The sequence below is a fragment of the Phascolarctos cinereus genome, unplaced genomic scaffold, assembly GCF_003287225.1.
Source record: "Phascolarctos cinereus isolate Bilbo 61053 unplaced genomic scaffold, phaCin_HiC Scaffold_5;HRSCAF=322, whole genome shotgun sequence".
Lineage (NCBI taxonomy): Eukaryota > Metazoa > Chordata > Mammalia > Diprotodontia > Phascolarctidae > Phascolarctos > Phascolarctos cinereus.
The window spans coordinates 10,393,841-10,535,474 of record NW_027555958.1 but is presented as its reverse complement, the minus strand read 5'-3'; the positions used below and the strand labels follow the sequence as shown (position 1 = coordinate 10,535,474).

The window sequence follows — 141,634 nt, the reverse complement described above, 5'->3', positions numbered from 1 at the left end:
TGGCGTCTCTTCTTTCATGGCTGGTGTTTGTTCTGCTTCACTTGTGCCCAATTCTCAGTGACCCCATTGGGGTTTGGGGGTTTTGTCTTTGTTTTTTGCAAAACAGTTTGCCATTTCCTTCTCCAGCTCATTTTACAGATGAGGAAACTGAGGCAAACGGGGTGGAGTGACTCACCCAAGGTCACCCAGCTAGAAGGTGCCTGAGGCTGGATTTGAACTCAGGTCTTCCTGACTCCAGGCCCAGCATTCTATGCACTGCTCTGTCATCTGTCTACAGCTAAATAACCCAACCATGTCACAAGTTCCAGGGAAAACATGGATGCATACACACATTCACGTGCACACTCACACGTGCATGTGCACATATATGCGCTGCCCCTGGACCAGAGTGCTTAGCTACTGCCAAGGAAATTCTTCTGCCAGCCCAGCCATTGGCCAAGCCATCCCCCACCTCAAATACCCATGCCCGCAAGACCACCGATAGGGTGATGCCTCGTTCACCCAAAGGCCATGGCACAGGGGCATCTGTCCCCCTGGACTGTCACTCTCTGCTCAAGGAGAGCCTCGCTGACTCTGGGTCAGCATCAGGTCCGGCGCTTTCTAAAACCTGACCCTCCAAGACTGGGGGCGGTGTGGTACACTGGAAGGAGCCCTGGCTTCGGAGTCCAAGGACCTGGGTTCAAACTCTGGCTCTGCCATTTCTTATCTGTATGATCTGGAGCAAGTCACATGACCTTCAGGCCTCAGTTTCCTCCCATGCAATAGAAGGAGGTTGGACTCCATGGCCTCCAAGGTCCAGTCGATGATCCCACTGACACAGCCCCAAAGCAAACCACAGATATTCACGGGCTGATGCGCTTCTTTCGGACAGCACCACCATCACGTAATCTGGGATCTGGGATAATGATCCAGGCCCTTCCCACTCTACAGGCCTGCTGATGACTAGAAGAAAACACTTCTACACAAATACAAGGGATCGCCACTGCTGATCCTAGGCATCCCCCAATATTCCCCTTAATTTATAGAGCCTCAAACTGGGCCCGGCATCTGACTCAAGGAAGCATGAGAGTAGGTCAAAGTATAGTCCGGCAACAAGCATTTATTAAGTGTTTATTGTGTGTCATGCACTGTGCTAAGCCCTGGAGATGTAAAGTGAAAAGCCATTCCTGCCCTCAAAGAGCTTCCAATCCAATGAAGGAGACAACACGGCTCCTTGGCAACTGGGAATACAGTAGACAGAGTGCTGGAGTCAGGAAGATTGGAGTTCAAGTCCAGCTACAGATACTAAATAGCTGTGTGACCATAGGAAGTCTCTTAACCTCTCTTTGCCTCAATTTTCCTCATCTGTGAAATGGGGATAATAATAGTGCCTACCTCTCAGGGCTGTCGTGAGGATCAAATGAGGCATATTTGTAAAGTGCTTAGCACATGTAGATGCTTAGGAAATGCATCTTTTCTTCCCCCCATGCGACTAAGTCCTACAGATAGATACAGATTAGGTGGAAGCTTTCCTCCAAGAGAACGCACTAGTAGCAGGGAGGACCAGACCAAGTCCTTGAAGACAGCCATGGAAGCTCAGAGAGGGAGTTTAGGAGGGGGAGCTTTCCAGGCGTGAGGGACAGCCATTGCAAAAACATAGAGGTGGGAGATGAGATGTTGGGTGAGAGGAAAAGCAGGAAGGCCAGAGTTGCTGGATCACAGAGGGAGGGTGGGAAGAGTGAAGGTTAGAGCCCTGAAAGGATAAGGAGGGGCCAGATTAGGAAGAGATTTCAGATGACCTCCAGGGTGCAAATGGCTGCTCCACATGACTCCACCATCCTCCTCAGGAAATACTCACGTATGGCATTGTACCATAAGCCACGGCATAACGGGACCACAATGCCTCAGTCTTCCCCATGGCCCAGCCATGAATTCTTACCTGGAGGCAGAAATCCAGTCATTGATATGGCCTTGTTATAAGATGCTGCTGCCGCTGGGACAGTCCTGCCTTTTCAAACATCCCTCTCTGTTCTGTTTTCTCGCCTCCATGCAAACCACTCCAGCCCCATTAAGCCTTCTTCATATCAGCAGAACACATCCCGCCTTCTTTTTTTCCCTTCTAGGCATTTCTCATTATAGAATATAACCCCTCTGGCACAGAAGGACACATCTGAAGGTTGCTTCTTTGAAGGGCTGGTGATGAGTGTACTTTCCCTATGGCTACTTTATCCATCCCTACTCGGAGCTCTGATCTTAGTCTTAAGCTGAAAAATTCCTGAACCAATAAGTTTCTGAAAAAAAAGCTAAAACTGACCAGCCACAACAGAACAGCCAGCGCTACTTCTTTCCTCCCAGCTCAGGAAGTCTTACTTACTGCCCTTCTCTTATCCCTCACATCCCTGACCCAGAGAAGACAATACTTCCCAGAAGGCTGAATGGACGGCTAGCTCCCTGCAAAATGAAGCGGCTTCTATGGCTGCCCCTTTCCCCATCCCTTGCGTGGGGCTAGCCACAGTCCGGAGCAGGGAGCCGCAGGGCTGAAGCCACTAGCGACGGCTCCCTCTCCCTGGACATTGCCAGAAATGCACACTCACGGTCTGTGTTGGGGCTGCTGCTGGTAGATTGAAAAGACTAACCGAGCTGTGTCTCTGGATGGGTGTGGTCGCTACTGCCTTTTCTGTTCAGTGATTTGGAGCTTGGGGAATTGTGTTGTGCTGGGTCAGAATTAGAGTGAACAGTTTTCACTCAGAAAGAGCCAGAATATGTTTATCCAGATTCTCTTCTACATTCAGACTGAGGACAGTAAGACCGTTACATATTTTGATACTTCGATGCTTCTGTGGTCCCATTGTAAAGGTAGATTTGATCAATTTATTCTACCTCATCCCGCTTAAAGTAATAAAATAATCAATCAAAAGATCAATCATAGACTTTAAAACCAAAGGTAGAAAAAGTCCTTCTCACTATAGGGATGCGGTATAACAATCACGTTTGAACAGCCCTAGGAAATATGACCCCCCCTTCAATTTCCAATCTACAATTCTACAGTTATCTACAATCTACAATTATCAAGGTAGAGGACTGGGGCCATTGGAGAGTCATGCATTTCCAGCCCACCCTTGAGAAGGGATCATTTGTGAGAAGGGAGGAAGGGATGCCTCCACCTCTGCCTTTGCCAGCTCTTCTTCCCACGCTCTTCCTTTGGCTAGAGAAGGCCCTTACTTCGATGTGGGACCTCCCATGCTCCCATTGGCATCCTTACTCCATCCCTGGACCAGCTGATGGCAGCGCCTGCATCAGACCCTGAGCATGGATGGATACAAAGCCATCGTGCTTAAGAGGAAGTAATTCAGCATCCAGGAGGGGGACAAAAGACCTTCCAGTGGCCAGAAGCTGTGAATGACTGCTTTCTTTGAGGTGCTTTCTAATGGAGCTCCCTTTCCCCTGGACTCTGTATGTCCTCATGGGAGAGTATGTCACAGACTTCATGGGGAACAGTTGTGTTATGCCAACCATTCTCAATTGTGTTGTTGCTGAGTTATTTTTCAGTCACCTACATCTCTTCATGACCCAATTTGGGGTTTTCTTGGCAAAGATACTGGAGTGGTTGGCCATTTCCTTCTCCTACTCATTTGACAGAGGAAGACAACTGAAGCAAATAGGGTCAAGTGACTTGCCCAGGGTCACACAGTTGGTAAGTGTCTGAGGTCGGTTTGTGAACTCAGATCTTCCTGACTCCAAGCCCAACACTCTGGCCACTACACCACCTAGCTGCCCTTCAATCTATTCCAATTGCTAATCTTTCCAAGCTTTCAGAGGATTGGGACAAATGTCTTTCTTGAATTACACCAAGAAAGAGGAGGGAAAGCCTTGAGTTTCTTCGTCAGAAACAAAGGTAAGAAAAGAAAAATACATGAGAATAGAAAGTATGGGGATAATTATGGTATTTGCCAAACTCCCCAGCTTTCAAGGACACGCAGCATACCTAAGTCTGAATAAGACATGAGATGTGGACCATTCGATGCTTACTTAGAAGGGAGGTTAGATCCCTAAGGTACTATTTTGGGGAAAAACAGAGGGAGGAAACACAGAGAGAATCCTCCCGATTAGAAGAATCGCCCACTCACTGCAAACACCGAGTCTTTTTTACATGTTGGATATTTAAGGAAGGTTATGGCAGTGTAACTATTTTAATTTTAAAAGATCCAGCCATAGAACTCTAAAAAGCAATTAGGTTAGCACCCACACTAGGTATGACTCCACAATACCAGAGATGCCTTCCTGGCCAGGCTCAGATAATTATAGTAGCATCTGCATACTAACACACCTCATTTTATACAGTAAATGTTTTCCTGAAAGCTTGGGTTAGGAAAAACATTCAATACTGACAGCTCTGTGGGAAAGCGGACATGCTGAAAATCAGTCCAACTGCTTTGAAAAGTAATTCAGAATTAAACTATCAAAGTTACCAAAATTTCCATACCTTATGACCCAGCGACCCACAGCATTTAGGTTTGTACCCCAAGAATGTGGATGGGGAGAGGAAGCTGTTTTTACAAAAACAGCTATTTGTAAAGGCAAAAAAAAAAAAATGGAAACAACCTATTAGGGAGTAGTTGAATGAATGCAGTAGAATACTATATCCCCTTAAAGAAAGAGAACTCTACAGAATCCCCATGAATGAGAAGATTAGTGAAGTGATGCTGAGCAATGTAAACACAACGAATGAATGAAGTGCCTGCGGACTACTGTATTTAAGTGAAGAACGCAGTGGGGAAAGCACAAGATTCCAGCTTGACTCATGGGACCCAAGGTTAATTCCAGCTCACCATCTGCTTGTTGGTCTTCTAATTTTTTAATAGTATATTAAGTTCATTAAGCCTCTCTTTTTCTATTTTGTTGATGTGTATTCTCAAGGATGTAATTTCTCCTCTAAGGATTACATTAACTGACATGTTGGCATGTTGTCCATCATTATCATTCTCCTTCACAAAATCAATTGGTCCTCTGCTTTGTACTTTGAACTACTCATTAGTCAGGATGTCATTAGAAATTGCCTCCACTTAGGTCAGCTCTGGCATTACTTGCTCATTATGGGATCTTGGATATGTCATATAAGGAAGTCTCTTTTCTCTGCCATTGGTTCAAGATCCCAAGAACTACACCCCCTAAATTTTCATTTCAACTTTTCCATGTTATTTTTAAAAGCTTTTAATTTAATTTTAAGTTTTAATCAGCTCCGTTCAAATTTAAAATTTGTCACAGCCCAGTGACCTTCACCCCAGTTACATTTAACCACTTCATATCAGATTCGTTTTATGAATTTCAAAGACGTAGCAAGAACAGACATACAAACATTTCCCACAGTGCTTCGGGATGGTAATCCCCCCTTAGACTGCTGAAGATAGTTCCAGCTTCTTAGGCCCTCCCAACCACATAGTAGGCCAAAACCAAATGTCCACACAGCCCAGTTCTCCAGTCTCCCCAAAGCAAGTCCCCCAGAGTCTTCTACCTGGGTGACTATCTCCTAGTCATCTAGACAAGTGCCAAACTCTGCTTTCCCAAGATGGTGGCATCTGATGATTTCAACATCTACAAGGAATCCCCCCTGCACTGGACTTTGAGCTGACCTCCCTTGGAAAATGTGGCCAATGTTTTTGGCGGGCATATCTCTCCCTGTCCATCTGCTTCTTTTGGTATTAGTAACAAGGGAGTTATCGGACGAACAATATCTGTTGTTGCATCTTTCCAGGAATCTCGCATGATTTTTATTTATGGATAGAAGCCATCATTCAGGAAGCCCCTTGTTCAAGCTGCTGAGGCCATCCGCCAGGAAAATATGAGAAGGGAACAGACAGATGTTCACAAAGGAATGTCTACATCAGGCCGTGTCCCTTTTCCATCACACAGCTGGCTACAAGATCCTATTGGGGCTCCACTGTTTGTTGATTGCCTCAAATAAATTTGATCTAAGAAAGCAGGGGGGTCTTTAGGCTTTTGGAGTATCTTGGACTCCTCAGAATCATGTTCACAAATGCCTAAAAGGAAACAGATTCTATTGAAAAAGTTATCAAAATGTTTATTTTATTTTATTTTTTCAAAATGTTTTTTGAAAACAAGGTCAGCAACCCCAGGTTAGAGATCCCCCACAGCATACAAATGCACAGGTGTATTCTAGGATCCGACAAGAGTCTTTGACTTTGTTCAGTGACCCTCTGACAATTGTCATTGAGTGTAAAACAGGGAGATTCCTTTACCAAAGAAATTTACTACCGTCATGGAGGATGTCTGGCCAACACCCAAGTGGACAGAGGATTCCCTACGGTTGGCAGCATTGTGGATGATATTGTACTAATTACACTAAGTCACAGACCATTAGAGGGTCTCCTCAATGAGAGCCAGGATTACTCAGAATAAATTGACCTAACACTGCATTTGTGGAAAGCTAAATGGATGAAGCATACTCATTATCCAATCAGCGGTATGCAAATGGCCGGTCCATTGTGTTAGTTCTTCTGTACCTAGATCAGAACAGGAAAAGCAGATGGGGTTGGGCCTAGAATTGAATAAGTACAAGACAACAGATTCTACTGAATTCAGGAAATTATGCGCAGATTTAATGAGCCTTCGTTCCCCTAACACAAAGACCTAACTTCACCACAAATTTTCTCCAGTTGAAGATGCATAATAGTGATTTGTAGAACAATGTAATCTTAGAAGTTAGGATGTTAGTTAAATAAAGAGGGCAGTGGGGAAAGTGCAAGATTCTGACTCATGGAACCCAAGGTTAATTCCAGCAAAGTTAAGATGACCCATGGGGCAAAGATGGCACTTGGTGGGCAGAACCAGGAGGCAGGATATTATTGAGAGGAACTATACACACAGAAGACATTCAAGGAGATGTGGGGTCAGCAGAGTCATAGGACTCACGGCCTGTGAGGGAGAGGGATAACAGGCCAAGCAAAAGCAACTTGATAAAGAGATCCTGAGCGTTATTCTGGGGAAGCTGCAAGACTGGGTTGGGAAATTGTGCGGCAGAGAAAGCTCCCCTTGAAAACAGACGGTAACAAAGCTGACCCAAAACTGTGAGATGGGAAGGAAGTACTGAGAGCCAGCATGTGCCCGTCCATCTGGACGTGAAATATGGCATAACGCTGCATGTCAGGATCTAGGTTAATGGGTCAGGCTGCACCCAGACAGTTTATGTAATGACAGTGACTACCTGCAACTGACCTACTTGGGCAGAGTTTGCTCTTGAAGGTGTCTTCCCACCACAGTGAAGATGGAGAGGCTTTAGCAGACCGTAAGCTCCAGATGAGTCAGCAGTGGGGAAGAAAACAGCAATATGGGCTGAGCTCGAGAGGTGGAGCTTCCAGGAATTAGCAGGTGATCAGCCCTGTCCACGCTGACCTGTCCGCAGCTCTCCTCTGGGCTGGGCGATTAAAGGACACTGCACCCATTAAAGGGTGACCAATGTCTGTGGCATACAAAGATTAGCTGAAAGAATTGAGAATGTTTATCTAGAAAAAAAGACTTGGGGCAGCGATGGCTACTTTCTCTCTCTTTTTTATCTTTTTTGGTGGGGTAATCAGGGTTAAGTCACTTGCCCAGGGTCACACAGCTAATTCAGTCTCAAGTGTCTGAAGCCACATTTGAACTCTGGTCCTCCTAACTCCAAGGCTGGAGATCTATCCACTGCATCGCCCAGCTGCGCCGCCCTCCCCACCCCATGGCTACTTTCAAAGGAATTGTGCCTCATTTATATCATTCTTCCCATGTTTTCTTACTCTGCTTTGTGCTCTCTTTGCTTCAATGTAGGGGGAAATAAGCCAGCCCAGGCTGTACACTACTCCAGAACAAGAACTCTCTCTGTCTTCTTTGCCATCATTTCACTGCATGGGGCCTTGCACATAGTGTGTGTCCAGCCCCCTGCTCCAAAACCTTGAAAGGCTCCCCACTTACCTCCAGGACAAAATATAAATTTCTTTCTTTTTGGGGGGGGGTGAGGCAATCAGGGTTAAGTGACTTGCCCAGGTCACACAGCTAGTGAGTGTTATGTGTCTGAGGCTGGATTTTAACTCGGATCCTCCTGACTCCAGGTTGGTGCTCTGTCCACTGTGCCACCTATCTGCCCCCAAAATATAAATTTCTTAGCCTGGCATTGAAGGCCCTCCACAATCTGGGCTCCACTGACCTTTCCAGGTGTTTTTGGAATATTTCTCCCCTTTACAAACTCTACATTCCAGAGCACAGAATAGGGGAGAGAGCATTGGATCTGGAGTCAGAAGATGTGAGTTCAAATCCTTCTCTGTGATGGCTCCTACCTGTGAGATCTTGTGCAAGTCACTGGAACTTGCTTTCCTCAGAAGGGGATTGGACTAGATATGATCCAGGAATCCCTTCCAGCTCTGTCTATGATCCTAGACATTATCTCCCATATCCATGCCTTTGCAGAGATCATCCCCATGCCTGGAATGTACTCTGCCTCCCTAATTCTTGTCTTACTTCAAGGCTCTGCTCAGGCTCTGAGTCATCCATGAAGACTTCCCTCCTCCCTCCCAGTTGTGAGTGTTCTCCCCTGCCTCAAATTAATTTACTCTTGTTTGCACACATTGTGTTCCCCGGTAGAATATAAGCTCCCTGAGAGCAAGGAATGTATAGCTTTTGTCTTTGTATCCCCCGTGTTTTGCATAGATGAGATGCTTAATGATTCTTGAATTGAATTGAATCAACCAAAGAAAATATCCAAGTAAAAGCAAAAATCAACTTAAATGGAAATTACAAAAGAGAATTCACTGAACTATAAGTAAAGCAGCACAAATCCAACCTGTTTAAATAAGCTGCCAACTCCACAAAAAGGGAAATGGACAAAGCAATGACACGGACTCCAGCTGTAGCCCATCTTTAGTGAAGTTTGATGAGAAATAGGCACCATAAAATGGAGGAAGAAAGAGCCCAGAAATCCCCTCACCCAGCAAAGCCTCCACCTCCTCTCCAGGATGTGTGTCAGTGCTCTGGAATGCAGGCTCATTTGCAAAACATTCCAGAAGAATGACAAATCTATGAGCGGTTTCATCTAATAAAATCATGAAGAATGGCTGAGAAGAAAACAAAGCTGCAGAGAGCTTGGCATGAGATCCAGCTGAACCAAATCCTCTTCAGACCACTGGTAGATGAAACCAGAAAGAGGGCAACAAAGAGATGTGAAATGGAACAGATCTGTCGATGTTTTGATAGTGATCGATTCATCTGAATGATGGTAATGGAACCAATACAATTGAATTCTCTCATCTCAGGGCCCAATGTACTATTTTTTTTTAGGTTTCACCACAGAGTTTATTTGCAATGGTAGTTGAAATACCAAAGCATCCCTTTCCACAGAGTGTATCATGGGTAACTGGCAGGCAGCTTGGAGAAGAAATCTTTGGGTCTCAGAGCTTTAGTTTCATGGAAAATCAAATGATGTGCATCTGCTGCTTCCCCACTTTCTTCTAATTTTATCTCCCCCTTAATTAACCAAAAGTTCTACCACTCAGGGGTTGGCAACTTGGGCACTCTTCATGAACATTTTTCAGATTTTATCCTGGCCCTGGTCCTTCCCAATGATACCCAGCTAGAAAAGGTCCTTGATGATGGGCACTTCATGGTACCAGGTCCAAAAGAGTTTCTACAGTGACTCACCTCTTGGTGCTGCTCAGGTCCTAGTGAAGATGAGCTTCACTGGCTGGCCTGCCATCACTCTTGCCACGGAGCCTGCTGAGCCAGCACTATTTTATTTAGTGTGGTTTGGCTCTTGAGGTGATGGTGCTCAGAGTGATCAAGCTGAGAACTGTTGGACTGGACCAAATATGTGCAAGAGAAACCAAAATGGAGGTGACGAACTTTAACGGCATTTGGAAATCAAGTCTCATGATACCTCAAAGAAGGGAAGAGTCCACAAGAATAACAAATTTTAAACAATGCTTTTATCAAAAAATAAAAGTGTGAGTGATAAGACATCCACAGTTACCAACTCAGGTGTTTGTTCTCTCTTTGCTTTTGTCTACCAATCTTTATTAGAATGGTCTAGACACACCCAATGATATTCCACATTCCAGTGAGTACTGATTTCAAATGATGGGCCAAACAGGGAGAGCTACATTCACCTAAGAGTTTACCAAGATCATCAGACTCCAAAACAAGGACCCCCAAGAGTCTCCACATGCTCTTTTCACAGGTGACATTGTGATAAGTGAATTAAGCTCTGCATTGAAACTCACAGCAAAGTGAGAGAAGTTGGTTCATGCAATATCCACACTTTAAAAACAAAGTGGATGAAAAGTGCACATTGCCCAGACTATGACATGCAGCCGGTTGTGCCATTTTATGAACCAGATCATAAATACGGATTTCCTGAGCACTACAGAGCAACAATAAGCTGGGCTCCGAATTGTGTAGAAGGAGATTAAATCTTGTCGTAATTACAAAATTGTTCAGTGCTTTCAATGATCCCAAATTCTCACTACCTCAAAAAGCCACCTCTTTAATACCAACATTTTTCTCATAATGTTATATAACTGTGGATCTAGTGATGTTATAGAACTATGAATAAAAAAAAGTTACAAATAACCCAACAGGAAATGGAATGATGCAGGGCAAATATGAGTTTCTATAGGACGATTTACAACCAAGAACTGACGAAAAAGACATTGTTGAGGATATATAGGACTGAGAAAGCTAATAGACTGAGAATAAGACACGATCTGACTGCTGCATTGGTACTTTTGACATATCAAAGAAAATAAGAATGTCTCCAGTGAATAGGCTGTATCCACTAGTCAGTCAGTAAGCATTTATTAAGCATCTACTAAGCACTGGGAATACAAGGAAGGCAAAACTAGTGTCTCTGACCTCAAGGAGCTCACATTCTGATAAGGGAACAATAAAGACACAATTAAGTAGATACAAGAGATACACAGTGTAAATGGAAGGTAGATTTACAGAGAAGACACTAGCAGTAGGGGACAGATTGGAGGGATGGGGGGCAGGTCTGGAAAAGGTCTCGTATGGGATTTGAAGAACAGATCCCAGGGAAACACATAGGTGGAGGTGAGGAGGAAAAGCATTCCAGGCATAAAGACAGGCAGTGAAAAGGCAGAGTGCTATGTACAAGGAAGCAGCAGGAAGGATGAGAAAGTGTGAAGGAATTGTGCTCTGCAAGAGGAGAAGGAGCTCCCTCACTAATAAACTTACACACCTGCCAAAGTACCCACAGACCTATGAGCAAAGTCTAAAGAAGAATAAATCCTGAATCTTTGGGTGGCCGCTGTGGGAAGGTGTCATGAGGAGGACACTGGGAAACAACCAATGGGAAAGCCTTGGGAAGGACCAAACATCATTGTGTTTTGGTCCCATTTCATCACACACACACACACACACACACACACACACACACACACCAAAATGGGAGCCCTAGAATACCAGTCATTACCAAGAATGAGGCACAACCTCACCCCTTCTTCCTTCCTTATCATTCTTTGCTCTCAGCTGGTGAAAGAGGAAAGTGAGAGATAAAAAATACAGATTCAAGACTCAGTCCCACCATTTACTGGCCATACATCCTGGGACAAGATACAGCTCTGCCTCCTCACCTATAAAATGGGAATAATACTAGAAAAGAATCATCTTCCAGAACTCACATCCACCGTGCACCATTCCATTGCCCATTGGGTTATATGTAACTTTCGTTATTCTGAAATTGTTGTGTCCTATGATTCACAGCTATATAACACCACTAGAAAATACTATCTATACTAATAATACAATCTCCCCTGCTCTCTGAGGTTTTTCTGAGGAGATAATGGATGGGAAAGTATCAGAAAAATGTAAAGTGTTCTCTATACCCATATAAGGAAGTTATTATGAATGCGATACACGATTAATATAGTGCCTGACACTTCTCATCCCAGATAACAATGATCAAGCATCAGCTTAGGGAGACAGGAAAGAGGGCTAGAACCCCGACATAAATCAGGGGGAAGGTCAGGCGTCTTGTTTCTCTCTCTCTCTCTCTCTCTCTCTCTCTCTCTCTCTCTCTCTCTCTCTCTCTCTCTCTCTCCTCTCCTCTCCTCTCCTCTTCTCTTCTCTCTCTCTCTATCTCTCTCTCTCTCCCACACACACACTCCCACATATATGTATATAGATACACACATACATATATACACATATGTATATTATATTATATATATATGTGTGTGTGTGTATGTGTACTTGTATAAGTTATTTTCTCATTTGCTTTTTGTCCTCCCCAGTATGAGGGAAATTAGTGAGTCATTCAAAAACAGTCTCCCACAGCTACCTTCCCTAACCTTAGCCTACCAGGTTCCTTTCTTTATAGCTCCTTAAAATAGCTCCATTCTCTCAGCAAACTAATTTCCATGGAGATCCAGCTGTCAGAAGTGCTCAAAGTTTCCTCCTGAAAAGCAACAGCAGAGCTGCACACAGCCACACAATTCCCAGCCTTCTGCTTGTCTAAGAAAGAGACCTCTTTATGATGCAAATTGACTTAGTGTCACCACCTTCCTCACCCCACTCCCTATAACCAAAACGGTTGACAGCATTTAAAGGCATTGCTTTGGGGAGCCCAAAGGCACCTGCATTGCAGCAAGTGATGTTGACATCCAGGTAACCTCGAAGCTTCCCCATGCCATTTTCCCTTTTCTAGGGAGTAGACCCGGGCTTAGTGATATCGTCCTCTCTGCAATAGCTCCTCTTTCCTACAACCTCATTTTATTTTTTTAGTATAGCTTCACTACCCTTTTCCTGGCTCTCTCACTTTCACACTTTTGTCCAAGCTGTTTCCTATACGAAGAATACTCACCATCCTTCTCCATTGCTCAATCAACTGTATGCTGCTGTTGCTCAATACATTTTCATAGGAAGACTTAGTATGTTAGAGTCACTTTCATTTCTAATCATTGCTGTTGGCTTATGCACTTTGCTTATTCTCTCAATAAGCATTTATTGAGTACCTTCAGTATGCATGGCACTGTAGGGAACACAGAGTTGTATAAGACTCAATCCTTGCCCTCTGAGAGCTAACATCTAGCAGGTAAATAGTACAATCAGTTCAATACATTTCAACAAATATTAATCAAGAGCCCACTATATGAAAGGCCCTGAATTTGGCACTAGAGAAACAGACAAGAAATAGTCACTGCCTTCAAGAAGCTTAGATTCTCCTAGGCAATAGGATGAGTAGAGCAGTCATTATATATGGCAGAGTAAGTGTGGCCCCAGAGAGGAGTTGAGAAAATGCAATCACCTCCCTCCCTTCATTATAAGGGAGATGAGCTAAGGGGGGGGGGGGAATGTTGCATATACTGTCATAGTTGGTGTGAGTCAACTGTTGTTTTGTCTCTTTTTTCTTTTAATATTTGCTATTAGAAATAACTTGCTGGGTAGGAAATGGAGGAGATAGATTTCAAGTTAAGTCAAGTCAATAAGCATGTATTAAGTGCCTACTATGTGCCAGGCACTGTGCTAAGTTCCGGGTATGCAAAGAAAGGCAAAAAGCAGTCCCTGCCCTCAAGGAGCTCACAGTCTAATGGGAGAGACAACATGCAAACAACTCTGTAGAAATAAGATGGAGCCGGGATAAATCGGAGATAAACAAAGGGACGGCATTTAGGTTAAGGACTGGGAAAGGCTTCTTGCAGAAGGTGGAATTTTAGCTGGGACTTGAGGGAAGCTGGGGAAGCTCAGAGGCAGGGAGGAGAAGGAAGAATGTTGGGGACATGGAGGACAGCCAGTGGAAACTCTAGGAGTTGAGTGAGGGAGCACCAAGTATGAGGAAAAGCGAGGAAGCTAAGGTCATAGATGTTGGATCATAAAGTTTAGGGAGGGAAGTAAGGTAAGATTATGCAGGGCTTTAAAAGCCAAACAGGTGCCTCTTCTTAGCCCCTTGCAATCTGGTTTTCAACCTCACCACTCGACTGAAACTGCTCACTCCAAGGCTACCAATGATCGCTTAATCACAGAATCCAGTGGGCTTCTCTCAGTCCTCATCCTTCTTCACCTTTCTGCAGCCTTTTGCACTATAATCACCCCATCCTCCTAGACAGCCTCCTCCTCCCCCTCCCTGGTTTTCATGGACACCTCTCTCTCTCTCCTGCTTCTTTTCCTATCTATGTGATTGGTTACTACTTTTAAGTCTCATTTGCTGGATCATCATCTATTTCATAACCCTAACCACTGGTGGGAGGCAGCATGTGGGAGGAGAGAGAAGGTTGACCTCAAAACTAGGAAGACCAGAGCTCAAGTCCAACATTTAATCTCTTAGCATTCTAGAAAATTCTCAAAAAAATACAAAACTTTAAGATGCAAAGAAGGTGCAAATGTGTATTGGTAGAGGGAGTTCCCTCCTTACCAGAAGCATAAGACTCAGATAGGAACCAATTCCTGGGACCACACACTGACTTAGGAAACCACAGATTACCATTATCCGTGTTGTACTGGATTTTTGTTTATTTTGTTAAACATTTCCCAATTACATTTTAATCTGGTTAGCTACACTCCCTCCTTGAGTTTCTCACGCTGATGAAATCACAAGCACAGTACTTACCCCTAATAATAATAGCACAAAATAGAGAATGAAGGGAGGAAAGGAGAGATCACATAAAGTGCTCTATACGAGGAAGGAGAGAACACTTTCATACAAGGAGTATGAAAGGCAGAGGTAAGGAAGGTGGGTATTCTAAGCATGAGTGGACAACGTACAAAGGCACAGGAGTGAAAAATGGAATGTTACGTTCAAGGAATAGCAAGTAGTCTGACTTGGCAGAAATGTAGAGTGTATGAAGGAAACATCCACAGCACAAGGCAGCCTCATTGGAGTGATACCAGCTAAGTGCTACAGGATTATAGAATTCAGCTAGAGGCCGAATATCCAGATAGAATTTCTTTTGAATTGACCTTGAAGAGATGAGTAGAAATGGTCAGGGGAGGCAAGAAGTACATTTCCATCACAGGAAACAGCAAAAGAAAAGGTTCAGAGTTCTTTGTTCTTTTTGTTCTTTCTCTAATTCATTTTCATGGCAATCCAGAGACACTCTTGGAAGTAAAGTGGGCTTCAAAACCCAGCCTCCACACAACTCATATGGGACTCTTAGGCAGTGACCTCTAACATGGATTTGGGAGCCCTGAATCCCCACAAAGAACTCAATGGGAAGTACCAGAAATTTCTAAGTCAGATGTTATTGTCATTTTTGTTGTTCAGTCACATCCAAAACTCTTTGTGACCCCATTTGAGATTTTCTTTGCAAAGATATTAGAGTGGTTGGCCATTTCCTTCTCCAGCTCATTTTATAGATGAGGAAATTGAGGCCAACAGGGTTAAGTGACTTGCCCAGGATCACAAAGCTAGTGAGTGTCTGAGGCTGGATTTGAACTCAGGAAGATGAGTCTTCCTGACTGCAGGACCAGCACTCTATTCACTCTGCCACCCAACTGCCCTAATCAGATAGCTGTCAGTAACAATTTAATTTAGCAACTCACATAGGCAGTCCAAATAAGCATTTGGCTTTTGTTTGACTCCTGTCTACTAAGGTGCAGTGACTAGAAAGCCTCTCCATGATAAGGACAGACTAACAGTTCTTTAGTCATATGTTATATACCACCTCCCCAACCAAAGGAAATTGATAGAGTACTTCCAAGCTAAGATTAAGTCTATTCTTAGGATTGCCTAAGTATGGTGCTGAATCAAAATTCCATTGTCTCACACAACTTTGGCACTGACTTTTGTACTGTAATCTAGTCAACACAAAACTGCAATGGTTTCCTACATATGTGTGTGTTTGTATGTGTATATCTGTGTGTATGTATATTTGCAGCATGTCCCAAAATCTTGGTGCAATTTTAAGCTTTTAATAACTATATAACATATATATATATATATATATACATATATATATATATATATATATATATACATATGTTTAATGAGGACAGCAGATTAAGGGAAAGAGTCAGTAAAAATTGTAGATTAGTAATTATATTCCAGGTCTTAATACAAGGAGAAATGAAAGTTGAAATAATTCTGAGATTTCACCTCACACCAAAAAAACTATCAAAGATGCCAAAAGACAAAAGTAGAAAATATTAGAGGAACTATGATAAGAACCAACAGATAACATCATTGGTGAAGCCATGAATTGTTCCAACCATTCTGGAAAACAATATGGAATTATGTAAGGGCAAAAGTGATCAAATTGTTTCTACCTTTTAACTTAGTGATTCTACCACTAGGCATACATCCCAAGTAGGTCAAAGACAGAAGAAAAGGTTCAATATATATCGAAATGTTCATAGAAAAACTTTTTTGTTCTGTGGTAATAAAAAATGGTACCCCCCCCAATAGGGGAATAGTTCAATAAACTAGTGTATGAATATAATGGAATATAATTGTAAAGTAAGAAATGACAAATATGAGTAATTCAGAGAAACAGAAGATTTATATTAACTGGTGCCACATGGAGGAAGCAGAATCAAAATAATAATGTACTCAATGATTACAATGATGTAAATGACAGAACTCTAAAAGGATGTCAAACTCTAAGTAACAGTAATCAACAATCTTGATCCCAGAGATAATAAAACATAACCTATGTCTTATTTCCAAGGAAGCCAGGGTTTACAGGGGCAAAATGTTGGCTACACACTCATATATATGATCTCTATATTTGTTGTTTTTGTGTACTTGTTTTTCTTTGTTACAAGGAAGAGCTCAAGTCCAGGTTAGTGTATATGGGCTGGGGGTAGAGCATAGGTAAGAGAGCATGAATCCCAAAATTCCCATGATGTAAAAACAAAGGCTAATGTATTAATATACGACAAACTTATAATTTTTCTTAATTGTAGATCAGTGAAAATCTTAACCAGCATCTCTAAAGCTGAACCAGAGAAGATCAGCATTAATCCCATGTCTTTCTTTTTCTCTTGAGGAGCCCTCTCTTATAGTAGATTGGTAGTCTATGTTCTAAAAGAGAAATTGAGGGGCAGGTAGGTGGCACAGTGGATAAAGCACCAGCCCTGAAGTCAGGAGAGCCTGAGTTCAAATCTGGACTCAGATGAAACACTTGACACATGCTAGCTGTGTGACTCTGGGCAAGTCACTTAACACCGATTGCCTAAAAAAATAAAAAAGGCATATTCCTAAAAGAGAAATTGCAAATAGGAGGAAAAGAAAGTGAATGAGACAGGAAAAAAAAATGTCTTCCCTGAGACTTAGCTGTCACTCACTTCCCCTGCTTAAGGAGAACTCTAGGCATTGTTCCAGAAGCAAGTTTCCATCATGGCTCTTATCTGTGGCTTGGTCAAATTTTGACTACTAAACAGCATTTATTTGACAGCATTTTAGCTCTGAGTTCAAAGAGCATTTCTAAGCAGGGTCACTAGTGTAGAAGTTGATCAGCCATCAGACGTCACAGGAGGGAGAGCAGTGACCTTTTTTGAAGAAATACTGCATGCTGTTTCTAAGGCTGAATAAAGTCAATTTACATAAACACTAGATGGAAGTAGAGAGTTCCAGTCAGATACTGTTATCTATTTACAGCAAGAGTTTTTAACCTGAGATCTGTGAACTTGTTTTTAAAAAATATATTTTAGTAACTGTATTTCAATATAATTGATTTCCTTTTTAGCCCTCAGTATTTTATTTTATGTATTTAAATCCATTATTCTGAGAAAGGGTACATGGGCTTGACCATACTGCCAAATGGGTCCTTGATTAAAAAAAAAAAGTTAAGAACTTTTTCCTTGAAGAATAAGAGAATGAGTAGCATGGAAAACCTCTGGTGCATGGGGACCACAGATTCTAACTTAATCAATATGTGTTAAATGCTTTCAGCCACCATCTAAAACTGATTAGTCTATTTTCTTACCACATTAACCAAACACACTGAAAGGAGGGACAGACCTTTTGCTTCATCACCAGGAAGTTTCAAGAGAATTGTAGCTGAATGGACGGCCTTCCTGGTTCCATTGGATCAAGTTCTAGGACATCATATTTACAACAACTCTCTTTAAACAACTTTCATCTCTTTTGCTGATCAAAACTTCACACCTCTAATCAAGTGCTATGAGTTGGAGGGAAATGTCCTTGGATTTGTGCCACATTCTTTATTGTAAAAAATGTCTCTTTCGTATAGTCCAAACTTAACAAAGAATAAGAGTAGAACAAAAAAAAAAGCCTTACATTTATCAATCTTGCCAAAAAGCTTGGGGGAAGGGGACAGGGTGGAGAATCACCATACTTAGAAGTTAACCATCAGTTCTTCCACAAGCAGCTTATGAAGCACCCCCAGAAGGCTTCATTGTTCTGTAGTGGAGAGCACCCACAGTTCTCTAAGATTTATCTCTGAAGTATTTAAGCATTGAACAGCTCTTCAAAACTGGAAAGGACTTTGGTATCATCCCAGTGACAGAACATGTCTTCGGTCTGAAGAACAGCCTAGCTAAGTTCATAAAGGCTTATTACCAGAAGTTTCCATGCTCCATAGTCAAGACAAAGTTGAATTGAACTCAATAAGCAGTCCTTAAAAGTGCCTACTACAAAAAAAAATGCAAAGAACCAAAAAAATGAAATAATTTTGTATTAAACAACTGATTACCTATAGCAGAATCACTTCAGAAGCAATTATCTCTATGCAATGAGATCATTAGAGGAAAATTTTAAAATAAACATCAGATTAGAAGAAAGGATAAAGCTGAGAAGACATTGTGAACAATTACAACAGCTCCAACTCAACCTTTTTAAACAAGCTGTTGATTAAACAAAATGGGAAATGGATAAAGGTTAAGATATTGATGCTGCAGTAGAAAGCATACTGGATTTGGAATTATAAGATCTGGTTTCAAATCTTGCATCTGCCACTTGATACCTGTGGCACTCTGGCCAATTCAGATTCTCCATAAATAAAATGATGTGCTTCCACTAAATGACCTATATAATATCCTTTTCCATTCTAAATATATGATCCTGTGATTCTGATTACCATAATTTTTTCCAAAAGTTCAACTGATACAAAATGGTTGACAAAAGAGCCCAGAAAACACCCCAACCAGAGAATACTTGACTTTATTGCCAAGCTGAGAAACAAGACATTCAAGGACAATACTAGCTAAGAGTATAAAATTATCTGCAAAACAGTCTGAAGGTAAGAGTCACAAATCCTGCCATGCTTTTTGACTTAATGATTCTATTTCTAAGACTACATTCTAAAAACATCATTAAAAAAGCTTCATAAAAAGGAAAAAATACAAAACACATATGAGATATTCATAGCTACCCTGTAATAGCAACAATTTGGAAACAACTTCTCTATGTGTGGGAATGGTTGGATAAAACGTGAGATATTCATGTGCTATGGAATTTCATGAAGATGTAAAAATAAAAACCATAAAGCATACAAGAAAATACAGAAAGAGCTGTATAAGTAAAGATGAAATAAAAGACTTTTAAAAATTTTGTCTTTGTATGATTACCAATGCCTAGCCCAATACCTGGCAGATCAAAGGTATTTAATAAATACTTCTTTAATTGAATAGAAAAGAGAGGCTGTAGAGATTCAGAACAAAGATCAGGGAATCAAAACCTGCTCTCAGAATAGAGTGAAATTGGGCAGAAGGTCAGATATTAGAGGAGATAAATGGGCCAACATTAAGCCAAATGCCTGCATATTCAATCAATCAACAAAGCATTTATTACTATGCTCCATTCAAGGTTGCTGAGGTCTGGAGTACCAAGACCAAAAGTGAAATTGTACCTCCCTTCAAGGAGCTTTCAATCTAATGCCATTCTCTCTCTCTCTCTCTCTCTTTTTCCATATATATGTATATATATGAGATATATATATGTATGTATATATATAGAGAGAGTGTGTGTGTATGTATGTATGTGTATATATGTATAGTGTGTATGTATGTGTATATATTATACACACACACACACACACATATACATACATATACATACATAGATACACACACCAAATGAACACATGGTACTTTGGGGGAGGAAGGCACTAGCATCTAGGAGGGGTAGGAATCAAGTAAGGTTTTGTGTAGACATGAAAGACAGTGCTTGAGCTGAGCTTTGAAGGAAACTAGGAGTTCCAAGAGACAGATATGAAGAAGGAGAGTATTTCAGGCATGGAGGACAGCCGAGGAAAAGTACAGTGTCAGGAAATGAAGTGTCATATAAGAGAAACAGCAAAATGATCAATACAACTTGACCAAAGAGTACACAAAGGGGAGTTGTGTGTAAGAAGACTGGAAACAGGAGAAGGAGCCATGTTGCAAAGAGTTTTAAATGTCAAACAGGAGAAGGTTATTTGATGCTGGGGGTAACTGGGAATCACTAAAGCTTATTGAACAGGGGAATGACATTGTCAGATCTGTGCTTTAGGAAAATCATTTTGGTGGCTGTGTGAAGGCTCCACTGGAGTGGGGAGAGGTTTGAGGTAGGGAGAATAACAGTAGTACGGCAGAAGTGTGATGAAGTCCCGAATGAAGGTCGGGGTAAATGGGCAGAAGGGGTGGAAGTGAGGGGGTAGAGAGGGAAGCCACAATATTTGGCAATTGATTGGATATGTAGATGGAGTAAGAGTAGGGAGACAAGGTGGATACCAGGGTTGTAAGCATTGGTGGCTGAAAGAGTGCCATCAATAGAAATGGGCAAGTTCAGAAGAGGGGTAGGTTTAGGGAGAAAGATAATGAGTCCTCTTCTGGACACGATAAGTTTGAGATGCCTAGAGTACTTCCACTTCAAGATATCCAATAAGCAGTTAGTGAAGTGAAACTGGAGCTCAGGAAAGGAACTGGGACTAAAACTATAGATCTTGGGAGAGACGGTAATGGAGTCATTAAGTGAGCCACACTGTACCTGAGGGATGGCCGACCTTCACGTTTAACAGGCTCTCCAAAGAGGAGGCTTGGGGAAGCCAGCAAAATCTTGAAACAGGCATTCATCCTGGCATTGCGAAGGCATCCCTTTATTTAATTAAAGGTCGTTTGGATGAAATGCCTCTTTTAAAGACATAATAACGCATTTCATCCAACCACAACAGTGACAATTTTAAAAACCATTTAAGACTCTAAAAAATGTACAAGGTAAAGCAGACTAATAAGATTCAAGTTGAAGAGGATTTCACAGGATTTCTCTCTTTTCCTAGGTAAAGAAAGGAGCGATATAGGGGTGTGTGTGTGTGTATGGATACGTATACACCCTTATATACACATATGTATGCATATATGGGTAGGGTGCAGCTGTATATGTGTGCCTTTGTTGTTCAGTCCTTCCAGTCATGTCTGACTCTTCATGACCCCATTTGGGGTTTTCTTGGCAGAGATACTGGAGTGGTTTGCCATTTCCTTCTCTAGCTTATTTTACAGATGAGGAAACTGAGGCAGACAGGGTGAAGTGACTTGTCCAGGGTCACACAGATAGGAAGTGTCTTCAGCCAGATTTTAACTTAGTTCTTCCTGACTCCAGGTCTGGAGCTCTATCCACTGCACATTTAGATGTCCAATGTGCTTGTCTTAACTGGCACAAAAAAGTATCATGGAATTTCAAAAAATCACAAAATTTCAGAGTTGGAAGGGATCTCAGAGGTTGCCTAGTCCATCCCCTGGCTGAAGCAAGAATTCCTTCTAAGAATTCCCCACAGGGCAGGTAGGTGGCACAGTGGATAGAGCACTCACCCTGGGTTCAGGAGGACCTGAGTTCAAATTTGACCTCAGACACTTACTAGCTGTGTAACCCTGGGCAAGTCACTTCACCCCATTGCCTTGCAAAAAGATAAATAAAAATAAATTTAAATAAATAGAATTCCCCATAAGCTGTCATCCCATCTCTACTTGAAGGCTTCTACCACCTCCTAAGGCAGCCCTTTCTACTTTGAGACATTGAAATAAAATCTGCCTTTCTATCCTATCCGTTGACTCTGGTTCCGCCTTTTGGTGCCAAGCCTAGTAAGTCTAATCCCCATAATCCCATTCCATTTTAATTGGGGTGTTCTGTTTGGTCATCGGTAATGACGCTCAATTTTTTAAAAAAACTACTGTCACTTTACATAGCAGTTTTAACTATGTGGATAAGCAATCAGACCCATCCTAGGCCCAGAGAATATGTGTCTGTGAATCCTAGATGGGAAAAAGATCACATTATGCTAGAATGATCAGCTGGATATTGAAGAGAGAGAAATGTAAAGTCATTCACTTAGGCCCAAAAAATCAATTTCACGAAGTATAATAGCAGCTAAAAAAAAAAATTCGGGTGAAAAAGAAACCTTGAGGTTTCAATGGGTTGCAAGTCGAATGTGAATGGAGACCAAAAATGTTCACATGATCTCATGCTGCTTTAAGAGGGGAATGACGGCAAGGAATATTCCATTTTTGTCTTGGTCTCCAGTGCTTTCACTATATTAGTTTCCCTCTCCTAGGCAAGGCAAGTCAACAAGTAGGTATTAAGTGCCTACTATGTGCTGGGGAAGGTCACAGTACCTCTGTCCTCTGCTTTGGTCAGACCACATCTGAGGTCATGTGTTCTAGACTGGATTCCATCCTGTTAGAAGGGATATTTAGAAAAGGTAGCCTCCCTCCCTCTTGCGGGTCTGAGCTCATTATCTTTCCCCCAAGTCCTACCCTCCTCTGAAGTTCCCCATCTCTGCTGAGGGCATCACCAGACTCTCAGCCCCCTGGCCTACCCACTAAGTGTCCTCCTCAGCTCCCTCCTCTTTCTCACTCCCCACATCTCCTATCAGTGACAGGTCCTGTGGATTTACCTCCAGATTGTCTTCTATGTGCCTCTTCTCTCCCACCATGGACCATACCCTTAGTTTAGGCCTCTGTCACCTCTCATCTCAATAACTGCAGTATTCTCCTGTTTGGCTTCTCTGCCTTGAGTCTTTTCTCCTTCCCACCACCCTCCCCATAAATGCCCAAGTAATACCCCTGAAGCACACCCCGAGCCCCCCCCCCGTGGGGCTTCCATTTGCCTCCAGATCAAGTACAATTTTCTTTGTTTGGCTTTTAAAACCCTTCACAGGGGGCAGCTAAGTGGCCGAATGCATACAGCACCGGCCCTGGAGTCAGGAGGACCTGAGTTCAAATCTGGCCTCAGACATATAACACTTACTAGCTGTGTGACCCTGGGCAAGTCACTTACCCCCAGTTGCCTCCCCAGAAAGAAAAGAAAAGAAAAGAAAAAACCCTTCACAACTTGGCACCACCTTTCCTGGAACATGGCATTTATATCACCACCCTTCACACACTCTGTAATCCAGCCATTCTGACCCGCCTGCTCTTCTTCATGGATGACAGACACTCCACAGCATTGCACTGACTAATCCCAGGGCCTGGAACGCACTCCCTCCTCAAATTTGACTCTTGGGCCACTTCAAAGCTCAGCTCGAACACCACCTCCTCTAGGAAGCCTTCCCAGATCTGCCTCCCCACCAATCACCTTTCATTTTGATTATATTTTACATGTGCTGGAATGTGTTTGTCCATGGTGTCTTCCCCAGTGGGATGTGAGCCCCTCCAGAGCACTTTTGTCTTGGTCTCTAGGGCTTTTTGCCATGAGTTCTCTTCTAGACAAGTCACCAAGTGCGTATTAAAAGCCTACCATGTGCTAGGCATTGTGCTAAGTGCTGGGCATGCAAAGAAAAGCAGAAGACAGTCCCTGCCCTCAGAGAGCTCCCAGTCTAATGAGAGAAACAATGGGCAAATAACTATGTGCATGCCAGGTAGAAACGGACCAAATTGAGGGTGGTCTCAGAGGTTATGGAGGCCCGGGAAAGCTTCTGGCAGAAGTTGGGACTGTAGCTAAGATGGGAAAGAAGCCAGGAGGCAGGAGACATCCAGGGAAAATGCCCAGATCTGGGAGGTGGAGTGCAAGGAAGGCAGTGTCACTGGGTCACGACATCCAGAGGGGCAAAGTAGGGTATGAGAAGACTGGGAAGGGAGGCCAGGCAATGAAGGGCTTTAAAAGCTGAACAGAGGATTTTATAGGTGACTCTGGAAGTGATAAGCAGCCACTGGAGTCTGAGGAGGGGAGTGATGTGGTCAGACCTGCGCTGTGGAAAGATCACCATGGCGGCTGAGAGAAGGATGAACTGGAGTAGGGAAGCCCTCGAGGTAGGATGACCCACCAGCAGGGTCGCGGCAGCGACGAGGGATAACTAGAGTGGGGCGATGTCAGAGGAGAGGAGGTGGAGCATGGGAGAGATAGTGAAAAGGTAGAGTAGACAGGACTAGGCAAGAGATCGAATATGTGGAATGAGTGACTATGACAGCTAGTTGAAAGACGGGGATCGGGAGCGTGGGGGCGCCCTGCACGATAGATGTCCAGTAGGCAGCTGGGAATGCAATACTGGAAGTCAGGTAAGAGGTAGGAGAGAGGAAGAATGGGAAAGGGCCAGGACTGAGCCTCGGAGGATACCCAGGGTTAGCCCAAGCGATAAAGATGCAGCAAAGAGCCTAAGGAGGAGAGGTCAGCAAGAGAGCCGAGAGAGAAGGTGGTCGATGGTGTCCGAGGCCGCGGAGCGGCCGAGGACGATGAGGACTGAGAAAGGGTCATTGGATCGGGCCGCAAAGACACCAGCTCTGCTCCACCTCTCGCCTTTCAGAGATGAGCTGGAAAACAGACTGTGGGGGCAGCCCCACCCTGGGCCCTTGGGGCTTCTCTGAGCGCTGTCCACTTCTGCCAGGCCAACATTGGCACTGAAACAAAGGGTAAATATTTGGGAAGGTGAGAAAACACAATGGAAGGGACCCCCTCCCAGTGTTTGTCACTGTACATCCCAGGTCTATAACCTGATGATAAAAGGCACATTTCTATGGACCCAGTAGAGACTGACTGTGTGTAATGCAGAAGGGTGTCCTGGGATTCTCAAGAGATCTGCTTCTTACAGAGGCGGCTGGTCAATCCAGTGTTGCTGGGGCGTACAGGAGGTAGAGCACGGGGTCCAGAAACAGAAAAACTTGAGTTCAGATCCTGCCTTGGACACTTCCTAGATGTGTGACCCTGGGAAAATCACTTAACCTCCGTCTGCCTCAGTTTCTTCAACTATAAAATAGGGACAATAGCAGCAGCTGCCTCACACAGTCCTTATGTGGATCAAAGGAGATGGTTCTTGTAAAGAGTGTTTAATCTAGTGCCTGGCACCTATCATAATGGTGCTCAATAAAGGCTAATTTCCTACCAAACCAGACAAGCCTGTCACCTCCAGGTGGCTCACCCAGTCTACCGACTGTAGTCTGGGCCTGGAAAGAGCGTGAGGTAGGAGGCCAAGGAATGAAAATTACATCAACCGAGGACCAATATCATCCTCATCGTCAGTAATTCTCAACTGTGAGCGCTAATGAAGAGGCCTGGCAAGGATCACCCAACAGCAGTTTGTGTCTGGCCTCAGTCTATGGTCTAATTTTTAATAACAGATTTTCCTTCCAGTTGTGTTTTGCTCTGGCTAGTGCAAACTTGTTCTCCATAAGGAAATATGGCAGCAAAAGGATTGGCCCAGCTGAGGGGGACAGGTAGAAAGACAGCCAGGAATTGGAAATTGTTCTGTGGATAATTCAGAATGTAAACAGTTCACACAGCAATGATAACATCCCAAATTTATAGAACCCTTTAAGGTTAAAAAAAATATTTTCTTTGCAGAAACCCTGCGAGGTAGGCCATGAAAGTAGCATTACTCCCACTTTGTGGATGAGGAAACTGAGGCCTCAGCCCATGATCTGTGCCAGGACTCAGAAGCAGCCAAGCTTCTCAATCTTTCCAAAGTCAGTTGCATTTGGGAATTCCACTGACCATGCACACTCTGGTGATCCGTGGGATTACCTTTCAGTTCACTAGAGGACCATTTATTGGCTTATATGTTTGTCTAAAGCCGCTATAAATATTTGGACAACCGACTTGGGAGTTTCTGAGATACATCCACAGGAGATTCAGCATCTCCCCTTTCAAGTCACCTGTGAAATGGTTCTTTGTGAAGCTAGAATGGGGTAGTCCAGAATGTAGTCAGGGTTTCCTAACGTGGGATCCCTTAATGTGTTGTTTTCATATTTTGATAACTGTCTTTCAATTGAATTCGTTTCCTTTGCAACCGCAGGCGTTTTATTCCAAGTGTTGAAAAACGTTGTTGAAGAAGAGCTCCGGAGGCTTCACCAGACTGCTGCCCAAGGGGTCACAGCCCAGACAAAGTTAAGAACCCCTGATGTTGATGCATTACAATCAAGGGCATTGGACCTCAGATCAGGAGCCCTAGGTTTGAATTTCATCTTTCACCCTGACTGACTCTGTGACAGTCCCTCAGCTGCTCTGAGCCTCAGTCTCCCCCTTCATAAAAGGGGGCTACTAATACTTCCCCTATCTGCATTCCAGCGCTATTGCAAGGAAAATGGTTTTGTTTTTGGTTTTTTGGTTTGGTTTTTTTTGGCTAGGCAATGGGGGTTAAGTGACTTGCTAAGGGTCACACAGCTAGTAGCAGGCTGGATTTGAGCTCGGGTCCTCCTGACTCGAGGGCCAGTGTTCTATCCACTGCGCCACCTAGCTGCCCCAAAAGGGGTGTCTTTCCCTGCTTCCACCTGCCATTATTCATTCTGCAGCCCATGAACGCGAGCTCTTGTCCTGTTGCCTCTGTTGCTGGGCATAGCCATGTGACGCCATGTGACGTTAGCAGGAAACAGTCCGAAGGACCGGGACTCGTTGGGACCACTCATCACGTTGTATAATGCAGAGGAAAATCCTCATCGTCACAGAAAAGGAAAAAATCCTTTGGAAAGGTTCTAAATATAGATGGCCTAATGCCATCCCCATCATTCGAGGACTTGGGTTTTTAAGCACGTTTTATGGGCTAGAACAAAAGACTCTGGATTCAGAACGCTCCAAGGGATGGAACTGCTGGGAACCCATCGCTAAACTCCTATTTTCTCATCATTTATTTTATTGTGTGTCAGAGCCTAAGGGCAGCAGAAGTCAGAGACTGGAGAGCCTCATTCCCCAGCGTGCACATCTCCTGGCCTGCTCCTGAATGTGTTCTTAATTAGGACTGCAGATATTTCCTCATTCATTAGGTTTTCCCCTTGACCCTGTCTATGACTTAAGCTGATAAATATGGTAAAAAGCTTTTTCATTTTTCTCCTCAACTTAATTAGGTACACTAGCTGGATCGGAAACATCCTTATAAAATGTAATTGGTTTCGTTTAATGAGATACCAAGAGGTTCCAAGAAATCTCAGGGAAAAGTCTTCTTGGTAGTTAGAGGGGATAAATGGTAACTAATAATAGAGCTAACATGTCCAGAGTGCTTTCAGAATTGCAAAGTGACGATGTTTTGATCCTCATAACAACCTTGCAGAGGAGGAGCTCCTCCTATTACCCCCCATTTTACAAATGACAGATCTGAGGCACAGAGAGGTAGTGACTTGACCAGGGTCACATTGCTAGTCAGTGCCTGAGGAATGATTTGAACTATGGCCTTCCTGCCTTCAAATTCAATGCTCAATACACTACGCCCCCTGGCTGCCTGTATAGCCAAAAACCTCTTAAATACTTAGCATAATCAGTCGATCAGTCAATAAACATTTATTAAGTGCCTACTATGTGCCAGGCACTGTGCTAAGTGCTAGAGATTAAAAAAAAAGGCAAATGACAGTCCCTGCCCTCAAGAAGCTTACAATCTAATGAGGGAGCCATCATGTAAACTAATATACACAAAGCAAGCTATATACCAGATAAATGGGAATTAACTAACAGACAGAGGACTCTGGAATTAGAGAGGTCGGGGTAGGCTTCCTCTAGGACATAGGGTTTTAGTTGGGACTTAAAAAGAATCCAGGAAGGTCAGTAGTCAGAGCCTGGGAGGGAGAGGAGGATCTTGTTAATGAACAGCCAGGAGGCCAGCCACTGGGTCAAAGAGTAAATAGAAGAAAGTGAGGTGTCAGAAGACTGCAAACTCAGGAGGGGCTGGATTATAAAGGGCTTCACCCACCAAACAAAGCATTTTGTATTTGGCCCTGGTGGCAGTAGGGAGCCAGCGGTCTCTTGAGTAGAAGTGACATGATCAGATGTGTGTTTTGGGAAAATCACTTTAGTGGTTGAAAGGAGGATGGACTGGAGTGGGGAGAGACTGGGGGGCAGATGGACTTCCTGCAGCCATTGCAATAGTCCAGGTGTAGGGTATGAGGGCCTGCACCAAGGGCAGGGACAGAGGAGAAAAGGGGGTGTATTGGAGAAATGATGCAAAGGTGAAATTGACAGGCCTTCACAACAGCTTGGATAGGAGGGGTGAGAGAGAGTGAGGTGTCCAGGATGACACCTAGGTTGGGAGCCTGGGGGACTGGGAGGATGGGGGGGTCCCTCTACATGATAGGGAAGATAGGAACAAGGAGGGTTTAAGACCCTAAAATCCTTTTATTAAGGGGATTTGTTCTGTGAAGGTTGGAATCAGTCAAAGGGTTGCACTTGAGGACCTAGAGTGCCATGTGTGGCCTTGAGGAGGCTGGTTCCCCACCCCTGGTTTAGGGGTTATAGGGAATTAGTTCTGTTTTGGGCATATTGAGTTTAAAACGTCTACTGACCATCCATTAAGATGTCTGAAAAGCAATTGGAAATGTAAGGTTGGAGGTCAGCAGCAAGATTGGGGCAGGAAAGGTAGATTTGAGAACCATCAACAGAGAGATGGTAGTTAAATCCAGGGGGAGCTAATGAGAAGAGAAGAGGGCCCAGGCAGAACCCTGAAGGACATCTATGGTTAGAGGGCATGATGTGAAGGAAGACCCAGCAAAGGAGACGGACACAGAGTGGTCAGAGAGATGGGAGGAGAACCAGGAAACAGGGGTGTCCTGAAAACTAGAGAGAAGAGAGCCTCCAGGAGGAGAGAGTGACCAACAGAGCAATGAGGACTGAGAAAAGGCCGCTGGATTTGGCAGCTAGGAGAGCATTTGTAACTTTGGAGAGAGCAGTTTTGGTGGAATGATGAGGCTGAAAACCAGATTTGACATTGCCAGAACAGCTGAACCTCAGAGTCGGAAGGGACCACCAAGGCTCCCTCATGCACTCCAAAGTCTCCTCTACACCAGTCTGACAAATGGCCATCCAACAGTGACTTACGGTTCAGCCCAATGACCAGAACAATAAGACGTCGGGACAACAGATTCTAGGCATCAGTTTCCCCACTAACTTGCCAAGTTCTAAAGCTACAGAGGAAGCAGTCCCTCAATGCTTTGAGGGACTGGCTATAGTCTGATCTAAGAGCAACCCTGAGGCAAAAGCCATGACCCACCCAGCAGCCAGTGCACAGGTGTGTGCCAGGAACTCAAGGAGGCCTTCTGGCTCCTGAATGCTTCTGGGTGTGACCATACGTCAGGCTCTCAAGCAGAATATAGGCCGGCAGTGGTCCACCAAGGAGAACCCAAGCCAGACGCCTTATGCTGACTAATTTGATGACATGAGCTTCTTAGAGAACAGAACAGGGGAGAAAAACCTTTGTTTAGCTTTGGACTGTGAGCTCCCTGAGAGCAGGGATTGGTTTTTGCTTTTCTTTGAGTCCCCAGCATTTGAGCACATAGTAGGTACTCAACAAATATTTCTTGACTTGACTAGTTGACTTGTTTGAGACTTCAATTGCGCCTCCCAATGGACATGTCCTCCAATGGCATTTTTAGATCCATTCGTACCTTAGTGAGGTTAAATGTACTTGACCTCTAAAAAGAAAGGCCAGTCCCACTCCTAGGTCTCTGGTCTGTGAACAGTACTCAGCTCTTTCTGGATCTTTCTGAAAAGAGGAAAGAGCAAAAACATCTGAACCTGTAAACTCATCCCCTTTTTAAGGCCCACTGTCTACCCAATTCATTCCTAAAGATGAAACTCAACCACTCTGTGCCCACCCCATCCTTAGGGAGATGTAAAGTCCCAGACAAAGGCTCACTGGCCTATGAGCTCATCAAGCTGTCTGGCCCTTGCCGCTCCACCCCCATTACAGCCAAATGGCTGTAAAGCGAAGCTTGGAGGGAGCTGACCCATGTATCTCAAGGACAAGAGACAGGGAAGCAGGCCACACCCAAAGGGAACAAACCCTTGAGTTTGGAGATTCGTTTTCTTTACAAAAAAAGGCCCACTTGGTCATTCACTGTGCTGTGGTTACGGAGACTACGTTTCAGGTTCCAAGTCTCACTTCTCCATTGGCATTTCAGAGCTTTTACAATGGTTCCATCTTATGGTGAAACAGGAAGGCAGAAGAGGGAGTTTTTGTAGAATGCGCTGAGCCTGCTTGGGTTGTAGAGATGGCTATTTCTCTTCTTTTAGGGTCTGGCTGCTCCAGGTTCTCCTTTCTTCTGTTCTTGGTCCAAGTGGCACAGGTCAGCCTTCCCAACACTGTGTGGTCCACTTCCTCTCTTGACACCCCATCTCTTGACCCCAAAGGGATTTGTTCTGTGAAGTTTGGACTCAATCAAAGGCTGCACCCAAGGATCTAGAAGGCCATATGTGGCCTCGATGCCACAGGTTCTCCACCCCTGTTTTAGACCAATAGAAACACAGTACATTAAGGGGTAACCAAAGAGATTCAGAAGTTTCTGAGAATGATACCAAGGAGATTCAGGAACAAAATATGACCATTTAATCCAAGAAAAATCCCTGAATTCCATAGTACAAAGAAAACTATGTCTGAATCCTGAGAACAGACTGAAAGAAATTATGGAAAAAATTAGATCCTTCCTTAATTTCTTTGAAGAAAACAGCAAGACTAGAATTTAGATAATTCCCGTGGGGCGTGTGGGGTGTTCAGGGAAGACTAGCACCTCCAGTGTGAGGGCTTCTCGTCTACCTTTGGTGTCCACACACCACCCACCTCTCACCCATGGATCCAAGAAGCTGTAGCATGAACAGTGACCACACTCCAACAAAACTCTCTGGGAGACACAGTAAAGGAGGTTGAGGGTGACTGATAGGCTTGAAACCCTTTGGTGAGTAAAGTGGATGTCTACCCCAAGCATGTGAAGACTTCCCCCGGGGCATGGGTGCATGAAGACACTGAAGACACCAAGGTCATCCACTTCAATCGGGGCCATCGCAAGTCATCCCGATTTTTGTCCCACCACTGGACTTTGATGGCTCCGGAAAAGAGAATAAAGCCTGAGGACCTTGTGCAACTCTGTCTCACTTGAATCCAGTTCACAAGCAGGCAAGATAACACTAGTGATGTCAATGGTCCTCTTCAAAAATGAAGGATGAGGGGCAGCTAGGTGGCACAGTGGATAAAGCCCCAGCCCTGGAGTCAGGAGGACCCGAGTTCAAATCTGGCCTGATGCACATAACATTCACTAGCTGTGTGACCCTGGGCAAGTCACTTAACCCCAATTACCTTGCAAGAAAAAAAAAGGGAAGGATGAACAGCAACAGTAACAAACCATGTAGTTAAGGATTAAAAGCACAATAAAGTCATCAGGTTGTTCCTCAAGGGCACATTGCCAAATCACATTATGTATATTAGTAGATGCATTTGCAACAACAACAAAAAAGTGTTTTTTCTGAAAGTGAATGCAATTTACAACCTGCAGGGTAGGATTATGGACCATAGACGATGTAGACAAAAAATCTATAGTGGTCCCAGATCAGACAAGTATGAGCTGTGTGACCTTGGGCAAGTCACTTGAGGCCTTTCTTATGTGTGATTGCTTTAGATAGGGTGTCTTCTTCACCTTCTCTTGTATCTCAGAGCCCTCTGGCAGTCTAGCAAAGCCTTCAGACCCCTTATTAGCATGATGGGTTTATATGGATAAAATAAATCAAAGAAAGTGCTAAGTTTCAGTTAAAGGTTTGTAAAAACAAAGAGGTTGTTTTTTTCCCATCCAAGTTCATGGTCCCCCTGAAATCTACCCTCCTTGGTCCAGGGACTCCAGGTTAGGAACCCCTGAATCAGAATAATTCTAATTGCCTTTACAGGTCAAATATTCTGATGCTAAGTACATTCAAACTGAATTTTCATACAGGGGCAATAGGACAGTCTGGTTCAACAGTCATTCTGGCTGATTTGACATTACTGTTGGCGTAATCTGTCCTATGGTACACAGGGGCAAATTCTCAGCAAGGTTGGGGATCACCTTTGTCCAATGGTCTCAAGAAAGCTCTAGATTTAGGCATGAAAGTCAGCTACAGGCATTCCATGATTGCTTATTGTCCAAGCTTTCTTGACTATTCTCATGTACAGGAATGATTCCCCCAAACCAAAAAATCAGATGGCCTTCATCTTCTCCATAGGCCAGAAGGTCAACTCCCCCCAAACTGGGAATGAAGGTTAGCTATAAAGGAATGGATCCAAAGAGATAGGAAGTATCCTCATAAAGCCAACCTGCCTGGAATTCTTCATTTTCAGAGAAAGGTGAACAAATTACCATTTCGATCTTAATGACTTTTTTAAGGCATTGATGGTCATTTGAGAATCCAGCTGAGTACATGACACAGAATTTATTCATTCATTCATTCATTCATTCATTCATTCATTTTTATTTATCTATCTATCTATTTATTTATTTACTTCACCAAAACTCACCAAAAAAGCTGTCACTTCTCTCACGGTTATCCTGCGTGAAAGAACAAAGCCTTTGTTATATCCCCTACAGAACTATTAATATTTGGTGCCAGCAATCAAATAGTGCACCGAATGGAAGAGCGCGAAATAAACTTGAGACATGGGCCAGGTGGAGCAGCAGAACTGACTCAGTTTATTCATCTGAGGGTACAGGATAGATAGAGAAAATCTAGCCTAACTTCAAAGAGTCCACGCCGTGAGACACTCTCCAAAACATCGGCTGAGGACGTGACAACATACATTTCCTCGTTATCAGGGTTCCTAGATTGGGTTGTATTTTCCAAGGTTTTCCCAGGTGCTTGGTGCCACCTGCTAGAGGAGTGAATGTGTAAATCTAAGGTTCAACGAGTGAGAAGGAATGTCTCAGGAACCTCCCTTGCAGGGGGAGATTTGGAGAGCCCTGCTTCCTAAATGATTGAGCCCTGTGGGTTAAGCCTGGGCAAGAGTCAAACTCTGTCCTGGATCTTAAACCCAGATTGGACTCTTAGAGCCGGCCCTCAACAAATATTGGTGTGAGTCACTTAAGGATTGGGCTCTGGAATGGCTTCCTTTCACCTTTGTTTAAGAAAAAAGAGAAAGAATCCCTTCTTACCTCTCGTGACAATATTTTCTACTCTAATCCCTGTCCTGAAGTTCTGACAAAGAAAAACGAGACATTTCTCACCGTAAGTAACACTTTCTGCTAGGGGGAGGGTGCTTCAGTTAGACAGGACCTCAGAAGATCCCAGACTCGGGAATTTTTCTGGGGAAAGGATGGGAAGGGCACTACTTGCTGAGGCAAAGAATATACGGGAGCTGGGGAGGGGAGGGATGAGTTACTCATCAATCACCTTTTTTTCTTTTTTTCACCACTTTAAACATGAAAACCTTGCTTTTGTACATTCTTCAAACCCAAATTCCAGCCACAACACACCACAATCTGTCCAAGAGCTTCAGCGAGGGGTTGCAGGAGGGGGCACAGCTGACAAAGGCCTCTTGATTCAGGACTGACCAGCTGTGCAAGCCTTCAAAGTCTCCTCTTATAAAAGGAGGAAATCGGCTCGAGTGAGCTCTGCTGCTCCTTCTCTCGCTAGCTTTTAACACTAATAGCTAACATTTACAGAGTGCTTCCTATGTGCCAGGCAAGGGCACTAAGCGCCTTACAAATATTCTCTCATTCGATCCTCACAACGACCTTGAGGGGTAGGTGCTATTATCACCCTCATTTTACATATGGGGAAACTGAGGCAACCAGCTTTTAAGAGACTTGCCCTATTAGACTGTAAGCTCTATGAGGGCAAAGTACTCTGTCATTCTTTGCACCCCCAATCCCAAAACGGCGCCTTGACATAGCTGTATGCAACAATTTAAATAAATGTTTGTTAAACTGAATTGTTGCATTAATTTGGTATTTCATATTTCGCTCTGGTAGCATTTCCAGACAGACTAGATCAATTTCTCTTGTGCCATTTTCTTAGAATGATTGAGTGCCCATAATCACACAGGTAGAAAAGTTGTAAAGCAAGGATGTGAATCCAGACCCCCTTACTCCAAATTCAGTGCTGTCTGGCAGACCCTGTGAGTCTTTCCAGAGCTCAGCTGCCTTATCTGTAAAATGTGGTTTTTGAATTCATGATCTCCATGGTTCCTGCGAGCTCTAAATTTTATGAGCTATGAAGTATATTGTCAGGTCCTTGAGGACAAAGTCTATGTCTTGCCTTTTTAAATTAAAATTAAATTAATCATTAAATTTTTATTTAACCCATAGCATAGTGCCAAGGACAAAGTACCCATGTTTCTCTTCACCAATTCTGTTAAAGGTCAGTGTTCTATTTACCTTGGTATCTTTTTGCCAATAGATAACAAGACACTTGGTGAGGGGGAATCCCACTAAATAAACAGACAATTTTGCTTGAAACAGAAAGTTATTTAATGCACACTAGTGACACCACACTTATCCTCAGGGAGATTTCTAATTTAATGTAAGCAGACAAATCCACCAAAGTGCCTTCTATAAATTCTGTATATGATCCTTAACAGGAACCCTCAAGGTAAAAGAATCTGCATGCGTTCCTGTAAATAGAATGGAATTAGGGGCCTCTCCTGGACCAGCTAGAGTCTATCTATCTATCTATCTATCTATCTATCTATCTATCTATCTATCTATCTATCTATCTATCTATCTACCTTAACACCTGGCCTTTGGGACTTCCCATCTTCTTAGGAGGGAGATGGAGCCACACTGTCTGTGTCCCTTAGTCTCCCATTTAGAGCCCCAAGGGAAAGAGAAGAACAAAGCTTCTGTCCAGGGCTGAGCCACCAGGGAAAGCCTTCGTCCGAGGTCTGAGGGGCCCTTCCCCAACGCTAGCAGCCTCTATGAAGCCCTTACCATGTGCCAGGTAATGGGCTATTTGCTGAGAATACAAAGAAAGGGTTTTGGGGAGCTCACGCTCTAATCCGGGAGACAGTTCGCAAATCACTATGTATATACAGGATATATACTGTGAAAAGGGAAGGAAACCTCGGAGGAAAAGCACCAGCTTGTTGGGGAATTGGGAAAAACCTCCTAAAGAAGGTAGGATTTGTAGTGTCTCCAAGGAAGCCAGGAGGCAGAGATGTGGAAGAAGGCGGTGAAGAAGATACTAATGAAAACATATTTGGAAACAAATAAATTCCACCCCTGAATCTGTCACTAGCGGAGCCTCGGTCTCCCCATTTTGAAAAGCACGGATGAAACGCCAGCAGCGTCTACATGGCAGAGGTGCGCCAAGCCTCAAAGGACAGAGAAGCACACCCAGTCCAAGCGTCAGCTCTTAGGTTGGGCTTGAAGAAGAGGGGACTCAGGGAAGGGAGCGGAGGGGGGACGGGGCGGGGGGACGACTCAGTCTTGTCCAGTTGGACTCCAAAGGCTCATTTGTCTTTGTTTCCCCGGTGCCCAGCAAGTGGTAGGTGGGGTCCTAGACCTAGGTAGGGTCCTGCTAATTGCTTGTGGCGCTGGATGCAATTGAATTTAATTGAACTGAAAGGAACTGAATTGACTAGAATTGAGCTGAATTAAATTGAATAGAACTGAAAAGAATTGCACTGAACAAGAAGCAATGGGCGAACGTGGAGCAGAGACAGACCGAAGCTACAAGTCAGAAGTTCCATTAGGGCTGTCGTAAAAGGGGATGGGCTGCCCTGGGAGGTAGAGAGCTCCCCAGCACTGAAGGGATTCAAGCAAAGGCCCGGGGCCGCGCCTGGGGGATGCTGCAGAAAGGATGCTGCTTCAGGGAGGGGCGACACCACCCCAGGAGCTGGAAGAGGAGCTCCGTCTCCGGGAGACGCCAAGCGCACCGTTACCTGGAGCACTTCCGAGAGGGAAGGCCGAGCTGCAGAGGGAGCCCCGCCCCCGGGCCCGCCTCCGCCCGACTGCGAAAGGCTCCCGGAGACGTGGCCCCGCCCCCTGCATGGCGTGTGCACGTCGGCGTCGAGGGCGGAGGAGGCGGGACTTCCTGGCGCGCGCGCTTCGCTTCCGGCGCGGACCGGAAGCCGCAGTTGTGCACCGAGCGAGCGGCTGCCGGAGGTGAGAGAGACGCCCTGAGGCGCTTCTCGGCCCGGCCCGACCCGGACCCGGAGCCGGCGCCGTCCCCGATGCTCGGCGCCGGGGCAGGCGTGGCGGACGTCGGCCGGAAGCAGGCGGCAGGGGGCCACGAGGGCCCGGGCCGGTGACGGCGGCGATGTCGACGGGTCTCCGGGGAGCCGGGCTCCCGAGCTGGAAGCGCCACATCGCGGAGGAGCTGCGGCGGCGGGACCGGCTCCAGAGGCAGGCCTTCGAGGAGATCATCGCGCAGTGTGAGCCACCCTCGGGGCCTCAGTTTCCCCCTCTGTGCCCCGTGCTCCTGCTCGGAGGCCGGCACGTGCTTCAGTCTCGAGACTGGAAGCAGCGCCTGCCCTCGGGGAGCTTATAGTCTGGGGGGGTTAGTGTGGGCTCGCGGAGTCAGCCCGAGGGGCGGGGCCGGAGCTGTCCAGTCTGGGCCCTCGTTTAACCGGAGCTGGGTGTGTGTGTGTGTGTACACATACAAAGAAAAGGTGGTCCTGGGAGGGAGACGGATGAAGGTACGAGTCAGCCCCCGCCCCCAGGGGCTCCCAGTCCAAGGGTGGACGCAACCTGCAGACGCCCATGGATAGACCAGGTGTAGACGGGGCCGTTGGAGGCGGGCTCGGGATACACTGGCGTTAACAGAACAGCTGGGCGACCTCACTCTGAGCACAGATGCTTGTGGGGGAGATCGGAGGGCAGGCCACACCCCCAGGCACCTAGGGGAGAGAGCCTTTTGGTGAGGACCCTCTCCTTGAGGGAACTGGGGAGGGAAAGGGCACTCACTCTCAGGGGCAAGGGACCGTCACTGGACGGGGATGGGTATCGCCCACACGTGTAGGGCACTGTGCTTGGCTCCGGGGACATTGAGGGAGATTGAGTGGTCTCTTTTCTTGCTGGGAATCGCAGACTTCACCGTGTTAGCAGAGACCTAAAGCTTGAGTGGGCTAGTGCGGCCCCTTAGTTCTCAGTTCTGGAAGCTTTACTGCATCACTCCCTGGTTTCTTCGGAGGTTCCCCAGAAGAATGGGATGTAAACACGGGACAACCAACCGAACTCTGGGCCGCTTTGAGGAGACCCTGATCTGATGAGGCTTTGATGGAGGCGTTTATTTTCCACATCTCATCCGTTATTGCTAATAGACAGGCTCCTCCATCCAGTGGCTTTTCTCAGTTCCCCTCTCACCTCTCTTCCTTCACTTTCTTTTCTTAATGATAGACATTGCTTGACATTTCTGCAGTTTTGCGTTGCTGTCCTCAAATCAGTGTTTTATTTGATTTTCTCTGCTTTTTTAGTGCCATTTCTAAAAGTTCCTTTGGAAAACATTTCCATGATTCATTTTGATGTTTCCACAGTGTTTGATGTTTTTTAAACAAGTATTAGAGTCTGCTTCCTTTTTTATGTAATGTTTAATTTAGCCTTCATTATTGTGGTGTAATGGACTGAAGGGTGGACTTGCGCTTAAGAGACCTGAAGTTATGTTCTAGTTCTGATGCCATCTCCCTGTGTGACCCCAGAAAGGCACTTTGTCTCTCACATAAGGCTCTGTTTTCCCCTACTTAAAATGATGGTAATATTTGCACTACTATAGAAGAAGGAGTACTAATGCTGTACTCCACATTTTCTGCATGTCTGCCCAAAACAATTGTATTAGCATTAATCCAAATCCAAACATTTCTTGCCCAGAGAGGGAGCTGTCCAAACCAGCCGAGCCCCCTCAAGGCCTTGGCCCTGTCTCTACAACAGGACAATTAGAAAAAGGAAAAGTTCACAGTGCATTAAAATTCAGTTTGGGGTTCACTTTCTGCTCCATCCAAGAGAACAGTGGTCACTTAACACTCTCCTTAGACTACTGTCTTCCTCCTTTGAACATTTCCCGTCACCTTTTGAAAGGGGCACCCCTCAGTTTCTCCTGAATGGAAGGAAGACGCTGCCCTGGCAGGCTCTTGTACAGTCCCAGCAGGAAGACCAACTGGCCCCTGTACGTCCTGGGCTAACAGATGAGCTCTCATCACCCATCACATCTGGGCTGTGACCCACCCAAGGGGCAGCCCCCAGGGACAAGGCATTCTTCGGGCTCCCTTCCAGAAGAGCTTCTGCCACACCTGCTCTCCTTTGTGGCTGCCCTCTTGGCGCTTACTCACTGTTGGGGGCAGTGATGGGTAATGCAGGGAGCATGACAGGGAAGGGTGAGAGAATATTGGAGCCCTTCTTCCCCCCCACTCCCATCCTGGAGAGTGGAGAGAGCTGTACTTCCAGCTCAGGGCAGTAATAACCGTCAGAAACGCCAGAGCAGAACGTTAACCTCAAGAGGCTCACAGCCAAGGGCTCGCTAGACAGCCATCTGGTTTGTCAGTGATGTTAAGTGCTCCTTGGCTGGAAACTGAGGGCAGGGCTCCTGGCCCACCTGAACTTAGTCTCACCCTAACACTTGATACAGTTCTTTTCCCATACTCTCCTTCCCCCGCCCCCCCCCCCAGTCAGTGTGGGGAGCTCTTTCTACCAGTGCAGATTGGCATTTGTCTTGGAGCACAGGTGGGGATTCTGTGGCCCTCTAAGTCCTCAGGTCCTTTTATGAAGGGCTGCACTTAAGGATCTAGAGGGCCACATGTGGCCTTGAGGCTGCAGGTCCCCTGCCCCCCCTTGCAGGGGCTGCCGAGAGCACACAGCCATTGTGAATAAGAGGTAACACTCGAATGCAGGCCTTGGTGACTCCAAGGCTAGTCCTCTGCTGCTCTTCTTCTAGGTGTTTAATCAATGTTTTAATAAATGAATGAGGGCGATCGCTGCTGCTGGTAGCAGCTTGTGTTTCTTCTTCCCCGTGTCTCCTGCAGCTCCATGCTTTCACTTTCAGATATTTGTAGTCTGCCTTTGAAGGTTACCATCACATTTAGAACTCTTTTATTAAGAACCATACAGGATTAAATTTTAACTTTTATGTATAAACATTAAGAAAATCTGCTCTAAATTAACTTTTTTCCCACTAGGACCGAGCAAAAACAAAATTGCCACATCCTTAATTTAGGGCGTTATCAGACCATTGCTGACTTGTGTACACTCTAACATCAGCATCTGTCGAGTACTTTCTGCACTCGTTAGGGTGGGAGTGATCAGCCCCTGGCCCAGGGGCTGCCATGCAGCTCTCACCAGCCCCAGAAGGAATGATTGAGCCCCTAGATGCCCTGGCACTGGGGCTCTGGTAACGAGGTCCGGCATCTACTCGTCACTGTGTTGTAGGAGAGATATCTGTTCAGGTCCTTGCAGCGGATGCTTTGGATCCTTCCAGATACAGCAGCCTCAGACTTGGCCTCTGCTGTGGCTGCCCAGGTGTGTGACCTTGTCCAGCATCACTTCCTGTCCAGGCTCTTCATTTCTGAATCCCAATCTGATGCATGGGAGCACATAGTTTATAAAGCCCCTTCAAGCTCTGTGATTCTGTGCTCGATCTCTGTTCCTTCCTCCCTGGGCCAGCCCAGCTCTCTTCCCCTAAGAGATGACTGTTTTTATGGAGCCCTAGAGCCTGTCACTGGAAGCCGTGAGGGTGGCTGGTGTGCTGCTGCCGTGCTGATTCTGGGCGTTCTCTTCCCTGGAAGACTGGACGTAAGAAGCCTGGCACCCATCCCCAGGCAAACTTCAACTTTGCCTAATTCCTTGTAGTTTTTCTGGATCAGATCAGTGTCTCCCCTATTGAGAAGCAGGAAATAAGAGGAAGAAGAGGGATCTACATTTAGCCCTCCCCCTCTGCCTTCTCCGTTGTCATTGAAGGGACCATTAGAAAGGCCCTCACTAGGTGCCCTGAGAAGTTTTGTCCATTGAAAGACTTAACGTAGTATCATGGATGCAAGATCCTCTAACCTGCTGGCATTTAAAAATGTTTCTGTTCGGGGGCAGCTAGGTGGTGCAGTGGATAGAGCACCGCCCCTGAATTCAGAAGGACCTGAGTTCAAATCTGGCCTCAGACACAGAACACTTACTAGCTGTGTGACCCTGGACAAGTCACCTAACCCCATTGCCTAGCCAAAAAAAAACCAAAAATGTTTCTGTTCAATACTGCTAAAATGGCCCCTGCTGCCATCATTTGTAATAGGGCCATAGCTGCAGGGGCCCTTTGGTCAGAGTGGATATCTTTGCTTTCAGAAGTTGTGAAATCTGTGTTCAAAAACAGGGCTTTGATGAAAATAGCTAATGATCGATTGAGTATGCTCAAAGAAACATTGAGTGGGACTGTGGGCCCATGGGATTAAGGTCAAAGCACCAGAGAGAAGGTAACATGTAGCACTAAGCCAGAACACCAGAGGTGAAATACCTAGTTAGTGTAATGAGCCACAAGCAGGTAAGGCCTAGCTTCCAGGAGTGCTAGTTTTTAAGTTTCTCACGAGTTGTAACAGTAATTTCATGGCATCTGATGGCACAGTGGCGGTGCTAGCCTACAGTCTGGAAGACCTGAGTTCAAATCCAGCGCCAGACACTGACTAGCTATGTAACCGTGGGCAAATCATTTAACTTCTTTTGTCTGTGTCAGTTTCTTCACTGCAGAATGGGCACAATAATAGCCACCTGCCTCCCAGGGTTATTGTGAGGATCAAATGAGATAATATTTGTGCCTGACACAGTAGGTACTTAATAAATGCTTCTCCATCCATCCCCTCTCCACCCCCCCACCCCCCCACATACACACACAGTGCCATGTATGAAGTTAGAGCTGGAAGGTAATAGAGAGGTTATTTGGGTTTTTTTGTGGTGAGAGATTTCTATCATTCCTATCTGGTAATTGGCAGAATCCGAGGGGAGAAACATTCCACCAGGGAGCTGGGATGGAAAGACCTGAGGTTCTGGCTTGACAGAGCCCTGGCGCCAGCTCTGGAGTCAAAGGATCCAAGTCTCAGTCCCTCCTCTTCCTCTTACCCTTCCTGGCCCGCAGTTTGCTCTCCTGTAAAATGAGGGAGTTAAACTCGATGGCCACTTAAATCCCTTTCAGCTCCAGAACTATGATCCTGTGACCTGTATCCTTTTTGTTACTGTTTGACAACCAGGAAAAAAATTTCGTAACTGGCCCAAGAAGCTGTCAGACGGCAGCAGTATTGCTGTTTAAGAACGATCACTGTACTTGGACTGGAAAGACCTGTGTGCAGGGCTGGCTCGACTTGCCAGCCGTGTGACCCAGGGCACATCTTAGACTCTCCCTGGGCCTGGGTTTCCTCAGCTGTAAAGTGAAGGGAGTGGAGTAAATGACCAGTGAGGATCTGAAGTGGGAAGCTCTCTGGTGTCCTCATTTCTGTGTGGTGTGAGGCAGTTCTTCTCAGTGTCCTTGATAGAAGGGAATTGGTACAACGTGCTTCCACACCCTTTCTCGGCCTTGTGGCCCGTGCGTCGAATGAAAGCCCTTCGGAGTCTACCTACTTAGGGATTCACCAGGGATGCCCCAGTGTCACGCGCTTTGTCAGAGGTGAGGCAACCACACTTTCAGTTGGCTGCCTCCAGAAGAGCTTAAAGTAAAGCATGCAGCATAGTTTGTGCAAATGTTGCCGAGGATGTCTCACTGGTCGTTGACTTCTGCCTGCATGCCTGCCTTTGGGTTTGCTCCTCATGCTTGAATTTTTTGTTCTGACAGATAATAAGTTGCTGGAGAAATCAGATCTTCAGTCGGTGTTGGCTGACAAACTACAAGCAGAAAAATATGACTTGCAAAGCAGGCACGAGATCAGGTATTCTGTAATAATTAGGCATCTCTCCTCTGGGAAATTGGTTCCTTTTTCCACCAGTCCAGAGATGATTCATTTTTATTCTAGTTTGGAAGTGAACTAAGGGTTATGGATCACTTCAGCAATCAGGATGTTGCTGTTCTGTTATTTAAATTAGATGCCAGAGGTGACTCGATTTAATTCTTCTCCCTTTGTCTTCCCGACATTCCCTTCCCTTGGCTGATTTTCGGGATCCTAGTCCAGGACATGATGGCACGTGGAATGATGCTCAGCTACAAGAAATGGCCCAGCTGAGGATTAAACATCAAGAAGAATTAACTGAATTACATAAGAAACGTGGGGAGGTGAGAAATCGATCTGTTTGGCTCATTTGTTCCCTAGAGGTAGACGGGAGGGGAGAATCATTGCTGTAGAAATGTGATGAGCCACGCAGTAACTTCTCAAGTGTGGCTTGTCTGGCAGCTTCTGAATAAATGTCTTTGTGCCCCAGTTAGCTCAGTCGGTGATCGACCTGAATAACCAGATGCAACAGAAGGACCGAGAGATGCAGATGAATGAAGCAAAGTAAGTGGAAATGCTGCTTTGCTAGAGACTTCTGGTTGGGACCCACCTGTTGTTTATCCCTTTTGTTTGCCTTGGTGTGCTTCCAGAATCGCTGAATGTTTGCAGAAAATCAGGGAGCTGGAAACTGAGTGCCAAGAACTTCGAAATAAACTGCAGGACCTTGAAAGAGCCAACCAGACACTGAAGGATGAGTATGATGCCCTGCAGATCACCTTTACTGCCTTGGAAGAGAAACTGAGGAAGACCACTGAGGACAACCAAGAGCTCGTCACTCGCTGGATGGCTGAGAAGGCCCAGGAGGCCAATCGTCTCAATGCAGAGAACGAGAAGGATTCTCGGTGAGATGCCTTAGTGCTGGGGGGGCGGGGGGGTCTTTGTCATTCTTAACCAAGAGGAGCTTCTGGAAAGCACCAGGAAATTCACTTGCCTTTTTTGTTGTATCTTTACACTAACAGAAACTAACTAACTTTACACTAACAGAAAGCCAACTGACATTTTATTATTTTGAAGCAGGTGGTGATTTTTTTTTTAAGTCAACCTGCTGAAATTTCCCCAGTTAGTGACCTCTCCAAAGCACTTGTTGTCAGGCTTATTAGGCACGTTCTAGAAAACTAATGAATTCCATTTAGACATTCTGTATTTTATAAAAACAGAAGATTCTTAGTAATACCTAACAGAACTATGCCTTTCGTTCTTTACCCCGGCGACTGTAAGTTCTACGGAATCTCTGAGTAGACGAGGACCTCAAGGGCCGTCTATTCCAGCCTGTCCTCGAATGAGAGGCTTCTTTCTAAGATCCCAAATACATGGTCATCTAGCCTCCTTCAGAACCACCAGTGATAAAAAGCCCGAGATACTTTGGGAGCCTTCTAAGTATGGACAAATTCTGCCTGCTGTTGAACCTAAATCCTCCTCTATAATTATATCTGCTATTCTTACTTCTTCTTTCTGGGCACCAGAGATCAGGTCTCTCTTCCTTGTGAAGGCTCCTCAGACACTTGAGGACAAGTGTCTGTGTCTGCCTCAGCCTCTTGTGCCCCAGGCCCAGCTCAGTATCCTCAGGGCCTTCAGCTTCTCCTTGCATGGCACTCTGCCTTGCTGTCCTCTCAAGTTTGCTAGTTTCTCAGTGTTCATCATTAAATGTCACAGGAGCTAGAATTGGAAACGAAGCCTTAGCAATAATGTAAGACTGTGTTAAGCAGATAGAGCCTGCTTAGGACCACATACAGCAAGTCTGTCGTCTTCTCCCTTTTTGTCATTATCTCTGCTAAGGCAGGCTGGGTGGTGTGTGTGTGTGTGTGTGTGTGTGTGTGTGTGTGTGTGTGTGTGTGTCTCTGTCTGTCTGTCTGTGTCGGTGTGGGTGTCTGTGTCTCTGTGTGTATGTGTGTGAGAGTGTGTGTGTGTGTGTGTGGTGTGGGTGTCTGTGTCTCTGTGTGTATGTGTATGAGAGAGAGTGTGTGTGTGTGTGTGTGTGTGTCTGTGTCTCTGTGTGTATGTGTGTGAGAGTGTGTGTGTGTGTGTGTCTGTGTCTCTGTGTGTATGTGTGTGTGTCTGTGTGGGTGTCTGTGTCTCTGTGTGTATGTGTATGAGAGAGTGTGTGTGTGTGTGTGTGTCTGTCTGTGTCTCTGTGTGTATGTGTGTGAGAGTGTGTGTGTGTGTGTCTGTCTGTGTGGGTGTCTGTGTCTCTGTGTGTATGTGTGTGAGAGAGTGTGTGTGTGTGTGTGTGGGTGGGTGTCTGTCTCTGTGTATATGTGTGTGAGAGTGTGTGTGTGTGTGTGTCTGTGTCTTTAGCTGCCACGCCTCATGTTAACTGACCCGCCTACCCTCTACATCTTCTCCATGTGCGCTCTGGGGTTCTCACGCCTCCCCATCTTACATTTTAAGGTCCCTGTTAAGGGACATCCTGTTGGATTTGACCCCCTGTTCTAGGCTCCTGAGTTTTGTGTCATCTGCAGATTTGATGGTAGAAATGGAATTGGGATTCCTTCATCTAAATCTTTGATAAAAGTTGAACAACTCAGGGCCAAGGATAGATCCTTTGGACATTCCAATATAGACACTCCTCCAAGTGTGCATCAGTCCAGTAATGAATGACCTTTGGCTTTAGTTGTTCAGCCAGTCTCCAGGATACATCATCACTGTGTTGCTATCTAGCCAGCCTCTCCATCTTGTCTGTATTGGTACCAGTGTGCTGCTGACCTCAAGAACCTGGCGTTATCCTGGGCCCCTTTCTAAAGGCTCCCAAACCATCCTTTTAATAATATGACCCGGAATTTTTCCAGGAATAGGAGTTGCCGGAGTTATTGCAAACTTGATCTTCTTTCCTTTTCTAAAAGTGGAGACAAATCACCTTTCTCCAGTCATGCAGGACCTCCTGTTCTTCACAGATGACTTGCTCAGTAGTCACAGTGGCCAGTTCTTTCAGTATCCTCCTTTGTCTCCCTCATGCTTAGCTTAGCACAATGCCTGGAGCAGAGTAGGACCTGAGCCTGGGCCAGAGTTTTGTCTGTGTCCAAAGACACATCACGTCTTTGATGACAGCTAGATTGTCACAGTCTCCTAACTCAGCTTGAGTTTCAGCTCTGCTAACCATTTTTGTTCCATTCTTCCCTATGCAAAAGTCATTTTCCTTGGCAGAGAACAACAGAAGTGTGATGAGTTGAGTAGTTCTGCCTTCCCTTCAACAAACCTTGTGCCAGACACCGGGGAACAGACAAAAATGAAGCTTTCTGACGTCATGGAATGTATTCCATGCTTGCTGTGTGGGAAAGGCAGCTAGGCCTGAACGGCTGCTCGTACAAAGGTGCAGGGCCAGACTGGCACGCAGGGAGGACTAAGAAACGTGCAGTTATATTGGAGGCAGGAGTCTCCTTTCTGTGGCTGTTGTCACTGTCCCACCCACCCCAGCAGTAGGGTCTGGGTCTTCTCTGATCTTCCTCGTGGCCTTCGTTCGTATTCACGGCCGGCCTCCGTTCATTGTGGCCTTTCATGCTGCTGACATTCATAGAGGGCCAGACGGTCCTCTTTGATCCTGCTTCCCAACTTCCATCCTGGTTGGGGCAGGAGGCAGCAGGTCATAGAGCAGAAGGACCTAGACCTGCCTCAGGAAGACCTCTGGTCTTGGCCTTCTCCCGCCACATACCAGCTCGGTGACCTGTGGCCAAGCCTGGGCAAACGGCCCTCTCCAGACCCCAGGGAGCTCTGAGAGCCTACACCACAGTGATAGCAAGAGTTCCAGACACCCAATGAAATCACAGCTTCTTTCAAAAAGAAGTTGGCCCCGATTTCCCTCATCATCCTCGTCAAGCCCTTTCAGTAATACCTCAGTTCTTCCTGACCAGAATCAACGGAATTGATGTGCTGTGTCTTCAGAGTTTCCTTCTGAGAAGTTACCACCCTTGGACCAACTTCCCCTGTGAATTTTAGGCCTATTTATATCCAGAGACTTAGAGAGGATCTCCTCTCACACCGCAGGCTTTATTGCCACATTTTAGGGAGAACTGACATTGGAAGATTTAATCTCAGCCCCACCAAGGGTTAATTCTGCTTTGGGGGGCAGCCTGAAATAGTACTTAGCATTAATAATTGACATCAACCCAAATGCAAGTGAGATGGATTCCTGTGCCAGTGAGGCAGATTGTGCTGTAAACCATGTGGGGAACCTGGACTCTGCCTCCACAGGCCCCAAGAAAAGAGGCCTTTTAAGATTTAGGAGGGGGAAGGCCTGGCCTCACTAGCTAAGCCACCTTAATATCCTCCCTCAGTAAGTAAGGCAGAGGGTTTTCAGCGGCAGCTCTCTTGTCTAACCACATCCTCGGGGTGAGCCTCTTGTGGTTTTACTATGGGCTGTGTTTCTGATGAGAATGAGAACCTGTTTGTGAGAGGGGAAGTGAGGAGAGAAGAGTCATACTGGGAAAGAAGATCAAGACATCAAGCAGGGTGTGCCGAAGGGAACTGATGGCACAGCAGGCAGCTGCTGCCCATGGGCCTGCATCAGGGCCTGCATGAAGCCCACCCAGATGTCAGGTTGTAGGGTCAGGCAGCCAGTAGGGAGATCGGGGGCATGGGGGAAAGAAAACCTGCCAGGGCTGTGGGTTACCCTTGTATGGACTTCCTGCCGAAGGCTTAGCGGATTTGCCTTCTCCCAGGTGACCCCAGCCAAGTTCTCAGCTATCCCTGGTCTGGACCAGTAACAGTGCTGATGGGAAAGTCTTTATTGTGTGCAAAGACTAGAAGTCATGAAATAGCGGTCCTGCCCTCAGAAAGTTAGGAGTGTAGTTTGGAAGATTAGTATCAAAGAAAAAAAAAAGATTCCTACTATGTATGTTAGGCACAAGTCTGCCAGAAACAGTATTATTAATTTAACTTTGTTCTGAGTCCATTTCTAGCGTAGAGAAAGTTTAGAGCAGTGCCCAGCCCATAGCAGGCACTTGAATATTTATTGAATTGAGAGAAAGGCCCAAACTGGCATAGTTCCCCACCCCACCCCGTGCCCTTGGGCATTTCTTCAAGATGATAATTTGAATTAATGGCTAACGTTTATAGAAGACTTCACAGTTTAAAAAAAAAACACTTTACAAATATTACCTCATTTTATCCTCACAACCCTGGAAGGTAAGTGGTATTATTATCCTTATAACTAGGACAGACAGATTAAGTGACTTGCCCAGGGTCACACAGCTGGCTCCTGGGAGATTGGAAAGCCAGCTGAAGGCTGATTCAGCCTTGGTTGGCATGGTAGCTAAGAACTGTCTGTGGCTTTTTTATTTCCCCTTTATTTAAAGTAGTATTTGTACAATAAAAGTACCCTTAAGTATTCATTACTATACCAATTAGCTTACTTTATATTACTGCTTCCTGTGGTTTTTATTTTACCTTAACATGGTAGTCTTACTTTGACTTTTCATTTTGTATTGTTTAATTTAGGTCTTTCCATAATTCTCTGTATCCCCTTATTTTTTGTGTAGTAAACATCATAGTTTGAGCAAGGCCATCACATGCTGAAAGCATGGTTTCAGGTCTGAGCATGTGAGGAAAGACCAGACAGCCCAGTGGCTCCATGTATAGGGGCAGAGATCCGGGCTGGAGGAGGCAACAGCAGGATTGAAGAAAAAGACAGGGAGCCAGGAGAGACCTGGGTGGATTAGACAGGGGGAGAAGGAAGAGGGGCAGACTCCAGGAGGGGATGAAGGTCTTGCTCCAGGAGAGATGGGAGGGCTCTCAGAAGATCCGTGGCTCTTCTCAGGCCTGCAGAAGGCTAGGGCTTGGAGGTAATCAGCTAGCTGTCCCTACAGGAGATGGCCAGAGAGAATGGGCCACTTTACCCACGGCCCTCATCATTTCTCTTTGTCTGTGCTGAGCAGAGGAAAGCTGTGACAGGCACCTCAGAGCCACTTCATTCCTTTTGTGTGGGTGGGATACCCAAATGATATCTAGGTTCAAAGCCCGGCTCTCCCCGTACTACCAAGTCACGTGACTTCACTGTCGCTCCTTTTCTCCCAGTGTGACCCTGTCTTTGCTAGCAAAAAGAGTGACTGAGGTGTATATTGGGTGAGAGAGAGAGAGAGAGAGAGAGAGAGAGAGAGAGAGAGCGTGCATGTTTGTGTATGTGCATACCTGTGTGTGTGTGTGTGTGTGTGTGTTTTGGCTTGGGAGTGGTTCTTTCTGACATGCCATACTTTCTCAGCTGCTTTAATAGAAAGTGAGCTCCCTACAGGCAGGGAAGGGAGCTCTCTTTAAGTGCACAGAAGGACTTGTTTTTAACACTGTGGCCATTTTTCTAGACGCCGCCAGGCCCGGCTGCAGAAGGAGCTTGCAGAAGCTGCCAAGGAACCATTGCCTGTAGAACCGTAAGTATCCCAGTATATTCCAAGACTGCTCTGCCCATCCCCTCATCTTGCCTCTGTCTACCCTGTTCTTGCCCCCTCCCTGCAGCCTGCTGACCAGTGCTTGGATGTCAGGGATGGGGGTGGGGTGGGGGGTGTCCTCGCACCTCTGTTCACCCGGTCATAGTGGCGCTGTAGCTAAAGCCCAGTGATAGGCTGTGATTGCTGCTCTTGACCCACAGGAGGGTTCAGCGTCCTAAAGGAAAGGTGCTGCAGGAAGGCAGGTGATGGAACAGGAGAGAGGATTGCGGGGCAGGTTTCATTTCTGGTTTTTAAAAAATCCCCAAATGGAGGGCCCCTCTAGTGGGTCCACAGGAGCTCCAGACCAACTCTTCTCCAAGCTGAGACCACCTGGTTTTTTGTTTATTTCTATTTTTTACAATATGAATTTAAATAAAGCTCAGCTCTTGTCCGTTGTCTTAATATTTGTGATGTTTCAAAGCTTATAGCCCTTGGAGGAAAGTTCTTGTAGAAATACCAGAACCTCTGGGTTCTGCTTGTTGTCAGGCCTGTTCTGCCCCCACCTTAGAAACTGGGGAGAGCAGGACATCAGGAGCTGCCCTGTTGTCCTTGCAGATGGATTGGGGGGGGGGGAGGCGGGGCTGCCAGGGTCTCCTTGTCCTGAAGTAGGTTCCCCAGCGGAGCTTCTGCTTGGGTCTTGGAGCACAAACGGGGGAAGGCTCTTTGAGCCCCAGAGGGTTCTTCCCCAGCCAGTGAGCTTGGCTGGTTTGGAAGAAAAACAGCCCCTCAGCTTGGTCTTACTGCTCACTTTCTGGAAATGTCCGTTTTCAGTCTTTTCTCCCCAGCCCGCCCCCTGGGTCATGGTGGTCATTTTTGTCCATCTTTGGCATTTCTAAGGGACACCAGCGCCATTTTCCCCAGACTCTTTGAAAATGGTCAGAATTTCCAAGAGGGACATTGGTCAGTGTTTTCTGTATTTTCAAATGAGGAAGTGACTGTTGGCTCAAAGCCACAAACAGGAGGAACTTTGCTGACAGAGTCCAAAGCCACCAACCTGCAGCAGTGGCCGTCCCCTACCTTGTGAAGGCCAGCAGGGAGCTGGATGGGCCAGCAGCAGACCACTTTGCAGCTGCCCTGTCCTGAACGGCTCCCTTTCCCACAGTGGCCACACAGGATTTGACTTTGGCCACTTTCAGTGCTGGAAATAAATTTTATTGTAGAGCAGGGTGGGGGGAAGAGCCTGGACTGCCTGGCACCTCTTTTCCTCCAGTCCTGAGGTGTGAAAATGGCAACAGAGTCATGTGTGCGCCAGGGCCCAGCTAGCCCTGTTCCCTCGCTCTCCTGTCCCTAAAGCCAGAAACCCTCCCTGCATGCCACCTCTGGTCATTTCGGCCTTCACCCAGACAGCCAGCTCCTGGGCCTGGCAGCTGACCACACCCTCCCTCCCTTCCCTCTACTTGACTCAGAATTTATTCGGGTTGTGCTTGGAATCTAATTTTTCAAGTCTTAAAATGCATGACCAGCATCAGCAGGAAGCTAAGCATGTAGTCACTTTGTCCATGGGAAACGATTCAGGGGTTCACTGTTCCTAAAGCCACAGTGGTTTTCACTTGCTTTCCCAAGACTATTTGGTGCATTAAATGCCTTATTGGTCTCAATAAAGGGGGGGGGTGCACTTTTCCCTCTCTAGAAGTTATTATTTTATTAATGCCTCCTGATTTTAAAGGGAATGGGAGATGAGAAGGGAGTGGCCTCCCCGTAATGTGCAGAGAGCATTTCAAGTGCTGGTCCATCCTACCAGGGAATCATCCCGAAGCAGTAGGAATTGAGGGCAATTGTACAAAATTAGCGACCTCAACAGAAGCTTCAGGTGTTACTATGTTTGGCCCTTTGGCACAGCGATTAACAGAAAAATGGAACCTCAAAACAACTGGTTACAGACCTTTACAGGGAGGGAAGCAGGTGCAGAAAAGAGGAATAGAGCAAGGAAGAGGGGCAAAACCTTCCGTGGAGAGCCCGCCTCTTCAGTGCCCCGGCTGCCCCCAATGGGTGGCAGGAGGTCACGTCAGTAGGCAGAAAGACTATTGGGAAGAGTAGGAGGGCATGGAAACTGCAGGGATGTTTGAAAGGGAGCAAGCAGAGCCAGTGAGAAGCTTCCCAGCTCCCTCTCAGCCCTGCGCTAATGAGGCAACATGCGAGCTGCATGTTCTTTTAAGTAGCATGGTATTGCCCCATCTCTTAGTGCCTGGGGAGGAGCAGGCTTGTGTTATCGCAGATAAGGCTGAAAATGGCTTCGCTTTTGTGCTGACCTGTTGAGGGTAACTTTGGGGAGCAGATGCATGCTTCAGAAATAACAAAAGAGCTTTGAAGCACCTTTTAAACCAAACCATTGGCCAGGAAACTTTGCTTGTGTGCAGAGCTTTTCCTTCAGTATGTGCAACAGCATGGGAGCCCTTTTCTCCCCCCTCCCCTGAGTAGTTGTGGCTATCATTTGGTGATTACCAAGCTACCCTCCTCTTCCTGCTGGGTGATGGAGCTCAGAGACAAAGTTCAGGACCACTGGCTTCTTGAAGTACTCTGGGCATCTCCAAGCTATTCTCTGTCTTAGTCAGTTTTCCACTCTTTGCATCTTCACAGTTTGCAGCCCTTTCCTGTTCGATGTTCCTCCCAGTGTAGCGTGGCAGGTCAGAATGGGACAGGCGCCTCCAGTCACAATAGGAGGAATGTGTTGGCTGGGTGTTTGGCATCTCATCATTTAAAGGTGTGTCTTTAGGACCTTGTTCTTCCCCAGCCATGCCGGAAGCCTAATCGATGAAGCAGAGCCTGCGGAATTGATTGAGTTAAATGCAGGGACTTTGGTATGGCCGGTAGTGCTCAGGAGTCATCAGATCTAGAGAAATGGTCTGCCACGCCCACATGGCTCTGACTTGCTGTCTCTAGTAAGGATGTGTGCCATTCTGCAGCCACGTGTTGGGCTTTGGCATGTGAGGCTCTTTCAGAGCACGGAGGCCACTTCTCTTCTTCATGTTCTGGTGGCCTTCGGTAGAGGAGATGAGATCCTCGTTTTCATTCTTGTGTTTATTTCCCCTCCTCTACAGAGGCTGCCCTTCAGCAGGAGGCCTTTAAGAATGAAGACTTGTGGTTTTCTTTCTCAGTTGGAAAAGGAACAGTGGCAGGGAGAGAAGGCAAATTTTTATTTGGACAGGGAGGGGATTAAATTTTAAAGTGACAACAGCACAGAAAAGCTATGAATGATAAATGCAGCAGCTTTGCTGGGAGGAGTGGCCTTTTGCATCTCCTTGGCTATGGGAAAGTGGAGCTCTGAGCCCACTGATTGATGGCTCCTTAGAGGCCAGGCTTCCTGGCACAAACTCTCTTTAGGCCTACACCCATCCCCCAATTTACAAATGAGTAGACTGAGGCACAGAGAGGTCACACTTAGCAGCAGATCCTGGTCTGGAAACACCAAATTTCCTTTGAAGGGCTAAGAATTCATACACTCATGTCAATGTAAAGACTATTGAGAGTGAAATTTGAGTGGCTTTTAGGCTCCAGCTCACTCTTTTAAAGCCAGTGCATGTGTAGGTTACTTCCTCTGACTTCACTGACCCTCTCTGTAGAGTGCTGTTGTCTCACGCCCTCAGCCAGCTATTAGGATGCTTGGCAGAGTCTTGCCCATGTCCCCTCCTCTCCACAGCCCGCTTTCTCACTTCTAGTTTAGCTTCTGTGCATGGGGTCATTCCCAAGGCCGAAATTGCATGGGCCTCAGCCTGGGGGTTGTTCTCTGTGCCAGATTGTTGTTTATCTCACCCACCACCCTCCCCTCTCCCGGGACCTGGACAGGACCGATTCTCGTGCAATACCTGCTCTGACTGTAGCCTCGCATGGCGCTCCAAGGGGACCAGTGGTATGAATGTGTGAAGGAGCCATTACTTTAGATGTTTCCCAATAGTGTTTGCAGTGTGGCATAGTTACAGAAGTTGTTGATGGATGAGAAATGATATTGGGATTTGCAGGAGACATTCGTGATGGGGCTGCCACTAGCCAATTCACGAAGTAGAAACGTTCCCATCCTTCTCCAGGGATGATGACATAGAAGTGCTTGTGGACGAAGCTTCAGATGCAGCCGAGGAGACGTCGCCCATTCGAGCAGTCAGCCGGACAGCCACGTAAGCACGCTGCGTGTCGGGAGGGAAAGGAAGGCCATTTCGGTGCCTCCTAGGGAGGCTGAGTGTACATTTTGGAAGCAAAAGAAGCCAGTGTTGGATGGGACAGAGCAAGGGTGTCAGGAGGGGGCAACAGTGCTGGGTGCCTGCCACTTCTCGTGTTCCGTGTTACATTGGAAGTGTATGAAGGAGTATGTTGCCGGCATACCCCAGCCTGGCACCTGGGCCTCCGCTTGTGGAGCAGGTCAGACTTGGTCACCTTCACCAAGTTTTCCAGTGTTTAAAATAAAATCATAACCACTTAAAAAATGGCACAGCTTTGCCTAGTGAAAGAAAAGTGTCGCATAGACCAAACTCTGGTTCTTCTCGTTTCATTGCAGAATGTTTAAGAGTAGCCAGAATTCCTGCAGGTTGAAGCTCTGAGAGCAGATTTGTTTCATGTTAGGAAAAGCTTCTGTTTCTTGACGTGTAACAAGAGATGGGCTTCTTCCTCCCCTTGCTGCTTCTTACCAGCTGGGTCCTCCCTCCTGCTTTCCCCCACGTGTATTTTCTGGTCGGTTCTGTGCTGTATCATGTCACTTCAGTGGGGTTTGGGGCTCAGTGGCAGGATGTTCTCCTAGATGGCTTTTTTGCGTGGACTGTACTGATGATTTGGGGGGGCGAGGGGATGCTGTTCACGAGGTTTAAACCTGTCCTCCTGTCCTCTTTAGTAAGCGACTCTCCCAGCCTGCTGGAGGCCTTCTGGACTCTATCACTAATATCTTTGGGTAGGTTAGAAAAATTCACCTTTTTATGTATGTATCTGTGTATTTACAAATGTGTAATGAACGTACACGAGAATATCAGTGATGTGAGGAATACAAAGTATTTGAATGTCAGCTTTTCTTCTAGCTTTTGCCCTCCCCTCCCCTTTTTCCCCTCAACTTCCTATTTCTTACATCTTGCTGTGTGCTGACCTCTGACCTTTCCCTCTAGTCTGTCCGAGTCTCCCCTTTTGGGACACCACCCTTCTGATGCTGCCAGGTGAACACATTATCCACTCTTAGCCCAGCATGTGAGTGTGGGACATAGAAACAATGCTGACCTCTGTGTCCTTGGCCTCAGTCATCTGACATACACAGTACTAACCCGGAAGCTTTGCATGTGCCTCTTAGCCCTTCCAGATGGGAGCTGGGATGGTTGGACCCTTCCACCCTCCATGCTCTCTACTATTAACCTTCCTAATTGGCATGCTAATGCTAGCAAAGGCTCTTCTTTAAAAGATGTTTGCATTGGATGCCGCTGGGGTCCGGAGTGTGGGCTGAATTCTTCCCACCTTGAAAATTAAGACTGGGATAGGCCCAGCACTGATCTCAGATGTCTTTTTAAAGAGAGAGAGAGAGCAGTCCATCTCACTGTTCCAGTGGTACACAATTAGAGAGGGCTGGGCACCCACCGGTCACCACGACTGCTCAAACCAGCCCTGATTGGGCAGCCTGGAGTCTATGACCCAGGGAACAGGGGCTGCTGGTTTGCACTGGTGATGGGCCCACCACCGTGGCTGGTTTTGGTAAATGGTCTTTGGTGACTGGCCAGAGTGGGAAGGGAAAGAACTAGAAACAGCCTGGCCAGACGAGTGCATTTCTCATTCTTTTGTCCACCATCTTGCCTGATGATCACCAGGTTTTGTCTTCTGCTTTAACTTATTTGCATTTGTATCTTTTCTTAGGAGGCGTTCTGTCTCCTCCTTCCCTGTTCCTCAGGATAACCCAGATGCTCATCCTACTTCTAGTAAAGAAGTGCGGGTCCCCACAACTGCAGTTTATGTCTTTGTAAGTACATTCCATTCAAAAAGTGGTGACCGAATACTTGGGGAAAGACTGTCAGACAAACTTCCCTTAGTCGTACTGCCAAACTTGAACATGATCTCCCTCCTTGAGCGCTAGCAGAGGTTTAAGACCCCAATGCAGTCCATCACCTAAATGTATTTGGCTGTTTTTCGAGGTCAGTGATGAGAAGTAAAAGGTCTGACTGCACTGAGAAATCACATTCCCTCTTGCGGCCTTCACAGCTCCCAGCAGCCCATCATTTCTTACCCAGGCACGATTAAGACATGCTGTCCTTGGGATGGTGGAGCCGCTGACAGCTGGGGACGTGTTCAGTGTGCGCTCCCACAAGGAGGAGGGAAGGACATGCTGGGCTGCTGTCCAACAGAACCTTTCCAGAGGAGCTTGGAGTGGAGTGCCACAGGAATGTGGTGGTGCGTGATCTCAAGTTTTCAAGCTGAGACCTCGTGGGCTGATTCACAGTCTGCTTCTGGAAAGGTCTTCTCTAGCCAGAAACCTTAATGGTCAGGAGCCACACACCTGACAGCCTGAGAAAACAGCATCGCCAGATGTGTCCAAGAGTAAGCCCATGGGTAGGCCATTGAAACTAGGAAGAATCTTGGGAATGGGATTAATCCTGTTCTGCCAGCCAGTTAAAGAGAGTCATCATTACCAGAAGGTTGGCAAAGAGATGCTGCAGGACACTCCCTGAAGACCTTCTGTTAGAAACATGAGGGCAGTCTCCCTAAGGCAGACCTTCAGACGAGAGGCCAGGTCATTGTAGTTTGTGCTTGGAATCAGACACTCACTAATAACACCGTACTTAATTCTGACCCTGTAGCATCACATCCTGCTCATGATGCTGTGTTCTTAGAATGGCATGGGAAGAGAAACTTGTAATTAAAAAAAATACTCCTGTCTCTTGACTTCCTCTGCCCATCCTCTCTGAGCAAGCCCCCTCCTTTCCTCGCTCCTTCCCAGCTGCTGCTGCTGCTTTTGACCAGCCTGGAGTCCTCTGCCCTTACCATCGTAAATGGTTTTTCAGCAGTAGTCCCAGACTCCAGAAGATGTGAGAGGTGGATTTTCTTGGAAAGGATTTTATTTCCTATAAAAGTGCTGTGATATTTCTATGACTTAATTGTCCCTCGTGGTGCTGGTGCTTCCATAGAGCCAACACTCGTATCCTAGGCCTGTAGTTTTATAGCAGGAAAAAAGTCTCAGAACCAGCAGAGAGGCACTTAAGTTGCGCATAGATTTTTACTGTATCATTCTTTCTGAAAAGTTCTCTCAACCAACTCATGCACAAAGACCCAAGTTACAGTGGAGTATTGGTTTGAAGTACATGACTCTTAGAGGAAACAGAATTGATGCAAAGACAGGTCAGACTTAAGACAGCAGGGCTGCAAATTAAGACCATCTAGGAAAGTTATATTGTGGTTCTTGAAATATAATTGTAGTGTTAGGCTTCTCATTTGAGAGCACGTTCGCATTATTAGCAGCATTAAAGCCAATACTAGAAAACCCTCTGAATCAGAGACCAGTTCATTGTATTTGTAAATGGACCTGCTTCAGGACATGAGACACAAGCTTTGTTTATGATCCCAGGTGGTTGGCTTTCATCAGCATCTGAGTGGATGCGATCGGGAGCTGAGATGGATTCTTGTCTTCTTCCAGGACGCTCACGATGGAGAAGTGAATGCCGTGCAGTTCAGCCCTGGCTCCCGGTTACTCGCCACAGGAGGCATGGATCGGAGGGTCAGACTTTGGGAAGTGTTTGGAGGTGAGATACTACAGGAAAATAAGAAACTGTTAAGGACACCATTTTGGAAAAGTTGGTGTGAGAGAGGCTTAGTGTCCGGGAAGGAGGCCGCACTCTGGAGGATCTTACTCAGCTCTGGGTGTATTTTAGGGAGGACATTGATAAGTATTGATCAGGCTAGAGGGGAGTGACCAGGATAGTGCAGGGCCTGAAGACACAGACTTATGCAGAACAGCTGAAGGAACTTGAGAGTCTAGCCTGGATAATAGAAAATTTCATGCTAGCTGCCTTTAAGTGTTTAGAGGGTTGTCACATAAAAGAGACAGGATTTGTTCTGCTTGCTGGAAGCTGTACTACTTTGACTGGATAGAAGGAAAAGCTTCCTAACCTAATGGACTATTCTAGCTGTTGAGAAGTAGGAGTGGGGCAGCTAGGTGGCACAGTGGATAGTACTGGTCCTAGAGTCGAGAGGACCTGAGTTCAAATACAGCCTCAGACACTTGATGCTTACTAGCTGTGTGACTCTAGGCAAGTCACTTAACCCCATTGCCTAGCCAAAAATAAAAAAGAAGACGTGGAAGGAGCTTCTGGTTCCTAGTGCCCATCGCTAAAAGTTGGTTTCTTGATCGAGGGTTGGACTAGATGGTAGAACTCTCAGTTCCCTTCCAAACCTGTGATTCCGTGAAACCAAACAGATCAATATTGACTCTCTGTTCTTTCTCGCTTCTGGAGGTGTCTCCTCATGGTATAGAGATGACCCAAGGCTTCCAGTAGCCATGCCCATAGGAGAAGCGCTCTGGAAGGCTTTCCCAAACTAGATGGGCTCCACATACAGAGATCAGCTAGATCCCCGTCACCAGGGGCCAGCCGGCATGGGTCCCTGGAGCTCATCACCAGTGCGGCTGCACTTGCTGGATTATTTGGCCAGAGCAGCTCTCAGACACAGTTGGCCCAAGGTGGAAAGTGGTTCTGGTCTGCAGAGATGCGGCTGTTCCCCATCCTGGTGAGAGCGCAGGTCATTGGTGAGCAGGAGACCTGCGAGTTACAGTTTGATAGTGACAGACCTTCTGCTCAGAACTCAGAGATAGTCAAGCACAGAATAACTAATGAGTTCGTGCTGCAGCTAAACTGCCGAACTGGAAGTTCGGCATATGGAGTGAGGTTTCTTGTGTCCTTAACCTTAACAGTGATGACATCTAGACTGTGAGCTCTTGGATCATCTTAATTGGGAGTCTGGCACCCTGCATTCTAGGCCCAGTTCTGCCTCCGATTTCCCATGTGGCCTGAAGCCAGACACTTCCCCTCAGTTTTCTGGGCCTCGGTTTTCTCCCTGAGAATGACACGTCAGGCCAGATAAGCTGGGGGGAGGTCCACGACTCTTCCTGGCAGAGGCCGTGCCCAGCGGTGGTGACTAAAAAGTGATGTGCAGGCCTGGCCAATTCTGAGAGCCAAATGAAGCTTGAGAATCTCTAAGCTTTCTTCTAGCTTTAACATTTTTGGAATGTCTGCTTTTGCAAGACTTCCAAATTAAAGATAAAATACTGCAGCTCTCAGAATAAATTAAAAGGTCCAGAGCAGACCAGGCATGAGGCCTAGCCTGGATGGCATTCAAAGAGGAGTCACATCTACATTTGGCTGTGCCCTCTGAGCAAGGCCCAGCTGGCCGCAGTACCATCTTCAGTTCCGGGCGCTGCATTTTTGGAAAGGCTGAGATAAGCTTGAACGTTTCCCAGAGTGGATGACCAGGACAGGAGACAGACGGCCTAGAAACATGCTGTGTATGAGGAGCCATTGGAGGAGTTGGGGACACGAACATGAAGAAGCTGATGTCCAGTACGGGGGGGGGGGTGTCATGTGACAGAGGGCCTAGCTTTGTTCCCAGCACACAGAACTAGGAGTAAGGGGTGGAAGTCCCACAGGGACAGATTGTGGCTTGGTGTACGTGACTCCGGTTACAGCTATCCAGAAGTGCGGCGGGCTGCCTCCAGGGCTCATGGGTCCAGATGACTTCTGTGGGCTCTTCCAGCTCTGTGTTAGGGGGATTGGCCTTCTCCATGATGACTCTTCAGAGTGGGCTGGTCAGCGTAGCCCAAGAAATGAGTGACAAAGGGGTGGCACCAAGCCAGAAGGAAAGATCCTGGGGAGGGCCCCATGGAGCAGGTGAGCTGGCACGGTGGCCTGGGCTTCCGTCGCGGTAGTGGCACCTACCTGAGCTTGTCCTTCAAGGCCACTGTAAAACTTGGGAAAGGCGAGGCCAAGTGTTATGGTTCTTTTGATTCCCCTATTCCACTTGGAAAAATTGGTCCTTAATTTGGCAGTCCAGTAGGCTGAGTTTGATCAAAGACCCAGTCCCAGAAGAGGTTGAGTGCCTTAGCTACACTGCCTTTGTTTGGGAACCAGCAGGCCCATCTGTGGTTCTGACAAAGGCTGTCACTGTAGGTCAGCCAAAACAAAACAGATTCCTCGATACTAAGAGGAGCAGACGTCAGGAACCTGCCAGGGCCTGGCTCCGTGGACTGTCAGAAGTGCCTCTGTCTGGAGCCCCTGGGCAGAGACTGTGAACCACAGCCATTCTCCCAGACCAGCTCCTAAGTCATAGAAGGGTAGCGCCATACCTGTTAGTGCGGGGAGTGCTTGCCCTGCCAGATCAGAGGTTCTAAATGTACAAGGCCTCAAGTCCTGTGTTCCCAGAGTCTTTGTCCAGATGCACCTCCAAGATCCTCAGGTCCAAACATTATCTGACAGCAGTCCTCTCAACAACATACACTTCCTAAGTGCTCACCCAGCTTTTGCTTGAAGACCGCTGATGAGGAGAAACTTGGAGGCAGCCCCAGAAATCTGTCGTGCTGTTTAGAGCTGGAAGGAACTTGAGATTATCTAGTCCAATTCACTTTTTTTTTTGCCTTTTTTTGGTGAGGCAATCAGGGTTAAGTGACTTGCCCAGGGTCACACAGCTAGTAAATATCAAGTGTCTGAGGCTGGATTTGAACTTGGGTCCTCCTGACTCCAAGGCCAGAGCTCTATCCACTGCACCGCCTTGCTGCCCCGTCCAGTTCATTTTTGAGATGGGAAATGGTCCAGAGAGATTGTGACTTGCCCAAGGTCACATAGCTAACAAATAGCAAATAGGCATTCTCACCCAGACGCTCTGGCTCTTAATTCCATGCTTTTTGCCCAGAAGAGGTGCTTAATAAAAAGAATTTGTGATTTCCTTGGCAGCAAGGAAGCCCTCTCTACGTAGAGAGACTCTCGTGCTTTCTCTACAGATGACCCCCGTAGAGAGTGGGCTTGGGCACTGGCACAGGACTCCCTGGTGATGTCTTTGGCTTCAGGGCTCATGTAGTTCTTGGACATCGTGGTCTAGTGGAAGGAGTGCTGGTCTTGGGATCTGAGCCCTGTCCCTTGTTACGCTGAGTCTCTCTGAGCCTGAGTTTCCCCTTCTATAAAATGAGGGGTCAGGGCTCTGATAACCTCTAAGGTCATTCCACTCTGAATGATCACATGGCAATCCTTTTCTTTTTTTCATGCAGATAAATGTGAGGCGAAGGGCTCCCTTTCTGGCAGTAATGCAGGAATCACCAGCATTGAATTTGACAGTGCTGTAAGTATTGATTTAACGCTCATGAACCGGGCGGTCGAGGGTAGAGTGAAAAACCATTTGTGCTCGATTCAGGGAGCTTTACTGTTTCTCTCGCATCTCCTGCCATTCTGACTCAGAAGCCAGGTCAGAGAAGGAATCATAGATAAAATGTTTGTAGAATTACTGGGTCAGTTCTGGCATCTCTGGCCCTGGAAACCAAATGGAAGACAATAGAGTTGTCAGTCATTGAGGCTGGTTGAGGCACCGTGTTTTCAAAGTGGGTGGAGCCTGAGAAATAACCTGCAGCCCCACAGTGAGTGAGAAGGTGAAGAGGCAGGAGGAGGCCTGGGCCCCAGAGCAGCCTCACCCTCCCTTCCCCTCCTCTTCACCCTGTTCATTCAGTGTCCCACATGTTGGCACTCACTGGCATGCTCACAGTGTTTGGTTTCTCATCATTTCCTCTCATCTGTGGCCTTTTTCTGGGGTTGGTTGGGTCTTTTTTGGTGTCTCCAGATGTTTTGTTGACAGCAGTGGGAAAGAAGTGCTGGCTAAGTGTGTATGCTGAGCTCAGGGAGAAATGGAGAGCAGCAGAATGGGGAGTGGGAAGGCCGAGGAGTGGAGCAGGGCCAGCATAGGGACAGAAAGTTGGTCCCCATTTAGCTCTGGCCTTGGGACCGTCCACAGCTTCTTGGGCTTCATCCCTGTCATCTTTGTTTCCACAGGGATCTTATCTCTTGGCAGCTTCAAATGATTTTGCCAGCAGGATCTGGACTGTGGACGATAACCGGTTACGGGTAAGGCCTCACCAAAGCTCGGCTGCAGTGATGGGCACTGGGAAATAGCCTGCCGATTCCAAATGTGTTTTCTTTCCTGAAAACTCCATGACTAGGTTGCCTTTTATTTTACAGAACTGATCGTTCTTGTTTAATAGCTAGATTCACATTTGCACTTTCTAACTTTGTCCGGGGTCAGCCTCAATGCTTTTTGACTCTGTTACCTAGAAGTTCTGATGTAAGTGTTCAGAATAAGACATGTGGAAAATTCAAAAAGTTCATCCGGAAACCAGGTCAATGGTGTCCATTTGTAACTGTTACAGGGGTGGGCCTCAGAAATCAATGCTATCTAAAGTTGATTTTAGACACTCAGTCAATAAGCATTTATTACACTCTCACTGTGTGAAACCCTGGGGATATAAAGAATGTCCAAAACAGTCCCTGCCGTCCAGAACTGTCCATTCTGACTGGGGAGACAACATGCAAAAAAACCCAAGTACGTTCGTGATACATGTAGAGCAGATAAATGATAATTTGAGGTGGGAAAACATTAGCGGCTGAGGGGACCAAGAAAGGCTCTTTACAAAAGGGACAGGAGCTGAGTTTTGTAGAAAGCCAGGGAAATCAAAAGGTGGAGGTGAGGGGGCCAAGCTTTCCAGACGGGGAGGACCCCCATGCAAAGGCTTGGAGGTGAAGGGTGGCATGTGTGCACAGAATGCAGTCAGCTGTCAAGCCTCCGTGCAGTGATGAAGAAGTGAGCAATCTTCTTGGGACTTGGGACTATGTCATGGAAAGGAGCATCCTGTTTTGAGTCATTTGAGCCTTGCTCTTTGTAAAAGAGGGGTCAGTGATGAATAGTAAAAGGTCTGATTACCCCGAGACCACCCTGCTCACCCTCCCTGTTCCCAGCTGCCTCTTTGCTGTCAGGCTCTAGTGGTGCCACGACTGAGCAGAGGCCTGCTGACATCACCGGATACCCCATGTGCATGTGCGTGTTTGCTAGAATTTCAGCAAATGCACTAGTGTGGTGGGCATCCAACAGTGGGCATCAGCAAGGAATAAGGGCTGGTGAGAGCACATCTCCTGTGGGTCTGATCTGAAACTTGCAAACTGAGGCCTCTCTGGGTAGGAAAGAATTGGAAACCTCCCCTCTGGAGTTCATTTCTTTAGCACACTTAAAAATACTCATGGGATGTGACGGTGACTGTTTTTGGAGGGACCCTTAGGCTATGTCCTCATGTCAGATGCTTTGCTCTCTTGGTTCCTTCCGTGGCCTCTTCACATGTGATCCCCACACATAGGGGTGTGGCTTGCACCCCACCACTGCAGACTGCATTTGGTTGCTCTGGGGAGGCCTGCTTCTCCATGCTGATGCTCAATGAGGCATTGGCTTTCTGTGGCTCTGTCAAAATAATGCTTCCATTTCTTTGAAACCATATTCTATTTGATTGTTTAAACATCTCTGAGTGCTTTGTTTTTGTTTTGTTTCTTTTTTACCTGGGGAGAGGGGGTGGTGAGTGTCCTTCTGGCCATAGTGCCTCCTCCAGCAGCCAAAGAGCTGCTCTTCAGATGTGCTGCCCCCTCATCCTGCCCCCCAGAACCATCAGATCCCAAGCGACGCTCGTTGGCTGCATTTCAGCACAGCACAGTCCTCTCGGGGTAACCTTTGCTTTACCCTGTCCTCTCTCCCTCAGCACACACTCACAGGGCACAGTGGGAAAGTCCTGTCTGCCAAGTTCCTGCTGGACAACGCCCGGATCGTTTCAGGAAGTCATGACCGGACCCTCAAACTCTGGGATCTGCGTAGCAAAGTCTGTAAGGAAGCTCATTATTGTCCAGTGTCTGTCCAACAAGGAGAAATATTGGGGAAAGCGTCTGTTTTCCATAATAAAAATTTGTCTTTAGAGTAGTGTAACACTCAATACTCTGCATTCAGGTTCGCCTTTATACGCTAAAATGAAAATGCAGGAGTATTACGTTAACAAATGCTTTGGGGCTTTAATCTTCTCAATAACCGCTCACGCTGTAAGTTGTAGCGTTCCCATTGCTCGTTGACTTGTCCGTGGTCAGATGACTGGTCAGCAGCAGGCCCGAGCTATGGGCGCAGGCTTTCAGAACCCACTTAGTTCCACCGCTCTTCCCACTTACCCACTCACTAGCGGTAGAGACGGTTCAGCCGTGATGGCTCAGGTTCACGACACCAGCAGCACTCTCACCATGACCCTGGAACTGGTGCCTAAAAACACTTTAATTCAGAGACACTAGTGAAGGTGCGTGAGATGTTTGGTGAGGTAGGTCCATTCTCCTTTGCAGGTATAAAAACAGTATTTGCCGGATCCAGTTGCAATGATATCGTCTGCACGGAACAGTGTGTAATGAGTGGACATTTTGACAAGAAGATCCGTTTCTGGGACATAAGGTAACATAACTCTGGCCTAAGAACCAAGGGGAGAAGATTTAGGGAGAACCGGTGCTGTGTGTCAAAGAAAACCATTATTTGAGATTCTCCAGCCCCCCTTCCCCCCAATCCTTCCTTTATCTCTTTCTAATCCAAGACCACGGTCCCTTTCTGTGTGGCCCACTGCCCTCAGGAGAGCTGCAGAGAGCCAGTAACTGACAAAGTGGGGAGCCCTGGGGGCATCCACCAAATACAGAACTATGGTAGCATCCACCATCTGTATCTGGTGGTTGGCTTTTCTGGCCTGTGGGACTTTGAACTTGACAGGGAGGGGCTTCAGCTAGAAAGTTCCTCACTTTGAAAACCCCAGAAGCCTGGAAGAGTCTTGTTGGCCTTTCTACCTCCAAGAGGCACCAAAAGGACCAAGCAGTGCTCTTGGCTCTACCACTGGTGGGAAAGGGAAGGGGAAGGAAAGAGAACCAGGGAAACATGAGCAAAGGGGGAGATTGCTTTGGAGCAGCCAGGGAGGGCAGCTGGCCAGACCTCGTCCTTGCACCTTCTTAAGCTAACATGGGGCTTCCTCGTTTGCCATTTATCTTGGTAACACCACTTGAAAATGGATCTGCGATTTCTGACCTAGCTGGTAGTTATTTATGGTAAAGATAAAGAGTGTTTGTCATACCCTTTGCTTTTTTCTTAGATCTGAAAGTATAGTCCGGGAATTGGAACTCTTGGGGAGGATCACAGCCCTCGACTTGAACCCGGAGAGAACAGACCTCTTAAGTTGTTCCCGAGATGATCTCCTAAAAATTATTGACCTACGAGTTAATGCTGTCAAACAGACCTTCAGGTGACCCAGGGACTGGTGACTTTTGACCGTTGTCAGGCTGCCCTGGTGACTTGAAGATTTTACCACATCAGGACTTGGGGGGAGTGGGGGTTTATGGAAGGAGGGTTTTGGTCCTGCTTCATATTTACATTGCTGTGTTTGATTTCAGTGCTCCGGGATTCAAGTGTGGGTCTGACTGGACCCGAGTTGTATTCAGGTGAGTGACGCTGTCACCCACTGAGAGGGCCGAGTATGGGGTGTCTGTCTTTTCTTTCATGGTAAGAGTACAGCCGGGCTTGTGGACATGTCCCTGGCAGTGTCCATCTCCTCTGTAGGACGTCACTAGTGACGATGTGAGGCCACACACTGCGTTGTGCCTGTGGTTGTTGAGAGTTTGACAGATGACCCCTGTCAAGAGATTCTGAAGAGTCAAGGAGGGTAGCAAACAGAGGGGCTCCTTAACTACATGTGGTCAGAGAGATTTAGCTCAGAATTCCTTCATTGTTCCAACTCTCCTCGTTTCCTTTCCCTCTTTACTGCTCCTCCAAAACCCACGGAAGTAGAATGCACATGTTATAATGCCTAGATGGGTTTGGCCATTTTGGTCCTTGTACCGCTGCTGCCAAGCCCAGGGCCTGGCACCCAGGAGGTGGCTGGATTGCTATTGTGGTGGGACCCTGGGGCCAGGCAGTATTAGGTTTCTCCTTCACCTGCAGCGTTGACGACTTTGCAGGGTCATACACATGAGTGTGCTCCACTCCAAATGTACGTGAGGCTTAGGCCAGTGGTTAAATATCAGAGAGCACATGACAACATGGGTGTGTGAGGGACAGGGGAGAGGAGAACTTGTCTGCATCCCGACACTTGCGCCTTCTCCTTGCTTCCTGCTCCAGCCCTGATGGCAGCTACGTAGCGGCTGGCTCAGCAGAGGGGTCTCTCTACATCTGGAGCGTGCTCACGGGCAAGGTGGACAAGGTCCTTTCGAAGCAACACAGGTGAGACAGTCTGGACCAGGAGTCCTAGGAGCTTCCCTGCCTTGGCTGAAAAGTCCCTGGAGGGGGTTGAAGTGGCAGGACTGGTCCTCCTGAGCCAGTCCAGGGGTGTCCAGCTGCCCACCCTCTACCTCCATCCAGTCCCTGCCCCAAGGGGTCCTCGATAGGGCTGGCCAAGAAGCTAGAGCTAGGCCAGATTGCTCAGTGGGCTCACAAGTGGGTTCATTCTCTGTTCAGAAACTGAGGCAATAGGATATAGTAGAAAGAGCAGGCACTCTTGGATTTGAGGACCCAGTTTCAAATCCTGACTCAGATGCTTCTTATCTGTGCAACTCTAAGCAATTCACTTAACCTAGGCCAGTTGGATTCAATGATTCAGCTTTGAATCAAGCTTGGAAGGGACCTTAGAGGCAGAAGCTAGAGCTCAGGAAGGAGAAGTGACCTGTCTTTGGTCACACAGCTAAAGAATAGCAAAGGTGGGACTGAACCCAAACGTTCCTGACTCCAAGGCCAGTGTTCTATTCACTGTGGAGCAGGTTATCCTGTGAGTTATCTCAGTTAGAGGAGGCTGACAAATCAACAGAAACTTCTAATTACAGTTAAAATACCTGGCCATTAAACTAAACTGTTACCATTGGGGATTCTGGCCTCCCCCCCCCCCGCCAAAGATCTTTTCTTTCAAGTTTTTAGCACTCAAGAGTCATCTTACAGATTACTGGTCACTCAGTCTTTGGGCAGACTCAGAGCCACTTTAACCCAGGGAGCACAGCCTCTCCGCTAAGGGTCTTTTACATCTTTAAATACTGTAAAAATGCTTTACCGTGCAAACTCCCATTCTTAGCTCCCCATGACAGTGACAGCAGCCCAGGAGCAGGCAGCTCATTTGCCCTCAGAGCCCTGAAGCCCAGAGTCTTTGCTAGTAACACAACAGATTGGGTCCAGTTTGGCGGATCTGTCTCTGTCTGGGGGAGCCAGCGTAGGCCTTTTCCACAGTTAAGGGCAATATGTAGGTGCCACTTGGAATCCACGGGCTCATTTTTTTTGACACATATTTTACTCATTCCAAAAATGAAATGCTTTCAAGACACTCCCAGCATTTCTCAGGCCGTCACTCCTGCACCTTGTGTCCCATCTCTTTCCAGGTGACTTTGACATGCATTTTAGAGGTGTTAATAGAATCTCTTTATAGTCTTCTGAGGCAGAGGCTTTAGCTGGGCATTTCTTTCTTCCTGCACAAGCATATGCCATCACCTTCATACACCATGGTTTCTTGGGCCATTCTTCCCCCAGCTGATGGGCAGCCAACTTCAGTTTTTGTATCTGTGGGGCCTTTCCTTCTGCTTCTGACCTAGTAGTGGTATTTTGGGGTTCCAGGATATAGTGACTTTTTTAGTAGCATTCCAGTGGTGAGTAAATTCACAGCTCCACCATCGTTGCATTCATGTGCCCATCTGCTTACAGTTGGGGTGAAATAGAACCTTAGGATTGTTTGAACTTACCTGCCTTTTGAGGAATGGCTCTTATTCTTACCCGTTTATGTCCATTCCCTGTACATCTGGGATGTCAGACCTTTTTCAGAAGTACTGCAAAGTTTTGGGTTCTGTTCCCCGCGCCTCCCCCCCCCATTATAGTTTCTCTTACTGTAGTTAATTGGTTTTGTTTGTGCAAAAACCTAATGTCCTTCAATATTGTCTCCTGGTGCTTGTTTTTTGGTTTTTCAGTTCTTCAATTAATGCAGTGGCATGGTCACCTTCTGGCACTCACGTGGTCAGTGTGGACAAAGGAAACAAAGCTATTCTGTGGTCTGAATACTGACTGGGTGGCATAGGAAAAGCAAAATCTCTGGTGCCATCTTTGGAGGGGAGCTGATGCAGGACGGAAGGCCCGAGGAAGGCTCATCCTAGAGCTGGCGTTCCATGGGGTTTATTGCCAAGGGTGCCACTGTGACTTCCCAGAGAAGAGCTCTTGTGACGGATGCAGTGGCTGTTGTTCTTTGGACAGAATTTCAGAGGCCTCGAAGATAGATACTGAGAAAATAATCAACACCGCAGGTGTTTCACAAGGGATCTGCTTCCTGCCCTTGGTTTGGATGAAGAACACTACTGGCTTTGACTTTCTGTACCTCAGGGGATGGAGCATACGGCACCAGCTGGGTCCCCTCATGGACAGCAGTGCCAATTATCCCAAATATCCGTGTTCATTCTCTTTTAGCACTTTCCCTCATCCTTAAAAAGTTAGGAAGTATTCGCGGTTCTGGTCTAACCCAAGTCCCAGTGATTTTTTGGGTCCTACAGGTTGACCTGAAATATGGAAAGGGTGGGTCCTAATGGGTCTGGAGTGTGGTGGAGCAGGCTTAAGTGAGTGTGGTGGTCTCTGGTGTGTCTTTGTTTACACATTTCTTCTTCTGATCTTCTCTAGCCGCCCCTACAAAAATTCACCATTCTGCTTAAGCTGCTGCACATGGGAGAATCAGAGTAGGAAACAGTCTCCCTCTATGGATCGGTTTGACATAGAGCTTGAGACTGGAGGTACCGTGGAGGGAGGAGGAGGGGCGTGCTGTCATCATGAGCATCGTGGCATGCCTGTTATTCCCCGGGCCATTCTCTGTCCCACCATCTTCTGCAGCTGTGCTTCTGTTAAGTTGTTGGTAGCTTGCAGGAGGTTGAAACCTTGAATGTATTACTCTGGGACTTGGCCCCTTCCAGTGACCTGTCCCCTTCACCAAGCACACGTGTGATACCTCTTTGGTGCTTGACAGAAGAAACGTGAGGAAGCCAAGGCACTTCTGCCTCCTTCCATCTCAGAGCCCGTGATGAGGCAGAGCAGATTTGGGGGGATGACGCTGGCTCAACATTTATCCAAACTTTGCCCCCTTTCCCTGTGTATAAAATTTCAATTATGTCAGGTGGGCTTCTAAGCTGCCTTTGGTTGTCACCGTCTAATTTGCACTTTATTTTGCTTCCTTCCTGAACTACTCCTGTCTGTAGTTTGGGAAGCGTCTCTTAGAGCTGGGTTAAAGGCCTTGGGTTCCGATTGCCTCATCTGCAAGGTGGAGATGTTGGGCTCTGTGACCTCTGAGGTTCCTTCCGGCTCCAAGTCTCCAATCCTCAGCCAAGGGAATGCTCTCAACATTCTTGTTCTTCGCCTACCCTCACACTACTCTGATCCCGATTCTGGATTCAGGCGACCTCTCTGGAAAGGAGTCGAATGAACGAGACAGACCTGGACACAGCTTTTATTTATTTTATTATACTGCCCAGGAGAACTTGATTGTAAATAAATAAATTCTGCTTTAAAAATTTCATGTTTCTGTGTTATGGTGGTGGTTTTTCCCCTTCATACTGAAAGGGAAGGAAGTTATTTTCTGTTGTCCTGGTCTTATGCTTTTGATTAGAAGAAAATACTTGAGTTAAGAGTTCTTTTCCCTTAAGATGATTTCTTATCACTTAGTATAGATTTTTTTTTTTGACTAGGCAGTGGGGTTAAGTGACTTGCCCAGGGTCACACAGCTAGTAAGTGTTATGTGTCTGAGGTCACATTTGAACTCGGGTGCTCCTGAATCCAGGGCCGGTGCTCCATCCACTGCACCACCTAGCTGCCCCCCTTAGTATGGATTCTTGGCCAATAGCACCACACAGTTGGTCCAAATTCCAATGGTATTGTCTCCAGATCGGAACCCTCAATGTCTGTTTTTGCTGCTTCACAAGAATGTTGTCATAAAATCCACTTGAAATTGAGGTGTTTGGTCTTTCTCAGCTATGCTGACTCCTAAAGAAGGAGGTGCTGATTAACATTGGGACCACTGTCCCAGTTGTCTTTCCAAGTAACAGCCACTTGCTACAACAAATGGATTCACCAGTAAAGGACCGTCTGGCCATAGAAGCATTGCTCATTGACACTTCTGTGTACAGAAATAAGTCCATTTCCCCTTAAATCAGTAAGACCGCCCAGGATGAGGTTGGTTAGAGGCAGCCAATAGTCACAAAGAGGGAGGATAACCATTTACTGTTCATCTGGTACGTAAGTAAGCACACATTTTCTAAACCTGGGCCAAAAATAGGAGTCCTGTGATTTGAGGTTATCATGAGGTTATCCTCTGACCTTGGAGAGCAATCTAATGCAGCTCCCCAGGGCATTAAGAGCTAAAAAAGGATTGTTCTGTGTCGTAATCCACCCAATGGGGATAGATTATGAAAGGACTGACTGCAGAAACTGCCTGGGGGAGTGAGCTTCGATGAGGTAGGGTTTTCTGTAATACTTGTGGCACACTTCTGGTCAGTTGGCAGCCTTATTGTGAATGAGTGCCAGCTGATAGACACGATGTTGGGCTGGGACCAAAGGAGTACGATTGCATTCTGCTCAGCCGTCACACTAATTAAGATTCTACGTCAGTCAGGGTCCCTTAGTGTCCCTTGCTTTAAACATCTTTTATGTAAATATAGCTGGTTTTGTGATGAGCCCACATCCTTGCCTTCAGAGAGCTTACTGTATATCATGCAAAATGAATACAGTCAGCACAAAGTAATTGGCGGTCAGCACTAGCAGTAGCCAGGGCATCAGGAAAGGTCTTGGATAGGAAGCTGCTTCAACTGAGTTTTGAAGGGAATTGGGAATTCAAGAGGTAGAAGTGTTGAGAGCCTGGGCAAAGGTCTGTAGGCAGGAGGTGGGATGATGTATAAGAAAAGCAGCCAGTTGTCGAGGCCTAATGTATGGCTGGGAGGGAGATAGAGCAGAAAGAGAGGAATCCTGTCATGTGTAATAGGCCTGGGGAGGGAGGCTAGAGCCAGCTTGGGAAGGGGCTTTAAATCCCAGGCACTGGGCAACAGCGTCTGCCCTCTGAATGGGAAACGAGTCTGTTACATCCTAGAAATCAGTGAGTTGAGACACGCAGTGGGCTACACCAAGCTTCTAGCCCTTTGTATTTAGGGACTGCCTACAGAGGACTTGGTTTTGAATTGGTAGCTTTATTCATCTCAGGCAACGTGGGTCACATCTCTGTCACTTATTAGATGGTCCCAAGTTGCTGTGGCTCAAAAATTTGTTACCCCCTGGCCACCCCAACAATAAGCAACTAAGCTAGACTAGTTTTCACACAATCCATGAATCCATTCCAAAAGTTCAGTGCACTTAGGGTGGCCCCAAGAAAAAGAAGAAATACACTAGAAATCTTAGATCACAGTGTGGGGAGACAAGGCAAAGCCTCTCTTGCCTTGCGTGTATTCTGAATTTTTCAGGAATGCAGTATTCAGTTCAGCTTGGGACACCACACTGTAGGAAGGAGATTAATGAAATGGAGAGGCATCAGGAAGGAGCAACCAGAAGGCTCAAAGATGCTAAAGACTGTGCCCTATAGGAGTTTATGTTGCAGAGACTTTTATCTCCTCCCTCCCCTTCTCCCACCCCTACCCCTACTTTAATGGCTATCTGTGTACTTGTGTCTTAGAAGAGGAACTAAGCTGCTTCTCACTGGCCCCAGAGGGCAGATCTGGGGCCCAGAGGTGAGAGAGAAGCAGGAGGAAGCTGTAAAGAGACCAGCTGGGACTTGATAACAGAAAAAACTGGCTGACTGATCTGTCCCAAAGTGGACTGGACTCCTTCACCAGAGGTCTTCAAATGGGCTGGATGACTGTTGAGAATGTTGTGCCAGGATTCTTGGTCAGAATGTGGTGTGTAGGTTGGACCAAATGATTGGTCCCTTCCAACTGGAGAGTCTGTAAGGAAATCGTCGTAATTATTAAAACATCAGAGCCATTCAGTATGTCAAGACTGAAGAAATAGAGCTGAAAAGCTCAGACTCTTCACAGAGGCAAGATTTTTTTGCCCAAATGTGGGCAAAAACCACAGCCCACTTTTTTGAAAGTACTGGGGGGGAACGGGGCAGTTCAGACCTATGATTTCATCTTTTTGAGAAGCTCCTTAACATGGAAACTCCTGGATAACCGTGCGATTTTCATCTTAGATGGTTGTCCAGGGCACTCGAGGTGAAGGGATTGGCCCAGATTCACAGTGCTGTTATGTGTCATACTTCAGCAAAGCTCTAAGACCCCAGAGCTGGGAATTGTTTCTTTCCTGCAGAGATTTGAGATAAGGGAAAGATTTTAAAAATTATTTTTCAATGACCTCTGCCCTAGTAAGCTTAACTTTTGGAGGAGAAGGCTCCTCCGAGTGCTTGCGATAATCATCTTCACCCTGGATCGCTGTTGGATTGTCAACGATGAAGCCTCGATGGAGTAAATGCTGCCAGCTCAGCATCACACATCTAGCGTGTCTTCATGACTCCCCATTCATCTGAATTCGATGGATAAGGCTTTGCCATGTGCTCCCATGGACCGAAAGTGTCAAACCATGTCATTTCACGTGCGAGGTTTAATGATGTGATCACCTTTGAAATGCCCTAAATCCATTATTCATCGTCAGTCAGCAAGCATTAAGTGCCTCCTGTGTGCCAGGCTGTGCTGGTGCTGAAGATAGTAAAAAAATGTGATGGTCGCCACCTTCAAGAAGGCAGGGAGCATGCTAAGGGGAGCGGGAGTGGGAGAGGGGAAGGGGTAACAAACACAAAGAAAAGTAAATATAAGAGACAGTTTGTCCGAGGAGCAGTCTGGAAGTGGGAAGAGGAAGGGGAGCAGGCCAAGCTTCTTGTGGGAGATGATATTTGAGCGAATCTTTGAAGGAAAATGGAGATCTGGAAGAAAATGCCTTCCAGGCACGGAGGCGAGAGATAGAATCTTATTTGTGGTAAGCGAATTTGGGAGTAAGCAACTAGCAACGCATGGTTACTTCTGCCTGTTTCCTCACCAAATGCCATCCCTCTACCAGAAGACGTGAAAAGCCCGCAGACGGTGGAGCCGCTGCCCTGCACCATCAGCGGCCATCCAGGGGCTTTACCTGTTTCTCCCAACTTAATTGGAATGGGAACTTACACGTGATCCCATTTGATTCAGGAATCCAAGAATAATACTGACCATTGCTCTCCTTCTTAAAGTTTTTATTTTTCAGTTAATTGAAATAATTTCAGTGCAGCAAGATATAAAGTAAAACCAGACGGAGCATCTGCCTGTCTGGATATATGATGCCTATGGCATTTATTGCCATAAAACCCAAGAGGACTACATGAAGAAATTCTATTCAAAGTAACTACAGAAATGTATGTTCTATTTAAGAGTCCACCTTCACCAAAACACACAGGAGCTGCATAAATGCAACGACAAAACTCTTTACAGAAATAAGAAAGTGGAGAGATAGTAATCACCCATAGCTAGGCCATACCACTATAATAGCAATAGCATTGCTACCAACATTAATTTACTTATTTGGTGCTGTACCAATCAAATGACCGATGGATTGCTTTAGAGGGCTGGAATCAAGAAAGTTATGAAATTAATCTGGAGGAGCAAAAGGTCACGATTCTCAAGAGAAATAATGAAAAAACATGGGAAGGAAGGGGATCTAGCAGTGCTTGGCCTCACACTACACTGTGAAGTAGTGACCAGTAAAAACTATTTCGGTGTTGGTTAAAAAAGAGAGAAATCCATCAGCACAACAGATTAAGTGTGCGACATACGGGGAAAAAAAATAAAATAAACGTAGGTGCATAGTTTTCAATAAACCCAAAGATCCCAACAATATGGACTTATGATTCAGCCGAAAGCTCCTGGAAACACTGGAAAGCAGTCCAGCAGAAATCGGGTGTAGGCAAATATTTCACGCCATATACAATAAGCTCTAGATGGATATAAAACCAGGTTTTAAAAAAGTCATTTCACAAACAGAGGAGCAATGAATAAAGATGAAGTTGGGAAGAGTTCATGGCCAAGTAAGAGAAAGAGAGGGTTGTAGAAGAGAAAATGGACAATTATGATTGTGTAAAAGTTTCCACAAGCAAGATGTGGTTAAAATTAGAAGAGAAATAGTTCAGGGGGTGGGGAAGGAGGGTCTTTACAACAACTTTCTCAGATAAAGGTCTGCTATCCAAGATACATAACTGATTCAAATATATAAGAATTATAGCCATTCCCTGATTGATAAATAATCAAGATGTATGACCAGGCAGTTCTCAAAGGAAGAACTCCAAGTTATCAACAGCCTTATTGAAGTATGCTAATAATTAAATGCAAATTAAAACAAGTTGAAGTTCCATATCTTACTCATCAGATTGATGAGAACAATGGTCATGGAAAATGAAAAGTATTGGAGCGGCCATGAGAAGGCAGGAAGACCCAACTGTTGGAGACCTAACTTGGTCCAGCCACCCTCAGCTGTAGTTTGGGACCATATCCAAAAACACTACCCCGTCCATACCCACTGACCGCAGCTAGGTGTGTGCCCAGAGAGGTCAGCAACACTACAAAGGAAGCATGTGCACAAAAATATTTAGAGCAACTCTTAGTGTTAGAAAAAGGCACTAGAAATGAAGGGAGTAGTTGAAACAATCATAGCATGTAAATATAAGAGACTATGGAGTCGTAAGGAATAACAACCAGAGAAGACTGAAGTGAAACTGATGCCGAGTAAAATGAAGAGGGCCAAGAGAACGGTTAAGCAAAACAATTTTGAAAGATCTAAGAACTCAGATCAGTATGAGGACTGACCGTTTCACAGCACCCATGATGAAGCATGATTTTTGCTGGTTAGTCATTTTTCAGTCATGTCTTCGTGACCCCATTTGGGGTTTTCTTGGCAAAGCTACTGGCGTAGTTTACCATTTCCTTCTCGCACATTTTACAGATGAGAAACTGAGGCAAAAAGGGTGAAGTGACTTGCCCAGCGTCACACAGCTAGGAAGGGAGGCCGGATTTGAAATTGGGAAGAGTCTTCAGTATCCAGGGTGGCACTCTATGCACCATGGCGCCACCTCGCGGCCCTCATGAAGCGGTGATGCTGCCTCCTCACCAAGGTGATGGACTCAAGATGCAGTGTGAGGTGCACACTTTCAGATATGGGCAGTCTGTGGATTGGTTTTTCTTGGCCATGCCAAGTGGTTTTTTTCTCTTTTTTTTCATCAGTTAGAGGTCATGTTTGAGGAGAAGGGGAAAGCTAGTGATAGTGTTGCCAGAAAGAATGAAAATGGCACAGCTAGATGGTGAGGTGGACAGAGCACCGGCCCTGGAGTCAGGAGGACCTGAGTTCAAATCCGGCCTTACACACTTGACATTTGCTAGCTGTGTGACCCTGGGCAAGTCACTTAACCCCATTGACTACAAAAAAAAAAAGAAAGAAAGAAAGAAAAAAGAAAGGGAGAGAGAAAGGAAGGAAGGGAGTCATTGCATTTTTTAAATGCACTGAAGACAACAAAAGGAAATAGACCCAGTTGATGGATAGCTTTGAACATGTTGAATCATATACTTTGTAAAAAAAAAAAGTAAGCTCTTCTTAGAGATTTATGGTTTCATGTAGCCTTTTTTTAAATTCTACTCTCAATATGGAATTTTTAGAATTGGTTTTTCTTCAGATAAGTGCAAACCCTTGCCTCTTCCCAGTTTAAGGTTGCACCCTGCGGTAACGAATACTGCCTACCCAGACCAACCACAGGAATCCCTGGAAGCCCGACCTTGGTGCCCAAAAACATCCATCTGTGGCAGATACTCGGGTAAGGCTCTTAAATGAATTTGGCAGTGGCTAGGAGGGCCACAAGCTGATTACTGCTGCTAGGATGCCCGTGGGGCCAGCAGGCCTCCTGACCTTTTTATTAAAATTTATGACCTTAAGATGGCATTAAGTGTTGGTTCAGCTAAATTAAGCCTAAGATTTTCAAGCCTTTTGTCTTACTGATGCTTCTTGAGGAAAGCGAATCCAGTCTATTTCTAGAAATCTAAGAGGTTTAACAGAGAAAAATAGCTTTCATTTCCACGCATTACCTCCCAGCCCCACCCCACCTGCCTGCTCACCCCACCCCCCATGCTGGCCCTAGAGCTGAGCCTGAGCAGACGGAGTGAGGAAGAAGAGCAGCTTCCTTGGTTAATGCCCAGAACTGCTGATGCATCGTTTGCTGATTCAGGGGCTAACTCAGGTCCTGTGTTCTGTTCTGTGCATGGGATTATTTCCTAAACGGCAACAGCCCATCCAAATCTGCTACAAATTCCCCTCTTCATCCTTTGGGGGGTTCACTCTCATCCATTTCAGGTAAAGGGCCACCAAGTACATCGTCCTACCTGAACAGCACTAGCTTACTTGGAAAGAGACGGAACCGGAGTCCCCGAGTCTCCATACCGCCGTTACTGGCCCAGCAGAACTCCAGGTAAAAACCAAGATACTGTAAATCAGTCTTTAAATGGATGTTACTGGTCTAGCAAGAAATCTGAATGGGGCCAGTGGAAGTCAAAGTTGTTGAATAAATCTCACCCCACCTTAGTTTTATTTCCTCCTGGTTGACTTTTCTGGGGGATCTTCAGGTGAGGTTACCCAGCCTGGCTACTCCAAGCAAAGGTTTGTGTTCCCTTCTGTGGGCTGGTGCAGAGGTCTCCATAGTCAGGGCTGTGCCCACCCAGGGGACCACAGCCTGACCCCAAGAGGCGCATGAGCCGCCACTCAGCATGGGCAGACGGTCATGGGTCTGACTCTATTTTCCCTCCTTGTTAAACCTTTTTATTATCTCTAGAATCAAATAGGATTTCAACCCTATTTCATTCCTTTTCAGTTTCTATCTTGTGTGTGAGTTTTATAATGTTACGTGTAATTATTAGTTCAATAGTCCTTTATATGGTATAATAATATAATTTAATTGAAATAAGTCAGTATCCACATATTGGTGGTACGCGCTCCAACATGGTTCACTAATGGTATGCAGCATCAGAAAAGTTTGGGAAACAACTGCTCTAATGAATTGGAACAGGCAGCGTTGAAGGTGGGAAGGAAAGGGGGCTGGGAGCTGCTCTGAATGAAATACTTTTTTGCATGAGGTAGATGCTCTCTGGTTCTCTAGAACATACTTATTATCCACAAGAAGGCTGAGTATAACAGGATTTTAAATTTTAAATTCGCACTGCATTTTAGCACCTGGAGCTGGTGACTTCTTCCACCACTAGTCCGGGCCAGTATGAACGTGCCATGGGCAGGGGGCAATCCAAACAGGAAGTCTTCCTCATTTGAACCTGCCACTTCTTAGAACCACGATTAGGCCCATTTTGCTGAGGCTTTATAAGAAAAGGCAAATATGTCAGTACTGACTTGTGATTTCATGGCCTATCAAGCCAGATCCCAACAGTATACGTCCAGCAAGGTTATGGGACTTGGCCATGGCCACACAGCTGGGATGAGAGATGGTGTTTGAACTCAGACCTTCCTGACACCCACTTCAGAATGTTACCCATTATGCCACACCAGTAAAGAAGGGATTATTTTTTTCCTTTTTGAGGACATTCTGCCTAAAAATCAAACCATATAAAAGACTTTATTATCTGGCTACGTTGGAAGCTTAGGATAAACATGGGAATGTCTTTTGCTTGACTACTGTGTATATTTGTTATGAGGGTTTTTCCTTTTTGTTGTTCAGTGGGAGGAGATTTGAGAGGGAAAGAAAATAGATTTTTGTTAATTAAAAATATAATTGTTGAGAGAGAGAGAGAAAGAAAGGAAGGAAGAAAAGAAAGAAAGAGAGAGAGAGAAGGAAGGAAGGAAGGAAGGAAGGAAGGAAGGAAGGAAGGAAGGAAGGAAGGAAGGAAGGAGAGGAGAGAAAGGAAGGAAAGAAAGAGAGAAAGAGAGAAGGAAGGAAAGAAAGAGAGAAAGAAGAGAGAAAGAGAGAAAGAAAGAGAGAAAGAGAGAAAGAAAGAAAGAAAGAGAGAAAGAAAGAAAGAAAGAAAGAAAGAAAGAAAGAAAGAAAGAAAGAAAGAAAGAAAGAAAGAAAGAAAGAAAGAAAGAGAAGCTGAGGGTAGTTTGGGGCTTGTTTGTTGCTTGTTTTTACCTCGGATTTCATTAATGTTGGGAATTCCCAGGGTGGATATTCCCTCCACCAAAGTGGGTCAGCTACTTAACTGAAGCTTGCCTTCGATCCTGCCTATTTCTCTGACCTTAACGTGCCTTTCTGTGTGTGCCTCATTTTCCTCATCTGTAAAAGGAAGGCGTTAGATTTGATGTCCTCCCAGTTCTGACCCTACGAGCCTGTGAGCATTAGCATGTCAGAGAGCCTCCTCGGGCGCTGAGAGGTTGGGTGCCTTGTCCACAGTCACACAGCCGGTATCGGGCAGAGCTGAGCCTGGAAGCTAGCTAGGTCTTCCTGATTCCATCTGACGATTCTGGCTCTTGGGAACTGAGGTTAGCAGGACTTCTCAGAAGCCCACACTAGCTCACCTTTGCGCCTCAGCTGGCCTGTCTCTGCACCTTTATTTAAGGTCATTGCTCACCTTCCAAGGATCTTTGGCACCTGAAGGCCTCCCAGAGGCCCTTCTAAGATGGCGACTGGCGTGAAGAATGCCCCAAACCACGTCATCTTCAAGAAGGTCTCCCGGGACAAGTCGGTAGGTGGCTCAGGGACTGAGTGGATGGGCCTCTGCATAAATGACCAGGTGGCTTTATTAGATCCTCAGACATCTGCTGAGCATCTACAGTGTGCAAGGCCCGAGGCTCCAGCGACCTGGGTTGGGAGGGGGAAGAGGCAAAGATGACTAGGAGTCAGTTGCCACACTCTCTGGGAGCTTCAAGATGAGTGGGGGAAATAAATAAGTCACAAACAAAGAAGACTCATGGCCCTGATGCCCCAAGACCGGAGCTGAGGTTCTGGGACGGGAGGAGGAAGTAGAGGCTGGAGGGGAGCCTCCCAAGATGGGAGGGAGCAGAAGGAAACAGGAGGCTGGGGCCTGTGGCCTAGGGATCCCTGCCAGAAAGCAGCAACCGCTAAGGAGAGAGAACCAGGCTCTTCCTCACACTCCATCGCTTGCACTCTGCCTTTGCCTGGGCTGTGCCGCCTGCCTGGAATGCCCTCCTTGGTCCTCAGCTCCCTTGACTCTGGAGCCACCCCCATCCAAGGCCTTTCCTGACTCCACTAGAGCCTCAGGGCCCCCACATCTCTCTGCCATCTATTCCCCCAAATGGCCTCATGTATATTTTGTGTTTGAGAGGTGGGTGGCCTTGTGGTCAGGAAGACCTGAGTTCAAGTCCTGCCTCAGACACATCCTGGCTCTCCGTGCCCCAGGAAATCTCTGCAGCACTGTTATTGGTGAAGTGGGTGCCCTCTGCACAGGTGGAGTTCACCAGGCCCACGGAGGCCCAGGTCCAGCCCAGAATCGTTTTCTCTTTACTTCTCTATGTATTTGTGGTTCCCAGCCACCCCCAGTGAGGTTAGAGACTGCTTCATGTTTGTGCCCCCTGGTGCCTAGCACAGGGCATGGTACACAGTGGGTGCTTAATAAATGCTTGTTGAATTGAATGTCTTGGAAACAAGAGTCTCAGAGCAGAGGGAGGGCTAAGGGAAGAGGTGGAGGAGGAGATTTGGAGCGAGAAGGGCCGCTGGCCTAAGTGACTTGCCCAGGATCATACAGCTCTTCACTCATTAGGCACCTACTGTGGACAAAAACGAAGCTAGTCCCTGTCCCCAGGACCAACATTCTCCTGGGGTATACATCCAATCAGTCAATAAGCAAGCACTTATTAAGCACTTACAGTATCCCAGGCATTGGGTGAGGCACTGAGGATAGAGACAAAAATGAGACTATCCCTGAAAAGAGAAAGTTGGCATTCTTTTTGATTCTTTGTTAGAGAGGGATGGTTCGATCGGGAGGGGATATATTGGGAAAAGAGGTAAAAACAAAAGGTAATGAGAAAAATGTTCATGAGAGAGTCTCTCTCACCCCAAACAGCTATTAGGCCGCTAGACTTGGAGTCAGGAAGACCTGGGTTCAAATCCTACCTTACATAGCTGTATGATCTTGGGCAAGTCACTTAACTTCTGTGGCTCAGTTTCCTCATCTGTCAAATGAAGGCGTGGACTCAGTGGCCTCTAATGTCCCTTCCAGCTCCCAGTCCATGACCCTGGGCTTTCTGTGGTCTCCATGAGCCTCAGCAAGGAGCAAGGAACTTGAGAACCCGGCCTTGCTCGTGGAGGCAGGGCCAGTGACTGAATGTCCGAGCTGGCAGGGGCCTTCTGAGCCGTCTGAGCTCAGCTCCCCTGAGACCACGACAGGTGAAGGTGACCCAAGGTCACACAGCCAATAACGCCTCATCTCCTGACTCCAGGCCCGGGGCTCTGTCTACCCCAGCAAACTGACTCTCAACAGTAGAGGTCCCCAACTCAAGCCACCAAGATCTTTTAGGAGAAACAAATCATTCCTCAATTAATGAGAGGCGGCTTAAGGGATGAGTACTGAGGATATTGGGGCCTTGTCTGCTTTGGAAAAGGGAGGAGGGTTCCAGGGAGAAGGAAGAGAGACATGAAGCTTTGGGAGGGGGAGGGGAGGGGGAGAACCTGGGTCTGAATCCTGGCCCTGTCACTCCCCCTGTGCTCCCCCCCTTCCCCTCCCCACCTTAGATTTTTCTTTATTAAAATGGCCCTGAGGGTCTCCTACAGCTGCAGTTCTGTGATCCTGGCATCAGAAAGGAGACTGAGTGAACTTAGCCCAGGGTCAGCCCTTCATCCAGGATGCCTCCAGATGGGTCCCACTGTGGGACCCAGGGTGGAGGCAGGCTTCTCTGGAGGCTGATGTCACAGGCCACAGAATGGACCTTCAAGCTCCACCCCCTCCTGACCCTCTCCTCTCACTTCCGGGGAAACAGGCCCAGAATGGTGAAGCAGCCTGCCTGAGGCTGTACAGGCGTCAGTGCAGAGCCCAGGGAGGAGTCTTTCCACCACTCCCCCCAGGAAGGCGCTTCTCCCATGCTTGCCTCATTGGTGAAGGTTACTCAGACCTCTCCCGTCCTTCCCGCAGGTGACCATCTACCTGGGGAAGAGGGACTACATCGACCACGTCGATCAGGTGGAGCCCGTGGGTAAGTCAAGGGGCACGAGGAGAACGCTGCTGGTCTGAGTGGCTCCGTCCTCCTCACTGGGATTCTCTCCTTTTGGTCCAGATGGCGTCGTCCTGGTCGATCCTGAGCTCGTGAAAGGGAAGAAAGGTGAGGCAGACTTATGTTCTGAAATCTGTCTGAAAGACAAGCATTTATGAAGCACCTACTGTGCTTCAGGCACCATCCTAGGCACTGAGAACATGAAGCCGAACCAAACCAGCCCTGACCTCCAGGACCTTACATCCTATCGGGGAGATGATGTGCACCCAGAAAAGTAAACTCAAAATAAGTAGCCTGCAGCTGGGTCAGAGCAGGTGGGCGAGCTCTGTCCATCACCCAGCAAGCAGCACTTAGGAAGCATGGGGGGTGCAGGGGCTGCAGATGGAGACGGAAACAAACCAGTCCCTGCCTTCAAAGAGCTTCGGTCCCTTCCGCAGAAGAGTAAATGCAATGTGGAGACAAGAGCCATTCAGGGTCACTGGGGGAGGGCCCAGGAAAGGCCGGCGGTGTCCGAGCCCTGTTAGGAAGGGAGCCGGAGATTCTCCGAGGGAGAGCGAGGAAGGAGCCCCTTCCAGGCGTGGGGATGGCCCGCAGCGGCCACAGGCTGAGTGAAAGGCAGATATGCAGACTGGACAGTAAGCAGGCTGCTGTGTCACGGGGAGGGGACAGAGGAGAGCAATTCGGGTGAGGAATGCTGGGGGCGGGAGGACTTCCACAGCGAAATGGGGGAGGCCCCCAGGGAGCCCCACGAGGCTCTGGGGCATGATCAGACCAGTCTGGGGAGTGCCTCGGTTTGGCAGCTGGATGGACGATGGCTCGCACTGACCCTCCCTGGGCTTGTGTTCCATGCTCTTGGGACTAAAAGGCCTCCTCGGATCCAGATAGCCGATGGCCGATGGCCGATGCCCGATGCACAGAGAGCCTTCTTTTTATCACATCCAGCTCCATCCTAGGACAAGCTCGTCTTCTTAGACGCTCAGGAGGGACCATGAGCTGGAAGGGGGCTCAGGGCCTGTCCAGTCCAACCTCCTCCTCATAGACATGAGGAAACTGAGCCCAGGGACTAAGGTCACACAGGTAGGAAATCACAGCGGCAGTCTTAGAACCAAGGCTGAATCACCCAGCTCCCAGCTTCCCCATACCTGGAGCACTCTTCCTCCTCATCCTGGTTTCCTTTCAGTCCCAACTAAAGTCCCCCTTCTACAGGAAGCCTTCCCCAACTGCCCTAAATCCCAGGGCCTTCCCTCTCCTGTTTATTTCCTAGTTATGTGGTTTGGCACTCTTCTGCACACTTTTGCTTGCTTGTGATCTCCCCCATTTGAGTGTAAGCTCCCTGAGGGCAGGGACTGTCTTGAGCTCTCTGGAGCGTTTATCCCACTGCGGGACACAGCAAATGCTTGATAAATGTTTACTGACTGACTGATGACCTGACTTGTTCAGTCCCATAATTCCAGTTGGGGAATGGCAATGACATCTGTTATTCCCAGACTAAGGACAGCCCAGAAGAATTCCTATGCTCCCTTGGAAATGTACCTGATGTCTAAAGGATTGCAGGTCCTGGGGTACATGGAAACCAAGCAAATGTGTGTGACATTCTGAAGTGTGCTCCTGCTCTTAACGCAGGATCTGTAACTTTTTAAGAATCAGCCTGGGCTGAAGGACATGGGGTCCACGATGCTTTGGTGAATCTAGTCGTGGTCATCCTTGAAAACCAGTCATCGGGTGGGCACCCATTGACGGAAGCCAACAGGGTGGGTCTTCTTCTCAATCCCAGGGGACCCCGGACTTTGTGGAGCACACGTCCCCCCCCCAGTCCGCCCCCCGAGGCGCAGGCTCACGAGGCGCTAACCTTGCCATCTTCTTCTGCACAGTCTTTGTGTCTCTGACGTGCGCCTTCCGCTACGGCCAGGAAGACATCGATGTCATCGGCCTGACCTTCCGCAGAGACCTTTATTTCTCCAGGGTGCAAGCGTACCCTCCCATCAACACAGGGCACACGCCAACCAGACTGCAGGAGAGCCTGCTGAAGAAGCTGGGGATTAACGCTTACCCTTTTCTTCTCACGGTGAGTGTGCCCCCCCCACCGACGCTGGCCCGCTCCTCCCTCCGCGTCCCATTCCCAGATCCCCAAAGCTGCCAGGCCCCGTGAGGGGAAACAGGAACTAAGCCTATCTTTTTTTGGGGGGAGGGGGTTGGTACCATCACAGTAGGGAGCTTTCAGTGAAGAAAAACCCTGTGCCACCAATGTAGATGCAGCCTGCCCTGCAGCTCAGCCTTTTAAGTGCCCGTGTTCCCCAGGGTTCACTGCATCTTATGCTTGTCTTGACACACACTTGCACACACAGCCAGTACTCAAACCCGCCACCCCAGGGTAGTCTTCCCCACCCTGAAGCCAGCTCTCAGGCCATGATATCATATTGTTATCGTTCAGTCATTCTCAGTTGTGTTTGACTCTCCAGGACCCCCGTGGGGTTCTCTTGGCACAGCTACTGGAGGGGCTTGCCGTTTTCTCTCCAGCTCATTGTACAGATGAGGAAACTGAGGCAAACAGGGTGAAGTAATTTGCCCAGGGTCAGACAGCTAGTAAGTGTCTGAGGCCAAATTTGAACTCGGGAAGAGGAATCTTTCTGACTCTAAGCCTGGTGCTCTATCCATTACGCCACCTAGCGGCCCCCATTACATCATGCCGCCTCTCAAAATAACATCTTTATGGTATTTTAAATTCAATCCTTTCTGATAGAAATGTATAATATTTCTGATATACATATAATAATAAATATAATATTTTTGGCATAAATAATAACAACAATGTAATAAATAACAACGATGTAAAAACAAACTGTAAGAATTCTGATCAATTCCATGGCTGCCCCATGATTCGGGAGGCCTGAGGGTAAAGCAGGCAGCCCACATCCATCACCCTGAAGTGGGTGCAGATGCAGGAACTTGTTGGCTCGACCATTCATATTTATTGCAAGAGTTTTATTTTTCCTATTTCTTCCAATGAGGGAGAGGGAAGGAGAGAGGGGAGACGGAAAAAAGCAATTTTTGTTCATTGAAAAAACTTAATTAAAAAAATGAAATGAATACCTTAGCTGTTCTCAGCAATACAATGATTCAAGACAATTCTGTAGGACTTAGGATAAAGGGTGCTGTCCATCTCCAGAGAAAGAACTGGAAGAGTTTGAATGCAGATCAGAGATACTTTTTCATCACTTTATTTTTCTTGGATTTTTTTGTCTGTGTTTTCTTTCACAGAATGACTTACATGGAAATATGTTTTGCAAAGCTTTGCGTGTATAACCTATGTCATATTGCTTGCCTTCTCAGTGAGGGGAGAAGGAGAGGGAGAGAATTTGGAACTCAAAATTTGAAAAAAAAGTGTTAAAATTGTTTTTACGTGTAATTGGAGGGAAAATAAAATATTAAATAATGAACAAAAAACAAATCGAATCTATCTGGAAACCCTGGGTGGCTGCGACATCGCCATCTTGGAACAGAGTGCCTGGCACATACTTGGCACTTAATAAAGGCTTGCTGTTGGACTGATCAGTCGCTTGGCTGATCAATCACCTCCCAAATATCCTGCCCTCAGGACTTTCTCTCTTCTTCCTCAGTTTCCTGACTACTTGCCCTGCTCAGTTGCTCTTCAGCCAGCTCCTCAAGATGTGGGCAAGGTGAGTGGGGCAGGGCCCCAGGAGGAGTGAGCCACAGAGCCCCCTAATCTCCTGCCCAGGAAGTGGGCACTCCCAGCCTGGCGGTGGAGCTGACATTGCTTTAGGAGCTTTCCCAGGAAAATGTGTGGCCTCCCCATGGTCAAACTCCATAGTAAGAATGTTAGCTAACATTTGTACAGGGCACCCCAAAAGTCTGGGTGGATTTTGTAAGCTATTAAAGCTTATGACATGCTCTATATGTTGTCTCTTTCGGTTGTCTCAGAAACCCTGAGAGATGGGCGCTATTATTATCCCCATCTTACAGATGAGAAAACTGAGACTAAGCATTTCAGCGCAAGGGTCGTACATCTAGAAGTGTCTGAGGCAGGATTTGTACTCGGCTCTTGCTGAGTCCAAGTCCGTATTCAGCCACATAATCCAGTTTGATTATGGGCTAAATCCATCGGGAACAAGCCCAGTGTCTGAGTTCGTGGGCTGGCACAAAATGGTCGATATAGATCGGGAGGGCCGAGGCTCACAGTGTAGAGCTGGAGGGGACCCCAGGAGCTGTCCAGCCCTAGCCTCTCATTTCACTAATGAAGATGCTGAGGCCCATCCTGGTTTAGTGACTTACAGGTAGTTGGGATGGAAGCTTCCAGCACAGAGTGGGGGCTCCACCTTTTATCACTTGTTATTTATTGGATTATCATTAAATACGAGCCGCCCACGGAAGAGGTGGCCTAACCCTTAAAAGGGCCTGGCCATGTGGTACCTCTCTAAGATGAGGCAGAAGCTTCCTGGTTTTCTGAGCCTCGAATGCCAGAAAATGAGGCACTGACGGTGGTCGCTGGCTCTCTTTCTCTTTTGATCCTTCTCAGTGTTGCGGAGTGGACTTTGAGGTGAAAGCATATGCCACAGACATCACAGACACGGAAGAGGAAAGAGTGCCCAAAAAGTAAGATGAGGGTTCCCAGCCCCTCCCTCCAGCATCCCTTCACTACCCCTCCTTCCACTTCCAGCTCCTCCAGCGTCCCTGACTCAGAGCTAAAAGGGACTTTGGAGGCCAGCCAGCCTAAAAATGAGAGTGTTTTACAGATGAGGAAACTGAGGCGGGTGAATTGCCCCCAACAAAGATGAAGGGTGGATGAGGGTCCAGTTGGGAGCTCTGAGTTGGCAGGGAAGGTAATCCCAGAAAACCTGAGTTTCTCTGCTTCCACAGGAGCTCCGTCCGCCTGCTGATCCGCAAAGTCCAGCATGCCCCTCCTGAAATGGGGCCCCAGCCCCAAATGGAGACGGCCTGGCAGTTCTTCATGTCGGACAAGCCTCTGCACCTGGCCATCTCTCTCAGCAAGGAGGTAATGAGCACACCTCTCTGGGGGAAGGGAGTCTTTGTTCTTGGCATCCTCCCCCACGCACATACCTCCAGGCACTGCACATCTGAGATGCTCTCCTGGGTGCTCGGAGGCTGCGAAATCATTCCAGAACTCTGGGGGAGCAGGGATCTCCTCCCCGAGGGCACTGCTTCCAACCTTGCAGATCACTGCCTGTCCCTGCCTTCCCACCCCGTGCCACCCGATCTGCTGGGGCCCTTCCTCCTTTCCTCTTGACGTCATGAGGATGCCCCCGGAGCAAAAAGAAGTCATGGCTTCAGGAAGGCAGTTTGCCTCAATGAACAGACCCTCCTGGAGACCAGGGATGGGCTCACCCAGAAATGACCCTTTAAAAAAAACCAGAGAACTTGGCAGCTTCAGCAGCAGAAAGTTGAAAATACAGAAACAGCAAGCTCCCAGCTGCTGACTCAGCTCCCTTCTTTAAAAGGAGACCTTTCTCCAAGGGGAATCCCAACTAGGATAGAGCCCCTGGCTGTCTGGGAGGAGTCAGAGAACCCCAGCCTTTTAGATTTGGAAGGGACCTGGGCTGCCATTAGTCCAACACGTGCCCTAAAAAATCCCCATTGGAACATCCCATACGTGGATTGTCCAGCCTCTGAAGACCTCTGGTGGAAGCCTCTGCAGTCCCAGAGGCTGCTCATTCCTTGGGCGGCTGGTGGCCATTCTGTCTTCCTGCTGGCTAAGGATGCTGTCATCCCAGCTTCTCCAGGCCCAGGGTCAGACCCAGTAAGGAGGAGAGCAGGTGCCCCCCACCCCACCCCAGGCAGCCCATCCCACTTTGGCATGCTTTTTGTTGTTAGCATGCTTTTCCCCTTCATTCAGACTGGATCTGCTTTTCCCAGGGTCTACCCAGAGGTGCTAGAGCCAAGTGGGACACATCTTAGCCTCCGTTCACAGGAAGGCCCTTCATTCAGAAGCTTCTTCCTCCAACCCCCAACAGCTTGCAAGCCTTTTCTTTCCAGACGAAGCATCTCTAGCTTCTTCAGCCTGTTCTTGTGTGACATCGAGTCCAGCCCCTTCCCCTTATTGGTTGCCCTCCCGATTCTCAGTGCTCCTCTTACCTGTGATGCTTCACACTGAATTCCAGATACAGGCTTCAGAACAGGGGCAGAGGGGCCGTGACCTCCCTGTACCTGAAAACTATGATTCTGCTAATCAGCCCAAGTTTGCATTAGCTCTTTGGGGTCATAGTACTAACTTGTAGGGAACTTGCTGGCCACGGACACCCCCAGGTCCTGTTGTGCTATGCTCTAATCGTAGCTCCCCCATCATCTACCTGGGAAGATTCAGTAGGGCAAGAGGTGAATTCTTACACTTGGATTCAGAAAATAAATTGATTTTTTTTTGGACCAAGTGTAAGAATTTATGTTTAGGCCTATTGAATTTTATCCTGATAGATTCAGCCCAATGCTCTGGTCTTCAGGACGTTTTTGGGTCCTGACTGTTGTCCACTCTCCATTCCATGGACACGGACATCCCATTTAGGCCTCTATCCAAGTCACTGATAAAAGGTAGAGGGCCATGCTCTTCAGAGTGGGCGTTCTGGGAAGGTTCTTGGGAAGAGGGGCATGCTTGCTGAGAGCAAGAGCAGGAGCCCCCTAGCAAGCCTTGTCCCGATCGGTCTGTTTCTTAGCTCGGCTTTGTTGGTCAGAGGGTTTGGGGAAGCAGGTGATGCCCAGAGAGGCATGTCAGTAACTGTCAGCTCTTGAAGTGACAACTCAAGCCAGCCTCACTGGTTAAACAGTGGTGGCGTACAGAGCATTAGTCATCCCCGCTCTCTGATCGTCCATTCTTGGCCCCCCTCCCAACGAGAGCCTCCTCCCCTGGACCAAACAGGAAGAACACGTCGCCCTTGCTCTCTCTTCCCTATAACTCAGGGCTCCAGCCACACAGACCCTCCCCAGAGGAGCTGGCCCCGCCATGTTGGAAGGCCATCAGGTTAAGGAAGTGGGTTAATCACCATGTGCTCATTTTTTTCAGATCTATTTCCATGGTGAGCCAATTCCTGTGACTGTGAGTGTGACCAATAACACAGAGAAGACCGTGAAGAAGATTAAAGTGTTGGGTAGGAAGAAACCACCCCTGTGGCATCCTCAGTCAGCGCTAGGCCCTTGCTTCTCTCTTTCTATGTCAGTTTTTGGACTGGGCTGTGCTAAATGAGGACCCTGGGATTAAATGTGGCTGACTCTGCTGTCCCAGAAAAGCACAAAATCAAATGGTCAACATCAGCTTCTCAAAGTATGGCCACGCACTTATAAAGAGATGAGCTGGGGGCCAGAATGACACACCAAAAGCTCAGCCTCTTTCACAAACCGACACACATCTCCATATTACAAATAGAGGCCCTGAAATATCCTTGAGAATTCAACTAATCCACTCATTATCCCAAACCAAACCGTTTTTCCATAAAAAAATTTGGAATGTTTTAATAGATGTTGACATACCAAATACTACTACTATTAATTAATTAATTAATAATAATGGTAAACTTTATATAGCATATCCCTGGGAGGTGGGTGCTATTACTATCCCCAATTTACAGATGAGGAAACTGAAGCTGCTGTAACTAAAGTGACTTGCCGAAGTAAGTCTCTGAAGTAGGATTTGAATGCAGGTCTTCTTGACTTCAAGTCTAGCACTCTACCCACTGCACCACCTAGCAGCCTTAGAATCTACAGACGGTGTGGATGTCGTGAGAACAGGAGGTGGTCTGTCTGCTCCCCCACCCCCACCCCCACCCTCCTGCCTGCTCCAGGGTTTGTCCGGAGGGCGCTTCCGTGAGCCTCCGAAGGCTGAGCTCACATCCCCATACTGTGATGGCTGACATTTATGTTGCACTTAAGGTTTGCATAGTGCTTTACAAATGTTCATTGACACAATTTTCACAGAAGGTGCCATTGGTATCCCCATTTTACAGATAAGGAAACTGAGGCAGAAGAGGTGAAGCGATTTGCCCAGAGCCCTACGACTAGTTAGTGTCTGAGGCTGGATTTGCACTCAGGCCTTCCTGACTCCAGGCCTAGGGCTCTGTGCCCTATGACCCCACAGCTGCCCACTTACCTGGTGTCTGAGATGGCCTGGCGGGGCTCAAAGGCCTCTATGAACTGGCTCCCATCACTCCCTTCAGAACCCGTCTCTCTCTTCTCTTTGCAGTGGAACAAGTCGCCAACGTGGTCCTGTATTCGAGTGACTACTACGTCAAACCTGTAGCCACAGAGGAGGCCCAGTGAGTAGCTCTTCCTCCCCTTCCCCTTCTTTCTGGCCTCCCAGAGGCCCAGGAGTGTCTTGCTCTGATTTCACTCAGTTTGCCTGGTCTGCAGGACAGGGGGTGAGGAAGGGGAAGCAGGGAAGACCCACCGTTGGCCATGGCCCCTCTGCTGTCCTTGCCACCGTCAGGCCTCGAGATAGCCTGGGCTGGCCTCACACGGGGTCCACGCAGACCCTCGGCAGGGGCCAGTCGGATTAGCCTGGGCCCATCCATGCGTCTTCAGGGTTATCCTGGCAGTGGCTGCTGCTGCCCTGCCCCGCCCCCCAAAATGGGCCGATCTTGCCTAGGCTTGTGTGTCCTCGTCATCTGCCCCAACAGAGGGGAAGCAGGCCTTGTTTCACTTTTTCTCTGTAAGCCTGGTGACCAGCACGATACCTGACTAGAGGTCGATGTTCAATAAGTGTCCCCTCCCCACCAAACGCAGGGGATTGCTTCATTTTTATTTTGGTATGTCCAGAGTAGCATGTGTATAGCAGGGGCTTAGTAAATGCCTGTCTATTGACCGATTGGACCAAAGATGATCAATGTGACCATTTTGTGGTCAATAGGTCTTTTATTAAGCACTTTCTATGTGTGCCAGGCCCTGTGTTGGGTGCTGGTGACCGGAAAACAAAAGTGAAACTGACCTGTCCTCAGGAGTTTACATTTTAATAGGAGACAACAGGGACCCACACAAGCTAAAACAGAACAAAGAGTAAACAAAAGTAATTTCATTTAAGGAGGGGAAGAAGACACTGGTAGTTGGCTTGGAAGAAGACTAGGGATTGTATGGTCTAAAAGGTGGTGATGAGGAAAGTGTGTGTCATGCAAAGACATGGAAGTGGGAGATGAGACATAGCATTCTGGTGTAGAGTCTCTCCATGCCTACCTGGGCCACTCCTTTGTCAGCCCCTCCTTGGAGCCTTTCCGTCTTGGAAGGACCACCCAGGGCTTCCACTTTACCTATACAGCTCTTGAGAACTCAGGGTTGCCTGCTTGTCATGATGAGGACCTCAAGGAAGGTCCAGACCCTACCACCAGCACCCAACACAGGGCCCGGCACACATAGAAAGTGCTTGATAAAAGACCTGTCGACCACAAAATGGTAAATGTATTTAACGGTCACATCGATCATCTTTGGTCCAATCAGTCAATAGACAGGCATTTACTAAGCCCTAGCTATACATATGCCACTCTGGAGATGCCAAAATAAAAATGAAGCAATCCCTGCTCTCCAGGAGGCTGCGTTTGATGGGGAGGGGGCGCTTATCGAACATCGACCTCTATCCAGGCATCGTGCTGGTCACCAGGCTTACAGAGAAAAAGTGAAACAAGGCCTGCTTCCCCTCTGTTGGGGCAGATGCCGCTTGGTGCAAGGAAAGCCATGGCCCCCTTCTTTCCCAGACTTCTTTGAGGATTGGATTTCTGGCTCTGTGCTCCTTCTTTGCACACTCAAGGTTTTGCGGCTTTGTCTAGTTAGTTACCAAGCATGGCAGCCCCCTGGACTTCAGGTGGGCGAGAGCATCGGGAAATACAAACTGATTTGTAAAACTAATGTGTTACATTACTTACATTACAACTTATTTTCAAAATGGCCACTTCATGATATGACACCACATGAAAACACAGACCTAAATAAAAGTTTACAGCACACGTTTAAACATTCGACTCTCGCATTTCAGACACATAGAACCTCCTCTCCACAGGACTGCATAAGTCCCAAGTGGACCCAGATCCCCATCAGAGCCATCGGGCTCTTATTTGACTCTCCCTAGAGACTGGGACTGTGACGTAGGCTGGGGTGGTGTCCTCTAACGAGGAGGCTCATAGGGTCATTGATTTGGAGCTGGAAGGGGCCCCCGAGGCCAATCAGGCTGACCCACTCACAGGACAGATGAGGAACTGAGGCCCTGAGAGGCTTGCCTCAGTCATACTGGTAACCAAGAGAGAGCCTGGATTTGAACCCAGGCCCCCTGGCTTGAGTGCCACACTCTCCACTGCTTCTATCTCCTGTTAGTCCAAACTCAGTCCGAGGTTTCTGTTCGATGTCCACAATGTGCTGTGCTAACAATGAAAGTGACTGCAAGTGTGTTAGCTCCCTTCACACAGTGTCTTGGCTTTGTGACTGGCCTAGTTTACATTTTACCTAATTATGTTCTCGGTTTTTCTATGGGAGACTTCTCAAGCCTCTCTACTGGGGGTTGCAGTTGTTATTGGGGGTTTTTTTTCCTGGGCTTCCCCATGAACTTTGGCCATCTGGAAAGAGGAATGTCTATCCATAAAAGGAGATGGCGAGTCTGGGTTTAATTCTGGGGCTTTGGGGCTTCTAATGTGCAATTCTGACAAGTTTTTATTTTTTTTCTTTCTAGTGAAAAAGTGCCACCAAACGGAACCTTAACTAAGACATTGACACTTACCCCCCTACTTGCTAATAATCGAGAAAGGCGGGGCATTGCCCTGGATGGAAAAATCAAGCATGAAGATACAAACTTGGCCTCCAGCACCATGTGAGTTCTTTGAGGTGACACCAGCCAATGCTGTCATAAACCACAGCACCGGGCAACACTGTTACAGGGTCATAGTTCAAGAGCTGGAAGGGTTCCTAGAGGCTATCCAAGCAATTTTACAAATGAAGAAACCAAGGCCCAGAGAGGTCATAGGGTCATTGATCTAGAACAGGAAGGGAGGCCACCCAGCCAGCCTCCCCCACCCCATATTTTATAGATAAGGAAACAGAGGCCCAGAGAGCTTAAGTGACTAGGCCAACATGACACAGCTAGGAGGTGTCTGGGGCAGGATTTGAACCCAGAGTCTAGACATGAGGTCTAGCACTCTCCATTAAGCTATGCTACCTGCCATCTTTCTATTCACAGGCACTCAGTAGGGAGGACCTTTTCTATGACTGTAACCTTTGTCCACGGAGATCCGACTCCCTTGGACCTGGAGCTCTCATTTCAGGGGTGGGGATGAGTTTCCTTGGTCCATCTTCATGGTGGCTGCAGGGAGTTAAGAGTCCTGGATGCCCGTGCAGCTGGAAGAGAACAAAGTCATTAGATGGCCTGAACGGGGACGGCACTTATGAGAACCCTGTCTCCCTAAGCTGCTCTTCAGCCCCAGACAGTAACAAATAGATGCACTAGCTAGGGGTGAAAGGGAGGTGTGACGAGGTTAGGGACACACCTGGGAATCCAGTCCAAAGGAAAGTGAGCGTGGACCGCAAGGCCAGAGCCAAGCCAGAGGCGTGTGAAAAGCTAACTGATTATAAACCAGCACAGTGACACGCTGCAAATTCCTTGTCCCTTGAAGTCTAATGAATCTTCATGGAAATCCCTCTGTCAGTGGGTAAATGGGAGATCCCATTGCTATACATTTGAGGCTGTACTCCTCCCCGCCACTCCAGCCAAAACCTGGAAGTTTAAAACTTGGTGATAGCCTGTAATCTCACACTTGGTTTCACTAGGTGGTTCAATAGTGCGCAGATACCTAGGCCTTGAATCAGGAAGACCTGAGTTCAGATCTGGCCTCAGACGCTCACTGGCTGGGTGACCCTGGACAAATCACTTAACTGATATCTACCTCAGTTTGTTCACCTGTAAAATGGGGATAATAAGAACACCTCCCTCCCAAGGTCGTTGTGAGGAGAAAATGAGATAATATTTGCAAAGCACTTTGTAAACCTTAAAGCATTCTACAAATACTAGCTGGTATTATTATATTATTAATAGTAGTAGTACCCTACGTCTGACTTAAGCTGGCTGTTCTTCTCAGGAGCAGAAGCAGCTTCTGCTAAGACTTCTAAGACTAAGAAGCAGCTTCCTCGTACTCCCCTCCCCCCACAACAAGGTGAGGGACGCTTTAGGATAGGGTCATAGCCACTTCACATAACTATAAAATACATAAAATACTTGGGAATCTAACTACCAAGATAAACACAAGAATTATGTAAATACAACTGCAAACCACTGTTTATAGAAATACAGATGGACCTAAATGATTGGAGAAATATTCATTGTTCATGGGCAAGAAAAGTGAATATAATAAAAATTACAATACTACCCAAATTAATTTACTTATTCAATTCCATACCAAACTACCTAAGGATTAATTTATAGAACTAGAAAAATAACAACAAAATTCCTACAGAGGCAAAAAAGTTCATAATGAAAAACAGTGGAACCAAGGGGGCCCACCCATACCAGATCTTGATCTAGACTACAAAGCAGGAATTCTCAAAACAGTTTAATACTGGTCAAAAAACTGAGAAACCCATCAGTGGAACAGATGAGGTTCACACCATGCAGAGGCACACAGAGACAAGGATTCACCACGTGACGGGGCTTTAGCCCAGAGCCCTGAAGTTTAGAGGGCTGCAACAATGTGAACACTGCTGTCATATAGAAACTACCAAATTTACCAATTAATTAGCCAGAGTAAGTAGTCAGAGAGAGGCAGGGAGGGCTGGTGAATGAAGAACCAGCCTCAGAATTAGGAAGATTTGGTCTCCAGTCAAGCCTTGGACATTTCTTGACTTCATGACCCAACCAGGAGAAGTCACGTGAGGGACCAGAGCCCCAGCGATGCTCAAGGTTACAGGTGAGGCTCAGCAAAAGGAAGGGGTTTCCACACTGGGAGGTCACCAGGAAGTGAGGTGAATTTCCCCCACAGTTGGTATTAAGTTCTTGGATTTCTCGCTCTCTGGCTCAGTTCTCCAGTGTCTCAAGAGTGTATTTCTTGTTGTGACTTCACATGTGAAACAACAAAGAAAGGACTATTTGTTTACCTGTCACCAGGCCCCTAAATGCCCCTTTTGTGGACCATCACCCTCACTTTTTTTTCTCTTCTTGGGCAGTATCAAGGAGGGGATAGACCGAACAGTGCTGGGAATCCTGGTGGCTTATCAGATCAAAGTGAAGCTCACTGTCTCTGGGTAAGTATCCTAAGATGAAGGGAGTCATCTCCATCTTGTTTGTAGGGAAGGGGGAAAGGCCTTTGAGGCTCTTCTCAGCTATTCACCTGTCCTTGGGCCTACCCAATTGAATAAGAATTCTTTCACCTGGGCCAAAAAGAAGTGAAAGGCAGCAGGGGCAAGAGGGACGGACAGTCTAAAGGGGACTAACATGTCTTAGAGGAGGACCTGATGTCTTAAGAGTCTGCCTGTGTTTCTGGGGGTCTTGGGGAAAAGGAGGATCCCCAAAAAGAGGACAGTGTCTCAGAGAGAATAAGAGTACACGGTGCAGGCTGGTGGAGGACCGTAGGTTGTGAGGCACAGGGTGGAAGCTTGTCTTCTCATGGCAGCACCCTAGGACGAAGCCCCAGTCGTCCTACCCTAGTTACATATCTAAGAGGAACAAGGAGCTAAGGGGAATACTCCCTACTCATTACTTCCCAAAATGGTCTCAAAGAAGCATATTTTAAATGTCCATCTGAGACCTCCTCAGTTTTTCATTCATTTGGCTACAATGAGTCTCTAGTTGGGAATGAAGGGGGATGAAGGGGAAAACCACGGCTCAGGAGTCTGGTCGGCCTAGCATGTGATCCTCAGCTCTCCAGGTCTCTGGTGTATTGTTCACTGGGTCAACTGTGCTTAGAGGAATGGATAAGTGTTATGCTTTTCTGGAAAGTATCCAGACATCTCAGAGTTCCAAACAAATCCTCACATCTGGAAAATCAGATTCTCCCTTTGCGACTCTCCAGAGGAGGGCTTCGTCAGAGCTCCAGCTCTTCCCATCACCCAAAGGCTGAGCCTCCCAGCCTTGGGAGCTGCCCTCAGGCCTAGCTCAGGACCTGGCTCTGCCCCCCTGCCCCAAGGGGGCACAGTCTGGAAGTCAGACTGATGTACATACCTAAGCCACTGACTTCTGAGGGGGCCATGGCCAAGTCACCGACAGTACTGTCTCCAAGTAAAAGGAGATATTTGTACTTCTAGGTTCCTTCCCTGCACTAAATCCTAAGTAGGGAGGAATATTTCCACTCATTGTAAATAGGTTCCATTCACACATTGTTCCCATTAGCAATACTTCTTAAAATGGGAAGCTCTCTCTTCTTTTTCCCCATATGGATATAAAAAATAGTATTTGAGTTCCAAGGACAGACAACGAATAACCGAGAGGTTTCATCATCTCCTGGCACCCTGGAGAGACAGTCTGATCATCAGATGATAGATCTGAGCTAGAAAGGACCTTCAGAAGCCATCAGATCCAACCATCCCACTTGACAGAGGAGGAAACTGAGGCCCAGTTTCTGGGATAAACATCCAGGGTCACACTGGCAGGAAGAGGCAAAGTTATGACCCCAGGTTGAGTCTCCTGCCGCAGATCCAGAACCCTTTCCCAGAACTGGACTGATCCTCTGGTTTCATCTGGTTCCCTTGTGTTCCTGAACCGCAGTGATTTTTAGTTCTTACCTAGTCCTTTTGAGTTTGAAGAATGAAGTTGTAAGTGGGTGGTGGGCTCACGGAGCTGAGATGAGCTAGGAGGAGAAAGTTCCTGAACTTGGCCATGGTGTTGAGAGCCTCCATTAATACCTGAAATATGTGGAGCTCCGTGGTTTAACACCTTTCTATTCTTTTTGTTTCCTAGCTTTCTGGGAGACCTCACCTCTAGGTAAGTTGATCTACTTTCTTCCATTGTCGTCCTTATTATTAAAATAAGGCCTCTCTCTCTCTCTCTCTCTCTCTCTCTCTCTCCTCTCTCTTCTCTCTCTCTCTCTCTCTCTCTTTCTCTCTCTCCTCCACCTCTCCCTTTCTTTTTCTCATCTACTTTCATGAATGCAGCTCTTCTCTCTCTGCAGATAACTCTCAGCCCGAATCTCTCCCCTAAACTCCTGTTGCCCACTGGCCATTTCACATTCGGTGTCTCCTAAGCATCTCCAGCTCATCGTGTCTGAAGTAGAACTCATCTTGCAGCCCCAAATGCTCCGCTCTTCCCAACATCCAGTTCCTCCGGGTCACAATATTGGAATCATCTTTAACCCTTCCCATGTTCCCCCAACCCCACATCCAGTCTGTTTACAAATCTTGTCAATTCTACTTCAGTCACATTTTTAGTCTGTCCTTTCCTTTCCGTTAGTACAACCACCACTTGGGTCAAGCCCCATCACTTCCCCCATAGACAATTTCAGTTGCCTGCTAATTAGTCCCCTGCCCCCATTCTTCCAGTCTCTCTGGTCTCCAGCCATCCTCAGCCCAGCTGCCGGAGTGATAGTCCTAAAGCACATCAGTCCCTTGCTCAAGGGGCACCTCCAGCTGCACCGGCCTTTCCAGCCCCACTGCCCATCTGTCTCCTTCATGTCCTCAGTGTTCCAACCAAACTGGCCACCGTGCTGTGCCCATACGCGGTATTGCTTCTCCAGGCTTTGGGTCCCCATACCCATCTCACCTCAGCCTCATGGAATCTCCAGCTTCACTCAGAGCTGAGCTCAGGGACCACCTTCGGCCTGGAGGCCTATCTTGACCCCTCCCCCCGGCAGGAATGATTCTGGAAGAAACAGCAATATTTTGGCCAAAGAGGTCATAAGACAAGAGGGTATGCGTAGGTCCTGAGCGCAGAGGAGAATCACTCTCTCATCTTTCTTCCTTCTCCATTTGTCCTTTTCTCCCTGCTTTCTTTCCTGATTCCTCTTCCTTCTCTGAACCTCAGGCATCATGATAAATTCTTTACAGGTCTGTACTTATACAAGATCTCATTCACTCTTGGTCACCAGTCTTTCTGACGGCTACTTTTTTAATTGATACATTTAATTTTGACACAATAAACACATTGCAACGACATGCCCAAACAATGGCCCCTAAAAAGCTTGATCTCTGAAATCATCTAAGTGAAGCTGCTTCTAATAGCGTCAATGCCACTGGTGGAAACCATCCCTTTCGGCTTTTGTACTGTATCAGCTGGCAGTAAACAGGAAGTGTACTGTAACTTTGATAGTGTAGCAAGCCTAATGTAGCAAATTTTATATAGGATGACAGCCCACGTGAAGCCTAGGTGGGATTGGATGGGCTGTGTTTTCTTACTCTAGCTGAAAACTATGCCAACCTTACTTCTGTCCAACTGCTACTGGCTCATTTCCTCGTTAATTCTCTCCCTCGGTTCTAAGGCAATCAATCAGGAGATGTTCTGATATTACCTAATAAATAAACAGAAATCTAGTCTCATTAAGTAACAAATTAGCTCTGAGCCCCTAGTTTATAAATCAGAGAAACTTTTTACCCGAAGCTTTCATCCCTCTCCCTTTCAAACTCAAACCCTCTCCCAGGCTCCATTTTATAGGCTTAAACAACATCAGTGTTATAGCTCATGCAGTTTATTATAGTAGCAAATAATAAAACAAAAACAATTATTTACAACTGATTACGGTGAGTAAAGTCCATAGCTTGAGTCACCACTCTACAAGAGAGATATGGAATAGAATATTCTCGCCAATGCTGCCACTAACTCTTCCTCAACTCTAGAAAAACAGTGCTCTCAGAATGGTCATTCGATTCTCTTAAAAATTCTATTCACGTCTCTTTACAAAATGTTTTTCTCACAGTATCTCCTCAAACGTTTTCCTTGACAGTTACTCAGTCTCTCAGAAAAGTTCATTTAATCCTTTCTCTCTGTGCCTCAGTTTGTCTCCAGCCATGACACTTAAAGTATAGCGCCCAAGATTCTATTCTCTCTCTCTCAAAGTCTCCATGAAAGGGGCTAATTGAACTAGAGTTACAAAACTGGACTAGAATACCAATAGTATCTTTTCGGTTTGACCCAAGTTTTGTTCTCTATTAGCATCTTCATTTATGCTGCATCGTCATCTGACCCTGGTTTCTTTACTTGGTGTCACTTCGTATACGTCCTCTTGTGTTTCTCTAAAGTGTTCCCCTTCACTGTCTCCTAGAGCGTAGTAATATTATATTATGTTTCTATGCCATAGCCAGATTAGTTTACGAGGAAGAAAATAGGACTCCTCTCCCACACAGATTTCACCGAGTCGATGACGCTGATGACCAGGAGCATCAGCAGCCTGGGAGTGTACCGCCTGGGCGCCACAATAGGAGGCCGAAGCCTTTCGTGAAAATTTTGAACTTGACCACTGACAGATTTTGAGTTGATGTATCACCCAGTTTTTCTTTAGCCTTCGTTCTGAGTGAACTCCATGTACTAGATATGTATCCGTGGTTGTGCATTGACTCCCATCCTCTCCTTTTCTTACAGTGAAGTGTGCACCGACTTACCATTCCGCCTCATGCACCCCCAGCCCGCAGATCCAGGTCAGTGGCTCCATGCTTCTGGAGGCTCTGCTTTTTCATTACTTATTTGCTCTTAATGCACTTCCTCTTGCAGGAAGAGAATGTCCAGATGTGCAGAAATTCTCTGCGTCCAAAGGAATCTTTGAGACATCCCCCCAAATTAGAACACATGTTGGCTTTGCTTTGTGGACAGAGACCCTTTGTCATAGAACAATTCAATAGCGAGTGTGGGGTATGGGGCCCTAGGTTCCCAGCACTAATGTCGGGCTTTACTGTTAGTGATTCTGAACCCCGCCCTCCCATGGGAGGCTCGGTGTGCCTCAAGCAGAAAGAGCGCTACATAAGGTCCGGAAGTCCTCCCAGCCTCCCACTGACCTTAGGCCAGTCCCTTCCCCTTTCTGTGCCTCCATCTCCAAATCTGTAAAAGGAGAGAATTGGATTAAATGGTCTCCCAAATGTCTTCCCTTGCTAAAGCTTTAAAGTTCTCTACCTTTGTTAGGAGAGACAAGGTACAATTGAAATCAAAATTTGTGACTTATAGTCCCCCAGTACATACATGTATATGTAAACATGTGCATGTATACATATATATATACACATACATGGTACATGTATGTGGAGAGTGTGGATACATGTATAATATTTTGTGTGTATATGTATATTTAGATAAATGTATATGGATTATGTGTATATATATATATGGGGGAAAAGAGGGAGACAGAGAGAGACAGAGAGAGACGCAGAGAGTGTTCTGGACTATCTGAAGAGACTTGTGATTCACCAGTGTGGAGAATTCCCTCCATGGAAGACCCTCCCTGGGACCCAGTAGATCAATACTAAGGAGCTGCCTGAGCTACAGAGCAGTTCCATGGTACAGGACAGTGGAAAAGACCTTCATGTGCCTCTGTGTGGAGTCACAGGCTTAAGCTGAAATCCTGCCTCTGACCCTTATGACTGGTATGACCACAGCAAGGGACTTCCTCCTCTGGCCTCAGTTTCCTTCTCTCTCAAATGAGAGATTTGGCCTCCAATGCCTCTGAGCAGTTCTAGGACTTAATCCTGTTTCAGAAAATGGATTCAACAAGGAACAAGGTTCTTTCCCCAAGTCCCACATGAACCTAGGACATTTTCAGTCTTAGAAACCCCAGTGGATAGCGTTCGTGGTATCATCCCCATTTTGCAGATGAGGAAATGGAGGCTTGTTGACCTAGAGCTGGATCCAGAGGCTAACTAGGCCAAGCCCTCATTTTACTGGTGAGGGGCTGAATTCCAGAGAGATTCAGTGATTTGCCATACCAAGGTTACATAGTTGGAAGAAGAGTCAGAATTTAAACCCAGGTCCTTAGATTAGAAATCCAATGCTCTTTCCCCTGTACCAAGATGTAAAGTAACTCACCAGGGAGTTTTTCCATTTCCTCTTTATGGCCCTAATGCCTAGCATGGGGGTTGTCATACAGTAGACCCTCGATAAATGTTTGTTGAAGAAGTGATCATACAAATGCATCAGTGTTAGAGCCAGAATTTAAATCAGTGTCTTCCGACACCACGGCCAGTTGTTGTTTTTCCTGAACGCGCATGTCCTTCCCTGTAACCACGGCTTGGGAGTCAGAGCTGTGGTACTTACTCTGTTATGGTTCCCACTTAGAAAGGTTCAAATCATTTCCCCTTCATCTGAAGCTGTTCTTTCCCCATCTTTCTTAGCTGACCAAACACGGTTAGTCTTTATGCATAGGTGGAAATCCAAAAGGTGCCTAGTTTCTAAAATATTTTTTCACAGGATAGTTTTTTCATTCAGAAAAATGATGTAAGATGAGAACAATTATAACCATTATTATTATTATCTGTTAACTTCTAGCAATGAAACATTCTTTAAGTGCTAGTTTTGGCATGTGGCTGCTAATCACACAGAGAAGGATCCTATTTGGAGGGTAGTGGGAAGAAAGTCAAAAGCCGCCAGAAAGGGCCCTTCTTAGTGTCCTCAAGGCGTGAAAGAGCCGAGTGGTTCTGGGTTGTTTTCTCCCAGCTGGCAGAATTCCATTGTTAGGATTGAGATGCCACTTAGGAACTTTAGGAACGGTCTATATAACAGGCAGATTTGTGGCCCCCCCATCTCTCTTTTTTTTCCTTCCCTCCCTCTCTCTCTTTCCTTCCTTCCTGTCCCTCTCCCTCCCTCCCTCCCTTTCTCTCTCCCTCCTCTTCCTTCCTTCCTTCCTTCCTTCCTTCCTTCCTTCCTTCCTTCCTTCCTTCCTTCCTTCCTTCCTTCCTTCCTTCCTTCCTTCCTTCCTTCCTTCCTTTCTTTCTTTCTTTCTTTCTTTCTTTCTTTCTTTCTTTCTTTCTTTCTTTCTTTCTTTCTTTCTTTCTTTCTTTCTTTCTTTCTTCCTGCCTTTCTTCCCCCCCTGCCACCTACATGTTTTTTGCAAGTCTGCATTTAAAAACATAACTCTGAGGAGTCCCTAGGCTTCACCAGAGTACCCAAGGGGTCCATGTCACAGAAAAGGTCAAGTACCCCCAGCCTACACAATACAAATAACATTTACTAGGTCAGCAAAAGTATATCTGAAGTGAAGACAACGTAACAAGTAGCTTTTGGTTTTGCCATGCCTTTCTAAGTAGTTTCTCAGCCTTGCTAGTACCCTAATATAGGAATTTGCATTTATTGATGAATAGGCCACCCACAGTTACTTTGGAATATGTAAAATGGCTCAAACTTTTAAAAATAATTTTGTATTCATTCTCACCCACTGTGTACTTTGCCAAATGCATTTTTTGTGGTCATATATTTTGAGGGGAGAGAATGCCATTCATCTGTTTTTGATTCATTTATTCTTATGTCATCTACATACCATCTTTAAGAAGCATGGGATAGCCAGAAGCCTTCCAAACCTTCTAAATAAAGTCCTCATAAAACCGGAGTTAGGCCCAGAGTTCTGGATTTTAGCATCAAAAGGTTGCCTTTGGTTCATTTGTGGAGCTCTGACTATTCATCAGTTGTTCAGTTCCCCACATGGGGCTCTTCCCAAGTCCCATCATGCACAAACCGTTGTTGTTATGTGCTGGTCACAGTTGCCAAATTTCACCAATATTGCCAACCACTGGCTGTTCCATTGGCATCTTTATGATGTGAGGAAAACCCATGGAAGGACTCCAGTACATTGGGTGGACTCCTTCTGGTGAACTTATGGGAAGCTATGGATAAGAGTTGAACAGGGTAAACAGGCAAAGGGAACGCTGCGATGTAAGCCAAGTATATAATACTGTGGGCGTCCACAAAAGTGTTTTATTACTGTGTGTTTGGCAAGACATAGTCATAAATAACGACTAAATAATACAGCCATTTCAAACACACGTCAACACAAATTTCATGGTGTCTCCAACAGTACCTCTCAGATGTATGCTGAGGTTATTCATTATCAAGTGTGTGAAAATGAAAACAAATTCTATTAAAACCAATCTTCACATACTTTTAGACTTATTAACATGCAGCCTCTTAAAATGTCCGGTCAGTATAAATAATCTGAAACAGATGCCTTAGTTTATGAGGCATTAAGTGAACACCTACTTTATACAAACACTGGGCCAAATGTTTGGGGAGCTATGAAAGGCATAAAGGACCACAGCGGGGCTAACAATTTGGGGGGGGGGGAACATACCAGCAAGCATATCCCTGCGACACTGGGTGAAATGATGTCACAGGAGGTGCCTCGTTCCATAGGCATTGGGAGCTGAGTTGTGGTGTGACAAATTTTCTCAGTGGATAGGGTGCTGTGCTTGGAGTCAGGAAGCTGAGTTACAATTCTGCCTCCTACACTTGCCAGCTATGTGAACCTGAGCAAGTACGTGACTTTCTTAGGGCCTCAGTTTCTTCTTCTGTAAAATGAGGAAATCAGCCTCGATGATCTCTGATGACCTCCAATGCAGTTTGAGCAACCCTTCAGGGAGACCGTGGCCATGTGCAGATTCACTCCTAGGGCTCCTGGCCTAGAAGGAGCATTGGAGGTGGTAGGTGAAGCGTGGGTGATCTGCTAACGGATCACAGAGAAGAGAAAGGAAGGCGGCATTAAAGCAACCCATTCGTGGCCAAAGCCTCCTTTCCGCCTCAGTGAAAATCTTTTTGGTTCTTTTTTCTGTACAGAAATGTTCATGCTTGTGGATAATCGTTAAAAATCAATGAAAAATAAAATTCTATAAAGTCTGTAAAAGTAAGAAGGCAGAACAGCCTTCCAGGTAGGAAAAGCCACGGAGCCTGGAAGACGCGCACCCCATCCATTGATTCATGCAGCCCATGCCTCTCAAGCCTCTCGCCACAAAGTTGTTTGAAAGGCTGGCGCCCTCAGACCTGCTCATTCCCCAATGTCCCCAGGAGAGGCCCTGCCTCCAAATGAGCTGGCTTTGCATCATCATTTTGCTTTGTCACAAGAAAAGGCAGGGACAGGGCCCCGAGTCAGGCAAGATGATCTCCATAGTACAGAGGGTCAGAAAGAAAGAAGCCAATGCCTTTCTGCTGCTCACTAACGGCTTTCTTCTCTCCTTTCCTGCTCTCGCTGACAGCCAAGGAAAGGTAAGAAGACCCTTTAACCCCGTCCTCTGGGGTTCTGACAGGTTGTCCAGGGAAGGCGGGAGGGATTAGCCCTGGTCTGCCTGGCCCCAAAGAGCAAGGCCAGGAGCGAGGAGGGATGGGCCGGGAGGAACATTTTGGCCGGCCATCGGAACAACGGGAGGTGCCCAAACTGGGCAGCTGGGGAGGGAGGAAGTGGCCTCTCATGAGGGATCTGCAAGCCTCTTGTTGAGGATCTCATAGAAATGAGTGTGTTGGTTCAGTCCAGTTTGGACTAGACGGCCTCCAAGGCCCGTTCCTGTCCTGCTAAGGATTTTATTGGAATGCATGAGTAAACGAGTGAAGGAATCCATGAAAAAGCACTTCTTGGGTACTTCTGATGTGCTCAGCACTGGGGATGATGCAAACAGAAAAACTTGAGACAGTCCTTCCTCTTGGGAAGCTCACACTCTAAGTGGGAGAGACAACAAATAGGAGAAAGTTCAATGTCAGTGCAGAGGAAGAAGTGTGGAATCCCTAAGGGTGCAGCGGTGGATGGATGGCAGGGCCTGGGTGTACACAAACCTTTGTTCACACACACACCTCCATCTCCTGCTCCATTCTCCTCCAGTTCCAGCTCATAGGGGTGTGTGTGTGTGTGTGTGTGTGTGTGTGTGTGTGTGTGTGTGTGTGTGTGTGTGTGTGTATGTGCATGAACTTGCATGACCTGTGGGTCTCTGAGTTTCCTCCATGTTCTACCGGGACAGCCCAGCCATCCATCCTCTCTTCTGGTCCTTAGACTTTTCAAGAACAAATGTAAGAACACTCACAATAGATCTGGCACTGAGGAAAAGAGACATCTCTCTTTTTCCACTCAAATTCAAGAATATTTTAAAAATCAAAACATTGAGAAATGTGACCTGAGAGGGCAACCTGGGGCAAGCAATGCTACTGCTTATATCCCCAAGGTAGGAGAAGCCATCAAATTTCTGGTGGTCTCTGAACTCAGGAAAAAAAATTACATCTTTTTTTCCCACAAACCTCTAAAATTTAGCACTTCCTTCAAGTGTGATTTTTTAAAAAAATTATTCTGAGAAAAGATCCATAAACTTCACCAGACTGGCAAAGAGGTCCATGAGGTAAAGAATCTGGAGCCAGAAGAAAGTCAGGGTGTGAGGCAGCTAGGTGGTGCAGTGGATAGAGCACAGGCCCTGAAGTCAGGAGGATCTGAGTTCAAATCCAGCCTCAGACCAAATACTTGACACTTACTAGCTGTGTGACCCCGGGCAAGTCACTTAACCCCAATTGCCTAAAAAAAAAAAAAAGTCAGGGTGCTACGTGGAGGGCAAACAGCAACCACAGGTTCCTAACAAGACTTCGGCCATCACTTCAAGAATTGTGTGATGATCCAGATGTTTGTCTGTCTTTCATTTCAGCTCAATGGGTGAAGATCTGGTCTTTGAGGAGTTTGCTCGTCAAAATCTGAAAGACATAGCTGATAATGAAGAAGAAAAAAAAGATAAAGAAGCACGAGTGACTGATGACTGAATAGAATGATGACTGAATGGTGTTGGTGCAGAGAATGTAGTTTATAGGATTGTAGCTCTACATCTGGAAGGGACCTTAAAGCTTATTTAGTCCAACTACTTCGTTTTACAGAGGAAGAGCTAAGGCCCCATATTTCTTTCAATGTTGTAAAAGTGAAACAAACTTAGTTACCCATAGTCATAATCTCATCTATCCCTTTAGGAGACAAACCTCATTAAACTGGCTCTCTAGGTAAACTAAGTCAGTTTGTAGATTAAACCACTTAGAGGCCTCAGCAAGTGCTAATTTGAGAGGGGAGGTTTGCGTATGGTCCAGGTCCACAAAAAAGCTCAGTGAACATAAACACCATGAAACTAACCAACTGGCCTAAGGAATCCAGTAAAGATCACTGATCTTCAATAATATCAAGTCACCAAGGGTCTGCCTCCAGACCCCTCTATGGCACCATGCTGACATCCAGGCCAGCACAGGAAGCAGAATAGCCAAGACAAAAGACAGATGTAGTTTGTGTCGTCATGGACTTTCCCCTCCCCCATTGCTCAAATAAATAAAGTTTGAATAGTGGCTAAAAAACAGGTGAATTTGTGTCACGTTGACCACCTGGAGAGGGCCTGGGTTGTTGGAGCTGCCACAAAATAGGAGACAATTTGGAGTACCTGAATGGCCATCATGAGGCAAGATACAGGGATGGAAGCCAGCTGCAGGCTGAACTATCACTTAGATCTGACCAGGAAGGGAGAAACTGAGACCATAGATCAGGAGATAAAAGGACCTCAGAGATCGTAGGATCATAGCTTCAGAGCAGGAAGGGAACTTCGGGGCCACCTAGTCCAAACCCCTCATTTTACAGATGGGGAAACTGAGGCCCAGAAAGAGGAAGTAACTTGCCCAAGGTTACTCAGGTAATAATGGGATTTGAATCCAGGTCCTAAAGTGCTGGTGCACAGAATTGAGACAGCTGACCTCAGAGTCAGGAAAACTGGGTTCTAGTCCTACCTCTGACCCAGGCTGACCATGTGACCCTAGGCAAGTCACTTGCTGTCTTGGTATCCCAGGCAACTCTCGAAGACTCAAAGTCCATATAATCATAGGTTTCTAAGCCACTGAGTCCAGATGAGGAAACCAAGGTGCCTTTGGGCAGGCTTCACAGTTCCAAGCTCGGGGATCTATCTCCCAAGACCACAAGCCATCCCTGGTGCAGAGCAGTAGATGAAGTGTTCCCTACACCAATGAAATCACAGCTCTGGGCACTGGTGTGCAAGGCTCTGCCCCTTTGTCGCTTAGGCTTTTGGGTATGTGATCTTCAATTTCTTCAGTGGAAGGAACTCCTCAGTGAGGAAACATCTTTGGTCCCTGAGGATCTGACCTGCCACTCACAACCTGAGAGGAGCTAGCCAGGGCAGAAAGACAGTACACAGCTTGCCCTGGGATGGCGTTGTTGAGGTTTAGGGGTGCTGGGACCCCAAAATAGCGATGCAGGTCCTGCCTCGAATGAATTCAACCTGAGCTTTCTCTTAGCCAAAGACAGAGTTTATTAGAACACTGGTCAAGGCGGGCATGATTCTAAAAACCCACGCTTTGGTAGATGAGACTAACTCTTTTTACAGGAAAACGATGTGTGGGAGGATCTTGGATGGGGGTGGATAGTAGGCTGGGGTGACCCAGGAAAGGCCAGGTACCCGGGACCTGGACCGGTAAAGGAGTCTAGATGGAATTAAGAGTAGGAAGTGGCTGGGATAATCCGGAGGTTACAGACAATGAAGGGCTGGGCTAGGGTTAGAGGTAACAGAGAATTGGAGGTTTGGGTGTAGGCCACAATGAAAGGTCAGTTGGAATGAGTCGATGCCTCAGGCGAACGCCAGAGACTTGGCCACACAGGGAAGTTCAAGGAGAGTTGGGGGGGGGGGTGGTTTCCACCTGTTAGCATGAGGGTCCAAACCTCTTTATTCCAAGACCAGGCATCCCCACCAAAGCATGCTTGGGGAGAGTGCCTTTACTTTATGTGCTTTGGTGAGGAGCATCTGGGCCAGCTCTAGATTTTAAAAAATAAACTGAGACTAACAGTATCTGCATTCACATCCATCTATGGAATTCTAGACCTCGAAATCTTTTCCCCACCATTTTCAGTGGCGAACACTCCAAGCTTTACTGCTCCAAATTCAGGGAATAGGTCATTTTTACAAAGGTCACCCCTGTGAATTAGCAATGACCGAGCATTTGAGCACTTGCTTTAATAGCAGGCACTGTGCTAAGCCATGAGCCTACAAAGAAAGGAAAAAAACTGCCTTCCAAAGGCTCGTATTCTAATAGGATTGGACTCGAGTGACCTCTCTGGTCCCGGCTGCTCTGACATTCCATGACCTTGCCTGATCAGCACAAGGAGAATCCACCGGATAAGCCGATTGTAGAGGCTCCAGCTGGTCCCAAGTGCAGTAAACAGCCAGAGGCCTGTTGGGACCACACTGAACTGTCTGGGGGAAATGCCATCTCTTCTTCCCCACTCCTGTCCTCACCCTTCCCTTCTCTTTTCTGGGCTCACTTCCTTCCTCCCAGCTCCCACCCTTCTTCATCATCAGCTCTTTTCCCTAGAATCTCTCTCTTCTTCCCTGCCTTGCTGAGTCTAAAGACAGAAAGCCTTTGTTCCTCTGAAGGCAGGCCTGGGTGAGCCTGGATAAGCCCTGACTGCAGTCAGAGGACCCAGGTTCAAATGCTGCCTACTACCAGCCTTAGGAAGTCATTTCACCTGAGCCTCAGTTTTCTCATCTGTAAAATGAAGGGGGTTTGACTAAACACTAACTCACGAGCCCCCACCAGTGTGCTTCCCTTTAACAATAATTAACAGCCAGCAGACACAGTGAGTGTTGGTGTTGTTCTGAGATTGGGTCTCCCTGTCTCACCCAGGCTGGAAATGCTCATGGTACCTAGCCCATTCCTGACTGACATGGAAAGCTTTGACTTGCTCAGTTTCCAACCTAGGCCAGTTTACCCCTTCTTAGTAAGCCTGGAGGCTCTCCTACCTCCTGGAGGCTATGTGGACTCATCCAGTTAGCTTTAGCCCTACTGTAGCTCAAGTGATCTAGCAGGAGGGATTACAGGCATATCTTACCACACCTCGTTGAGTTCTTTAGCAAAAGCATTTCCTCAAAGGGCCTAGAAAGAATAACAATATTACTTAATATTAATAATTAATTGATATTGGTTTTACTAATATTAATTAATAATTGATGGTTAACATGAAGAATAATGGGTACAAAGCATCTTTTCCCAAACCAGGACGTATTCTCTCATGAAAACATCCAGAGTCCAGAAGTGGGGAAGAGCTCACGCTAACTCAAAGTACAATAGTATTGGGACATCCGTGTAGAGAACCCACATGGCCAAAGTAACCCACAGCTCCAGCTTTGCTGCGCCTCAGCCGTCCTTCCTCTCTCTGAATAGAGACAGAATGTCTTCGTAACAAGCACCCAAGCTCTCACCAGGTTGGATTGGGCAGATTGCTCAACCTCAGCACGAAGTGCCCCTTCAATGGGCAGCTCCTGCCTGTCTTCAGCTGGATATTCTGAATGCTCCAGCTCAGCTGAGGCAGAAGCTTTTCTTTGATCTCCTCAAAGGGTCAGCCCTGGGATTATTTGTTACCTCCAGTCAAAGGATAGGAGAATGCCCTATTTCACTTTATTTTTTCCTGGCTCGAAAGCCCCTTCCCTCAATGAGTACTCCATCTGGTCTTAGGATAATTAGTTTAGCTTCCATATTTGTTTAGGAATCATATGCAGATGAGTCCCTGGAGAAAAAAAGGATGAATGCTGACTTTGCTCTGGAAATGAGTTCCTTGTTTTGCTGGCTCTATCTAGGGGAAAGCAAGGTTTTGAGCTTCCCCGTTTCGGGGTGGGGAATGCCCATTATGGGGGCAGCCAGGTGGTGCAGTGAATAGAAGACTCATCTTCCTGAGTTCACATCTGGGTCACTTAACCTTGTCTGTCTCAGTTCCTCCTCTGCTAGCCTTCGCATGTTGTCTGTGGGCCCTGCAAAACTCCAAAAAGATTCCCATTTAATTTCTCATGCCGACCTGCGGATATGTTGAAACCCCAATGGAGAAAGTTGCAATGTGGAAGAGACAACTGTGTTTCCTACACTTAGAAGGAATGCTAAACACAGAATCTTCTCAAACCTGCATTTCACCAAAACAAACTTAAAACAGGATTCAATAACTTAACTTATAACTATTGAACCAGAAGGCAGGAGGTATGATGGCTGATGGGGCATTTTGCCTTTTGCCTTGACTCTGCACTGTCTGCTGGTAAAACAGTCAGGCTTGAGCCATTCCTTTTGTCCTATGCTACGTAGAAGCTTCTGCTGCCAGCCCGCTTCACCCATTGCAGCCAGACAGGACCTCCAGACTTCTGCAGCTCAGGAAGACAACTCCAAAGCTGGACACACCCACCTCAAGGCTGATGCTGGATCACGTGCTCAGGAGAGGAAGCCCAACCAGGGGAAGGCAGGTGCTAGTTGGAGCAGTGAGTCCACAATCCACCTTCTCCTCTGAGACTCTGGAGGTGGAGGTACTCCTTGCCACACAGGAGAGTCGAATCCGAGACTGAGTGGGAAATTGCTGTGGAGTAAGGGGAGTGGAGTAGGAAGAGGGGAAGTGGACGCCTCCCCCCAAGGTTTTTTTGTTTGGTTGGTTGGGTTTTTTCGTGAGGCAATTGAGGTTAGGGGACTTGCCCAGGGTCACACAGCTAGTAAGTATCAAGTGTCTGCGGTCAAATTTGAACTCAGGTCCTGCTGACTCCAAGGCCAGAACTCTATCCACTGTGCCACCTAGCTGCCCCGCCCCCCAAGGTTTTAACATTACACCGAAACACTATTGCTAAGTCACACAAGTAGTCAAGCTGTGAATGCTCTGTACCACTCAAGTTACACTTTAATTATGAAGAAATCCATCAGATAAGAAGTAGACAGGTGGCTGGATCAGTCACTCCTCACTTCTTGCCTGGGCAGGGGTAATGGCTTTGGAATTTGTCAGTTTTCACTCTCTCTCCTATCCATCTTTCACACTGCTGCCAAAATAATCTCCCTAAGGCCCAGCTCTGTCCAGGGCTTGACGGATTTGTTGATAATTAATTACTGAAAGAGCACTTCAGCGTTTACCGAGTGTCATACACTATGTTAAGCCCAAGGATACAGATCCTATTTGGCTGCAGGGTGGATGTTTCAGCAGCAGCTGCAGATGAGACACTGATGATAGCTGGGCACTGAGGTGCCTTTGCCACTTCCCTGTGTCTCCCTATTGTTTCTAGGGCAAAATGCAAAGTCAGCCTGGCATTTAATGCCCAGCTCAGGCTGGCTCCCATGTACCTTTCCAGCTTAATTTCACAAAACTGGCTGCGCCTGCCCCATCCCCACTTTAGCGACGCTGGACTCTTCATGCCCTCTCTATTTTCTGTGCATTTACAGAAACTCCCAGGCCTTGTGGCCAGTGATTAAACAGGACCCTGGTCGCGCCATCCCACCTTCCATCCTCTTCTTTTCCCTTGGTAATCCTTCTGTCCCTCCCAGCCTTGTCTCAGGGGCTAGTCTTCCATGCAGCCTTTCCTGATCTCCCTCAAAGAAAGTCCTCTCTCTCCCTTCCAATCTCCCTGCCTGAGCAGTCTTGACCTTGTTTGTGTTAAGGATCCCTTTGGCAGTCTGATAAAGCCCTTCTCAAAAAAAGTTTTCAGTAATGTTTTATTTTAATGTTTTTAGTACTGTTTTATGAACGAAATAAGTAATAGGATTACAAAGGAAACCAATTATATTGAAATGGTTATCAAAATATTTTTCAGTCAAGTTCAAGGTCCTCAGGATAAGAGCCCCTGCCTAGGGAGTTTCGCCAGGATCTCTCCTCTGCCTCGCCCCACACCCTGGCTGCCCTTGTTCTTGGCCAGATCCTTTCCCAGTGGATTGTAAACTCCTTCAGGGCAAGCACTACTTTGCTTTTGTCTCTGTGTCCCCAACATCTAATCTGGCACACACAAAAGGGCATTTATAATATGTTTAAGGAAAAGTTCCAGAAAGGAAAATTTCCAGGACATTTTGCCAAAGTTTTCCACTGATTCTCATTTCCCAAAAGGATTTGATGACTTCAACCAGTGTAGGACAAATGGATGGACGGACGGATGGATGGATGGATGGGTGGGTGGGTGGGTGGATGGATGGATGGATGGGTGGAGAGATGGAAGAGTGGATGGGTAGATGGATGGATGAATGGAAGGACTTCAAAGTCCCTTGGCTCTCTATGGATCAACTTGCATTTTTCAAATCCTGCCCAGGAAGAAATCCAGCAAGGGTAGGGGAGGGTGGGCTAGCAGATCTTTTAGGGCTTGGTCTTTACCTGCAGCCTTCCTCTTGAAGTGGGACTTGCCAGAGCTTTTCTGTTGGCCCAACCCTTGAGAATCGGGGCTCACCTCCACACCCTTATGAGGCATCAGAGGAGGCTTTACGGGAGAAGATAGGCTGAATTAATAAAAACATCAGGTCTGGAAGGAGGAAGGTGATTGTCCCAGCAGGTTTTCCTGGGCTGATCCCTTTAAGAGAAGCCTTCAGTTATGGGGGCCTGTCCAAGCAAAGCTATCAGAATGGGGAGGGTAATCCCATGCATTCTAGGTGATAAAAGGTAAAAGGAACCAGGTGGGAGTTATCAAGAGATGGATTCAGGCTTGATTTGCAAACCAATCTCTTAGCTGTCTTCCTAGCTTCCTGGAGCTGCCCCAAAGCGGCACAGGATGCCAAGAGGGCACCCTGAAACACCCTTCTCTGGAGGCCTCAGAGGCTGGATGGGGGATGTCGTAGAACAGGGGTTATTGACTGGCTTCACAGTTTCCCAGGGGCTCCATGGATAGATTTTATGTGTGGACTGATTTTGGATGGGGGGGAAATTGCATCTTTATTACAATAAAACTGATATCTTTTGCAATCCAATGTATTTTATTTTATGCATTAAAAAACACAATTCTGAGAGGGTACCCATTGACTTCACCAGACTGCCCCAAGGGGTCTCTTACACCAAAAGGCCCAAAGCCCCTGATAAGGGCCATAATCCTAGAGACAGAAGGCACACCAGAGGCTCTGGGTCCCAACTCCTTCATTGTACAGATGGTCACCAATAACTCTTATTGTTATTCTTACTGGAGTCTGAGCCCAAGGAACTCACCATAAGAGGTAATTATATTCAACAGCAGAGAGAGAGACAGAGAGAGACAGAGAGAGACAGAGAGAGACAGAGACAGAGAGACAGAGAGAGAGAAGGCTTGAAAGTTAGAAAAATGCTGATGTTGCATTTAGTAGGTGCCAAGGAGCAGGGAGATTTTTTTCTCCCTCCAGACCCCCCCCCCCGCCCAGAGCGTGAGCCTGGCACTCTCCCTACCTCACACTCTCTTGACCGATGGGAGAGCTGTATCTGTGACCTCCCAGTTCCTTCTTTCTGTGGCTAGGGGTTCCCCTTGTGTTAGAGGGGGAAGCCCTGACTAGAATCCAAGAAACCTTTGTTCCCCTCATGGCTTTGCCCCACCAACCAGCTGGGCAACCTCAGGCAAATCACTTAACTTTTCTGGGTCTCTGTAGCCCCTCTTTCACTTTTGAAAAAAATGTTTAAAAGTAAGTGTGCAGAATAATAATAATAACTAGCAACTATAGAACACTGCAAGGTTTGCAAAGCACTTTACAAACATTATCTCACTGTATTCTCACAGTAGTCCTGGGAGATAGCTTATTATAGATTATCCCCATTTTTACAAATGAAGAAACTGAGGCCAAGGTGAAGTGATGTGCTCTGGAGCCCCACAGCTAGTTTGTCTCTGAGCTTGGATTTGAACTCAGGTCTTCCTGACTCCAAGTCCAGCATTCTATGCACTGTGGCACCACCTCACTGCCTATGGTACGGGACTCACAGAATCTTAGATCTAGGGCTAGCTTGCCTCTTAGGGCCCGTCTAATCCCATCCCCTCATTTTACAGATTAAGGAGCTGAGACTTAGGCAAGGGACATGACTTCCTTTGGCTTCCTTTAGGAGTCATCCCTTGGAACATACTCACAGGGAATTAAAATAAGGAGTTAATATAAATATAAATGTATATAATATAGATTTATATCTATAAATATAAACTAAGGAGTTAAAATAAAATGCTTCAGCTGAACACAAAAAAGCAGGAGGCACAATTATTGTTTTAGATGAGGAAACAGCAAAAATAAAATTAATTTAAAAAGATGAAGAGGGAAACCACATTTTGCTGGAAGGTAACCTTTCCTGTTGCTTCAGCCGTGTCCAACTCTTTGTGACCCCATTTGGGGTTCTCTTGACAAGGATATTGGAGCGGTTTGCCATTTCCTTCTCCAGCTCATTTTACAAATGAGAAAACTGAGGCAAACGTAGCAAAGTGACTTACCCAGGTCACACGAGTAGTAAGTATCTGAGGCCAAATTTGAGCTCGGCTCTTCCTGACTCTAGGCCCAGCACTCTATCCACAGTACCACCTAGCCTGACAAAAGGTAACTTAGAAAATCAATTGATTTCAGTACTTAACATATAAGGACCCAATAGCACAGCTTCTAAATACTTAAAGGAAAAGCTAAATTAATTACAAGGAGAAACAGGCAACAAAAGTATAATAGTAGGACACCTCAAATTATAATTCTAGGTAAATATAACCTAAAAATATAATTAAAAAAATAGTTAAGCAACATCACCTAACGGAGAATCAATGAACCAATCAACCAAAACAACAACAAAACAAAAATGAGCAGAAGGTAAGGACTGAACAGCATGTTAGGAAAAAAAATAAATGATAGACCCCTGGCAGTTACTGAATGGAAACAGAAAGGAGTGTACATATTTCTCCAGGCAGCTAGGCGGCACAAGGGATAGAGTGCCAGGCCAGAAGTCAGGAAGATTCATCTTCCTGGATTCAAATCTGGCCCCAGACACTTACTAATCGTGGGCAAGCCGCTTAACCCTGTTTGTCTCAGTTTCCTCATCTGTAGATCTAGAGAAAAGAATGGCAAACCACGCTAGCATCTCCAAATGGCGTCACAAAGAACCAGACATGACAGAAATAACTAAACAACTCTATATATATATATATATATATATATATATATATATATATATATATATATATATATATATATATTTCTCAACTGTGCATAGTACCTTTACAAAAATTAATTTGTCGTAGGACATAAAAGCCTCATAAACAGACGCATAAAGGAGGTCATTCCTGGTCCTCACACCAGCTAATGCCTTTCCCTCTCAGATTCTATTTATGTTTCAATGTACTAGTTTATGTACAAGCTGCCTCCCACATTAATATGCAAGCTTCTTGGTAACAAAGACTGGGTGGGGTTTTTTTTTTGAGGGCTTTTGCCTTTTTCTTTGGATCCTCAGCACTAGAAGAGCGCCTGGCGCTTAATAAGTGCTTAATAAAGGTTTGTTGACATTAAAGGCAAAATATGAACCCAGGTTTTTGGACTCTAGTGCCAATGTGCCTCCTGCTATATTACCAAAAAAACCCCAAACCAAACCCAACTTCATTGATGCCTTTTGTTTGGACCTCAGTCATTTCTAGATAACTGGGCACTCAGTTCAGGGCCTGGCACATAACACGGTAAGTAATGCTGGTAAATGATTTTCCATTCACTCATAGACATTTCTCCTCCTCCAAAAAGTATAATAGAGAAAAATAGGTAAGCAGTCTCAACCAAAGCAGTGACAAATGACAGTGCAGTGTCCCACCTTTCTACTCAAAGGAGAAAGGTGCTTTCTCATCTAGCACAGCAAGGGCACACTAGGCCTATGACCCATCGGGTGATGGATCAAAACCACCCTTTTCTAGACTCCTTCAGACTCGGCATTCTAAAGTGAAAAAAGCACTGACCCTAGAGTTAAAGGACCAGGGTTCGAATCCTCCCTCACCCTTTGCTGCCTATATGATGGTGGACAAGTCACGTAACTTCTCTAGGATTTAGTTTCTTGTCTGTAAAATAAAGATCCTTAGACTAGATGGCTTATTCTCAAGTTCTACATCTATGGTGCCTCTGCATAGAGGTCCCCCCCTCCTATTTTGAGAGGTAGTGGACTGGACTGAGAATCAGGAAGACCTGGGTTCAAATCATGCCCCAGACACACACTATGTGAGCCTGAGCAAGTCATCTGACCTCTCTGTGCCTCACTTCCCTTATCTGTAAAATGAGGAGGTTGGCCTCAAGGGCCGCTAATTGTAACCCTCCGGTCCTATCCCTGTTAGAGCTCTTTTTACTTGCATTAGTGAAGTCATATTGTTATTTTGTTTCTGTCCACTTCTCTCTGCATCAGTTCATACAAGTCTTTGCCTACTTCTCTGAGCTCCTCATCCTTCATATCTTACTCTTGAGAAGCAAATACACCACCTTTAAAATGAATGTCCTCATTCTCATACTCTGTACCTCCCAGATACGGTGAAAGGCTTAAATGAAGAGTGAGTAGAGGGGAAATACTCCAAAAAGTATCAAGTGATGATAATAAAGTTTATCATAGAGTACAGACCCTCTCTCCAGCAAAGTAGCTCTTTCCCCTCTGGCCCTGGGGCTGTTCTCAGTAATCTCAGACTATGGTAATAACAGCCAACATTTTTTACTATGTGCCCAGCTCTGTGCTAAAAAATGATGTAAGTGACATCTGAGCTTGGCAGTGTGAACTCAGAAGGATTTAAGCACTTTTCTAGCTCCTCTTGGCTAGAGAAGAGAGCGGGTGCAATGATTCACAGGATTGGGGTCACAGAATCCAACTCCTCCATTTTAGAACTGAGGTGACTAAGCTAAGGAAAATGAAATGACTTGTCTAAGGCTGCACAGATAATAAGTGGGAGAGTCAGGATTTGAACCCAGGTCCTTGGTATCCTTTGCACAGTCCCACAAATCTGGCATTCTTCCTCATACACCCCAATGTCCTTTTTTTCTGGAAAAGGCTACCTGAACACCTGAATCTAAGCCAACAGAAGTTTTGCTGTGGGCTGATTCCTTTAGAGGTCAATGTTACCTCTCCCCACCGACCTGCCCTGTCAGAAGCCTGGCCCTCTGCACAGTAAGGTGCTGGAGGGGAGCTACGCGAGGGGAGGAGATGAGGCAGTAGGGATGGGAGCTTTCCATAGTCTGCAAACAAGAGCCAAGCAGCTGCCTGGAAACCATCCCTCACCCGGGGACGCAGGAGACTGTTCAGCCCAGAATGTCTCAGAGAGAACGAGGCCTCGCTCCTGGTTGTGTTTGATTTTGTTTGCTATTTCAGAATCCCTCTGCGGAGCTAGCAGCTTATCCGGAAGATACTGCAAGCGTCTTCATCCTCTCAGGCCTCCCAGAACCCAGGGGAAAAGAGGAATGGAGTGGAGGGATTTCTTTCCAGAGGCTGCTGGCTAGAGCCCGGGGAGGAGAGCTTGGGATGGGGACTGGCGTCGATGTAGTGTCCAGCCTTAGCCACCAGGTGGGGCAGTTGCTCTGCACTCAGGTTATAGGGGAGGGCTTCATTTGGAGAGGATAGGATGGAAGGATTGTGAGCGACCCTGCCGACTCAGGGAGAGTCTGGATGTAGTTCAGGGATCTGGACAGCTTCCTGTGAGTCCAAAGGATGCTCGAAGTCTCTTCCGATCCCCCAGCTGCTACAAACTGCCTGGGTTCTGTTTCGGGTGTTGTTTCCCCAAGTAGAATGAAAGCTCTTTGAGGGTAGGGACTGTCTCAGTTTTATCTTTATATCCCCAGCGCCTAGCACATAGTAGCCATTAACTATTTTTTTTTGATTGACTGATCGAAAAACCTGATGTTTCCATTCAAAACCTTATGCAAAATAACCACTACCATCATTGCTGTGGGCTCAATCCTCTGGCATTGGGCAATGTCTAACAGGATCATGGAAGCTTCAGCACAGGCCTCAGAGAAAAGTTCCTTCTTCCTTCTGCTTTAGGTGACTGGGGACAAGGGATGTGCTGGTAAATATTTAACAACCAGCTCACTGGGTGGGGGGGTGCACTTGACACACTTGTAAATTTAATCTGCATTAGTAACATTTTCTCTATCCCTTTCTTAAGTCTAAACAATTACACCACTCATTCATCCATTTAACAAACATTAAGTGTACTTTGCTGGGCACTGAGGGCACAGACAAAAATGAAAGAGTCCCTGCCCTCCAAGAGCTTACATTCTATTGGTGGCGAACATGGACACGGAAAAATACAAAACTCATACAAAGAACCAAGGAGGAGTGGTTTATACTAATGTTCCAGGCTCGAACCTGGGCTACAAATACAAAGTATAATGAAAAACAATTAATAAATAAGTACAAAGACTTAGCTAGGTACTCTTGGCTCAAAGGACTGAGCCTCTCCCAGCTGGTAGAGATTGATTACTCCATGCTCTGCACCTGCATGAGGGTGAGAGCCATTTGTTTGTGAGAGCCATTGAGAAGAGAGTTCTGATCTTCTGGCTTCGACCTTGGAGAGAGAAACACGTACTTCCAGGCTCTCTTCAGGGAGAGAAAGACTGGGAAGAAGGTAACATAGAGAGGTGCCGGAAACCTCCATCATGTCCTGCCCCAGCTAGCAACTTCCCCTTTGCTAAGAGCTCGGGCTCTCTCTCTCTCTCGCTCTCTCTCTCTCTCTCTCTCTCTCTCTCTCTCTCTCTCTCTCTCTCTCTCTCTCCCTCTCCCTCTCCCTTTCTCCCTCCCCCACCCTGTCTCCCTCTCTGTCTCTCTCTGTGTCTGTCTTTGTCTCTATCTGTCTCTGTGTGTATGTCTCTCTCTTTCTCTGCTCTCTCATCTTGTTCTCAGCAGGAGAGCTTATTTACTCTGTGTAATTCGTGGCATATATTTTCCTATGTATATTTTCTCTGTTTTCTCTTTCGCTTCAATCTGGGTTAATCAGTTTATTTGCTATTTGCCATGTGTATTCATCATGGAACTGGTATGGGTGGGGAAGTTTTGGATATATACTTTAGGGCACTTTTCACATCAAGGGATAGTGAGCAGGAATGCAGCTTGAACCTAAAAAATTATTTCTAATATTCAAAGAAGCCAATAGATAAGAGTTTCAGCCTGATACCCCCTCTCTCTGAGGAGATGGGAGCACCCACCTTGTGACTTCAACCTCCTCTTTCCCTCCTGGTGAGAAGGGAAGGGGCGGGGGGGGGGAGACTAGAGTTCTTGCCTCCCTGGGAGTCACATCTGGACAGACCCATGTGGATATACATAACCTACATGGGCAAAATAACACACAAAACACACACCCCTTACATATATAAATGTGGTTTTTCTTATTGGAGCTGGATTGTATTGGCACAGGGAACTCCCACCTACAGAAATGCTTTCTACCATGTAGATCAGCACCTTGTCAGCAGCTTCCAGTTTGAGAGAGTAGCCTAGAATGCTGAGTTCCATGGCCACCCCGCTTAGAAGCCAGACTTGAATTTGTCTGTTTTCAACTATGTCACCCTGCCTCTCGGGTGTTACAGAATGTCATGGAGGCCATCCTGGAACCCTCCTGATTAGCTGGAAAAGGCCACTTCCCATGGAGTTTCCCCCATTTTTTGGCCCCCTCCAGTGAGTACCACACTTGAGCCCCATCTAGTAACATATGTGCTTTGGCCCCTTGCCAAAGGGCATCACAACCAGCAGAACAAGTTGGTCCCTTAGTCCTATGACGGGAGGAGAGGCAAAGACAGATGTGAGACTTGCGTATGAAAAACACTAAGAAAAATGGTCCCCAGAAACAATGCACTTAGCCGGGGCAAAGACAGCTTCATCATCTTGTCTTCCAGCTGCTCATTCTCATATGAACCAAAGGAGACTTTGGAGCTAATAGCCAAGGAACTCTGAACCCCAGAATTGTTCTATGATTACTTCACAAATAAATGTTTCCCAGTTATGGCTTAGACAGCAGAGGTCAGGACTTTGTCATGTACTGGTTAATCAACCTAAGCTCAAGTGAGGTTTCTCACAGAGGGGCCCCAGCCATGAACTGGGAAACCTGGGTCCAACAAAAGACCCAGAGATGCATGGAAGGGAGGCCACTGCTCTGTGAACTGATGCCTAGGAGATAGAAACTCTTCAGAGCACAGCCAAAGAAGCAAAGCCGGAAGAGCTTTGGCAAATCCCAGACTAAGCATCTCTGCCCTTTCTGGAAGAGTATGGCACCATGCCAGCAGCAGAACAAGCTGGCCTAGCAACAGTGTTCCTAGCCCAGGGATGAAGCAATATTAAAACAGTGTTGGAATGGACCAGTGAAGCTTAGCATGAAGCTCCTGCCCTTCAGGGACCTTGGGAAGGACAGCCCCAGAGAAGTTACCCCAAGGCCACTGCAGCACTTTTAGTTTATGCCCATTCTCCCCCACAGCTGTTTGAGGGTGTGCCCCTGTTTACGCGTAGAATGTTAGGTAATTATTTTTGCTTTACCTTTTGAGTCGCTTTCGTTGTTGTTGAGTTAATGGAATCAGCTGCCTGGTTGATGGGAGGCACAGCAGTGGGGGCTCAAGAGTAAATGTTAGCTGCAGCCCCAGGGTTACCCCTAGAGCTCTGAGAATGGCTGTGGCAGACACTCCCCTCCCCCTCCAACCCCAATCTGCCAGGGTGGCTGCAGGTTGGTGAGGGTTCCCAGAGAAGGCTGAAGCCCCTCTTCTGTATCCCCATCTCCCAGTTGTAATAACCACACACCAAAGACCGGGGAGCCCTTTCTTTTCGTCATTCATTATCTATAACTCTGGGGAAATGCAGAGTATTTCTATTCTGTTGGGAGGCTGGAGAAACACTACCGTCTGTTTAATTATTTAAGGCATAATCTGTGAGCTGAAATCAGCTGTAGCTCAGTCCCTCCCCCCCCCCACTCTCTAGACAAAAGGCCCTGCAGCAGTCTTGCAGGTCAGCCAGGCCCCCCCCCCCCCAGTAGTATCCTGAGTTGGCTCAGCCCTTCGCTGGACCCTGACTGTCCCACTGCTCTGTCCAGCAGCCCCAGCCTGCGGTGCCTTCCTTCCCCTACATCCTAGGATTTTCTTTAGTTTCCACCCTGCTGCAATTCTTTGGACTTCCCCACCGTCCCTCAGGGACCTCTTCATCCTGCAAGATCTATCAGCCCAGGAACTCACACCTCATCAGTATCCTCTGTCCTTGGGGCTCCTCTGATTGGAGGGTGGGAGTAGCCAGCTCCTCCCAGAACTTCCATTTAAGGCAGGAGCCTGGACTCTCCATCTCTCCATTTCCTACCCAGCTGTACTCCTTTGGGCTTTTCCATCATCCCCTCCCAGGGGAAAGGTTTCCTTCAGAACAAAGGATGAACATCCTCTCCCCATCCCCATCCCCCAGACTCTCCAGGACTACCCCTCTCCCTTCAACTCCTTCTGTGGGTTGTCTTTAACCCATTGGACTGTAAGCACCTTGAGAGCAGGGCTATCTTTCTTTTCTCTCCTCGTATACCCAGTGCATTGCATAGTACCCAGAACATAGTAGGCTCTTAACAAATGTTTACTGACCGGCTGGCCTTGCTGAAATAAATGATTTATCAAAGAATGGGAAAAGACAATAGAGTACAGTAGGCAGCTCTAGCTTGGGAGTCAGGAGCCCAGGTTCGAGCCCCGTCTTTCCCACTTACCAGCTGTGTGACCGTGACAAAGTCATTTAAATTCTGAGTCTCAGTTTCCTCTTCGGTAAAATGGGGCTAATAAGAACTCCTTACCTCACAGAGTCACGGTCAGGCAGTCAATAAACAGTCAGTAAACATTTATTAAGCACCTACTTTGTGCCAGGCACTGTGGTAAGCACTAGGGTTAAAAGAAAGGCAGACAGGCCAGTTCTTGTTCTGGAAGAGCTCATTGAGAAGTGAACCCCTTACCTGAAAGGAAGCTCAGAGGCTCATTTCACAGAGGAGCCCAGAGGGATCGAGGGGCTCCCCAATGTCCTTGGACCCCAAATCCCACCTGCTTTCCATTCAGTCATAGGCCCACCTCCTCCAAATGCTTTTCTCCCAATGTGCCTTAAAGTCCTCACCTCATCCTGGTTCACCCTCCCCGGACACTCTCCGATTTGTCAACCATCTGCTTAAATCCAGTGTCCAGAAGTCCACACAGTACTCCACTTGTGATCTGAGCAGCCCAGCCTAGACTCTGGTGCTGACTTCCCTCGTTTGGGGGACGGAGCCTGAGAGTACACTGGGGTTCCCTGGTCTCCATGTCAGCATCAGCCCGCTGACTCCCACCCAGCCTGTGGTTTGCCGTTCTCCCAGCAGCCAGTGCCAAGACAGCTCTCCCCACTCCTGTACTTACTGGGGTAGTTTTCTAAAGCTGACTAAAGGATTCCACATTAACCTTCGTGAAATAAATTTGGTCCATGATCTCAGTACAGGTGAAGGTGTGTTCCTATTATTGTTATTAAATTACTATATGTCATTACGTTATGTCATTATAATCATACACACACAGCCCATACTGTGGTAGGTGCTTAGCAAATGCTGACTGATTGCTCATTGGTGGCATAATGGATAAAGGGCTGGACCTGTAGTCAGAGGCCTTGAGTTCCAATGTTTCTCTGCCACTTACTACCTGCATGACCTTCAAGGCACTAGGCCTCAGTTTCCTCATCTGTAAAATGAGGATAAGAAAGAAGAGTTATGGAAGCATTTTTAAAATGCACGAGGAGGACAGAAGGAAGCCCAGAAGGAAACACAGTCAAAGAAATCAGCTTTGAGGTTAACATGTTGAATTGATTATTTACACAGGAAAAAGAAAACAGACAGGTTCTAAGGACTATGCCTTTAAACCCAAATCACTCTGGCTGTCACTGATTGGCCAATAATAGGGCCCAGCCCAGGCCTCACTTGCTCATTGTTTGGGTTTTGATAGCTCAGAATATGTGTAACTAGCAATTATTTCAGTTCTTGCTGGAAACTCTGAGAGTCTTCCCCTACCTGACTGATTCTTTTGTGAAGGCAAAGTACCTCAATTCTTACCTAGCCTTTAACCACAGAATGGGTGTTGCCTCAGACAAACTGAGACCTAGGAAAAGGCTAGCTTCAAAAGGCCAAGGTCTCCCACTGCTCTGGGGCCATCACCGTCTTCCCGATTTATGTCTTGCCTTTTGGGCTCCCATGACTCTGAAGGAGAGAGTGAGGCACAAGGTGGTAACAAGCCTAGTGCACTCTGTCCTGGTCAGATCCCATCTGCAGTATTGTGCTCAGGCCTGGGCCAGTCAGTTTAAGGATGGTGATAGATCAAGAGCTTTCTGGAGAGGGAGACCAAGATGGTGAAAGGTCTTGAGTCCCCTCCATTTAAAAGTCAGTTGAGGGAAATGGGGCTTTTTAGCCTGGGGATCCCTGTTTGCAGGGTTCTTAGGTGGAAAAGGATCAGGCTTGTTCTGCATGACCTCTGAGGGCAGAATCCAGAGCCACTGGAGGGAGGGTCTGGGCAGTCTTCAAGTGGCAAGAAGGCCAATCTAGGCTTGATGTCACTGTCTGAACGTAGAATGTGCTGCCTCGGGTGAGTTCCCTCTCTTTGGGACTCTTCAAGCAGGGGCTGGAGGAGCACTTATTATAGTGAGGATGTCTCTGGTGTATGGATTTGATCAGAGGATCACCCAGGGCCCTTTTAACTTTCAAATTCCATAACTTCCTCTTAGTCTATCATCCAGAAAGGAAATGAGGACAGGCTCGTCTTAGTGAGCTCTTGACGATGCCAGCATCACAGCTTCTCTTTCCGAGGGCTCACAAACCATCCCTTGAGCAAACCTGTGCTGGTCCTGCTCTCTGCTCAAGCTCCCTGGCGGTCCTTCAGGGAAAGACACAGAAGACAAAGGGAGGAGCTCCTGGGCCGGGATGAAAAGCTTGTGCAGGTTGGGGTGTGTCAGAGTGAATGGATGGGATGAGTGGGACCATCTGAAGATCCTGATCCTGCTAGTGGAACGAGGAACTGTGGCCCAAATCTTTGTTCAAGATTTGCTGCTTAGGAGTCTTCTTGGAGGAGCAGTAGCAGCTGCCTCCTGGAGGCGACCAAACCAATTTTCCTCAGTCTCTCCCCTCTCAAGATTGGCTTAGTCCGGGGGCAGAGCTTCCCAGGCAACAGGTATCCATTCTGAAGGAGCTTGGTCTCTGCTTCTCTCCCCCAACCCTCCTTTCTACACCACGTCTTCGGTCCTTCTCTTGCTTGGCCCTCCATGGCTGACCAACGATTTCCCATCTTGGCCCCCCATCAGAGGGAGGACTTTCTGCTCTGTAGAAAAAGCATGGGATCTGAAGTCAGAGAACCTCGATCTGCACCCTAGATCTGACACTACCTATGAGACCTTGCATAAGTCACAGGTCTCTAACACTCTAACACTCGAGCCACAGGCACCTCAATTCTGGAAGGCGAGTTCAAATATGGCCTTGGCCACTTGCTAGCTGGGTAACCCTGGGCAAGTCACTTCACCCGAGTTAGCCTCAAGATGACCAGGGCACCTACTCCTTGGTTGCTGCGAGGATTTTTAAAATATTAAACATTGATTTATTTATTTTTGGTTTTCAACATTCACTTCCACAAGATTTTGAGTTCCAAATTTTCTCCCCATCTCACCCCTCTCCCCACCCTAAGACGGTGTGCATTCTGTATACCCCTTCCCCTTATCTGCCCTCCCTTCTATCACCTTCCCCCCTTCTCTTAACACCTTTCCCTTCTACTTCCCTGTAGGGCAGGATAGATTTCTATACCCCATTGCCTGTATTTCTTATTTCCCAGTTCAATGTGAAAACAATTTTTAACATTTGTTGTTAAAACTTTGGGTTCCAAATTCTCTCCCTTCTTCCCTCCCCACCCACCCTCATTGAGAAGGCAAGCACCTCCATACAGGTTCTGTGTTGTAAGGATTAAAGCGGATCCTTGAGCACACCTTGGCTACTCATGGCTGCAGAGCCGGAGGGGGCTGGAGAGGCCCTCACTTTACAGAGGAGGACACCGAGGTCACAGTGGTCATCGGGGCCAATCCCGTCATTTTACAGACCAGGGAACAGGCCCAAGGGAAGGTCTCCCGAGGCGCTGACTGGGTGGTCCCCAATGTCTGTTCAGACAGACCCCCCCCTCCGGCCTGGGCGCCCCCATGGTCGGGTCAGTGGGCCAGTGCTCAATAAGCGCCTCCTTCTGTCGGCCGGGTTGGGGGGGGGGGGTTCGGTCCCTGCCCTCCAGGGGTTTCCATTCTAAAGCAGGGAGCCCCCTTCCCTCCCTTCCTGCTCCCAGCCTTTTGGTGGTTCACCTCTACCTAGGGTTCAGTTCCGTCCCGTTCCTCCCCCCCCCCCCCCCGCAGACCCCACTCTGCCCTTCCCCCCTCCTCCTCCTTCTAGACTCACTCCTCCTCCCCTCCCACTCCCCTCCCCCGCCTCCTCCTTCTCCCCCGCCTCCCGGCGCCTCCTCCCAGGTCTTCCTCCCCTCCCCCCTCCCCTCTAGAGGCCCGCGGGGGGGAAGGGGAGGGCCGGGGGCGGGGCCCAGGCGCAGGCGTTGTAGTCTCCGGCGCCGCCAGGCGGCGCCCCTCCCCCTCGCGGCCCCGCCCCCACAGGCGGCCCGGCCCCCCGGCCCGGGAGGAGGCGGAGTCGGCGCCGCGGGAGCAGCGGCAGCGGGAGCAGCATGGCGGCGGCCCCCGGGCCTCCCCCGCCGCCGCCCCGGCCCCCGGCGGCCCCGCAGGCCCCGGGAGCGCCCGGCCCCGGCTCCGGGCCAGGCCCCGGCTCCGGGCCCGCGGGCCCCGAGGACTCGTCCGACAGCGAGCCCGAGCCCGAGCCGGGCTCCCCGCAGAAGCTGCTGCGCAAGGTGTCCACGTCCGGCCAGATCCGGCACAAGGTGAGGGCCCGGCTGGGCTGGGGGCTGCGGCCCGACCCCTCCCCCAGCGATGGCCCCCCCTTCCCTTCGTCTGCACCGGCCCCCTCCCCCTCTGCACTGTTCCCCCCGCACCATCCCCCCTTCCTCCGCACCGTCCCCCTTCCTCTACACCGGCCCCCCCCTTCCTCTGCACCGGCCCTCCCCCTCTGCACCGGCCCCCCTTCCTCTGCACCGTCCCCCTCCCCTCTGCACTGTCCCCCCCTGCACCATCCCCCTTCCTGCCCCGTCCCCCTTCCTCTGCACTGTCCCCCTCCCCCTCTACACTCTCCCCCCTCCCTCTGCACTGTCCTCTTTCCCTCTGTACTATCCCCCCTTCCACCCGCCCTCCCCTCTGCACCATTCCCACATCTTCCCCCTTCTCCTAATCCACCCCCACCCCGACTGTGCCCTCCCCCATGCCCCCTCCATCCTTGTACCATCTCTCCTCCCCCTCTCTTCCATTCCCCCTTCTCACCCATCTGTGAATCAGCGACCCTGGACCAAGTGCCTAGGACGTGTGCCAGATGCTGCACCAGGCCTGGGATCCCCTTTCCAAGGGGGAGGGGGGGCTTACATTCTGTCCAGACACGTCCTCAACCGGAGATAGTCCCACATGCAGGAGGCAGGGCGGGGGGGCGAGCTTCGGAGGGGCACAGAGACAAGCCCCCCCACCCTGTCCCTGGCTCCTTCACGCCCTCTCCATCCACCTGTGCAGCCTCACCCAGAGCCCTCTCCCCCTGCCAGGCCGTGGCTCCCCTCGCCCTCTCTTCCTGTCCCTGCCTGCTCCCTAAGCAGAGGTTTTATACCCGGCTCCAGCAAGCGCAGAAGAGGAACCGCCCCCCACCTCCCGCGTCGGTAATGTCCGAGCCTCCGCTCCCCCGGCCTTCAAGGCCCGTGTGCTGCCCAGCCCATTCTCCAGAGGGGCATGTGGATCTTGGAGAGTCCAAGAATATCAGCGATGGGGAGGCCAGAGTGACCCCCGAGCCCAGCCCCTTCATTTCTGAGAAGCCCACGAAGCAACAGAGCAGAGACTGCCCAGTGATGGACTGTTACCCAACCCATCCTCAGCTGCTCTCTCTGATACCTCGGGATCTGGGAGTATCTGCTCCCTGGGGAGCATTCAGGCTTGGCAGATTTGACTTGGGGCTAGGAGCCATCCCCCCATCGCCTTTTAGGAGGCATAGGAATTTTCTAGCTTTCAGGGAAAATAAAAAATTTAGTAAAGGCAACACGTGATGATGATGATGATGATGATGATAAATAGCCAGCATTTGTATAGCACCTACTGTGTGCCAGGCACTGCTGTGCCAAGGGCTTTACGAATATGATCTCATTTGCCCTTGGTGGCAACCCTGGAAGGTTGGGGCTGTTATGATCCACATTTTACAGAGGAGGAAACTGAGGCAGCAAAGGTCAAGTGACTTGCTAGCCAGGAAGTGTCTGATTTGAATAGGAGGTGTGGCACGCTTAGCATAATCCTGTCTTAATCCCCAGTTGAAGATCCTGAGAGTGTCCAGGGGGTGGCCCGAAGGATTCTGGAGGAAGGCTCCAAGAGGGATCCGAGGGCATTGGGCTACCTCCAAAACAAGAGTCAGCCCTGGGGCGTGGCCTTTCCAAGCTGGTGGCAGAAGATTGTGCACTTTGGTCCCTTTGGACCAGCCTCGACCAAAAACACCAGCTCCCACAGTAAGAGCTCTAGGCTCCGTGATGACCTAGAACCCAGAATGATGTGGCCTTCTGTCCGTGCTGCAGGGTGTTGGCCGGAGGCTGAGATGAAGCCCGTGCCCTCCTGTGGTCAAGGATAGTCTCCCAGTGAGAAGAGGGGGAAGCCTCCCTTTCTTGGCCAGGGAAGCCTCCTCCTGTTCTGTCAGTGGCTGACAAGAGCGTGCTGCTTCCTTGGGAGCACAGGGGGTTTTGCACGTTCCACCCCATCTTCTTGAATTCTGAGAACAAGTCATGGTTTAGGCCCACCCTGCAGGTTGGTTCTTTCCCTCCCCCGGCAACCGAGTTCCCCAGGAAGGGTTTCTGGAGGCCCTGCGTGATCAGGGAGAGAGGGAAGGGCAGGGGGAAAGGAAACCCTGGGGGACGAGGGGCGGCCTGCCTGCCCTCCACAAGCAGAGGCCATGCAACGTAAGCCAGCCGCTGGGGCTAGATGAGCAGCAACAGGTGAAGGACGAGAAGTTACCAGCAGAAATTTAATCTTTAGACCTCGACCTAAATAATTGCGTATTGATTGACTGGTTGACTGACTTGGCCAAACTCCAAAGAGACGTGAGTGTTACAGCATTGTGATGCGCTGGGAGGTGCAGTGAGCAGAGCACTCAGCCTGGAGTTAGGAATGTGTGGTTTCACAGCGGGCCTCAGTGTCCTCATCTGTAAAATGGGGATCCTAATAGCCCCTGCCTCCCAGGGTCATTGGGAGGATCCAGGGAGATAAGTACCTAATAAAAGCCAGCTCTTGTTAACTGTTGGCTCTCCTGCCTTGCTCTGTCCTGTTTCCCCACATCCCATGCACTTCCTCGTTTGCAGTGTTTTTAAGGCAGGATTAGGGCTTCTTAGAGAGAACCTCGACCCTTGGGTTATTGCATGAGAGAATGGCTCGGATTAAGGCCTTCTGACACCCACTGCACGCTGAGTGCTAGGCTTCCAGCCCTGCTTTCAGGGAGCTCACACGCTAACAGGGAGTTCAGCTGCTGGCCGGGTGGAAAGACAGGAAGTCCTGAGATCGGGGTGTTGGTGGTGGTCAGTGCCCAGCCATCTGCAAAGAGAACCCTGGGCTGCTGGTCGGGGTGCACTAGTGAATTCTCGTTTCGGGGTGTCTCTCTCGACAGTGCCTCCATCAGCTGCTCACACTTGGCAGAGCAGCCTGGCAGGGTGTGGCTGACAACCCCTGAGGATGTGTGTTTGAGATCACCACACCTGCCAGAAGCCTGCCCCTCTAGGCTGTCTCCTCTTTTGGCTTGTCAGGAACTGTCCGACTGTGGGAAGGAGGAGGCTTCTTGCTGTGTTAGGCCCTCCCTTGTCAGCCCTTCTGGTCTGTCAGGGCCCTGCTTAGAGAAATGGTCAGATTGGAGGGGGGGGTCCTATTTCTGATAAATCAGTCATCGGCAGCTCCCCTGCCTGGCTTGTTCTGTGTGACAGCCTGTAAAAGACCCTGATGGGACTCGGTTGTTCAGATAGACATCATCTCTGGAAATCTGCAGAGTTTGGGGAGCGGAACACAGTTGTTTGGGCTGAGCATAAATGCCCAGGACTGCATGGAAATTCAGGATTTAGGAGCACTTTTTAAACTGTTCTTGGTAGTAACTTCTTAGAACTGGTGGGTTCTTAGATTCTGGTTTTTTTGTTTTGTTTTGTTTTGGGCAATTTGGTTAAGTGACTTGCCCAGGGTCACACAGCTAGTATGTGTCAAGTGTTTGGTCTGAGGCCGGATTTGAACTCACGTCCTCCTGACTTTTCAGGGCCAGTGCTCTATCCACTGTGCCACCTACCTGCCTCTAACTGGTGGGTTCTTGTTCAACAAACTTACAAGCATTTATTAAGTGCTTACTATGTGCCAGGCACTGTGCTTATATTGGGAGTAGAAATACAAGCGAAAGGGAAGACAACCCCTACCCTCTAGGAGTTTACGCTAAAGAGGGAAGACGGTGCAGAACAGAAAGCCAAAGAGCAGAGGCTGAGGGAAGAAAGAAGTCTGGAGGGTGGGGAGTGGCACTTGGAGAGGAGAGGAGGAGGAAGTGGGGCTGGCCTGGGCTCCTCCTCCCAGTGGAGCTTCTGGAAGGAGGAGCTGGGAGAGGAAGCAGGAAGTGGAGAGAACCCTGGAGGTCATGAGGCCCTTGAGTCCACATGCCGCATTTCACAGATGAGGAAACTGAGGCCCGAAGGGGTGAGGCGGGATGTGCCAAAGGTCATGACAGAGGCAGGGGTTGAACCCGAATCTACCCAGTGGCATGACGGCATCACTCGGCTCATGTGTCAAGTCAGTACTGATGCAGGATTAATTATTGTCAGCCCTACAGTTGGAGTGAGTATTCTCATCGCGTACTCCGTCAAAGCGTTACTCAGAATTCCCAAAAGGGACCAAAGAAGACATAAGATAAGCATATCATCATAGAAACTGATTTACCAGTTCAGTAGATGATATATAAACAGAACAGTGACTCCATAAAGAATTTAAAGGTTTCTTGCTTGATGGCAAGGTTCTCCAACTGTTCTCGTTTGGAGACGTCTTGGGACTCATTGCACCCTGCCACAGAATTCTGCAGTGCCTCCTCCAGTGAAATCCATAGTCAAGAGACTGCTATGAGCATCCACACTGGAAAAACAAAGTGGATGATGAGTGCGTGTTGCTTGATCGTGTGTAAAGCTGGGCTGGACAGCCTGCTCTTGCTCCCCGGAGGTCTGCCTGTCTTGGCCAACACATGCAGATGGCCGGTGAGCTGGAACCAGAGTTGAACGTGAGCAAGTCGGGCTGGGTTACATTGGAGAAGCAGTGCAATTGCCCAGCTTTGTCACGAAGGCCTGGCTTTTCAACTCCAGTATTTTCTTGATGATGTCATTAGGCCACAAACCATGAAATGTTGTGATCTTTAGAAGAATCACAATCGCACATTTATCTATTTGAGGCATTTATTAAGTGACTACTGTGTGCCAGGTTCTGAAGATTCAAAGAGAAGAACTCGTTCTTCCCCATAAGGAGCTTACATTCTATTTGGGGGACCAGCGTGAACATAGACAAGCATCCTCTGCACGCGCGTGTATGTGCACATACACACACACACACACACACACACACAGAGTAATTTTGGGAGAAAGTCTATGGGAAGAAAGGCATGGAGGTCAGAGGCAGAGATGGAATGCCATATGTAGGGGCCGCCAAGTAGGCCAATGTGCTGGGAATGTTGGGAGAGCAGGGCCTGGCAAGCAAAGCTATCAATAAAAGTGTCAGCCTGTGAGCTTGTAAAGGAGAAGTGGCGCTAATGGCATCGTTAAGGAGCCTGCCGGATGTGGCCAGCCTTGGAGGGAAGGTGGAAGATGGTGGACAGACGGCCGCTTCTCCGTCTTCGCCGTGTCCTCCATCGGCGTTTCTGCCTGAAATCTCCCCGGCACCCTCAGCCGCCTCTCCCCTCTGAGTCCGAGGCTGGGGTCCTCCCAAAGTCTTCCTTTCCGGCCAACTCCCCCTTTTGTGTGTCGCCTTCTCCCATTAGAGTGTAAGCTCCATGAAGGCAAAGACTGCCATTTTTTGGCTCAGCACAGTGCCTGGCACATAGTAGGTACTTAATACACGTTTATTGACTATGGCTGGCACTAGTGTGCTTGGGTGTTCAAAGCACGAGAATGGCTCCTCTGTTGAGTGGGAAGGGGTGGAGAGAGCAGGAAACCCACACGGAAATTAGAGCTCCATCCGAGCGAGGATAATTCTGAGATTCCTACTTATCATTAATAAAGGGGAAATGCTAAAGCCCAGACCTGCCTTCCTCATTCTTCTCTTGCATAAAGGCTCTATGGTATCAATGGGATTCCAGGAGGTTGCTTTGTAAACTCAGTCTGCTCTATGAGGCTGAGTGACCACTTGTCTGCTGTGTCGTAGTGGGGGTTCTTTTGGTGTCTGGCCACCGAGGGCCCTCCACCGGCTCCCCTTGTGAGCTCCTGTGAGCCCACGAGCAACAGGCCTCAGCAGGAAAGCAGATTGGATGAAGGGGTCTAAGTATGAAAATCCCTGATGCCTTTCTGTTGGGTCTGTGGATGAATGAAAAGGGCATGGAGTTCAGACACGCTTCCCAAAAGCAAGAATGTCCTTTATTCTTTGAAAGATTTCATTGGTGCAGCATGAAGCACCTGTCCTGGGTGGGCTTTCATGCTTAGCTATACAATTGGAAACAAAAGTTTTCCAGTTGTGAAATGTAGAAATCAGACAAAGCCGCAAGTTACAGGAGGGCGCTTTCCTGCCTTGAATCAGTCAAACGGCATGCGTTCCCTTCCTGGCCCTGTCTGGCTTTTCCAAATCAGGCCCCAGACCAGCCAACCCCACTCTGACCTTCCTCCTCAGTGTACCCCCTTCTTTCCAGCTTCCTTCGGGGTGTTCTCTTCCCTGGTAGAGTAGAAGCTCCTTGAGGACAGGGCTGGCTTTTTGCTTGTACCTGTATTCCTAGTACTTAGTCCTGCGATGCAAAGTAAGCCCTTAAAGGCCTCCCTCCCTCCCTTCTTCCTCCCTTTTCCTTCCTCTTCCTCCTCTTCTCTTCCTTCCTCTTCCTTCCTCCTTCCTCCCCTCCTTCCTCCTCCTCCTCTCCCTTCCTCCTTCTCCCTTCTCCTCCTTTCCCTCTCCTCTCTCCCTCCCTTCCTTCCTTCTTCCTTCTCCTTCTCCTCTCCTCCTCTCTCCCTCTCCTCCTCCCTCCTCTCTCCTTCCTTCCTCCTTCTTCCTTCCTCCTCCTCCTCCTTCCTTCTTCCTTCCTCCTTCCTTCCTTCTCCCTTCTCCCTCTCCCTCTCCTCTTCTCTTCCTTCCTTCCTTCCTTCTTTCCTTTTCCTTCCTTCCTCCTTCCTTCCTTTCTTCTTCCTTCCTCTCCCTCCTTCTCTCCCCTCCTCCCTCTCCCCTCTCCTCCTCTCCCTCCTCCTTCCTTCCTCCCTTCTTCCTCTTCCTCCTTCCCTTCCTCCCTTCCTTTCTTCCTTCTTCCTCCCTCTCCCTCTCCCTTCCTTCCCTTCCTTCCTTCTTTTTCTTCTTCTTTCCTTCTTCCTTCCTTTCCTTCCTTCCTTCCTTCCTTCCTTTTCCTTCCTTCTTCCTTCTTCCTTCCTTCCTCCCTCCCTCCCTCCCTCTCCCTCTCCCTCTCTCCCTCCTGCTGTATGGTTCAGATAAGGATGAAAAGCCCTTTGGGGGAGCTAGTGTCCGCTCACTTTATTTAGGTCCATCACACACTTGTGTCCTCACTGTGCACGCACAAGAGTACCATGCTAACAGATGGGGAAGATACAAAGTTTAGATAAGAGATTGTCTTCTCTCTTGGTGTATCTCTCACACAGTCAGGCGGCCCCCAGAATGCTGTACTGGGGCCTTTTCAGCATCATCAGGCTCCCTCCTGCCTTAGCCTTTTAATCTTGGCTTTTTCGTTCGTTCTTTGAACTCGTCTTCATCAGATGCTTGTAGGTGGACAGCAAGTGAAGGCCTGCAGGACTAAATCCTTTCCGCCCACTCTACACAGGCACAAAGACAGATGTGCATACGTGTGTAGATGCGTACATACACACACACACACACACCACACACACACACACACACACACACACACACACACACACACACACACACACACACACACACCCTGGACGCTAAGAGAGGACAAGGGATACATTACTTGCAAGATGCTGAGTACCAAGAGAAGGCTCAGAGAATGGATGAAAGGACGGAGACAGGAATCTTGCCTCTGTGCGGTGTGAGTGAGGACCCACCCCAGCACATAGTAGGCACTTAATAAATGCTTGCTGACCTATTTCACCACTGTGAGAGGACCCAACAAGGAGATGTCCGTAAAGCACTTGGCAAACCTCCTAGGACCATGTAAATATGAGTGTCACTGCTCGGAGTAGGAGGGCTCCCTAGGCCTGCAGCCGTCTGCCTCTGGGAGCAAACACAGGCCTTGGGACCGTAGCTTGGCGATGGAACATTTGGGGCGTTAGGCTGGAAAAAAGCAGCCCATATTAAGAATCTGAGTCCAAGACTTGGACAAGAAAAGGAAAGAAGAAACCTCACATGAAGACACACTTTAACTTGGAGCATGTAGAGAAGCAGTGTAAAGCCTTATCATTTCAGGAGGCCTCAGATTTGTTCAATCCCTCTCCAGAGATTAAATTTGGAACTGCTAGAACTAGGGAAGCCAGTGGAGCCAAAATACAGAAATGCCAGGAGTCCGGTACAGATAGAAGCTTAGGAACTCCGTCAGAAACAGATTTCAAGTCGTAGTGCCCTTGAGTGCCCCAGCATCCAGAGAAGCTTCCAGGGGCTCCTTTTGGCCGTATGGTGAAATCTAGCTGAGAAGTGAGTCTTGTTGACGTGGACCGCCCGGGATGTCTCAAAGTCAGCATATCCAGAGCAGGACTCCTCTTCCCTGCACGACTCTCTTTTCTTCCTTGCTTCCTTATTTCTGTCTTAAGGGCACCACCCTCGACCTCATGGTCATCCTTGACTCCCTCACCCTCCGCAACAGAGGTCTGAGGAGTGGGACTCCCCAGCATCTCTTGCATCGGTCATCTCTCAACCTCTTCATTAGTGTCCATCCTGTGGCCTCTCCCTCTTTCAGTCCATCCCCAGCGTAGCTGTCAGATTGCTATTCCTAAAGCACAGATCTGATGGTTGCTCCTCTGCTTAAAAAGCTTTCATGGCTCCCCATGGCCTCTTTAGTAAACTATGGATTCAGGCTTCCCGTCCTGAAGCTGCTGAGCACTGCTGGGGCCAGCCCAGCCCAGATCCTCTTTTGGCTGATAAGGAAACAGCCTGACGGAGGTGAAGGGGCTTACCCCCAGTGCCCAGAGGGGAGGTGGTCAGCAGCTCCTCTGCTTGGCTCCAGCCTGTCTTCTAGACCAGAGACTCCCTTGTCCTGCCCAGATTCAAATGGAGTTGGGAAATATTTAGCATAATGAATAAAAGCACAGTAAGACTTAGATAATATTAATGCATGGTTTTCTAAGTCAGTATGCAGCCAGCAGGAATCCTTTATGTTGGGGTTCTGGCTCATTTCTATGAGTTTGACCCTACTGCCCATTCCTCGCCATCCAGCAATCTGTGGTTTCAGCCCACCGATCTCCTTGCTGGTCTCTGGGATAGTTACTTGTTAGTCGGGCTCCGAGCCTTTTCAGATGCCTGAGATGCTTCCCCTCCTTGTCCCCCTCCCCTGCTTCCAGGCTGCTGCACTGTTTTCTGCCATACACAGCCAGACGGCCTTGCTTAATCCCCTACTACTGTTCTCCCCACCTCCCCAAATTATTCCTAGTGCCAGTCACTGCATAGGTTCATAGGAGGCAGTTCATAAGTGCTTGTTTAATTTAATTGAATCAATGTAAGAAATACCTTTTTTCTCTTTCTTGAGTATAGGTGTTAATATAATAGTAAGAGCTGCTATGCCTACAGTATATTATGGTTTACCAAGTGCTTTGGCTACGTTGTCTGCACCCATCCTCTTGATCGCCCTGCCTGTACAGTGGATTTTGACTGTTACTGTCAGGAGAGGCAGGGTGTCCTATCAGAAAGAGAGGCTGCCTCAAAGCCAGGTAGACCTGGATTCAAGTTTGGCTTTTCCCCTCCTCCTGGCTCAGTGACCCTGGGTGAGCCAGGCTGTAGGCCAGTGGTATTGAGCTGAAAAAGTCTGCTACCTGCACGTTGACTTAGAAAACCACAAATTAACATTATCTATGTTGCATTGCATTTTTGTTTATTTTTAGTAAACCTTTCCCAGTTATTTTCTAATGTGATTGGAGTTTCCAGGTTTGGCACCTCCCTAAGGCAGTCCTCTCAGACTGGAGGGTGGCAGAGAAGGGCCCAGCCTTGTATGGGCAGAGAGAGGTCAAAGACTCGAGAAGCTCCAGGTCTGGTCTCTGTGCTGGTCCTGCTACTGTTACGAGAAGAGCAGAGGGAAGGATGAGCTAGCTACAGGTTCACTGTCATTCCTCAAGTTCCCATGTTTTAGGGCATTCTTTTTTAAAAGAAAAATAATATTTCATTTTTCCCCCAATTACATGTCAAAACAATTTTTAACATTTTTTTAAAAAGTTTTGAGTTCCAAATTCTAACCCACCCTCCCTCCCTCCCCTCCCCCTTCCTTGAGACAGTAAGCAGTCTGAAATAGGATGGGCATTGTGTGTGCAATCACGTAAAAGATTTCCATATTAGTCATTTTGTACAAGAAGACTCAACAGCAAAAAAAGGAAGAAAGAGAAAATGAAAAACAGTGGGTGTGCTTCGGTGTGGATTCAGTGTCAGTTCTTCCCCCAGAGAGGAGGCAGACAGGATGTCTCAGCACGAGTCCTTTGGTGTTACTGAGAAGAGCTAGGTCGTTCACCGGTCTGCATCGCACAGTGGGGCTGTTACTGTGTACAGTGTTCTCCTGGTTCTGCTCACTTCACTTTGCATCTGTTCATGTAAGTCTTTCCAGGTTTTCCTGAGAGCATCCTGCTCATCATTTTCTACAGCACAGTAGTATTCCGTCACAATCACACACCAGCTTGGTCAGCCATTTCCCCAGTGGACGGGCATCCCCTTAACTTCCAAATCTTTGCCGCCGCAGAAGGAGCTGCTGTCAGTAGTTTTTTATAGCTGGGTCCTTTTCTTTGGTCTCTTTGGGATACAGGCCTGGTAGTGGTATTGCTGGATCAAAGGGCGTGCCCAGTTTAGAGCCCTTTGGGCATAGTTTTGGGGGGCATTCTTACAAACAGCAAAGAGACTCAGAGATTCTCTTGCAAGGACACTTTTTTTTTCAGATCAGCTTCATGGGCTGCCTGTCCCATCAGCCCTGGCTCCAGCTGAACTTGTGGTCCTCTAAAACCCCCAAATCTTTTTCAGAACAACTGCCTCCCCAACCAGCCTTCTTATACTTGTGAAGTTAATGTTTTGTGGCCTTGTGAAAGACTTCACATTTTTCCCTTTTGAGTTTCATCTTCTCTTGACTCAGCCCAGTGCTGGAGCCTGTCTAGAGCCTCCTGGATCTTGACTGTCATTAGTTTTCTCGATTGCATCTGGGTCACCTGCTATTTGTTTTTGTTTTTTTGTTTTGATTTTTGCTTTTTGGTAAGGCAATCAGGGTTAAGTGACTTGCCCAGGGTCGCACAGCTAGTAAGTGTCAAGTGTCTGAGGCTGGATTTGAACTCAGATCCTCCTGACTCCAAGGCCACAGCTCTATCCACTGCAGCGCCTCGCTGCCCCGGTCACCTGCTGTTTGGATGAACATCCTGTCCATGATGCCTTTTTCTAGGCCATTGATGAAGGTGTTTCCCAGCCCAGCACCTGGGGCACCTCACTGGTCACCTGTGATACTGAATGCTGACCTCGCTCTTGGAGTTCTGTCTTCCACCTAGCCCTGGCTCCTTCTGATTGGGGTGTTCTCCAATCCACATCAATCTGTCTTTTCTAAAACAAGAGCAGGAGAAATTGCACAAAAGCTAAAATGATAAGTTCTTTTTTTGTTTTTGTTTTTGTTTTTCATTTTAAATGCATTTTATTGATGGCTTTTGTCTTTTTTTGTCACTTTTTTCTTTTTATGTTTTTTTCCATATGCTTTTGAGTTGAAAATTTTTCTCCCTTTTCCTCCCCCCCACCCTCCCCAAGACGGCACACAGTCTGACATGGGCTTTACATTTACATACCCATTAAACATATTTTCACATTAGTGAAGTTGTAAGTAAAAATTAAAACCAATAGGAGGAACCATCAGAAAGAGGAAACAAAACTCAACTGAAGGTAAAAATAAGTGACAGCGATTCAACTTCCATAGTTCTTCCTTTGGATGTGGACAGCATTTTGCATCCCGAGGCCTCTGGAGATGTCTTAGATCCTTGTAATGCTGAGAAGGGTTCAGCTTAACATTCTTAGTCACTGCATAATGTGGCTGTTATTGTGTACAGACTCCTCTTGGTTCTTCTCACTTCACTCAGCATCAGACCATATAGGTCTTTCCAGGTTTTTCTGAAGTCAGCCTGTTCATCATTTCTCATAGCACGATAGTGTTCCATTACATTCATATACCACAACTTGCTCAGCCATTCCCCAGTGGATGGGCATCCTCTCAATTTCCAATTCTTTGCCGCCACAAAAAGAGCTGCTATGAATATTTTTGTACATGTGGGTCCTTTTCCCATTTGTTTGATCTCTTTGGGATATAGCCCTAGAAGTGCGTTGCTGGGTCAAAGGGTATGCACATTTTGATAGCCCTTTGGGCATAGTTCCAAATTGTTCTCCAAAATGGTTGGATCATTTCACAACTCCACCAACAATGTATTAGCGTTCCAATTTTCCCACATCTTCTCCAACATTTACCATTTTCCTGTTTTGTCATGTTGGCCAATCTGATAGGTGTGATGTGGTACCTCAGAGTTGTTCTGATTTGCATTTCTCTAATCAATAATGATTTAGAGCATTTTTTCATATGACTATAGATGGCTTTAATTTCTTCATCTGAGAACTGTCTGCTCATATCCTTTGACCATTTATCAGTTGGGGAGTGGTTTGTGTTCTTATAAATTTGTCTTAATTCTCTATATATTTTAGAAATGAGGCCTTTATCAGAGAGATTGGTTGTAAAAAATTCTTTCCCAATTTTCTACCTTCCTTCTAATTTTAGTTGCATTGGCTTTGTTTGTGCAAAAACTTTTCAATTTAATGTGATCAGAATGATCCATTTTGCTTTTCATAATGTTCTCTATCTCCTGTTTGGTCATGAATTCTTCTGTTCTCCATAGATCTGATAGGTAAACTATTCCTTGTTCTCCCAGTTTACTTATGGTATCAGCATTTGTATCTAAGTCCGGAACCCATAAAATGAGAAGTTCTTACAGGTTGAGTCTGGTTCCTTGATCTTGGTACACTCTCCACAGCGTTCCCCTCATCCTGTCCAGAAAGGATGGGAGGTTCAAGGGTTTCCTTGAACCCTCCAAGGCTGGCTCTTTGGAATCGCCAGTTCCCTGACACATTCCCATACCCATGGGTGACCTTTGCCTGCTTCCTGTCTTCTCACCCTCTGGTCAGCCCTGGGCAGTGTGCAGGCTTCGGTGTAGTTTGGGCCCTGTTGTGCCTGTGGGGAGGTGGAGTCACAGACAGAGGAATTACCTTGGCCACAGTCTGGAGACCCAAGGGTTTCCAAGGGGGACTCACCTCCAGTCTCCTGATTCAGGTCAAACATTCTTTGCCTTGTACCCCAGTGCTTTTCTTCCATGTGAAGATGACCTCTCCCCTGGTCTAGATCTGTCCCTTCTTCCTTGGATTTTGTACTGTCCTTCTATCTCTGTGTCCACATCAGATTCTTTGGGGTATTAAAAATATTTAGCTAGCTGTATCTGTGGCCTGTGCCCTCCAGAGACCTGTAAGTCCTCGAAGGCTTAAGCCAGGCCCTAAGAGGTATTAGGGTATTGTGTAGAGCTCTGCACACAATTGGTGCTTAATAAATGTGTGTTGAATTGAATTGAATCCACATCCTTATCTGTAGACTCCTCACCAAGGTAATGGGATGAGGTCTTTGGGCTGGAGTTGAATCTGCAAAAACCTTTTTTGTTTCCTTAAGCATTTATGAAATTTCCATTTCTCTGTGGAATTTGAAAAGCATCTGGTCTACCAGGCTTTCTGCAGTAAGAGAATTGCTAATTAAGTTTGGGGAGCCTTCAGGTAAGGGCCACTGGGCTGGTTCAGTGCCTGGCTTGCACTCAAAATCATTTCGGCTCTTGATTTTCAGGGCCAGCTCTGGACTTCCAGGCTCGCTTGACGAGAAGGGAATTCCTGGCAGAGGGACTGGGATAGCTCAAGGTGCTCGCCCTTCCCTCTGACCCTGACGCCTTGGGTCAGGCCGGCAGCGCTGGGCACAGCTTCTACATGATACCAGGACTCCTGATCTTAGGCAGAGTGGGTTTGGTGGAGCTCATTGGAAGAAGATCGGTTTTCCATGTCTCTTCTTGTTTTCCCCCATATCCAGGTTGTTTTGAGAGTAAGTGGGTGGGAGGTCTGTAGTAGCCCCTCATCTCCAGCCCCTGGTTCTTGCTGGAAGTAATAGGGGAGAAATGAGGATTTCTAAGCAGATTGTGTCTGCGCAGAAATAGATGGTGTTGTCAGTCTGTGACAGAGATGGAGAAACCAAGGGCAGGGGTGGTGGGGTTGGGATCTGACCTGGGAAGCTCCCAAACCATGCTCTACTGGTGACTTGACAGCATTGTGTTACGAGACTGGTAGATCAGGGGTATGCCGTAGGTAGAGTGGATCTGGATTTTGGCAAAGTGTTTGACAAAGGCTGTCTGCTGTGCTTTTAGGAAGGAAAGAGGCGTGGGCGGGGCGATCATTCAGTGGGGTAATCTGGGAAAGGATAGACTCCCGGGACCCAAAGAAGAGCAGTCATTAATTGCAGGAGGTGGTGGGGTGGGCCGTGAGGCTCTGCGTGGCCCCGCGCTCCCGAGTGCTGTTTTATTGAGGGTTTGCATAAAGGCTTTGATGACAGGAACAGCATATTTGCCAATGACATGAAGCTGGGAGGGACAGCCAGCACCAAGGAGGACAAATTTAGGATCCAGAGAGCTCTTGGTGGCCTAGATCATGGGCCCAATTAAGTCTGATGAAATGTAACAGGGACAGATGGATTAGAGCCCTGGCTGGCTGGGAGGAGTCCTGGCCACAGAGCCTTTGTCAGAGAGTGGGACCTCAGTGAGAGCAGTAAGGCCCTCACAGGAGGCTGCAGCCCACTGCCCTCTGCCTGCTCAGGGCACATCTGGCCCAAGCACTGGTTCTCTGCAGTACGTTTTGGGAAGGGCATTGATAAACTGGAGAGTGTCCAGAGCAGGAAGGGCTCATGTCCTGCCGGAGGTAGCTGACAGAAATGGAGGTATTTAACCTGGATGATCCAACCCAGTCAACATTTATCAAGTGCCTCCTAGGCGCCAAGCACCGTGCTAAGTGCTGGGGACACAGTTAATGAAAGAAAGACAGTCCCTTCCCACAAGGAGCTCACTGTCTAATGGGGGGAGGGCAGCTCAGCCCAGGTGGGACGTTTGGTTCCTTCCAGATGAAACCAGACAGAGCCTGCAGATGCCCAGGGGCAGGATGGTGGGGGTGGGGCATTTGGCAGGTGTCTACCAGTATTGGATGCCAGTCTTGTAGAAGAGGCAATAGATTTGTTCCTCTTGGCCTTGGAGGGCCAGTCTAGCAGCAGTGGAGAGAAATGGCCCCACCCAGCTGACTTCCTGGACTTCATGATCTCCAGAAACTTAGCCTTCTGCCAGATGAAATTAGCTCTGAGACTCAGACTTGTTCAGTCCCCCTGCCCTCGGGCCGCTCCCTCCCTTCCCTCTCTTCCCTCTCTGTCTCCTCCATCCTTCTCCTTCCCTCCTGCTGGAGAGGGTGAAGGTGGGACCTTGGAGAGCTCCTCCCTAATCCTCTGCCTTGAAGGAGAGCACTCAGGGAATTCACCTCATCATTTCCCAGCTGGCTACTTTCCTAGATTTCAGAGCTCCAGAAACTCAGCATTCTGTGTGATGAAATCAACTCTGAAACCTCCTTCCTTAGACTGTGAGTTTCTTGAGGGCAGAGACTGGCTTAAACCTTTCTTAGTGTCCCCAGGGTTTAGCCCAGTGCCCAGCTCAACTTGTAGTAGACATTTAATACACATTTATTACTAACTGTTCAAAGGTCAGAGCAGTCTTGGGCTTGATCTTAGAACCTGCCAGTAGTTGGCATTTTCCAGAAGTGGCAGGGGCTTCCTCAGCAGATGGTCCCCTTCCCCGGAGCTCTTTCAGCAAAGCCTAGATGACCATTCTTAGTGGGTAATGACTAGGTTGGACCAGATATCCTCTGAGGTCTCTTCTGACTTTGAGATTCTGTGATTCTGGACTTGGAGTATTTTCAATGAAGATGAAATTCAGCTTCACCCATTTGATACAGAAAGAATTCAGCCTGAACCAGGTGACATAGGCAGGAACCTTGGGAGGAAGGGACCCCCAGCAGAGAGCTCATGTTAGAGGAGAGAGCACTGAGGACAGTCAGCTGTGGACCCTAGGTTTGGGGAGGGAGTTCCAGGGTGTTGGGAGAGGATCAGTAGGATTGCGGCTCCCAAAGCTGGAGGGAATTTGTTTCAGGAGGGATGACTGGCCTCAAACACCACTGACCCTATGGCAGTGAGTCCACTAAAGAAGAAAAGGGGAGCAGTCGAGAGAGAGCATGATGAGGTTGTATCAGAAGCTCACTGACCACTTGAGCTTGTGAAAAGAGGCCTAGACAAGTTGGAAGTGAGGGCAGGGGACTGAGGATGAGGAGGGACAAGTGGGCTGGACTTTCCCAAGGGAGCCAGAGTGCCCAAGGAGCCCAGCCTAGTCATGGGCTGATGAAGAGAGGGTGTGAGCCAAGCTTCACGGGGACGGCCGGCAGTGGCGGCGGTACTGGGGATGGGCCAGAGATGGTGGGGACGGGCCAGAGGTGGTGGGGACCTCAGGGAGGGCGAACCTGTCGGCGACTGGTCCGCTTCTCTTGTTTCTAGGAATGTAAATTTGGGAGCAGGAATTGTCTCATTCTGTGCCCTCCCAGTGCTGGGACCATAGCAAGCATTTAATAAATGCGCGTTGAATTTAGTTGATTAACTGACTGATAAAAGAGTAATTTTCAACTTGGTAAGTAAGGGGCAGAAATGTGGGGGGGAGGGGGGGATTAGAAGCCCAGCAGAGGGAAGGGTTCTTAGCCCCCTTCAGTGAGCTCAAAGACCCGTCTGGGGACAACGAGCCTGGGCTGCCAAACCTTTTGAGAGTGGGGGGTGAGCCCTGCCTCTGACAGCCGAGCCTTTGACTCGGATTCCTGCTCTCCCAGCTGACTGCAGAGCTTGAAGGAAGGCAGATCACCTCTCTGGGCCTCGGGTCAGACCAGGTGATCTCTGTGTGAGCCTGGGATGTCCCAGCTCCGACGCTTCTCCCTTGATGCCTCTGTTTTCTCAGGATGGCACCTCCCCGGGGGGGGGTTGTGAGGAAAGCATCCTGGGAAACACCAGCCTCACTTCCCCAGCTCTGGGAGATTATGGCAGAGAGTTTGTGTTTTAGCTCTGTCCCTACAGCTAGCAGGACCTGAGACAAGACTTGAATCCAGATCTCCTGAGGCCAGGCCCAGGGCTGTGTGTGCTCTGTCACAATCACAGGGACTTTGGTGATATGATTGTTCGGTCAGTCAGTGCTGGAAACCTCTAGAAAATGACAGAGGCCAGGCAGGAGTGCTGGACGTGGGAAAAGCCCTGCTTTTCTGAGGGGTCCTTCCCGTTATGAGCCCGTGACCTTGGGATGCATTATGAGAAGGCCCCTGGATTGGCAGAGAGCTGGGAAAGACCTCAGAAGCCATCTAGCCAAGCCCCCCATTTTATAGATGAGGAGACTGAGGCCCAGGGTCCTGCGTGGGCCATCAAAGACAAGCCCCTTAGAACCAACTAAACTCATTTCCTTCTCTGTTGGGGCTGGAGGCTGATGGATGAGGGCAGTAGAGTGCAGTCTGGGATCATGGCGGGTGTCCAAAAAAGTGGCCCCTGAGGCCTTGTGCGCAGGGCGGCCATGTGTGCTAGGGGCCTAAGCAGCTACTTTGAAACCAGCTGAAGAAGCCGACCCACAGGAGCCAGGGTCAGCCGTGTCTCTCTGCAGTTGTCACAGTCCCATTTATTTTGGATTTTAATTTTTTTATATTCAGTGAAGGCTTAGATGGCAGGATGGGTTACCCTTGGGCAGCAGAAAAGCTCCTGAGGAGCTGACCTAGCCTGGGATTCAAAGCCACAGTTACCCACATAGATGACTGGGAAGACAAAGCCTTTGGTGAAATCCCCCGGGGCTCAGTATAAGTCAGGGCTAGGCCACAGCAGGCCCTCCCCCAAAAGTGGACTCCAAGTCTTTGTTAACAGAAGCGCCCTGTCCAAAGGAAGGAGGTGATGGATCCACTCTGATTTACTGTGATCACACCGGCTCTGGAATACTTTGTTTAGTTCTAGAGGCAGCTAGGTCATAGCGCCCTAGGCCTCTGAGTCAGGAAGTCTTGAGTTCAAATCCAGCCTCAGATACTTACTACAGTGTGACTGTAGGTCACTCACTTAACCTCTGTCTGCCTCAATTCCCTCAACTGTAAAATGGGAATAATAATAACACCAACCTCACAGGGGTCGTTGTAAGTATCAAATGGGATGATATTTGTAAAAGTGCTTAGCACAGCGCCAGGCACATAGTAGGTGCTTGATAAATGCTTATTCCCTCCCCTGTTGATGAACACCCAGAGGAGAGTGACCAAGACATTGAGGGGTCTGGGAACTGAGCCCTGGAAGAATCTTTTGAAGCGACTGGGGATGTGGAAGGAGGGGGATGAAGAGAAGGCGTGGGGGCGCCGTGGGAGCCCCTTTCTGGGGCGAAGAGGAGCTGCTTCCCTTGTTCCTGGGAGTGATGGCTGGTAGCAAGGGAGGCAGAGGGAGGCAAGGGGCAGGTCCAAGGCTGCTGAGCTCACCTTTCCAGCAGAGGGGGCCGCCTTCTTCCAGGGCCCGGGTCCACCACCTCCCTCTCCACCAGAGCTAGGCAGTGGCTGAGCCTCTCCGCCTTCCAGTGTCCGCCCTCTGAGCATCCCTCTCCTTTCCTCCACCCGGGTGCACCCTCCTCACCCTGCGCCCTGGCCACCACTTGGTAGCTTCCTGCTTGGCCCCTGCCTCGTGGGTCTCCTTTCCAATCCACTCTCCATGCACAGCCCTTGGCCACCCACACCCCTTTTAAATGCAAGAGAGCCCCTGAGAGCAGGGCAGACTCTGCTTCTCTGTTGCTTGGGGCACAGTGGGCACATCTGACCTTGCTTTTTAAGAAGGTCTGCGGTTTCTTTAGGATAAAACCTCTTTGTTTGCCATTTAAACCCTTCACAGGATGGCCGCAGGGCCTCCTTCGGGGGCTGGGGCTCCTCTATCCCTCAGGGCCTGGTGTGCCTGCCTCCCTGGGGGCTCGGTGTG

General features: G+C 47.5%; 3 protein-coding genes, 1 long non-coding RNA gene and 2 other non-coding genes across 12 annotated transcripts in view; 5 read left to right on the top strand and 1 right to left on the bottom strand.

Moving 5' to 3' along the window:
* The first annotated feature begins 36,101 nt into the window (after positions 1 to 36,101).
* ATG16L1 (autophagy related 16 like 1) lies at positions 36,102 to 67,886 on the top strand. Of its 4 annotated transcripts, XM_020972129.2 has the most exons (19): positions 36,102 to 36,422; positions 41,780 to 41,873; positions 42,109 to 42,214; positions 42,361 to 42,434; positions 42,521 to 42,772; positions 48,218 to 48,283; positions 52,363 to 52,449; positions 53,157 to 53,213; positions 53,422 to 53,469; positions 54,155 to 54,257; positions 55,926 to 56,031; positions 59,541 to 59,611; positions 60,313 to 60,384; positions 62,058 to 62,178; positions 62,677 to 62,782; positions 63,462 to 63,611; positions 63,760 to 63,807; positions 64,484 to 64,585; positions 66,304 to 67,886. In XM_020972129.2, exons 1-19 carry the CDS (start codon positions 36,308 to 36,310, stop codon positions 66,395 to 66,397), a joined length of 1,872 nt encoding a protein of 623 aa, XP_020827788.1. In that variant the 5' UTR covers positions 36,102 to 36,307; the 3' UTR covers positions 66,398 to 67,886. The 4 variants fall into 4 exon arrangements, with proteins under 4 accessions (XP_020827788.1, XP_020827789.1, XP_020827790.1 ...); XM_020972130.2 differs by lacking the exon at positions 53,422 to 53,469 and having other exon boundaries at positions 36,103 to 36,422; XM_020972131.2 differs by lacking the exons at positions 53,157 to 53,213; positions 53,422 to 53,469 and having other exon boundaries at positions 36,103 to 36,422.
* LOC144458114 (small Cajal body-specific RNA 6) lies at positions 54,429 to 54,716 on the top strand. Its single transcript, XR_013487666.1, has one exon.
* LOC144458113 (small Cajal body-specific RNA 6) lies at positions 61,206 to 61,481 on the top strand. Its single transcript, XR_013487665.1, has one exon.
* Positions 67,887 to 68,633: 747 nt separating the features above from the next.
* Positions 68,634 to 103,675, top strand: SAG (S-antigen visual arrestin). 2 transcript variants are annotated; one of them, XM_020972275.2, is made up of 18 exons: positions 68,634 to 68,821; positions 74,062 to 74,171; positions 74,705 to 74,819; positions 76,909 to 77,034; positions 79,438 to 79,498; positions 79,580 to 79,624; positions 81,388 to 81,581; positions 83,134 to 83,193; positions 84,051 to 84,127; positions 84,392 to 84,527; positions 86,544 to 86,628; positions 87,717 to 87,789; positions 90,180 to 90,317; positions 92,660 to 92,737; positions 94,389 to 94,412; positions 96,999 to 97,054; positions 101,582 to 101,591; positions 103,004 to 103,675. In XM_020972275.2, the coding sequence occupies exons 4-18, from the start codon at positions 76,969 to 76,971 to the stop codon at positions 103,113 to 103,115; spliced, it is 1,215 nt and encodes a 404-aa protein (XP_020827934.1). In that variant the 5' UTR covers positions 68,634 to 68,821; positions 74,062 to 74,171; positions 74,705 to 74,819; positions 76,909 to 76,968; the 3' UTR covers positions 103,116 to 103,675. The 2 variants fall into 2 exon arrangements, with proteins under 2 accessions (XP_020827934.1, XP_020827937.1); XM_020972278.2 differs by lacking the exon at positions 101,582 to 101,591.
* Positions 103,676 to 119,828: 16,153 nt separating this feature from the next.
* On the bottom strand, positions 119,829 to 123,725 carry LOC144457460 (uncharacterized). Its single transcript, XR_013486771.1, has 2 exons — positions 123,442 to 123,725; positions 119,829 to 121,355 (listed from the first exon to the last, which is right to left on the bottom strand). It is a non-coding gene; the product is annotated as an uncharacterized LOC144457460 (long non-coding RNA).
* The window catches only part of DGKD (diacylglycerol kinase delta), a 123,124-nt gene continuing 104,266 nt past the window's right edge, over positions 122,777 to 141,634 (top strand). For 2 of the 3 annotated variants that reach the window (XM_078154630.1, XM_078154629.1), the window contains exon 1: positions 122,778 to 122,948. The gene's annotated coding sequence lies outside the window, so the exon portion shown is untranslated. Of the gene's footprint in view, positions 122,949 to 141,634 lie in introns of all 3 variants that reach the window. The other variant, XM_078154627.1, reaches the window with a different exon arrangement.

Bases quoted from the DNA above. Each gene is read 5' to 3' on its own strand.
- ATG16L1 (XM_020972129.2), top strand. From the start codon at position 36,308: ATGTCGACGGGTCTCCGGGGAGCCGGGCTCCCGAGCTGGAAGCGCCAC. The intron at 42,435-42,520 runs GTAAGTGGAAAT...GTGTGCTTCCAG, and splicing joins ATGCAGATGAATGAAGCAAA to AATCGCTGAATGTTTGCAGA. The intron at 60,385-62,057 runs GTAAGGCCTCAC...TCTCTCCCTCAG, and splicing joins TGGACGATAACCGGTTACGG to CACACACTCACAGGGCACAG.
- SAG (XM_020972275.2), top strand. From the start codon at position 76,969: ATGGCGACTGGCGTGAAGAATGCCCCAAACCACGTCATCTTCAAGAAG. The intron at 77,035-79,437 runs GTAGGTGGCTCA...TCCTTCCCGCAG, and splicing joins AGGTCTCCCGGGACAAGTCG to GTGACCATCTACCTGGGGAA. The intron at 84,128-84,391 runs GTAAGATGAGGG...CTGCTTCCACAG, and splicing joins GAGGAAAGAGTGCCCAAAAA to GAGCTCCGTCCGCCTGCTGA.